Here is a 121,001-nt window from a genome sequence, read left to right as displayed (position 1 = left end):
CTACTCCTTAAGGGAGTGCTGCCAAGCTGTGCCAGAGATTGCAACAGCCTCTTCTCACAATGGAAACGTGGAAGGTATCTGAATTAGACAAGTCTAATCAGCCACAATTTTTTAGACTTCTCTGTGGATAGTCAAGGTTCTTTAAAGGGAAACCTATGTGGTTTGTTACTGACAAAAACCACAGAAAAAGAAGGATATGAAGTGATTTGATCCTTGAGAGTAGATGTCTGGAGGTATATCTACCTGTGATCAAAGAGGAGAGAAACAAACAAGAGAGGAGAGAAAGCAGTCAAAGAGACAGAGAGGAACTCCTCTCAGATAATCAAGGTTCAATGAAAAGGGTACTAACTGTCAATATTCCTGTTGGTGATACTGGGAGTGTAGTGGCTTTGTTCTGGTGATCCTGGGTTGTCTGGAGGTGTGGTTCTGGTCTGCTGAAGTCTGTAGATCCTCCTCAGGCAAGGGGGATCCTGACTTCGAAAATTTTCACAGTTTTGGTAGCGCTGACACGTCACAACTGCGCATGCGCGCCACAACTCAAGAACTTAGGGAAGGAGTAGAGTTACAGAGAATTGGTAAGTTGTAACTAGGGTTAAAATTGCATGAGGAAACAGAGTATGAAGTCAAAACAAGGATATATCTTAAGATGAAAAAGATATGAAGTAATTCATATGTAAAAAGTAGAAAAAGGCAGACTTTAGGTCAGCTGTGTTGACTCTAAGGCTGACGCAGCAGGTACCCACCAACAGGTGGCCCCTGGGCAGGTACCCAATTGCCATCTTTAGAGAATCTCCACTGCAGGCCCTAAATGGGGGCCTTAGTTGGAATTTTTAGGAATTTACCACCTCAACCCAGCCCACCAGGGGCGCTATTTGGGTCCAAAATTTACGGATGTCCCTATATTTTGTGCTTGACTCCCTAAATGTAGGGATTCCTAGAGACTCACTAGCAACTCCTCCATGAACATCCCCTCCTCAACTCTCTTTCACACAAAAATTGTCTTGTGAAACTCCAACTCATCCCATTGGTCACACCCCCAATGTCAGGGCGGGTCTCTGAATTGACGCCACCGTGAAAACCTTAGTGATAACCAAGGTTGCAGCTGATCTCAGATGTCACAGCTACTGCGCTGGTTACAACTCTGATTGCAGCTCAACTAGAACAGTTGAGTATGAGATAAATAGTAGAAAGATGGAGACAGCTTGGGTCATCCCAGAAATGAAAATTAGAACAAAAAAGGTGCCAAGCAGAAGATTAGTTTTAAAAAAGTCCCCACCAAAAGGCCTAATTCTCTACATAGAGCGTAAGTCCTAACTAATTAGCTAATTCCCTACGGTGTCCCGCTCTAAATCCAATAGGGGGGTTCACAATTGAAATTTGTAAAACTTTAAGAGCCATTTTAACCTGTTTATCAACAATTCAATTGTGAACCCCCCTAAGGGGGGTTCACAATTGAATTTTATAAAACTTTGGAGGTTGTTTTCAGGCCTTTATGAAGATAATTTTAAAATTTTGGCAAGATGTCCTGAAAAAGGTGTGACTGATCAATCAGTGCAATTGATCAACTTTTTAAAAATATGTTGATAAACAGTTTAAAATGGGTCCTAAAGTTTTACAAATTTCAATTGTGAACCCCTAATAGAGGGACTTACAAGTTAGCCATAAGTCCCTCCTTTGAGGCCGCTTTGCTCCCCCGAGGAGGGAATTAGCTGAGTTAGGGCCAGTCTGCATCAAGTGATCCAAGAAAAACTCATGCCTCATTGGTATTATGACAAAGCTGATCGAGTGTGATCAGGCCAATTGATGCGAAATAGTCTGTAGTCTTGACTCACATCTGATGAAAATGCGGAAAGAAAAGCTATCTGTGATCGAGAGCGGCAACAGTCCAAATGTTGCACTTGGTTATTATCATCATGAAGATACTTTTTTCTCACCTTTGGATGGTAGGAAAAGTTATATGCACCCTGTCTAAGCATCCTCAATCACCAAGATCTGCCCACAGTTTGACCGGCCCATATGCAATGTTGTGCGTATGTAAAAAGGGAGAAAGGAACTAGCAAAGCGGGGGTTTTCAAATGTTTTCTCGTTACTTTTATGCAAATTTTTTTGTTGCTTGGTTGCTACTGATACACTGAATCTTCGGAAATCAAAATTTTTTAAACTGGCAAGTGATGACTGAGATCATAGGATATAGGTTTACAGGGCAGTGTTAGGTGAGGTGAAACAAGGTATTCTCTTAAACTTTAGTCGTTTTTGTACTGATATTCAACTCCTGCTCTCGATTCAGTTTGTGCGGATATAGTTAGGGCATAGTGAAATAGGAGAAAGGGAGGAAAGTGTTGAGAAGGATCTCTCTCTCAGAAATATTCAATAATGGGTCGAAGCGTCAGACTCTGAGTTCAGAGCACAGAATTTGCAAACAGACGAGACCAAAGCTATGGATGCCGAAGAGGGATTGATCCGCTTCGATAGCGACGAACCAGCCGGCGAGAGCCCTAGCGACTAAGGTTTTGTTCGGGACGTGAGACAGACTGAGTTCGTCGAGGCTGAACCTGTCGATCGTCCTATCATCGTCATCGTCGTCGTCGTCGTTATAGATGTCCTCGACTTGTCCGATGATCTCATGCTTGAGAGTATCAAAGAGCTCACTGGTTTGCTCCTGCAATCGGACGACCGTTTCTCTCTTCAGTCTTCGATCAGAGGACGAGCTAAGAATGACCCCGACGATGGCTTCCATCTCGCTCAGTCCTGATTGACCATAGTGGGGCTTCGATTTATTCAAACTATTCTGTTGACAGATTTTGGAGAATTCTTGGCCAAAGGCTACCAGTAAGGGTTCAAACTCGTCCCTCCAGAGCGGATCAGGAAAGTCGGTCATTCCTCTGGATTGTAGGGCGCTCTTGAGCCTTCGCGTTATCCGTCGGTCCCGATCTAATCCTTCGACCTCAGTAGTTCGCTGGCGACGAGTTCTCCCGGGTATACTTTGGGGTAAAAGACCATTTGAAGGACCAGATTCGAAAAATTCTACTCGCTCAGACGGAATCGCTCGAAATAACTTTCCCAGAACTTTGTTAGACTCGTAGTATTTCTCACTGTTCTTCTTGTGCACGTTAAGCATATATTCTGGACACATGAAATCGGGCTTCGCGGAATCCCCTTTTGGTAAGTCTTGCATTGATACGGGCATTCTGTTCACAAAAAGAAGAGTCAGCTGAATATCTGATCCCGGGAATAACTGGGAAATTAAGACACGAACCCAGTCTTGGGATAATCGACGGCCCTCGAATGCAGCTCGGCCAACTTTAAGCAATCCGGGTGCAAGGTGCCAAGTGGTTCCAAATCCGCAATCTGGAGGTGTCTGGTAGCGATTATGCCGACGAGGTCACTGGAAATAAAGTCCAAAAAGAAATCGATTCCATCAAGAATGCTGTAAAATCAAACAAACAATTCGAAGCGCATGAATAATTTGAAGTTAAGCCTCGGGCAGGTGTCACAGAGTCAGTGAGATATAGCCGCTTATTCTGGCTTACGTGCAGGGTTGTGAGAGTTCTTTCATTTTTACTGGGGCGTAGCTTCCTGGGCTGTGAAGATTTCTGGCGGCCGGGATCATTTGTTTGTCGGTGATTAATGTATAGAGATCACCGTCTAGATCACCTCCCCCGAGACAGGATGGCAATGACCGACTTCCTGGATGATGGTGATGAGCAACCTACGTGAGATTTTTATGTTTATTGGGAGTCATCGATCGATTGCTTGGCTGACTCACCCATGACTGAAAAGACCACACAGTTGACCAAAGCGACCAATTTCTGGGATCCTGGGGGAGGCCTGCCAATTGCTTGGACAACCTGAACGTCTCCTGGGTGAACCGAGGGTGATCTGCTGATAGCTATTGGCCCCGACAAGTATTTTCTCGGCTTGCCTTTTTCTTGAATGCAAGCGTAAATCTGGCCTTCTCTCAAGCAAAATTCTTCATCTGCGACACCGACGAGGGTATAGCTGCCTTCGAGTGGTATCCTTGCACGGTATTTCAAGTCTCGCAAACATTCGATGACGACCAAGTCTAGACAATCATCGATGAAGGTAGACCGGGCCTCGTCCGGGTTATCCGTGCGCATCAAGCTTGAGAAACGCTTCAAGATTTTGGGCAAGTTGCTCGAGAAGCCTAATCCGGCTTTCTCCATGAGCTTCACAGATTGTCGAAATGATCCACGGGATTGCTCGATCAACTTGACGGTTCTTTGTTGGGCGCTCAAGAACACATGACTGGGGATCTTGAGGTCTTCGAGAATCTTAATTAGGGGCCTGTTCAGGAATGATGGGAATGGCCGCCTGAAGGATGAGGCGATGTCGAGAGTGTAAGAATCCGCGTCGAATTTACTCATCGAAGGCCTCAATCCAACGATTTCCCCCGGAAGAGTTGGATCGATCGAAAGCATGCCTTTCAACAACAACAAAAAATCTGAGGCGTCAAATGATGATTCGAAGGGTGATCGGAGCAACAGCTTCCGAATAAAAAGGGTATCAAGTTCACCTTTGTAACCACCCAGGCGGATTTGGTAGCAAGAAGAATTAATTGCATTCTTGCGCTTCAAGATCATCATCGTACCCAAGAGAGCCTGTTCGACCTGTCTGGCCAAAGACGGGGAGATAGTCCCAACTCCATCGGTGAAAACTGAATTATTGCGTTCGACCTCTTCTATCATTCTCAGTTGGGAGGGGGCCAAGGTGACTGCCTTCTGTGTAGAAGTGAAGGCTTGAGCGATTCGAGCCATGTAACGCGCTGGTATTTTGTTACTACCATACAGATAACGGTGTCAAATATGTGAGCGGGAAAAGATGGGCGGGTGAACAGCTTAAGTAAGACATACACTTTGGAGAAAGTCCCCATGCGACTCCGAATCTCATCAGCCGTCATCACTCCACCCTTGTGGAAGAAGGGACAGACAAACCAAGCCTGATGGCATTTCAAAGCTGATGAGGAATACCCTAGAAACTTGAATCGACGCCCAGCAACATACAGGGCGTTAACTAAGAAAGGCCGATAGCGTTGTTTCAAGAATGTACGGCCATCAACCTCGCGATCGTGGTGGTAGTTGGAGCCATCCTCGTCGCGAATTGCTACTCGAATAAAGGCGCTATTGTAGTCGTATAGTCTGAGAATACTGTTGCTCTCGTCGGGTAACGGACCCTCGAGGATCAGGGTGGTGGGTGTGATGGTAACAGAGCGACATTTGAAAACGTTATCGAGACGCTCTTGTCGATCAAACAAGTTCCTTGATTTCGAATTGCACATTTGCAGTGCGGCATTGAATTTCTGAACAAGCTGGTCTTCGGAGAATGGGGCCGGTTGATTTTGTCGACTAGGATGCGGCGGTCCAGTTTGGTCTTGGCTCAAATCAGAGGCCAATCGGATCAAGACGCGTTCGGCTTTACTTGGCTCCATCTCCTTGATCAATCCACTGAGCTGGATGATTTGAAGAGGGTTCAAGAGCAGGTTGTACAACAAACTATCGAGTTGAAAGGCGACAGCTAAGTCGAGACGCGCATTGATCTCATTGACCTTGAGCAAATTGGTGGGAGTGTAGACAGCAGTATGTTCTATACCGCGTTCGAGGTGGATGACTCTTGGGAGTACGAAGCGATGACGTTGGCTTAAGAACTTGTCGCATTCTCTCTGGTTAGGGAAATTAAATTTGATTACATGTGATGCAAAGGCAATCACTCTCATCTGATCAGCGTCAAACCCGACGTGACGAGACTTGACCGCTTGAGTGCTAAGCGTAGCTGCAAGCGAGTTCTAATAAAAAAACGCTTTGGATACCGTCAACAACGTAAACTCGGGTGGGGCCAGAAGACGGTATTATTTGGCAGGAAGGTTAGATACTGGTTCTGGACTTACAACATCGTTTAAGTTGAAATGAGGACCAGAGTAAAATGTGGGAGGATATTCGGTGAAAAGTAAGACTGAAGATGAATGGGTTTCGATTCGTTTGACGGTCTTGGAATGGATCATTGTGAACTGATCGGAAATACCATGATGAACCCGAAGGACGGTTATCTGGGCAGATGAGTGATCGATGAAGACAGTACCTGGGTCTTTGTCGACATTTCGCACATGGTCGATCATCAAGTTGGAGTCAGCAAAAGGATTGTAAAAGGAGACTCGATATTCTGATCTGAATGCGGCATCCTTAGAGAGGTAGTCCTGTCCATTCAACCCGCCGAACTCGATCGAAGCTAGATGGATGCGGTCTTGGGCTGATTTTTTAAGTTCTATGTCAAGCTGGCGCTCTTCTAATGGAGAGACAAAGCTAGATGTCTTGAGCTTTTGGACCAAGGTCGGTGGAGGAACCTTGATCTTGGTAAATCCTTTCTCGCTGATGGTCGCTTGGGCAAACTCGACCTTGTAAGAGAATCCGAATTGTTGCGGTGAGGACTTGTGGACTAAATCTAGGAAACGTTCGCCAAACTCGATACTGGGAAAGGTCAATCTCCATGATCGTTGGATTTGGCTGTTTAAGAGATCAGAGTTTCTGGGCTGGCGGGATGCGAAAGGTTTCTTGCGGCGTCTGCGATTGGGGTCGAATACGAAGAAGCTCACATCGAAGTTAATGGGCGCCTCGCCAGTTTGGTGAAGAGGTGGCTGATGAGCTATGTTGGAGATCAGCTCAATCAATCGATATCGAGTCGAATCTTCGTCGATCATGTTTGGGTAGTTTGTGATTGAGATCTCCATCTTGAATACGAATTATTTGTTCTCGCACGTAAATCGCAGTCATTCGTCTCTTTCTGCGACGTGGGGGATGCTGAGACTCTCCGAGCGAGCTTTATGGCCAGGATGGTTCCGATTCACGTAGCCAGGGTGTCGTGTATGTGTTGACTTGGGAAGGGCAGTTATGGCCAGGGGCCTAGCGATGAATGTTGTAAACGTACAGGGTCTTCAAGAACGTCTCATATTCGCTATGTATCGCAGATAGGATGAGCAACCAGATGTCAGTTTTGTCGACGGGGAATTCAAGAATGGCGAGGTACATATTTTGGACAATGGAAGCTGGTGCATAAATTCTAGAGACGTACCAGTTGTGGAGTGTTTGTGCTTGGAGGCAACATGTCCCCTTGTTAGTTGTGGAGAAAGTGGGTGGGAGGGCATCCCCCTGGCCCCAATCTCCGACCCGGCGGCCAAATACCGCGGCACTTGGACGGCGCGACAGGACGCGATCTTCCTTCCCTTTCCACAAGGGAAATCTCTCATGGATGTGAGCAGCCATCACGCCCGCCGGACACAGCTGGGCGCTTGTGTCTTCCCCTTTTGTTGTTGAGAAGTGCATGCAAGTCATCCGAGGGACAGTGGCGGTACACAACGGGTGCAGTGACGTTGGCCTTGCGCGGTGGCAGACACCAAGCACAAAGCGTATGGGGGCTGCAGTTGGGTCAACCATTTCAGGCATCCCAACGCAACACTATCTTGTACATTCAACTCAACCAAGTCTGCCTGTAGCAGGGGAGGCGAGGCCTTCGTGTGTTGCATAGCAGAAGACTCAGAGGCAATCTTAGAAGTCTTCTTTTATAACGGGTCATCGAGCTAATTCATCTCGCCATCCTCAGCCGAGCTTAACTAAGCCTCTCCGAGGAGGCGCGAAGCGTCTCCGAAGGAGAGGCTTAGGACTAAAGTCCTGCTTGGCCTGAGGCTGACGGGGTTTTACAGAGAAAATCATGTTTTTTGAAATTACATCTCTTTTTACTCCCCTCTTTCGGCTTCAATTTCCATGCCTCATGTGCCAGTTTGTAGGCCTTGATCTTAGCTATCTTGTACAAGTTTTTTCAAGTAAATCCATTCATCACTGACTGCTCAGCGGCCATTCTTGCGAGGGCTCTTCTTGAGCAATGTGAACAAGCCATCGGATCATCCGAAGGTCGCCGTTGGACATGCTCTCACGGGTTCGTTTGGTATTAACTTAAAAATGACTGGTCTCTCAAAGAGTGCCATCCCATGCAGGCAGCTTGCGGTAGAGATGTCCAACCTTATTTTCATGTGTTTAGGCCGGACGCGCTATCCGGTCTACACCAGGCCGGATAGGCTCTAAAGTGGGGTTTTTTACATCAATTTCTCTTTGAGGGGATGGGGGTAGGTATTGTGCTGAATACATGATATTATGTAGAAATGAAAGCTGATTCTAATGGTACTCGAGGCTGTGAAGAAATCAGAAGGGTATACGGTGATAGGTGGGTTTGAAGGGAATTTTGGACAAATGGCTGGGCAGCCTCAAGCCAAATTTGGGACATTAGGCACAAGTCCCTCCCGCAAGCGGGAGGGTGCTCGCGCCCCGCGAGCACAGGGAGGGACTTGTGTTAAGTTCGATCCTCAGCAGAGTTACAGCCTCAATGACCGAGTTTTTTTTGTTTTTTTATGTAAATATTCAATATCCTAATTATGATGTTAGGCCCCGTTTGGAGCCGATAGTTAATCCAGGCGATATATGATTTTTTTTGCATGACATCCTATGTGACATCTGATCAGGTCCACCAAAACTTGATCAGATGTCACATGTTTCCAGATTATATCACGCAATTATATCGGCTCCAAACGGGGTCTTAGACTCATTCCAGAAAAATTTAATGTGGGTAAAAATAAGTGAGCTATGGTTGTGCTTTTTATATACAAGGAGCTATAGATTCACCATGAAGACTTCTCAAACCTAGCACAACTTCAAGGTCGAGTTTAAGCATCCTCTCTGGAGGTGCGGGGGTACACTCTTGTCGAGAGGATTGTTTGCAAAGTTGGGTTGTGCCGTGGGGCTGACAGCATTGCCTCACTTTGTTAGGAGCTGTGGTGCAATGTCCCAATGATTGTCCAAAATTTCCTTCTAACCCACTATCACCTTATAACCATCTGATTTCTTCACAGCCTCTGGCACCATGTATTTATACCATCAAGATTATATCCCCATCCCTTGGAAGTAATTGTGATGTAAAAGGAAAGCAATGGAGCTTGGAGCCGCTTCTGTAGCACTCTTGGGAGAAGCAGGAAAGCAAAATTCAGTCAGTATTACATTAATTTGAATGGTGTATGAGAAGGAGATCAGTGGCTGTCATTAACCTAACACTTTCTTAATCTTTATATCAGCAATGGGCTCCACACTACACTACACTAATACTTAGTGTTAGCATTGCAGCACTAACTGTGGCCCTTTTTTTCTGCAGTGTTAGTGCACCACTGCCTCCTCTAAGCTACAGCATTTTTGGTGTTGTGGTGTTCAGACCAGTACATACAGAATGTAAGTTTCAGCACAGAGCTAGTGCACCAACCCTCATGGCATTTCAGGATCAGGATCTCAAGCTCTGCCTCTGCCTCCGCCGGTATATTCAAGGTTTAGACTCTGCCTCCAGTGTCCACCTATACCAACTTGATTTTGGTTTCAGTACACTTTCCTATGTTTTCCTTTTGTCTCTTGCTCCACTTGTTTCTTATGTATTTTCATTAGTGTCTGTGTATTGTCTCCACATCAGGAGGTCCATTCTCTTTCTGTTGTCTGGGTGCAGAGTGCTGCATCATTGTTGGGTTGTTTGTTTTGGTTGTGGCTGTGCTTCTTTTTGTCTTAGCAGTGGATGTGCCTTGGACATGAGGGTCAGATGCACACCACTCATCAAACTCTAGTTCAGGTTCTGCCAGAACTTGGATGAGGCCTGCCATGCAATTCCATCCTGATCCAAGGAGGATACCATCATTTTCCAAGCATTATTGATCCTGATCCTGATTTCCTGAGCTCTGCCAAATTTTTGAGTCTATTACCTGATCCCTTTCCAATTCTGCCATCTTCATAGTTCAAACCTTGTTCTTCCCTTCTCTGCCTCTCACAACTTTGTAATTGCTGCGCTGCGCTAAAAAAGTGGTCATTTAGCACAGCGCAGCCACCACTTTGTACCAGAGGCACATAGCAGAAGCTGTTGAAAAAACCGCTGTACTACTTGCTACGTGCAGCAATTCACCACTGCCCACCCAGGGCAATTAGCAATAGCGCAGCGGAAGCAGAAATCCGCTATGCTCTCCGCTAATTTAGTGGATAGTGAAAGTTTACTTTGTGTTAAACCTCTTCTGACATTGATTTAAAACATTTTTTTTCTTCTTTTTCAAACCGCTGCACTACCGCTGAAGCGCTAGGTGCCCGCTTTTCTGGCACGCTAAAAATCATCCTTTTCTTCCGGGGAAAACAAAAAGTGGTTAGCGCAGCGGCACAAAGAACTGATGCACTAAATGCAGCGCAGCTGTTACACATTGCCTCTCAGACACTGTTTGTCAGATATCATTTCCCTGATTCTCATTTGTCCACCTCCACCAAGGGTATCCATTTCCTCTGTCATCTCAAAAGATAACACCCCCAACCTACACTATCATTTTCTTGGATCCTTTTCTGCTCAATATTTCACAGACCCCAACAAGGGCAGCTACACAGCACTTTCCCCTCCCACAACCTATGGTCTGGGAGATTCACAGCTTCAAAAAAGGTCAAAATGCCACTAAAAATGCTTCAGTGCAGCATAGCCGGCACTTTTCAGCGCCATGATACATAGTGTTAGCACAGAGACGGAGAAATTCCCCTAAACTACATGAATTTGCAGTGGAATTGCACTATACCACGCTAATTCTATGGTTAGCGTAGCTGGCCCACTATACGCACATGTACTAAGCCAAAGCTCCATTCTCAATGTGATTTTTCAAAAACATGTCACACTTCTGTTTTGCTTCAAGTATTGAATTATATTGTATCAAAGAAGCATGCCAATCCACTTAGCTGTGTTTTCTATTTTTATACACAAAAAACAAAACTGGAAAATTCATGATGCTGCAAGCCTTTTCACATCATAATTTAAAATGAATTGATATTCAATTCCATTTCACCATTTTCCACATACTTTTTATTCATATTTTTTGCCTTTAGACCATTATAAAAAGAATGACTGCATATGAAAACAGATGTACTTTGCGCACTGCAAAAAACTTGCTGCGCACTGCAGGGGGTGCGGTAGCTCCAAATGCTTCACGCACTGCAAATCAAAAACCTTGAAATTCCCAGTTTTTTTTCTGCCAGCCGGCAGAGGGGGCTTTTCTTGCCCATCCTCCATTTAAATTGGACCCAATGCGGTTGCCGAGGAGGATTAGTTACACTAATCCTCCCTTCATCCGCAACCAATGTGGATGCTCTTGGGAGGAGTTTAGTACAATCAAATTGGACCCAATGTGGTTGCCAAGGAGGATTAGTTATGCTAATCCTCCCTTAATCCGCAACCAATGCGGATGCTCTCACTCCAAATTGTACTCTCAGGAGGAGTTTGGTCCGATTAAATCGGACCCGATGCGGTTGCCGAGGAAGATTAGTTACGCTAATCCTCCCTTAATCTGCAACCGATGCGGATGCTCTTATGGGAGGCTGTTTTTATCCCTTGATAAACTGAATATTGAAAAAAGAAAGATGTTTTCCTTGCACAGGAAAAATGGATTTTGTATGGTACAGGCCCTAAAACACTTGAGCGGTTGGGCTGCCAGTTCACATGCTGGGCAGCTGACCAACAGCCTGGGGGGTCCGTTGAGCTGCCAACAATCAGCAAGTCAGCTGACCGGCGTGTGAGCATCAAAGGTTTGGCGGCTAATGGAACTCAGACTTGGAAGACACAGAGGAACAAGAACACAAAGTGATATTTCATGTATGTAGAATAGGAACTAGTTTATATACATGAATGGAAAGTAGGCCAGGCAAGAACCTAGCGTAACCCAGTTCTGGGTTGCAACACTCCCCCCCTCACCTAGGACCCAGCCATGATCCTTGACCTGAACTGCTTGAAAAGGTCTCTGCTTAGGACTTTGGTAAAAACATCAGCTGGTTGGTCTTTAGTGGGCACCCAGACTAGCTCTGTATTTTTCTCATGCAACACCTGATTGGTAAGATAAAATTCTCTGTCAACATACTGATTGTCACAATGCATGAGTCCTGTAAAGCTTTGTTTCAGCACACCCGTAAGTAGATGCCAAACCCAGAGAACTTGTCTTGTTCCTATACCTAGGGCCATATACTTGGCTTGACAAGTTGATGCCGCAACAGTGGAAAAATGGCAAGAAGTCCATAGTATAGGACAGCCAAAAAACTTAACCAGGATTCCGTAGGTTGACTTGGCAAATTCCCCGCCCCATAAAGCATTGCAGAAACACTTCAGTGGTTTTGGTAAAGAATCTGGAAAAAGGTTAAGGTAGATGTCTTGTGAGTCAGCAACATAGGCGACCAGGTGCTGGACGCCTTTCCAGTGGTTCACTCCTGGGCTTGCCAAGAAGCGTGCAAGCAGGTTGACTGCATGTGCCAGGTCGGGTCGGCTTCCTACTGCCAGGTAGTTGATACCACCTATGATCAAGAGAAAATCAGTAGATTTGGAAGGATCTCTGTTGGGGTCAGTAACTAGTTCCAGGGAAGGGGGTAGGGGAGTTTTCAACACAAACAATCCGTCCCAATGGGACTTTAGAATTGACTGGATAGGTTTTGGCTGTTGCAATTGGAGACCTTGCTCACAGCACCTGATTTCAAGTCCTACAATTGATTCTAGTCCGTTAGTCCATTTGATTTTTAGAAGACCTTTCAAACCATTTTCAAGCTTTTTCAGTAGGGCATCAGATGAACCAGTGACAATGCCGTCATCCACGTGTATCCATATTATCCCATATTGTTTGCTATGCTTGATGGTATATAGACTATTATCATACTGACTAGCTTCAAAACCTAGCTCTTTCAGTACTCCTTGTAGGTGGAGCCACCAGCAGCGTGCTGCTTGCTTTGTGCAACAGAAGGGCTTCTCCAGGCTTCACTTCCATGCCCTCTGGTGCTTCCACATAGAATTCCTCATCAATCAGGGAATTAAGGTAAGCTGAAACAAAGTCAAAAGAGTAGACTTTCCAATTGAACTTGGCTGCAAGTGAGTATCAATTGCATGGAGACAAATGTGGCGGTGGGAGCGAATGTAGCCAGATAGTCAAAGCCAATTACTTGCGTGAAACCTTTTGCCACATACCACGCCTTGTACCTGATGGTCATGCAATTTTCATCCGTTTTCTCAGCAAATACCCATTGGCCCTTTATTAGCTTCTGCCAAGCTGGCACAACTTTGACGGACCACACTTTCATGACATTCAGGTTGTGGAGTTCTTCGTCAATGGCGGCTTTCCAGCGGATCCATTCTGGTGAGTGTTGCGCCTGCTTGAAAGTTTTTGGCACATTTGTTGTGAAGAATGTGCACTCCAGTAACAGTTGGTCCACCATTGGTTCCTATTTTTCAAAAACTAAATCATCAGTAAAGTTCCCTAGCTCCATCAGATTCACAATGAATGAGACATCAGATTTCTTTTGTATACGGGGAATCACGGGAGGTGAAGATAAGACAAGTTTCAACGGGGCTTCTCCACTTGCGGTTGTCTGCTTAGGCGGACTGGTGGTTGGTTTCTGTATTGACCTGAAAGTGGGCTTTGGGCCATGCAGAATCTTTGGGGCTCTGTTCCCCCATTCCACTAAACTAGATGCAATCAGTTGGTTTGTCCCTTTTATCAAAAATACCCAGCCTTTGGAATCATCGCCGTGTGCAACAACTTGTCCTTCCAGTGCGCGTTCATCGAGTTTCTTCCTTGTTTCTGACGGAACATGCAGAAAGCCCTTTTCACCAAAGACTTTTGACCTGTCGCACAATGGTTTAAAACCGTAGAAAGCCTCAAAAGGTGTTAGTGCACCACTTCTTTTTTTAGGAATTAAGTTTAGTGTGTCACAGGCCCAGATGAAAGTGAAACCCCAGAAAGCTTTTCCCATACCGCTATCTATGAAGATAGTCCTTCCCATGTCTGCAACCATCCAATTGAAACGTTCAATTGCGCCGTTCTGATAGTGATGATAAGGGAGGGCCCTTTTGGCCTTGATGCCCCCCAGTTTGAGAAAATCTGCAAAGACCATGCTGGAAAACTCGCTGCCATTTTCTGTTTGCACAATCTTGAATTTTTCCAAAGTTTTTTGTTCCCACCGGGTAATCGTCTCCATCAAAAATGTACCTGCTTGTTCTTTTTCAATCAGGACATTGGCTTTGCTGAAACCTGTAGCTAAATCTTGAATTTTCAGCAGATATTTTCCTTTTTTGAACGTCTTGACTTCAAGGGGTACAATTATATCAGTGGTGACTACACTCAGTTTTCCTATATCTCGATAACTAATAATTAGTCTATCCTTGTTGATACTCTTGCTCCTGGCGCAGATGTTGCACTTGATGTCACCTTTAGGAATCCACACTGGCAGTCCAGAGCAAAGCTTTTCTTGAATGATTTTTCTGACCCGTTGACTTGGAAACCAACGTGCCCCAAAAGCCTGTGATAATAGAGAAGAATTTTCTCGTCTGAATTGAGACTGTCAGTAGATATGGGTCTATCTTTTTCTGGCTCAAAATTGAGTGGGATCACAAAAGCTTCTCGTCTCATTTTACACCAGACAGAAGGATGGTTTGCATAATGGCATATCATTCCTTTTGGGCATAGAGGACAGGGACATATTGGACAAGGTTGGGGGAGGGGAGTAGAAAATTGGTTTAGGAAATACCCAGCAATTCTGAGTGGGTAAAAAAGGACATCTGAAAACAAGAATGTGATTCTTCGAGTATATATTTTAGCAGTCCTGAGTGATATTGTACACAAAACATGCGTCAGCTTTCCTCAAAGCAGCCAGTGAGATCAGAGTGGTGCGTGCAATCTCAAAATATAACACTTTGTGCATTGTCACGTTTTAGTTGTCTAGTCCTCTGAACGTGAGGTCACCTTCACCCGTAATAAACGCGGGTTTGCCTGAAGTAGCAAATTTAAGGGGAATAGGGTTGTGAAACAAAAATTTTTTAGAAAAGAGCTGAAAATCACCGCATAAGTGGTGGGACACACCTGAATCAACAATGGGGACATCATCAGATTTGCCTGCCATTACATCCCCAAATTGGAAATTGGTGTAGCTGTCCGCCGCATTGCCTAGTTCAACCCTCCTTGCAGAGGAGTCGCCCTCTTGAGGTTCCACCAACGCCTCATTTGCAGAAGGGAGAGGTTGTTGAGAGCCGTTGTAGGTTGATGGTGGTTTGGCTTGTTGGGCAGGGCAAGAGCCCGGTGCTGATGGAGCTGGAGGTTGAGACCCGTTTGATTGGAACCGTTGATACCTGTTGTTGAGGCGGACTGCATTTTTGTGTTGTGGATAGACACCGTTGAAACCGGGTGGAGTGATGATTGGATAGAAGGATTGGAAGGCGGGAGGGTAGTTGTTCACAGGGGCAGGCCTTGGTTCACAGAAGGTGGTTGCTTGTCTGGAGGCGCAATTGTTGGGTCTCAGTTTAGATGGGCAGTCCCAAAGAATATGGTCTGGAGATCAACAGTTTCAGCAAAGTCCGGCCTGAATTGCCGTGAAGTCGTGAACATCTGGTACGTTGTCTGGGTGGAAATTGGTGAAATGATTGAAAACGGTCCACATCTTGTTCATGCGGGGAGGTGGGGTTGGGAAGTTGATGGGTTGTTGAGCAGGTGGGGTGGGTGTCATGGCGGCGGCATTCATTGAGAGGGTTGAAGTGTTCTGAGATCTCCCTCTCCTGGCGTCCTGAGTTTGTTGTTGTCGCCGTATCTGGTCAATGAGTTGTACCATTTTGGTGAAAGTCATCAACGGGTACTCCGGTGTTGAGTCTTGAAGTTCAATCTCGAGGTGTCGGTTGAATTCTGCTTGAAGTTTGGGTTCGGCAGACAGTACATTTTGCAGTGCCAGGCCCGCCCAGTGATTGCGGGTGGAAGGCATCTGCATGGCGGTCATCTTGTTGAAAATGCCGCTAATGTGGGCAGTGATGGCAGTGGTGGAGAAATGTTCAGAGGCTTCAAAATTGACCAGACGCCGGTAAAGATTGACATGAGCCGCACCACTGACGGAATTGAAACACATTGACAGGTCAGTGTACATCATATGCGCTGTGGCTAATTGGGTGAGGTTGTGGCGAAGGGACTGGTTGCTAGAATTTAGCAGGAGAGTCCTTCCAACATGTTTGTAATAAATGTTGCCTGTTGGACTCCAATAGAAGTCAGTCACGTTGACAGCGTCACGCATGCGCTCGTTGATGAAGTCTTGCCATGCCCCATAGTTTGATCCATCGGCCAGGAGTCTGTCGGCATCGCAAAATCTGTGGGTGATAGACCCAATAACACCTGAAGCTACTCTGTCCAGATCGGCATCAACTAGGTCCTGTCGGGATGGGCGTTGGGTAGGTTGCCTTATGGGCGGATCAGTCGGTTCTCCATCACCTCCACCCGCAGGAGTTACACCCTGATGTGGTGGGTTATCTCTGTCTTGGCAATAGTTAGCCAGAGTGTTGGTGGAGGTGGAGCCGGCACCTTGCGCGGGAGAGGATTGAACGGGGTTTGACATGATAAGAAAAAGAAAGGTGAGGGAAGGGAAAGGATTTTCAAGGCAAGGGAAAAGTGAGGGAAGGATTTTTTATTTTATTTCAGGGAAGATGGAAGGATTTGCAAAAAAGGAGCAGAGGGAGAAGGGAAAAGATTTGTTGGAATAAGTTTTGATGAGAGGTGGAGTAGATAGTGAGGAAGAAAAAGGTGATAACAATGAGGATGGGAAGATATGGGAGAGAGAAATCTAGGTTTGTCAAGGACAAGAGGGAGGGAAGAAAAAAGTTGAGGTGGAAAGTCGATTCTGGAGTAGAATGTTGAGTTTGTGGTTGGTCTCTCCGCCTACACGCTTGTTCAGCCCCAAAACCCAGTGTCCCAGGTATGGATATACTGTTGGGATTTTGACTCTTCGCCGGAGAGGAGAAAGAGAAGAGCTCTTGAGGGTCCTTGAGAAACGGGGCGGTGATGATGGATGAATCACCGGATGCGGCTCAGACGCGGAGCGGAAAAAGAAGGAGAGAACCAATGAGTTGATTACTCTGGACTAGGCTATGGTTATGAAGACTATGTACATGGCATTAACTTGCAGGTGAGAGTAAAATGAATAAGAAACTTCTCGACTCATTGTAACATGTCAAAAGGTACATCAATATCCCCAGCAGAGAGTGCGCACACAAGAGGATAAGAAGGATTTGGGAAAGTTTTAAAAACCAATCTAGGCAAGGAGGAAAGTCAACAAGGCTAGTATGGTGATCAAATATGACCACTAAATACAAGCAGACCATAATATGTGGACTCATAAGTGTAGAATATCTTTGATCTAAAAACAAGCCCGTATAGGAGGATAAAGTGAGTGGAGATGGTGAAGAAGGGTTTTTAGGGATGAGAGGAGACAGAATTCCAACATATACTTCAGATTGAAACTTTTCAGTAGCTTAATCAGCAGAGTTAGGTTTGAGAGGAAGTGATGCAAGTCTTGAGGATCCAATGTTCAGAGGTGATACGAGATATGGATATATAAGAAGGAAAATTCTGGTCAATTACGCCTTACTCTAGGCCACCGTTGATGAATATGATGATAGATGCCCTACACTGGGCTATGGAGAGAGAAAAGCTGAGAGAAAAGCAATAAATTTTTGTGAGAATGCACACCTAGGTGAACAACATCTTTCTCATAAATTGAGAAAGATGTCAGGATCTAATTCAGCTGCGGACAAAGGTAAGCAAAGCAAACCCAAGTCCGCAGTCCAAAACCAGTTCAGCGGAGTTGGAAAACTGATAACATTCTATGAATGTATACAGGTACAACGCATGCGAGCAAGAAGAATAAGCTCAAGGAAAATCCAAGCCACAAGAGACTCGCAGAAAGGATCACAGCAAGCGCCAAAGGTAAGCGGCTGGATTTGTAACTCAAGAAAGAAATAGATGAGAGCTCACGCCTCATTCTCCCAAATAGACAACATTGGAAAAGACCAGACCTTGACCAATTCCGCTTGACAAGCAGGAGAATCAATTGGTAAGCAACTTGAGTCCCTAACTAGGTTCATAAAGGTTATGGCAGGCTGAACAGATGTTTGCTTGCTACAGATGTAGAAAACACAGAAAGACTCCTTCGCCGTTTAGCTAAACCAAACTAGCTGGATAAAAGCAAGATACTCTCTTGTATCCGGTAAGGAATTCTAAGCTTAATGAAGTTGAGACAACTCAGGAAGGCACTGATGTGAATCCAATAAAACAGATCAAGACATATCAAACAAGAAACTCTTTCTTTCTTTCTTTATCTCAATCATTGGAGTGGTCAATTGCCTGCTCTTAGGTAATTTCTCTTCTGAATTACCAGTATGACAAAACTTGTAACTAGAGGAAAAACAATAGTCTGATAAATGAAATCACTCTTAGTCCTTCCAAAATTTTCAATTTTAGGCGCTCATAACCTAATGGAACTGAGACTTGGAAGATGCAGAGGAACAAGAACACAAAGTGATATTTCATGTATTGTCTTTTCGGAAAAGCTTGGACCTTTTCCGCCTCAACTTGGTATTTGTTTAATCCATACCTTCTTTTTTCACTGGGTTTTATCCTGACATCTGTCAGACAAGGCCAAAGCCAAAAATAACCCCCAGGGCCAAAAAAGGGTAGTTACGTTACGCGTAACGCGTAGATAATGGTAATGTAACGGAGTTTTTGTTGTTATCTACGTGTTACGCGTAATGGTGGTGCGATTACGTTATTGCACCACATTAAGCCATTTTTTTATGCTTGTTGCGTTATCTGGGCGCGCAGAGTCCCTGAACACGGGCAAAAACTGAGGCTAAAAAGGCCTTAAATGGTCCATTATTGTGTTATCCGGGGGATAACACAATAACGGGCCTCAAAAATGAGGCCCGTTAAGTTAAACGCAGGGTCTGAAATGATCACGTTACTAGTAAAGTAACAGGGGCCCTGGATAACGGGGGTAGTTATGTTACCAAAATCGCGCGGATAACACAATGTAACGTAACTACCCTTTGTTGCTGGGGCCACCATTCTCCAGTACATGATCTTGGAGTACAGCTAGTGAGAATCTGAGTTCATGTTTGGAGCCAGGACAGCTTGTAGACCCTGGAGCCCACCCCTCATCTTAACCACCAGCTCCCCTCTGCCCCAACAAAGGGGCCAACCAACAACCTGGCCACTTTCCAACCTGAGAGGGAGCATGGCAGCTGTGGGATATCCAAGGCAGAAACTGATTTCAAATAGCTAGAGGACTAGTGATATATCCATACAAAAAGCGGACAGAGGTCCAAGCTTTTTGGTAAAGACAATATGTAGACTAGGAACTAGTTTATATACATGAATGGAAAGGGGGCTAGGCAAGACCCTAGCGTAAACCAGTTCTGAGTTACAACAGCCACAGCCTGCTGCATGGGGACAAGGTATCCATTGGGCGGCTCACAGTCAGCCTGATGTTGGTCAAGCCACCAAGTGGCCGCTTGACAACAGACCGGCAGACCTGCGGCGGCTTGACCCAGGTCAGTCCACTACACCTCCTGTTGTCAAGAGGTACAGCGGACTGACCTTTGCAAGACCCCAACAACGCGCTGACCTGCATTTGCATGGCAGCCCAACAAGGTCACTGCTTTTGTTGGGCTGTTGGTCCAAGCAAAGCTGAAACAAATATAATACATGGAGTGTATCTGTTTTTCATTGAAGATGCAGACCTACATGTGCTTTTTTTGTTTTTAGCCATTATTATGTATATAATGGCTGAAAACAAAAAATAGGACATGTAGGTCTCCATCTTCAATGAAAAACGTTTACCAGATACACTCCATGTATTGTATTTGTTTCAGCGTTGGTCCGAGGGAGCCCAAATTGCTTCCGTGGTGTACACCAAACTCCCAAGGTCCTCACACGCGAGACACGGCCGCTTGGGCGTTAGAGTCCCTCCTCCCTGCGGTAGAGGGTTGTGCTTCACACCTCGACAAGGTTCCCTTGCTCGCCACAAAGGGACAAGGGACTTTGATAAGTTAGACTGCTTGCCAGCTTTGAAATGTCTTCAGGCATGGTTTTTCTGCCCCTTCCTCCATAAGTCAAGGCAAGGAGGGCTGAGGAGATTTGAAATTGGGCTGTAAGGGTCACCGGTATCATCATTTCCATTGCGGACAGGTTGATTTTTGCATGCAGTAAACACAATTTCCTCCCATGCTGACAAGGCACAAGCTCCCTGCAGCCTTGCGCCTCCTCAGAGAGACTTAGGCCCCGTTTGGCTGCCGCGTTATACGTGATAAATGTGCAAATTTATCACACGCAACCCAAAGTTTGCCCCCCGTCTCCACCAAAAACTTTGACCCCCCGGGGGTCGCGCGTGATAAATAAGCCCATTTATCACGTATAACGCGGCAGCCAAATGGGGCCTTAGGCAAGCTCGGTGATGTACCTGGATCAAGCTGTGCTCCTCCTGTTTAATGTCTAACTTAACACAAGTCCCCCTGGTGGGAGGCTTGCTGTGGCTGGCGGCAAAGCGGCCCCTCCCACAGGGAGGGACTTGCATATTATCCCCAATTTCATAGGGGAGCAGAAAGTACCAAATGGTTGTAAGGTTTTTAACTTTTTAATAGCTCTGCCCCCAGAACCTCCAAAGGTCTGAGCCACAGCTTTCTGACCTTTTGACGTCTCCTCAGAATTTTTGTATCACCATCAATGTATTTTTAGTAAATTTTTAAAAAGTGACTTCTCAAGAAATGGATCTGCAAAAGGCTGTATTGCTTGTAGATCCTGTGGACCAACAAATCTGCATGCTTTCTGGGTTGTATGTAAATTGACACATTGTATGTACACAAGCTAACATCACCACTTTCCTTCCCTCTGGCCATATGTGGATCCACACATGGATCTTCCAAACTTAAAACATGGTTTGGAATTTTGTTTTGCTGCCTTTACCTAGATTCCTGGATACTTTTGCCACTAGGGATTGCAGTCTTGGGATTGAGAGGCTGAAACAGGTGTCAAAATTTGCGCATTCATCAACGCTACAAGACTGTCTATTCAGTTTTCTTTTATTGTTTTTATTACAATTCATAGGGCTGTATTTTTATTTTTTACACTGAATATCCCTTCTGCTCCTGCCAAAATTGAGGGATAGCAAGTAAACCTCTCCTACGGAGAGCGCTCCGCGCGGGTCCCCCGGACCTCTGTTTGAGTGGCTTTGTTAAGCTAGGTTTAACAGGATAATGGAGGAGTCATGGCCTGCGTGTGTAAGAGTCCCGTTTGGACTCTTCCCTAAAGGTCGTAAGGATGGCGCTGAGAGCTTGTCTTGAGATTTCTAGTGCCCAAGTAAGTGTATTGCAGGACGAAGGCTGGCTCAGAGAGTAAAGGAATCAGTTCTCTCCTAAGTACAACTAGAAGAAGGAGAGAGGAAAAAGAATGAAAGGCTTACCCGGCTCAGAGAGAGAAGGAATCAGTTCTCTGCTGAGCCAGGGAAGGAAGAGGAACGGCTTAAGTATCTAAGTGTCAAATGTCTTGTGTCACCTTGTGAACTGGCCCAAGAGAGGGAGGGGGTTTACAGCGTGCCGGAGTGCTTGAGCACCCCGGGACGGCTCGGGAGGTGCGGTATCCTCTGCGGACTGCGCCTTTACCACCACGAACCAACCTGACCTAACCTGGTGATATAGCTGCCAGACAGTCCCGCCTCTTATTAGTGCCGTTCCCCCAGCCCACCCGGCACTCACGATCACGAAGGTAACGCCGCCGTCCGCCGCCTCCAGCAGGTTCAACTAGGTATATACATGTCCACAGCCTTCAATGTGTTCCCCTCGGCCCCGGATGACAGTAGCTTATGCTTTCCAGAGGGTGATCTAAACTGCTTTAGATTCACTGCCTCCTGTCCCACAACTCGTCTTCGCATCGCCTAAAATGTCAGCTCAGACGAAAATCTTGCGAACGGCTAACGTGAGTCAAATGCCCGGACCCACGTCTCCTTGCCACTGTCCACCAGTTTGCCGTTACTGATATTGGTCGCTGCTCTCTTGCCCCTTTTCCTTCCATCTTAGGCCCCCCGCACAACCCCCGATGAGACCGAGCTTATGGTAGCCCAAGCCATCCTCGATCTCGAGACTAACGTCCCCGATCTCACCGCCGAGCTTCGCCCTCTACAAATCAGCGCTGCCCGTGAGGTTGAGGTCAAGGGCGGACGCAAGGCCATTGTGATCTTTGTACCTGTCCCTCAAGTCAAAGCCTTCCACAAAGTCCAAGGCCGGTAAGTTAATCTTCACCCCCAGCGATCTAAATATATGACTCGAGGCTTACTCGTCGCCTCTGCTTGCAGACTGACCCGGGAACTGGAAAAGAAATTCTCTGATCGCCATGTCGTCTTCATTGGTCAGCGCCGAATGATGCGTAAGCCTACCCGCGGCACCCGACAAAAGCAACAGCGCCCACGGTCCCGTACTTTGAAAGAAGTTCATGAAAAGATTTTGGAGGACTTGGTCTACCCTACCGAAATCACTGGCAAACGAATCCGTTTCCACACTGACGGTTCCAAGGTCATGAAAGTGTCAGTCTTTGATTTTCCTCAACCCCACTCTCTTCCAGTCTATTGAATGTAATTTTATCTGGCACAGTTTCCTTGACTCGAAGGATGCCACTTCCTTGGAATACAAGTTGGATTCTTTCTCGTCCGTCTACCACCGACTTACTGGAAAGACTGTTCACTTTGAATTCCCCACCGTCCAAGAAATTTAAAGTACAAGAAACGTTGGTTAGGTACCACTATTTACTTGGCTTTGCGTGTCTGGATGTATCTCCTATGAGAGTATCCGTAACCATTAGCTTTTGGTATGCATGAGTTATCAAGCATCAAAGATTATGCCATGATATTAGATACTAATACGTAACGCATCAGGAAATTCTGCAAGAGATCAAGTGATCATTTACGTTTGACCGAGTACAAAATCTCCGGTGAAGCCGGGCAGTCTCATTGACTGGGTCGGTACGAACTCCCCCATGGGCGTCAAAATCACCGGGCCGATGAGATTTGTACAATCTTGTACAATCTTGTTGACCGTGAGACATTGGAGGACTTCCAGTGCAATCCGGGACCCCTGCAGATGGCCGTTTAGACCCAAAAAGTCTAGCTTTTTGGGCTCCAGATCACTGGATGACTTCCTGTTGTCATTTAGAGCGCTCTAGATGCCCCTCTAAGTCCTGAATTAAGATACCTATCAAAAACTCAACCAGTGCATATGAAATTAATGAACTGTAGGGCTAGGAAAACATTCCCCTTTTTGTCAAAAATTAAGAATTTGGGTGTATAAATTGAGATCTGGGAGGCTCCCAGACTCAACAGGAAGTCCTCCACTTCTGGGAGACTTGCACATCTGCCATTTAAAAATAAAGGTTCAAAGAAACACATATGGGACAAGTGTCAGTCAAATTCTGAGACCCTTCCAGGTCTACACCACGGGTGCACTAGAAGTTTTTGGATGCTATGAGTTTTCTTCTTTCTAATCATGTAACCACATCAGCCATTCTCCTTTCGGACGCTTGACCGCTGATGTCTCAATCTATCTTCTTTCCTTCCCAGCTTTCTCCTTGCAATTGCAGTGAAAGCTTGGAGGATAGATTTGCTGTTTTGGAGGTGAGGAGCGTCTGTCAGAGGACTCACTGCTTCTGGGCTCATATACTTACCCCCACGCCTAACTTGACACAAGTCCCCCCTGGTGAGAGGCTTGCTGTGGCTGGCTGCAAAGCGCCCCCTCCTGTGGACCTGCCCCAGAGCCAAGTTACACTCCTCAATCTCAGTTTTCAAATGGTGCTGGGCTCATCCCCTCAATCCTTATCATTTTTGATGTACTAATGTTTTAAAAATGAAAAAACACAAAGAAATGTAAACCAAGGAATGACAACCATTATGCCTTGTGGATATTGGATTCAAAAGCCTGTGGATATCTGCAGATCCTACACCTGTAGCCACTCAATTGTTGCAGATAGGATATTCAATTGTGCATATTATCAGAAAATCCAAAATTGGATCTTCAGTGCAATGGAATATCCTCTGACCTCCAAAACGGATTCCTTCAATCAGTTTTGGAGTTTATGCCTAAAAAAGTTGGGGGAGGGTGCCCATCAGTACTGCCAAGAAAACTGTCTATTCAGTTTTTCTTGCACATACTTTGGTGAATTTTAAATTGTGTTTTTGTGTTTTTAGGATTGAAAATCCTTCCTTTGTCTGCCAGCCTGCAGACATTATTCATAAGCCTCTCCTACAGAGAGCTCTCCGGGCGAGGTCCCCCTGACCCTCTGCTTGAGAGGATTAGTTAAGCTAGCACCCACGTGATTGTCAAGATCTACAAGTTACTCTATAAGTTCCAGTGGAAGCGGACCAAGCAGCAGGAGGCCCAGATGGCTGCCTGCATCACCAAGTGGTACTACCCAAACACCGTCTTTGAGAACCCATTCACCACCAGCGCTAGTTTTCCAATGCTCATTTCTTCTCTTTTATTTTAGTCTCATGCTTGTTTTTCTGTTGTTTTTATGATTTATGTGCTTGCAATAAAAATAATCAGGCATCCATTTGGACAATGCCCAGAAATGTTTTTGGAAATATTTATGTGGTTATCAGAATATTTTGCACAATAATGTGAGACTTCCCATTGGTATTTAGAGAGCTCTAGATGCCCCTCTAACTCCTAAATTAAGACCTCTACCAAATCAACAATCAGTGCACATGAAATTCATGAGCTGTAGGGTTAGGAAAACATTTTCCCTTCTACCAAAAATTAAGAGTCTGGGTTTGCAAATTGAGATCTGGGAGGCTCCCAGGCTCAATGGGAAGTCCTCCAATAATGGTTTATCAGAATATTTTGTGTGATAAAATTTGATTCACAAAATATTTGGCTGGATATATGGTGGGATTGGAGATATTTTCCCAAATATTTTGGATTTCTCATCAAGAATGTCTTTAAAAAAATTGTAAAAACCACTTCAAGTGGTTTCTGAGATATTTTCAAGATATTTGGGAGGAAAGATCCTGAAAAATATTTCCTAAATTTATGGAAAAGATTTCAAAGCCCGATTCAATCTGGCTTTGGAATATCTTTTTGCACCTGTGGTGTAGATTTTGCTCTGCCACTGCCAAAGGACCTCCAATCTGCTAAAGAGTTTTTTTTGGGTCATCCAAGCTCTTTCTCAAATTTTCACAGCTTCTCAACCCTTCCCATCTGGGTTTCAAAGTCTGCTGGTCTTTATATTTACAACTTCCTAGAGGAAAAGGCAGCTGCACCGCTGCCGGGACCAGGTGCCCAGCTCAACTGTTTACTCTGTGGCATTAGTTCATGTGTCCATGTTTTTGAATTCTGAATTTACAAAGGGCTTTGAGATCTTTTTCATCCAGGTTGATTTGTATTTGGTGCCACAAACTATTCCTTAACCATGAATACAGTCAAGCACTTGAAACCATAAACCCCTTTGTGCACAGAATTTGCTATGTGGTTGGGCAGTTCATGTGGTTTCAAGAGTTAGCTACACACCAAAATTAAATTTTGGTGGACCCAAATGAGTGTGGGGTTTGGAAAGTGAGAGCCCCAAATATAATTTGCTTTATAATTCCATTGGGGTTTAATAACCTTATTACATTAGCCAAGACCTTGTCAACCTGCGGAATAACCAAGCCTGTAAGGGACAGTTTGCGGATCTCCTTGTGCTCGCAGAATTCTTTGCCAATCTCAGGTGTTGCCGACTGAGTAGTGATGATGCTGAAAACTCCAGCAGGAAAGCCAGCTTATTTAGCAAGTTTGGTGAAGGTCAATGCAGTCACTTGGGTTTCTGCAATTGCTTTAACATACACACACATACAAAAAAATAAGCAACCTAAAGTAAGAAAAAAAATAAGCAACCTGAACACACACACCCATATATATGTACAAGTAAGAGAAGAATAGATAAAAGCCCAGCCACAACAAGTGTTGTGCAGGCAAAAGAAAAAACCTACAATTACTGAACAGCCTGCATCCAGAGCAGGCGCGACCTTACAGGTGATCAGAGCCCCTGGGAGGTTCCAAAGACAGAGCAGCGATGATGACGAGATGTCTAAAGGCAGGGGTAGAGCTGGGGACAATGATCCCGTCTGTGCGGAGGGTCTCCGTGGCGAAGAATTCCACAAAGCTGGCCGCATAGTTCACCTCGCTCAGCGCATCCTTCCAGCTCTTCCCGTTCTCCGCCAGGTCTTTGGCGTTCGCCAGAATCAGCCCGTTGAACTTGCGCAGATAACTCTGTCTGACCGCGGCTGTGCTGTGCCGACACCTCAAAAACACCTCCGTGGCTGCTTTGATTGCTATACCTAGATCTGCCAAGTTCATGTTCGGACATGTCCTTATTTGCTCGCAAGTCGCTGGATCTGTGCGGGGAGAAGGATCCTCAGTATGTACATATTTCACCAGATACTGCAAGACCTTCCACACAACATGGATCCAGCTGGAACTGACCTTTCACTGCAAAGGTTTGGGAAGAACTCAAGCCAACCCATTCTCCGTTGACTTATGAGTTATTTTTCAACTGATGATGATTCTTGAGCTATAAATCAGAGCGCAGTGGTCAGCGCGAGATTCTATTTCAAAATATAATTGCCGGTATCATATCAGTCGGAGAACATATGTGCTTACCATGGGGGATAAGACCAAAGAGCAGGCAAAAGGTTGAGTTTAAAAGGCAGCCAAAGAGAATAGGGCCAGGAGAGATTGGGTGGGGTGGATGAAGAAGCAAGGGAGGGAGGAGTTGGACATGGATACAGTACACAGTCCCGGAGGAGCCAAGATTACTGTTTGAGACATATTTTCCATCCCCAGACTATTGCTTATTTGCTGCTTGAAAATTTGGTGAGGTCAGCAAGGGGAGCAAGCCATTTGAATGGCCCAGGGTAAATGGCTAGGTTACATGTCAGTGCCGCACGGGTTGAAGATGCATCAGTGCTGTGGCGGTGGCGTTGTTGCCAAGGATATGTACATAGCCTGCAGGGCCAAGTCAAGGGGAAGCCAATGTGAGCTTGCTGGGGGAACTGGAACGTGTATAAAAAGAGGTGCCCTTGAGTTTGGATAATCCCCAGGGCATCCTCTGCCGCTGTACTTCCAGCGTGTGGTTTGCCCTCGAACCCCTCCGCTGTTGCACTTGCACAGTTTGAGGGGCTGAAGAGTGGGCCCCACAGGGTTCTGCAGCCTTTGCTGCGGGATGGGGGCCTTCAACGCCCTTCCTTTTTGACCTGTGCGCTTGACGCGGGCTGGAGGTTGGCCCAGACGCAACAGCCACTGCTGTTCACAACACCTTTGGTGTTGTTTGGGGGCATTTGAGATTTCATTTTTTTCAAGTCCTTTTGTATGTAGATTAAACCTTGTGATTTTTTTTTTTGTGTTTTATAAAAGGGGGAAACCCTTGATGTTTTTTTTCTATTATGACAAAATGTAATGGGAAACCCTTGAACTTTTTTTTTCAATTGTTGTAAAAATGTGTCTTTAATAAACTTGGATGATGTTCAAAATTGCACATGCAATTGTTTACGTAAGAGCATACACCATGAAAATAAAATATTCAGTTGATGACAAGTGACATCACACCAGCTCCAGCCAGCTACCTACCATCTATCCAATATCTATCCACTATCTACCCTAATCTCCCAGCAATCTCCTCAACTTCCAAAATTTACCAAGGAGGTCCTGTTCAGTTTTTGTTGAGCCCAACTGATCCTCAGTTCTTTCCAGTTGATACTCAGCTTTGGTAGCTCATACTCAGCTTTTTTGCTCAGCTCATACTCAGCTTTTTCACACAGTTTGCTCTAAGAATTGGAATAAACCTTTTTGACCAGTCCTTGCCCAGTTGATGCTCAGCTTTTTACTAGTCCTGGCGCAGCTGATGCTCAGCTTTGTATCAGTCCTTGCTCAGCCTTTTCCTAGTCCTGTCCCAGCTGATGCTCAGCTTTGACCCAGTCCTGGGCCAGCTGGCCAGCTGATGCTCAGCTGAGCCAGGCCAGGGAGAAAGATGGGAATCAGCTTGGACAGAAACAGAGCTGAAAATCAGCTACACTAGTGCCAAAGCTAAGCATCAGCTGAGCCACGGTCAAGGCTGAGCATCAGCTGTACCAGGGCCAAAGATGATCATCAGGTGGCGGGTGCCAAAGCTGAGCATCATCTGGGCCAGGGCAAAAAATGAGCATCAGCTGAGCCAGAGTAAAAGCTGAGCATCAGCTGGGCCAGGACTGGGGATGAGCATCATCTAGTTTTGTCACATTGAGTGCTTTGATCCTGACACCTGTCATGTGAGATCTAGATGTGCTGGTGGAGAGGAGCAGCATTGGAGCAGTGTTGGAGCTGAAAACAAAGCTGCATCATGTCACTTGCCATCAAGTGACTACTTTTTTTTCCTGGTGATACATAAAGCAAATTTTGGCTTGGAACATGTCAACATGCAAAACCTCAAGGTGACATCTCCCAGGCAAAATCACAGTTCATGCTGTTATGTATTTTTCTGATGAAATTTAGATTCTGAAAACTTTTAGAGCCCATTTATGAACAAATTTTTAAAAATTTGTTAAGCTGTGCCTAACATTTGGGTGTTCCTTGGCAATCAGAACAACTATGGTATTCAAAATTGCATAAGATTTTTTTACATAAAATCATAAACTGCAATTTTGGCTGGGAGATGTCACTTTGAGTTTTATGCACGCTGACATCTCCCAGCCAAAATTGGCTTTATGATTTTATGTAAACAGTGACATATGCAACTTTGAATACCATAAACTTCAAGTTGTTCCTAAAGGCCTTAAAATGGGCTCTAGAGTTGTTTTTAAATTCCATTGTGAACCCCTCTATTGGCATATGTCACAAAAGCATAAAGTCTTATTTGCAGGGACTGGAGGACTTCCTGTCAAGTCTGGGAGCCTCCCAGATCTCAATTTACACACCCATACTCTTAATTTTTGGTAGAAGGGAAAATGTTTTCCTAACCCTACAGCTCATGACTTTCATGTGCACTGATTGTTGATTTAGTAGATGTCTTAATTTAGGAGCTATAGGGGCATCTAGAGCTCTCTAAATGCTGACGGAAAGTCTTCCACTGTCAAACGCTGCAAAAAAGGTGCTTATGGCAGCATGTTGTGAAATGATTGGATTTGATGTTTTCAACTAGGGTTCCCAAAGCTTCCCAAAGATTGCAACATGATCTTATGTAAAAATCCCTTCTGGTAGCTTCTGGTCTAGATTCAATCAGAGTTGGTCTTGGGTACATATTGTGTTTTCAAGAATGCTTGGACTGATTGGCAGGAAGATTTGCCAAAATCTTTGCATTTCAATTTTAAGTTACACATTTTTTATCCTCCTTCAAAAGCCATGATCCTGCAACAATCATTGCGGCCACAGCAGTACCACTCCTGTGAGGCTGTGGCTCAATTGTCCAAATGGTCAACAGCTTGGATGGTCAACCGGCAAATCAACCCCCCCCCCGCCATTTCCTGGTTTACTACCCTCAACGGATACCGATTTCCACCTTGCCAATCAATGTCTTGATTTGGGATGGATCCATCACTAACTGTTACATACTGTGACCATCAATTGCGGTGCCACTCCGACTACCCCAACCGTCTATCTAGCCGCCTCTAGCACACCCTGGTTTGGCGGCCACGGATCTGCGGACGGCTTGCCCACCAATAGATCCGGTTCCCTTCACCCGGTGTACGACTCAAAAGTGTTCCTGAGAACCTTTTGCTGAATGGAGAAGGGGATGATGGAGGTGCAAACTCTGCCCTTCTATACTACCAGAAAACAAGACCCACCAAGGTAAGCTTGGCAAGTTTTAATGAAGTGATAGGGTTGGTTGGTTCAAGATGAGCTTGTTGATGACACTGAATAATTTGTTGATATTGTTATTGTAAGGGTTGTTATGTATGTAGGTTGTTAAATGTATGTAAGGTTGTTTATGTAAATGTTGGGTTGACTGTAATTGGTGAGTAATGAACTAAGGAAAAGACCACTGAGGGGGGGAAGAGAGCTCCTTATATAGACAAATGTGCGGGAATTTAGCTACAAGGAGGCCATGTATGAGGGATTTTAGCTGCAGGGAAACTGAATGAGTGACTATGATTGGTCAGAACATGAGGGATTTAATGTGGTACTTCTATGATGTCACCTGCAGCTGTCAGTTGTGAAGATCCACTAATTTAGAATGCATGTACATACTATGCAGTGTAGATGAGTATGTGTAGCTGTCCAGCAGCTAGGTTGTGTATGTAAACGTGAGGTTGTAATAGGAGGTGAGGTGTATATGTAGCTTGGAATGTAACTTCTAGTCCTGTCAAGTCCTGTCCTTGCGCCATAGTCCATGATTCCTGATGAATACTATGTAAATAAAAGAAAACAGAGAATTTTTTTATTTTTGATGTAGTGGAACCTTTCCATCTACCACACCGGAAAAACTGTTTGAGTTCCCCAAGCAGATGAAATCACAGCAAGAGGCTGAAGTAAATCTTGTGATGCTCCTTCCTCCTTCAATATTCAATTCCAAAAGCCACTCAAAAGCAAAACAGGCTGAACAGGACTGCAATGAAACCAACTTGTTTGATTTCCAGGCTCTGTGGAGCGCTGAGGTTGATTGCATGCAGGCTGGTGCCGATCAACGGCTTTGAACTTGATTGAGCTGCAAGTGCGCCAGGCTCAGTTGTTATGTGGCTTTTAGCTGGGCCAAGCAGGCGCGAAGCCTCTGGTTTGCTAACTTCCTCCCTTTTGACGCAATCCACGCCGTTCGGAGGTGATGGTGTGTGCGGACAAGGAACAAAGGGATGATTGAAAGGCAAGAGAGCATCACACATTGCAGTCAAAATTACTTTGGTGGGTTCCCCTGGAGGGGAGGTCATTCGTCTTCATGTCTGCTAGAGTATGAATATGGGCTGTCAGAGGTTTCATGTGGAGGCATGGCGACTGGGTTCATCGGAAACTGGCAGAAATGGGAAAAGCGAGTGCTTGAAGGAAAACCGCACTTGAAAAGTTTATCATCTAGTTTTTTGATGGGTTTGTTAATCTCAATATATTTAAGAAGCTCAAATGACAATTAAATCAACTCCTTATTTCTCTCTTTTTCGTCTTCTGCACCAGGAAAAGAAAATAGTCACTTGATGGCAAGTGACATGATGCAGCTTTGGTTTCTGCTCCAGAGCTACTCCAGCGCTGCTCCAAGTCTGCTCCACCAGCACTTGTAGAGCTTGCAGGACTGCAACAGAGCACTCAATGTGGCACAGTCAGCTGATCCTAATTTTTTCCCAGGAACAGCTGATGCTCATCATAAGCTGAGCAGTAGGCATTGACTGAGCCTGGGCCAAAGCTGAGCATTGGCTGAGCCTGGGCCACAGCTGAGCATTGGATATTCCAAGCCTGAAACAAATCCAAGTGTCAGCTGGACCAAGAATATTCCAAATCTGAGCATCAGCTTAGCCAACAATGGTCCAAAGCTGAGCATCATCTTGGAAAAGGCTTGTGCAGAGCTTAGGATCAGCTGGGACAATACTGTTCCAAAGATTAACACCAGCTGGGCCAAAATATTTCAAAAGCTGAGCATTGGCTGAGCCAATGCTGGTACAAAGCTGAGCATTGGCTGAGCCAAGGCTGTTCCAAAGCTGAGTATCAGATTTTTTGAGACTATTCAAAAGATTAATATCACCTGAGCCAAGGCTGTTCCCCAGCTGAGCATCTGCTGAGCCAAGGCTGGTCCACAGCTGAGAATCAGCTGAGCCAAGGCTGGTCCACAGCTGAGCATCAGCTGAGCCAAGGCTGGTCCACAGCTGAGCATCAGCTGAGCCAAGGCTGGTCCACAGCTGAGCATTGTCTTAGCCAAGGTTGGTCCACAGCTGAGCATCAGCTGAGCCAAGGCTGGTCCACAGATGAGCATAAGCTGTTACAGGAGTGGTCAGACTCAGAATCTGAGCATTGGCTGGGCTGAGATTTATCCAAAGCTGAAAATCAGCTGAGCCAATACTGGTCCAAAGCTGAGCATTGGCTGGGCCAATGATAGTCCTAATCTGAGTCTAAGCTGAGCCATGACTGGAATAAAGCTGAAAATAAGCTGGGCCAGGACTGGTTCTGATCTGGGAAATAAAGCTGAGCATGAGCTGGGCACCAAAGCTGAGCATAAGCTGGGAGCTAAAGCTGAGTATCAGCTGACCAGAAATAGGGATCAGTGGTGCCCAGCAAAAACTGAGTATCTCCTGTGGAAATTCTTAAACTGGTTAGATGGTGGGTAGATGGTGGGTGGATGATGGGTAGATGGTGGGTAGATGGTGGGTGGATGATGGGTAGATGGTGGGTAGATGGTGGGTAGCCCGCTGGAGCTGGCATGATGTCACTTGTCATCAAGTGACTATTTTTTTTTCCTGGTGCTGAATCCAGGGTTCTTGTTCATTGATATTGTGATGCGGATCCTAACATCTGCATACATTGTATCCAAGCCCTCGGGCAGTCCTGAGTAAATCTCTCCAATCTTGATTCTAAAATCCTGAAAAACTTGATATTTTGGTAGGGATTTAAGGTTCACAGGCTTTTGTTAGATGGCATGGTGCTACTAGTACAGTAGTTAAAATAAAGACAACTATGCAATGCTGATGTTGCACCGACTTGTATTGAGATAAAAACAGAGGGCTAATTTTTTGTGAGATGACTGCACGCGTCATGATTTGAAATACAAGTGGATATGGTTAAGATGAAAATGCTTTTGATGAGATCAGAAGTTAGGGAGATTAAGGGTCAGTTGTTTGGAAAACAAAGGCCACTGTGCTTGAGTACTTACCAAGTTATTGACAAACATTCCACAAGGTTTTAGTGAACGGCCTCGGTGCTGAGCAAGAGTCCAGACGGGTCATAGAGACACTCTTATATTTCGTGCAGAAAGAGACCCGGTTCCAAGCGGACAAGTTCAATCATGAAGTGTTGGCGGCGGCGCTCATAAAACGTCGGATCCTTCACAACGCATCGGGTTTCTTGGAAAGTTTGAAGCCATCTACGGAACAACTGTGGAGATACCTCAACCTCCAGTAAGCATCAGATTTTGGCCAATCACAGTTCTTGTTGTGCCATGCGGACCACGGCAACCTTGATTTTTGGGGCGTACATGCGATAAGACATAGAATTGGAGGTACTGGTTGGTGGAGGTTGTTGTTATTGATTGGCGGAATACGTGTCAATGGATATTGGTGGGATTGATGATGGGCGCTGGCTCCTGATTGCACAGCTGCCTTCAGCCGGTCATCCAATCACAGCAATCCCCCCGGGGCTGTGTATGGCAGAAACCCAAAGATTAAACGGGTGCTGTGCCCCGAAGTCCATAACCTTACCATCCAAAAATTCTTGGAAAGCCCAAGCATTATTAGAAACACAACACATAATTATGTTGGCTGTTGTGCCTATTTGGTCCTATTTTTCAGGGGTTGTCAAAGGGTTTTACATCCACAGCATACGTTCTCTCACATCAGACACATACATATTGTGTTTTTACTAATGCTTGGACTTTCCAAGCATTTTTGGATAGTAAGGTTATGGACTTCAGGCCCAGAATTGGCACACAGCTGGCCACAGCACCCGGTTTAATCCCCAGGTTTCTGCCATACACAGCTCCGGGGGGATCAGTCTGATGACCGGCTGAAGGCAGCTGTGCGGTCAGGAGCCGGCACTGTAAGAGCTGGGAGCTCTTCACTGGGCTAGGGCACTGGCACACAGAGATACAACAGTCTCAAGGTTTCTGATGCCAATGTAGGGGTCTTTATTTCATCTAGCTCAGGAGAGATGGTCAGTTGGTCGGGGATCTCTGCTGAGCTAGGAGGGCAGAGGCGACAGTACTATATGGGGTCGAAGTTGGTTCTTGTGACAGTCTTGTGAAATGTGCGGCGCCCAAGGTGCAGGGGTTTTACAGGCACCCATCATCCATCCCACCAAGATCAATCAACACCGCCTCCGCTAATCAATTCCAACAAACTCCACCAACCAGCACCCCTGACTCTATGGTTTATCATAAATACGCCCCGGAAATCAAGGCCGTTGTGGTCCGCATGGCACATCAAGGACTCTCATTGGCCAAAATCCGGCGCTTACTGGAGGTCAAGGTTTCTCTGCAATTGTTCCGTAGGTGGCTTCAGCTTTTCCAAGAAACCCAATGCGTTGTGAAGGATCCGACGTTGTATGAGCGCCGCGGCCGACCAGCAATCCTGACTCCTGTCGAGTGCGACTTCATGATTGAACTTGTCCGGTTGGAACCCGGTCTCTTTCTGCACGAACTACAAGAACGTCTGTATGACTCGTCCGGACTCTTGCTCAGTATTGAGGCCGTTCACCGTAACCTCGTGGAGCGCTTGATGATAAGTTTGAAGAAACCCAAGACCAAGAACGTTCACAAATCACTCACCTCTAAATACTCCTACATCAAAAGGATGGAATTTTTCCCAGCTGACTTTCTTGTGTTTACCGGTAAGTTAGCCCTATTGCTTTTCTCTTATTCACCAAAACTGACTGTCTTCTTCTGGGAAACTCCTCTAGATGAGAGCTCCTTTTGTGACAGTGATCTCCTTTGATCCTTTGCTAGGTCCTCCATTGGGACCCCCTCGGAGCAACACATTATCAATCAGAACCCCAAGCGGGTCAGTCTGCTACCAGCAATATCAATTGATGGGCTTTTGGCCATCACAATGACCTCACAGACGTACACTGGTTTCAAATTTGAACATTTCCTCGAGTTTGACTTGGTAAGCTACAAAAATCAACCCTTAAGACTTTAATACCGCTGATACTAATAGGCTTCCTAACAGCTTCCCAGAATGAACAGATATCCCAATTTCAACTCCGTGCTTGTCTTCAATAACGCCGCAATCCATCGAGGTGATTGTGTTGAAGAGCTGTGCAATGCGGCAGGTGTACGAATTCTCTACCTTCTGCCCTACTGTCCCAAGCTGAACCCGATTGAACTCGGCTTTGCAGCAATCAAACAAAAAATGCGTTCATCTCAAGAACTGAATTTTTCCCCGGACCCTGAAGGCACAATTCGTCGCATTGCTGCCAAGGTTTTGACAGCAGAGATGGCTTTCAATGCTTTCAAGCATTGTGGCTATTGCGTTCCAAACACTGACCCTTAATCCCCTAAACTTCTGATCTCATTGAAATCATTTTTTATCTTAACCAAAGCATTTTATTATCTTCACCATATCCACTTTGTGCATTCATCTCACAAAACAATTAGCCCTCTGGTTTTACGGCACAACATTGGCATTATTGTCCATAGCATAACTGTCCTTATTTTTAGTTCTGTAGCACCATGTCATCTGACAAATGCTTGTGAACCTTTTAGCCATACTTAAATCTCAAGTTTGTCAGGATTTCAGACTCAAGATCAGATTTGGAGAGATGAGAGACAATGAGAGGTTGAGGGGCAAAAGAACCTAACCCGAGTCCTGAGGTGTATGACGAGTGTAACGTTCATGGCAGTACTTGACTGAGCTTGATTGGGTCAACATTCACCCCCCGCCGCGCCCAAGACTGCCAGGAACTCCCAGCAGAAAGGAAGCATCTAAAGACCAAAGATGGCCATAGACTCCGTTGGTACGTTCAACCTTCCCTCAGTCGATTGCGCATTTAATTTCTGCTGACCCCCAGGCAGGCATATGGCCTCCAGGCACCGAGCTAATCACGGATTGACTGCATTGTCTCCTCCAACCGTTTTCGAGCTTAACAAAGCCTGCAAGCACCGCAGGTCGTGTAGGTGCAAGCAGGGCTTATGACCAAAAGGAACATGTTTGCGTGAGGCTATCTTGGAAATAGGCTTGCAGTTTCTCCGCTTCCAATTCACAACTCCCCACAATATGTCATTATTTTCTTACTTAATCCCAGCTGAGCACTGGGATCTTGGCTATCTTTCTGTCCGCTCAGTTTCTCTGAATCTGTTTTTGTATATTTTCTATCTTTTTTTGAAGTTGCCAACTCCTTCAAGCCGGGTCGGCCCTTTACCGTTTTTCCTTTTTGCACCTAGGGTTTTGGTAGGAAGTCGAGGTAACTGACCACTGCCAACCATTGGAAAAACCCAAAATCCAAAAATTGGAAAGCTTATTGGGCATGATGGAGATGGAATATAGGTATTCTGAGCAGACAGGATCAACAAGAATATGCTCAATCTCACATGGTCAGGAGGAATCATGAACTTGGTTGATACTGGGAGCGCTGTGGAGGAATAACATCCTTCACCACCAAAATTGGTGAATGCTCTCACGCCAACATGTGCCAATAGTTCATAAGCCCCCTCCACGCAGGAGAGATCACAGTGCTACACATCTCTCCCCGGCTAAAAGCTGCTTGCGCCGCAGCGTGGACGGGGGCTTAGTTAAGTTCAAACTGTTTTAGATCTCTCAAGATGGTGAAATTTACCGTTGACCAAGTCCGAGGACTCATGAACAAGCAGGCCAAGTAAGCTTTGGCCTCTGCGTTCAACTTGTGACCCAATATAGCCGGCATGCTGACTTGGTATTCTTCCTATATTTTAGTGTCTGGAACATGTCTGGTTTGTCCGCTTAATCGGCAAATCACCCTCACCAAAACGCTTGACACTCACACCTAACCAGCTTTTTTATTTAGTCATTGCTCACGTCAACCACATAAGATCGACATTGACCGACTCGCTTCTGTCCAAGGCCGGAGGAGGAAGTGCATAGGGCAAGCTGGTTGTACTGTAGACACCTTTCCAAGAGGAAGTCCTCCCGGCAGATTATGTCTTCCAGTATTGGGCAGAAAAAAAACATGAAGATGGTTAAGACTGATTGATTTTTCTATTCTGGGTGTGGGGTTGTGGGCTAATAAAATTCAAGGAGAAGCAAACAAGAAATGAAAACTTTCATCTGGTTAATAATGAAGATGCAATGCATCTGAGTAATACAAGCTACAAAACAGACAAACACAAGATGTTGAGGAGACGTTTGGGCTAAAATGAGATTAGAAATTTGTGGAAGGTAGTGTTCATAAGATGTACACGGCAGTTGCAGTGCGCCGCCAAAGCGCCAAAAGTTGGCCGTTGTGGTGGACAGATGGGTACACGTGTGGGGATCAAGATTCTTTGCGCATTGTGTGCGCTGGCAGCCATCATTGGGTCCCACGACTCAATCAAATATGATTAGGTAATCTGATTGGGTCCCGCGACTCAATCAAATATGATTAGGTAATCTGATTGAGTCCCGCGACTCAATCAAAGTTATGGCAAAGCTTTCAGCCCTCAAGGCCTCCTCAAGTTCAACGGCGCAGCATGGCGCATCCTCAAGGCGTTTCAGGTCTCCCTTTATCCTCTTTTCTCTTGTTTCTGTGTTGGTGGTTTTGTTCTCCTGTCAGCTTTCTTTTCTTTTTCATCATGTTTGTTATTTTCTTTTCTTATACGCGCGCTTTGGACAGGTTTGGATGAGGAGGGTTGGTCTTGGTTTTTCTTCTGTTTTGTTTTGTTTCTGTCTCTTGTCTTGTTTTGTTTTAGCGCGCGCGTGCGCGCTAGGTTGTGATGAGCTGTCTGTTAGATGTCACAAAATCCAGGGTTTGAGTTCAGTTCAAACTCCGGCTTTGGAGCGGCATGGACCTACTCTGAACCAGAAATTCAGTCTTCCATCAAAATCAAAGTTCTAAGTCTTGGCAACTGTCTGCCCGAAGTCTCATGTCTTTAATTTCATTACCCCGCAACGCCGATCTCCTCCATCCTCTGGTTTAGATCACAACCCCGCCGGCAGTATCCCCGGCTCCTTCTCGAACTCAAACACTGCTGACGCGCAATTCCAGCCGTTGTAAAATCAACCCCCCTCAACGCTACATGAATCTCATAGCGCTCACTCACGGCCAATCACCCCGGAGGGCATATGCAACTCTCAGTATTTTCTTTTCCATTCCCCTCCCCCAACTGCCGCCGGCCTAGCACCGAGCGGAGTTCCTCACCGTGAATTTGATGGTCCCCCCCCAGCCAGCATTTACCGTTTGCATGCCGGCCTCCCGTCAACCGTCAAGTGGACAGCCAAACTTGACGGCACCCCCGCCAATGCGCAAGCGGACAACCCACTGGCAAAAGTAAGGGCACATCAACCTGTCCGGCAACCCGCCGTCCAACCCGAGCCCCCCTACAAAAGCGGTCAGGGCCGCTTGCCCACCGTTCAACCACCATTCAACCACACACCACCGCACCACCGGCCATTTGCCGGCCGATCACATCACCCGCATCCCAAAGCAATGCTTTTCCAATTGTTTTTGACACTCACTCTCAGGATAGCTCCCGGGCACTTTTGGTTTGGTTTGACGGCCACCAGGGCACTTTTTTTTTGTTTTATTGCATTTTAAAATGTTTTGTTGTTTTTTTATCGTTTTTTTTTTTTTTTTTTTTGGACTTTTATTGATTTCTTTTTTCTTTTCTTCTTCTGAGTACATGCTAGGGAGGGAAAGAGAGAGAAATTGCGCGCAGAATACAATTGAGAGAGAGACTGGTAAAAAGAAAATGGCCGCACTACTGCTCATGGGTAAGGTCAACTTCTGTTTGGAGAAGTGCCGCCATGTCTGCGTCAGATGGATTGTCTCCATACAGCGCATATGATAGATAAAGTGATCAACATCGCGCCGTGGCACTAAGTGTGAACTATGCATGAATCTTGGAAAATCATTATTTTGAGGTGGATGGGAGGCTCTTCAATGAGGAAGACTGCACAATGACTAATCTCCAAAACAACAGTACTTGACCTGAAATCTTGAGTAGTATGCTGAATTCTTGACGACCTTGACAAATGGCATCTAGAATGACAGGGCAAAGTTGGACAATTGTGTTGTGAGTTGAGAGGTTGAGTGAGTGAGTTGAGAGGTTGAGTGAGGATGCAAAGGATGGCTCATGGTATAGGGTTGTGCTTACCTTGAGGGAGAAAAACAATGAATGTGATGGGGGAAGACTGACCTGGCAATGGAGGATTGGTGACGACGCCTGCCCATATCAATCCAACCGGTGGCCACTGCGAGCATCACCACGTTAGGGTTCTCCCGCCCACAAGGTGGGTACCGGGTCTGGCGGTGGGGGCTCCTTTGATCCACCCCCCGCGGAACCCTGGCTGATCTCCGGAGTAAAGTCGTCCCCAACTGATGGAGTCCCATCGGGGGTTGAGGAAGAAGCAGCCAATAGAAAAACTTACGACTACTGGCCAGTAAGGAAATGTGCTCGTTAATGCTTCATTGGGGCAGATTCCCAAGTGGTGGGGAGGAGGAGGGTCTTGAAGCAGAAGCAATCGGAGATTCTCAGCCGGCTCTGATGGCTTGGTTGGCATAATGTGGGAGGGTTGTGTGGAGGATTGTGATTTGAGGTGGTGAGGCAAGATGAGGATGTGTGAGGGTCAGGTGGGTGGATGGTGAGTGGTGAGGCAAGATGAGTTGAGGGGAAGTTGATTTTGGTTGCCCGTCCTTGCTGATGTGCTTACCAATAGTGGTTCTTGACTGCATATTGCCGCTGTGCCCGACGGCGGATATGTAGTCATCTTTATTTGCCGGCTGTTTGACCCAGGTAAGATATGTTAACTTGCCTGAAGTCGTGTGAAGTGAGGTGCTTGCTGGCGCACTGTCAGTTTGCTGGCAATTTGACGGCGCACAGGTCAAATTGCCAATTGTTTGTCTTGCGCGGCAATTTGCCGAGCAAAACCTTAATCCGCGCAACTGCCATGTAGGGGAGAAGAAGGAAAGAAAAGCTGGCTATTCAGACTTCTCAAACTTTGATACATTAGGACGGTTCACGTAGGGCCAAAATCAGCAAGATCAATATAAAGTTTATCCCAAGGTCCCAGCCAATTTGGCTGGGAAGGCTTGCTGATTTATAAAATCAGCAGGGTGAAAAAATCCCTACTTGAACTGTCCTATTATCTTTAAGCTGAGCAATGATTCCATCGCTCAGGCCCCATTGGATCATCCGCTTGTCCGTAATTCTCTTGGAGCTGAGAAACTTCGGATGAGTGATGTTGTTTTTATCGAGTATTGCAATAACTTCTTTGCGTTTTTCCGGACAAATCTTGATGAAGTCAATGTATTTGATAAGCAACTGGAGATTGGGGGTGACCACGGGAGCATCATCAGAGCTTGCGGATGGACTTTGTTCAGGAGGCCGTTCGGAGGTGTGAACAAGTTTCCTTCTTTTTGAAGACAACGTCTCAAACTTCATGTCGGCCGGGGGGGGAGTAGAGCAAGACCCCAGCGACCCCGTTGGCCTTTCAAGCAAGAGCACACAATATTAGTCTTTGAGATAACTGGATTAAAAAACCCAACTTACCAACGAAGTCACCCATTTTTGGGCCACCCCTGCGGTCAAGGGGATGAAGCAATTCAGATTGGTTGGATGGACATACACCGGAAGCTTCTTTTGATATTTTGTGTTTGGTGGGTGCGTGGCATAGATGTTATTCATGTATATATTGATGGGGCTGAATAGATCGGGCGTGATAATGTCGGCCGGATGATCTGGGGCTGGGTGACTTAAAGAGGCCTGTTGGGCAGCCTCAACAGTCAATATGTGATTCTTGACTTCGACGACCGCTTTGGCATTCTTGCGTTTGGTTGCTGGGTTTAGCATTTGAATAAACAAGTTCGCCGAGGTCTGATCCTTCCCAAGCGCATTCACGGCGTTCATCCAACGACTGAAAGATTGTTCGTCGGTAATCGAGTAGTTCTTTGATTTCCTCAACTCGGGTGCTGTCTTACCGTGCATCCAGAGTTTCCAACTGAGGCGCGGAGAGCCCTTCTTAATGGCATTTTGAATCAAAGTACCAGCTCCGTCGTATCAGTCATTGCATGCCGCAGATATCTTCTCTTGAAATTCGCCAAGGGTCATCGGTCCAGCAGTAATCGAAACATCAAAGTTTCCCCCGGAGTCGGCGGAGTTGACCAATGTCCACTGGGCTTTATATTGCTTGCCGTCTTTTGGGCAAAGTAACTTGAACCCCGTGTTGCAAACAACGACCTGCGGCTGCATGTGCACAGAGTAAAGAGAGCAAAAATAAAAGTTAGAAACATGTTGATAGAGAGCCACGAGGAACAAAAATCTCACTGGTAGGTTGCTCAATGGTTCGTTAGGAAGGTGAATCCGCTGGTATTCACTAGCGCTAAAATAGCCCGGAGGGGGGTTCTCCCTTCCGAAAAGATCAAGCCCGAATTGAGACATTAGAAAGGTGGTAATCGGTATGTGTTGAGGGTAGTAAACCAGGAAATGGGGGGGGGATTGAATTCGTGCTGCCTGTTGACCATCCGGAAAATCGAGCCACATCCTCACAGGAGTGGTGCTGTGCCTGTTGACCATCCGGAAAATCGAGCCACAGCCTCACAGGAATGGTGCAGCTGTGGCCGCCAGGATCATGGCTTTTGGAGGAAGGTGACAAACACAGAACTTTAATTTCACATTCACCAAATTTGGTGAACCTTGCTGAAAATCAGTCCAACCATTCATAAAAACACAATACATATTTCCAGTTAAAAACAGTCTGCCACATCTGCCCCTTGTCGCCGCTCATCCTCATTTCCAGCTCTGAAAAACACCGACATGTCTTCTCAATCCAACGCTGGTTCCTCCGGTGCTCCTGGCTCTGGCTCGACTCTCTCCCGTGGAATCAACCGCCAAGGTAATCGCTGGCGCTCGCTTGATCGGGTCCCAACGCCCCGAACCGGAACCCGTACCATTACTCCAACCAGGATGGCTCCTACTACTACAACAACCCGAATGGCTCCACGTTAGTTGTCTTTCTTATATACACGTCTATCAACCTACAGACCCTAATATCAGAACTCCCAGCTATCATAACAATGGAAAAGGCTCCGCCACCTACACGCCACCCCCTGGCAAGTAATCGTGGCGTCTGGTGACCCGTGCCGGCAAATATGTACACCTGACCTTTTGGAGTATCACATAACTTTAGTGCAAGTAGAATATCAATCCGTAGATCCCTTACTCGCATTGGCTTTCCATCCTGTTCCGTGTTGCCATCTCATTAGTACCTGATTTTGTGGCCCACCAACACAACACTTGTGTCCAGTTATGTGGTTCCTGATGTTTCGACTTCTGCGGTTCTGACAGATATTTACCCCAAAACACGGTGATGTTTGCTCATAAATTTAGAACACTCCCTTGGTCCAGCCATCGCGGCCTAGCCGGCAGGTTGTTTATGTACATTGAACCGGCCGTAAAAAAGAGCGTCACAACTTTCTGTTCCCCCACATACCTGGCAGATTCCTGACATTCTACTTCGCTGAGCTCCCTTTGGCTGTCCAGTCTGAGTTAAATCCCTACTGTGCGGAACAGTTTTTAGGACTTCCCGTTAAAACTGTTAACGTGGAAGGAAAGTGACAAGTCTAAAACTTACTCGCCGGTGAAAATTGTTTAAGATGCCTTGAAGTTTGAGGCAACGGGAAGTCCTCCACTTCTTTACCCTTTGCCTCGATAGACCACTGAAATACACTCAAAGGATCTGAGCACTTAACATTTGCTGCAATTTGTGAGCTGCATGCTCGCCGGCGGAGGATGCTGTGGAAAATTAACTCGGTCCCAGTTTTGAGTCTCCCCCCTGGTGTGAGCAGGTTTGCATTCTCAAATGGTCACCCCGCAGGACCGCTCATTTATTTGCGTCCAGCTCTTCTCTACCTTGGCTGGGAGCCCGGATGTGTTGGACTTGAAGACGTTTAAACAAGCTCATATTATTACGCCCTTCGCCGATTTGTAAAGAGTCTCGATGAGAAGATGAGCCGGGGACCAAGTTTGGTAAGAACGACTCCCTGGAGGATCCTTCGACGTGAAGTCGTTTTCTCGAAGTGATATCATAGGTTGTATCAGCTCCTACCAACCGAGTGCCTTCTGTGTTCTACCCACCAGGGGAAAGGCGCATTTGTTTCTTCAGACCCTTGACCTCAAGAAACATGTTTCATCATTTCTGGCTCTCCCGATGTCCCGTTTGACCAATTAGGCCAGTAATATTTATATGTGCCACCGGCGGATCGGAGATTGGTGTGACGCGTTGTTCGTTATTTTTCTCCTCGTTCATGCCACTGCTAGTGGCCTAGTCCTCGACAATCGAACCCCTTCATTCGTTCCTGCCCCAACCGTAATTCACCCCTCCCACTCGTTATTCCGGACCCCAGTCAAAAGCCGACACCTGCTATCTTTTTTTTTCATCTCTTCTCGCACACTGCGACCTGCGGGGAAGGCGATCATTAGGAGCCTGCTCGCTTTTGTCACCAACTATTTTGCACCGCGCTGCTTTATGCCTTGCACCTGCCTCTCCAGGAAAAGGAAGGAGAGGTCTCCATCGGTTCCACCTCTTCAAACAGACCTTACTTTTCAAGCCAACCCACCCTCTGAACCCGTACCGGAACCCACCTCGCCTTTCCTGAAGCTGGGTCGGTTGACGCTATTGGCCCGAATAGAAAGGGCATTCAATCCTTCACAGGCAGAAGAAAAGGTGAAACAATTGATTTCTCATATCCCAGCAAGCCATTCTGTAAGCTTTACTATAAGCTGCACTGGCGCACCAGTGCTCGAAGTTAGTCGAACCTACTACCGAGTGCAACCGGTACCCCAAATTCAGTCATTGACACTTTCTTCTTATTCTTCTTTCTAATGCGAAAAATAGATGGACCTCCCTCCTCCTATCCGGCCAGAATCAATAGTAGGATGCCCTTCAAACCCACATCCGAGCCACGGGTTTCATGCGGTCGCGACTAAACAGAATTATCTCCAAGAACCCCCCGAAATTCATGAAGTGATGCCCAAGCACACTACTTCAGCTGGATTCATTCGTAGAAGTGGCGGCACTATTCCAAAGAAGCTGTTCGTCACATAAAAACTGCTTCATGATTCACCCCACAGACTAATTTTTTTTATCATCCATTCTCATTTGTTACAGGGTACTTGATACGCTGCCAGGAACCCGATCACATTCACTGATAACCCCTTCTAATGCTCGGAAATCGCAATATGCTGTTGTTCTCGAAACATCCCAGCCCCTGGTTCAACCGCCGATTTCCCCAGAACCCACTCCGACATTCGACAAATCAAACTCACAGTTTCATCAAGGATTCCACTCTTCAAACCCCTCTATGAGCTCAACCCATTCTACTGGATTCCCTACCGGGAGCTCTCTACCACAATACGCCACCGTGCTACGGCCGTGTCTTGGGGAGCTTTTGACCCCGCCACTCACCCCACCGCCTAACGTTCCGTTGCCACCCATTCCAACTGCACCGCAATCCACCGCTTGGCCAATGCGGACGCACAGTCTCTCCCTGATATCTCGACCATCAAACGTAAAACCAAATTTGACGGATTTCTCATGCCCTCGAGATGTTCACCCTGACTTATGGGGCACAATCCCACACAAGAACAGACCAAGAAGCAAATCTTCGCCCCTGAGGTCAGAGATGAAGCGAACTTCATCTCATGCCCCTCCTCCACCAGGCCACCCACTAAGGTTCCTCTCATCACCCAAATCATTTATCTCCGACTCTGAAATCACTGACGACACAAATCCAACCAGCGAGGAAGGCGAAGCACCCTGCGTGCCGATCGCTCTGTTTGAGTGCACATACTCGCCACCTCTCCCACCGCCAATCATCCAAAACTTCGCCCAGCAGTACCATCCGTCCACTAGATTTTCCTCTCAAAAAATTTCCTTTCAGGAGCGCTCCAAAGCCTGTCATAATTTCTCTGCATGATCCAACACAATTTTCTCATCCACCTTCATATCAAGCATTCAAAGGACCGCACTTCTTGTGAATTCATTTCCGGATGTAAATTATTATTCTTTTCAATAATATCATCCTCCCGTTTGACCGATCCATCTGGTATGTCTCCCAGAAGCGTGCAATTATCTTCTCGAGGCCATTTTTTTGGTATTGATGTCTGTTAAGAATGCCATTTTTTACAGGAAAGTTTCAAATGAGTGAAAATGATGAACGGGATTTCCAACCTAGCTTCCTCTGACTAGAAGAACAATAAAAAATATTAAGCATGCAGTTCAACTATAATGGATCACAAACTAACCCATGCTCCCCTCTTACACACGATATGATCAGCATCCACACGCAACATTCCTTTTGTTTATCATACATTGCTTGAAACTCCAGGGTGTCTCACATCAGTTATGCCACCAGGCCTTCTTTATGCCCTCAAGAAAAACTAAGATGCCTCAATATCCACCATCACTTAAGAGGCCAATGTCTTGCTCAACCAATTTTTTCGTTGGTTTTTATTATCGACAAATTATGTACATGTAAAGTAGCAAGATCCATTTCAAGCTTTCGTGCTCAACAATCACATCATGAACAGCAGATCATCCAACACACTTTTCGTATTATTGTGCAATCATACCCTTCCAACCAAGATAAGAATGATCTAGAAAGCTTATAAGAAGTCTCAGGGGAACCTTAATTTCACCTGTGGCACTTGGCCAAGTTCAGCTGAACTGGGTGGGCTGAGCTTTGCTCAGCTTGAGCGGATCAAGCCCGCCCTTGTAGGCTTCTAAGAATTAGTAGTCCAGGGGTTACAGTGTAGCTCTCTAAGAATCAGGAGTCTAGTGGTTTGCAGTGTAGCTGCACACCCTGACTGACACAGCTGACAGCCTGCTGTTGTTCAGGCTGCGTGCAACACCTTGTTGCTGCGGGTTCGGGTTTCCTCTGATACCCTGGCTAGGGGCCAATTCATCGACGAGGGAAGTCCAGAGATACGAGGCGAGCGGGAGGGGCGAAGAGAAAGAATAGGGATTCGGCGAGAGTCGGAGCGGCATTAGCCGAGGGCGGCGTAAAATAGTGGAACACGCAAGGTTAAGAGACCGAGAGCGCGGCCAGAAAACAAAAGCTCCAAGCTTCACACGGACTGCAACCGCTGAGAACGCTTGAGTGGGCTGAGGACGCTTGATTACAGCAGCGATTTGTCGGGAAATATTACACAAGGGGAGAAATGTTGTGGATGAAAAGCACGTAGAATGCAACCGAGTCCGCTGGCGAAAGCGTTGGTTCTCAGCTTTTCTTGCTGCTCCTGAGGAAGGGTTATAAACCCGATGCAACCATCATCATGTTTGTTGCCCAGACCGCACGTCAGCTACTCACCACTCCTCTCTTCTAATCCTTCCTTGACGAGACACCCAGCCGGTCTACGAGTAGCACGTACCAAAAGGTAGAAACGAGATGGAAGCCACTTCAAATCCTGGAGACTTGAACGGCAGTGAAGACCTACCCATGTTGAGTCCTGGCGACTTGGAAGCAAATCCAGCGGATGCATCCGCGGCATCCCCTGCATCCCACCTGCCCGCGACCGGCAACACTCAAATGGATCACAACTCCACGTCCTCTGCCGATTTCGCGCATCACCAAGCAAACGAACCCACCCAATACCCCGCGGACTTCCTGCAATTCAGGGGAATAGTTGACCATCAGTTGCAACAGATGCCAACCGAGGCCCTCGTCTCGGCTGCCGACATCCTCGGAGTGGAAGCCGCCTTGCCGCCACTCCGGGTGGATCATGAGGAGATTGAAGGTGAGTTTTGGTTCATCATGGACGCGAGGCGTGCGCGTTCAAATTTATCCCAGGAGGTCACTAGCACCTTGGATCGGCTCCAAAACCTCACATTGGGCCCAGTCCCTTCTGATCCTCCTGAGCATGAAACTTCAGCATGTTCTATATGTTTGGAAGATTATGCCGAAGGCGATCATCTAGTTGTGCTACCCTGCCACGACTCCCACCAATTTCACCGGGATTGCCTAGAGGTGCGTTACTTTCACAAATCCTCAAAGGAAAGCCTATCTGACACTCTCACGTTCCTTTCTTTTTTCTTCTTCTTAGAGTTGGCTCCAAGGTAACTTCAATTGTCCTATGTGCAGGGACAGCCTTGGACGGCCACCTCCCAGCGGCTAACTTGCGAAATAAAACTCTTTGGATTTTGCTACTTTCATTCAAACTGTACTTTAATGCTAACTAACGTGTACTCTGCTTGCGCGGTCATAATCAAAATAAAAACCCTAAAACATAATTTTTCCCTTAACCAATGAGCCTGCACGTTTTTCAGGAACTAGTGAGATATTGGAGGACTTTCTTTCAAATCTGCTGCCCTGCTTTAGGGCCTCAGGGTTGAGGGACTGAGCAGTGAGAGAGGTCCAAAAATGACAAGGGGCGGTGGTTCTAGCCATTACATATCCGAAAGCTCAAGACTTCACATGAACTGCAACAGCTGAGAACGCTCGTTTGCAGCGGCTGAGAACGGTTGATCACAGCAGCTGAGAAATCACTATTGCGGCAGGGTTGTGTTGCGAAGTGTTACATAGCGGGAGAAATGGTGTGGATGAATGGAAAAGCTCGCAAAATACCACTCAGTCGCTGGTGAAAGCGTCTGAAAGCGTCGTTCCTCAGCTTGAGGATATGGATATAGACCGGGTCAGTTTATCTCCGTATCACGGTATATCTTTCCGCAACCTGCACGCCAGCTACAACCACTCTTCCCTTTCAATCCTTTCCTTGACGAGACATCGAACGAGCCTACGAGTACATTGAACGTACCGAAACAAGAACCGCGATGGACCCCACTCCGAATCCTGGAGACTTGAGGGGCAATGAAGACCTGCCCGCGTTAAGACCTGGTGGATCGGAAGCTTTGCCAGCGGATGCATCCGCCGTGATATCTGCATCCCAGCAGACCGCCGCCGACAACATCCGGACGGATCCTAACCACACGCCCATTGCCGATTTCGCGCGTCAACAAGGAGACCGCCCTCCCCAATATCCGGCAGGCGTCCGGCGATTCGTCGGACTAACCGATAATCAACTGCAGCAGATGCCAGACCAGGCCACAGTCATGGCTTCCGGCGTCCTTGAAATGGCCCACACCTTGCCGGCACGGCGTGTCGATCATGATGAAATCGAAGGTGAGTATTGGTTCATCACGAACTGGCGGCGCTCGCGTTCCATTCAGGAGGTCACCAGCACCTTGGATCGCCTCGAAAACCTCATCCTAGGCCCTTTGCATGAAACTTCAACATGTTCGATATGTTTGGAAGATTACGTCGAAGGCGATCGTCTAGTTGTGCTACCGTGCCATGAATCCCACATTTTCCACCGTAAATGCTTGAACGTATGTTCCTATATACCTTCATACATCCTTAAAGGAATACCCATCTGACCGTCTCGTCTTCCTTCCGTTTTTTTTTTTGTCTTCTCAGAAATGGCTGCTAGGTTGCTTCAACTGTCCTTTGTGCAGAGATGACCTTAGACGACCACATCCCAGTAGCTGACTTGGCGAAATGGAAACTCAATGGATTTTCCTTGTTTCATTCAAACTGTATTTTTCCAACCGGTGCATGATTTGCTTGCTTTCCGAGGCCCCGGATCAATGGAATTTTTGGTGTCTTGATTGGGCGGCAGTAGGAAGCCCCATGTGGTATTCTTTCAAAACATGCCCAGCCCCGTTAGATGCTGGCTGGCCGTAACAAAAGCAAGCCAACAACCCGCCCTTTTTCCATCCCCTCGCATGTCTTGGTCCTCCTTCTTCACTCCCCCGCCACTTCCAGGAAACAACCACCTGTGACCGTTTAGTGGCAAAAAGGCAAGTGAAGGGCGTAGAAGAAAGCGCCCAATGGGGGGCTCGAACCCCCGACATTTCGGTGTCACATCACATGTAGCGTGTAAAAGCCGAATGCTCTACCGACTGAGCTAACCGGGCCACTTCTCCTTCCATGTTTGCGTATATATGCTACAGTTGACTTGAAGGCTCTCATTGTGGAGGTGTAACATCTCGATCTTCGAGTTTCCAAGAGAAGATTGGACCCCGGGCGGATGTGGGCGTCTCGTCACAAGTGACGAGATTCGTAAGAGGGATTCAACGGTCTTGGGACGGCAGTGGAGTATAGCTGGGACAAAGTATGGGTCGCTCAGCCGACACCAAAGGCAAGCTCCCCGAGGCACCATTACATCCTGTCGCACAGCGGAAGAAACGCTCGGAATTTTTTTCAGCGACAAATCTGCAAAAGTATAATTGCGAAGTAGGCGAATCGGATACACAAAAGAAAATTGGCTACATTGCAAAAGTCTTTTCACCCGTTGTATATAAAGATGTGTATTAGTTTGGATGTTGCCAGTTGACATGACGAGATCGAGCATGAATGAATGATTGGCTTTGAAGGTGGGGCTGGCAAGCGGAAAACAATAGAGATTGATCCAGGGTAGAACAACAGCATTTCGAAGGATAAATAAGGCTAAGAACTGAACCTGGTCACAACGCTTAGGTCATGCGCTTTTTTATATATTTACTTTCGTTTTTTTTTTGTGGGTGAAAGAATTAGAACCGTCAATGGGCTTTTTAATATTTGATTCAGGGGAGACAGAGAAAAGTTACAAATGTTTTTGTGGTACTGATTTTTAGAGGGACTGTCTTATAAGACAAACGCGCCGACGAAGAGCATAGCGGAGGCCAGGACAAGTCTTCCTGGGGAAGAAGCTGATTGGATGCCAGCGGAGTTCTGTGCGTTTTGAGCAGCCGCGGAGGTCAAGTTAGCCCCGTCAACCTGTGTGATACCTGCCGTCTCGGTCTTGATTGGGGAGGGGGTTTGTCACGATATTAGCGCTATCTTCGATGTTTCTTTGGCCAGACCATCCAAACAGAGACTCACCGAGTTGTTCTGGTTGACTAGGGGGAAAGTCGGCGTGGCGGTCGAAGCTTCAAACAAGCCGTTGACGAGGTGGAGAACTCCGTTCCGGGTAATAATGTCACTCTGAACAATCATCAGAGTCCTGTCTCCTGTTCGGGCGTAAGTGCCGGTGGCATTGGTGATGAAATCAATGTGGCTACCACCGGCAGATGTGGCGTTGGTAACGTTTGCAATCGTGGTTGAGTATAAAACAGTTCCCTGAAAAGCAAACCGCGCGTGTTAGAGTCGTCATAGTCGTGAATCCATAACCCTCAACGAGCAGATCGCGGAGGGAAGGCTTACATTGACAATGTGGCTCAATAGAATCCCTTGGAGGTTAGCGTTCGGAGGGGGGTTGGCCAAAGCAGCATTGACTGGGGGATTTCAAAGCCGCTGTCAGTCATTTCGAGAGAAGATGCTGGAGTAAACGGATCAGTGGAAAGAAATAGAACGTACTGGGCGCAAAAATGGTGAGTCCAGGTGTTTGATCTAGCTGCTGGAACAACTGCGGAGCTGTGCCGTTAACGGCAGCCACAAGGCTGGAAAGCTCTGGGATAAGAGCGGCAGTGGCAGCAATCGTACCGGGGATGGTGAGCGCGTTGGGGATACCCTGGAAGGCCTCGGAAACATCAGCTGACAAGACACATACTTTCCGGAGTGAAACAGATCAAGACGCACGGCTAATTCCAGGTTCTCAACACGAGTGGCGTTGGCGACGGTGATGTTTTTTGTTGGTTCAATAATGGTCAGTACACCATTGGGTTGCGCACCCAAAACAAGCACTTGGCTGTCATTTGCAGCTAAAGGAGAGGCCAGAAAGACGTGTTAATGCTGGGGGAAAGTGTTTATTGAGAAGGGAGCTACAGCGACTTACGAAGGTTGACGTAGGGCGCTCCGCGGAGTGCAGTGCGCACGATGGCATGGCCATTGGGAGGTAATCGTGCGACGTCCAAAGTCCCAGGCACAGTATGGTAGTTCAAGAGTGCGGTGAGGTCTGCCGGGCTGGTTGAATTCAATGGTAGCTGCGCTAGGGCACTGTCGACGGGTGCAAAGACGGTGTGAGGGCCTTGCTGGAGCTGTGAAGCATAGCTTTGGCCGGCTGGCGATGCGATAACTGTGGCCAAGGTACCGGCACCCGCCGCGCGCAGGGCATTAGGAATGGCCCCAGTCGCATTTCCAGCGGGGACCGGTGTCCCGGTAGTATTACCAGCTCCGGCGGGAGGGTTGGCGGCTCCAGGAGTGGTCGGGGCCGCTGCATGGAGCCAAATAGAGGAGATCAGTCGGAAGATAAAGACAGAAGCATGAAAGCAGATACCCACGATTGGCAGCACCACAGATCGAAGGGGTCAAGGGGAGTCCTGCTGCAATATCAGCTGCATTGCAGTTTTGCCTGTTTAAGTGGATCAGATCGCAGCTTGCATGAGCCGCTTGAATTGACCAATGATGATGGAGTGGAAAGGCTCACCTCAAACACTGGTCATAAGCTGTGGCAAAAATCTGAGGGTTTGAGCAATAGCCCTCCGAGATCTTGACGGTTGCACAATTGCGAACACAAGGCGTGACGTTGGCCGGAACTTGAGCCGAGACGTGGTTGAGGCTCAAGGCCAACAAGAGCGCTCCAGAGAGTGAAGTGAAAGCAGACATGCTGTGTGTGTGTTGGTGTCGTCGAAGATATCACGAGTGAAGTGGTTGGGCTGCGACGGACTAAATTAGATTATTAAGGAGGGAGTCGAGCAAGGAGAGGGAAAACAGAGATAAGTTAGTAAGTAAGGAAAGAAGCGCAACACTCAGGTTGGTTTGGGCTGGGTGGAGAAAGCGGCGAGGAGAAGAATTGGGAGACTGGGTAAATATGAGAGAAAGTCGGCTTTACTTTGAGCGGAGCTTGTTGGGCAGGTCAACCAGAGGGGTTGGACAGGCTGGCGATGGAGATGGCCCTGGGATGGATGGATGGACGAGTGGGAGTTGGGCAGAGGCTGGCGAGGATGGTCAACTCAGAGTCAGGGGGGATGTAAGGATGGGCGGCGAGCTGAGGAGAGGGGTAGGCAGGCTGAGGCAGGCAGCTTTATAGATGCCCAGCACCCAGGCAGGTCGGCTGATCGACGTAAATATCTGCATGCTGGGAGTGGGGATTTCAAAGAGAGTGATCGGTTGGATCCGCGGGTGTGCTGCCGGGATGGCTGATTGAGGTATGTAAGTCGAGCCAAGCAGGGAAACGCCGCCGATCAGAATCCAGATGGAGCGCGACAACCACCAGCTTACCGATGGCAGCCGAGCGAGCCAAGGGAGAGAAGGAAGCCCGGGAGACCATCACCCAGCACCGAGTGGTACAATTACCACAGGCGCGTGCCCAACGGCCACAGCTCGGCTGCCCCCAGATCTCTCGAACCGGCGGCAGTTGAACTCCGAAGGTCACGCACCGTCAACTGAAGTCAAGAGAACTCAAGGGTGGGATCCGGCAGGATCGTTCAGACTAAGAACCTTCCACAAACAAGTCGGCTCATGTAAGCAGCCGAGTGAAAGAGAGCCTTCCAAAGCCATCGCGGTGACGACAAGACAAAAAACACGTGTCAAGTGAGCAAAGACGGGAGGCTATATGTAGTCCAAAGCAATAAACCCTCGGATTGGGACACCCTTCGGACCCACTTTGTATTCCTGCATTAACCCAACCATGTGTGTCTCGGCATCGGCAACACTTGCCCTCCGAATGTACCAAACGGCCAGAATGGGGAAAAGACCGGAGTTAGTTCCCAATCTTGATTCGTTCGCTTAAACAGCTCGAAACAACAGCGATATTATATCTAGGGAAGAAGTGTGAATGCGTGACTTGAAAGGGACCGTTGGGACCGGATTTCAGATCAAGCCTGTAAACTCACTTCGGGCAACGTCACATCCGAGAACCGAGCCAAGTAGGAAACTGCAGCAAGACTCATGACCACAAGGCCAAGCTCCACCCAAGTCTCTGCCGTCACCGTCAAGTTACCACAGTGGTTTCGACACTCCGCCAATCAGATCACAGTTGTTGAAATTGCATCGACATCATTTCTGGTCGGCTTTCAAGTTTGCTAGCTGAGAGAGGAAAGATGTCGAGACCCATCCTTACACAGTTAACTGCGGGCCCGGAGGCTTCGTAACATGCTATCGAACAACGGCCAAACAAACGATATACAGCAGGAAGTTGTCCGATATTGCACTGTGGGATAATCAGTCGGTTGGTAATTGGCCGGCCACACACTCAAATCATGCCAAAGAGCAGAGTCAGTGGTCTCTCCAAGCAGCCTGGCCAACAACAAGCATGTCCTGATATATGTAAGGAGAGCTGATGCGTGGTCGCACATGAACCGGATGAGGTCACGGAGTAGTAAAAGGATTTTGCTGTAGAAATAGCTCACTATAACTTGCATTTTCCACATCCAACTATTCACTCGCTATGCATCCCAACAACACAGTGTCATTGGTACCACTTCGATCCAAATAATCGTCGGACTTGTGCTGCCCAGCATTGCTTAAGCGCCCCAAAAACAAGCTCCTTATGTGGCTCTGGGCGCCCTTTTCGCATGTGCTCTATTATTGCACGCCCTGGCGAGGGTCTGGGAGTGTCCCAAAACTTTAGTGCATCACGGGCAAATACACCGTGCATGTACTGCTGAGTGCGATGTTTCAAAAAGTGACTGTAAACTAGATAACATCAAAATACCCCAAAATGCTACGGCTTGAAACCTGCACAAAAATAACATGCCAAAATGTATGCTGCCCTATAAAATAAATCTGAGGAAAAATTAGAAATCATAGCATTTTTTTCTTGTAGAAATTTGAAAAGCAATGAGGTTGGGTCAAAACATCTTTTTTGTGATTTTTTTTGTTATGCACTAATTTTTTTATCTCTTGTTCATTTAGATCATTTTCCAACAGTTTTTTTTACCTGTTTGTTTTGTTTTTTTCCATTCTTGATCCAATTTTTCTGCTTCACTCTTCCTCCTATGTTTCCGGCCTTTCAAACTGCTTTGGATCATTTGATTCTAATCTTCATTTCTCCATTTTTCTCAAACCAGATTTCCTCTCTTGTGATGTGAAGTTCATTCAAACTAATTAATCCCATGCATATCTTGCCATCCACTCCTCTTCGCTGTCTATATGTAGTTTCAAGTTGTTATGTTTGGTGAGACGATAAACCATATCATTGATCTCCTCAACCATCATATAATTCTTCAGTTCAGAACCTTTGGCAGACAAGTTTAATTCTTCCTGCTCTTTGAGGAGTATTTTTATCTTATCAGAAAAATCAATCACTTGTTCCAATGTTGGGGAGGGCAGGGTGACTTTTGCAATGTTTCCAAACCATGGGAGATCTTGTTTGACGCTTTGTAACCTTGCCCGGATCCCACTACTGTAAGACATTGCTTTGAATTTTTCCATGAAATTGCCGCCAATCCTCTCTTCTTCTAACAAATCTTTCCCATAGTTTTCTGTGACAAAATCTAAAATCAAGAATAGAATATTGCGGTATATTTCCTTTCCTTTGATGTTTTTAAGGTCCCCAATTTTCACAAAGAGTTTGGCTATATCTGTGAGATGATTCTTTGCTTTCTGTATCTCCATGTTCAGCTCCTCTGAGCGCTGGTCTGGCAAGTGATCTGTTGCTAACTTGCTTTCTAATGTACCTACTAATTTGTCTTTCTTGAAAAAGTTATCATTGATGTTCAATCGGGAAAACTCTTCTTGAATATCTTCTAGCTCATTGTCAGTGCTCTTCTCTGGAGAATCTTTAATTGCTGCAATAGTATTGAATCTATCATCAGTGATGAAATTGAGCTTGAGTAAACCATATGGTGCTCTTCTCTTTCCTTCAGAATCAAGCACTTTTGATTCACACCAAAGAAATGAAAAGGGAAGAAATTGACACAGAATTGACTTGTCAGTAAAAAAGATTCACATCAATTTTTTTTAGCTAGGATGAATTTTATCTCACCTTCAGTCATATCTTGGTAGGGGAAAGCATTCTTTCCAAGGGAATAATGGACATATTTGCTTGGAAAATTCAAATAGTCATTGTGACTAGAATGTTGATTTTCATAAGCATCAAAGAAAAACCCAATAGTGGAGTTTTCTAGGGTTTTCTTATTCTTGAAGAATTCTGTGTAGTCTTCTTCAGTCATCAAATTTCTTTTGTACATAAAATGGACCGTCTTCAGGATTGAATTTTGGAGGCGGAAGATATTTCTATCATTGTGAATATCTTTGAAATCAGCTGCTTTCTCAATTTCAAATGAGCCAAAATTATGAAGTAGAAGATTTAGCCTCTTGACCAAGTCCGTACGAGCCTTGCTTTCTAAGCTCACAGGCCACTTCAACTGGCACAAATGTTCAAGAAAATTGGAGACTGCCTCCAGAAATTTGATTTTACCAGGCACTTTACCTCGGATCTTCAAATGAAGAAAATCCTGGTAAGAAAGTGTGTGCTTTAGAGGTTGAGTTATTTTTTCTATCGGAGAGGATCCATATTCAAAGTAGATAAGATGAGGAATGTCTTCTTCTTGAACCCAGTGACTTGTGATTGAATTTCTTCCACCTAATCTTTTCACTTCTTTCTCCACGTGGGGCAACAGGAGATCCTGAATGTGTATTAGTTCTTCAAGATCCTCTGAAATCTGGATGGTGCCTTGTTTATCTTGTGATATTTGGCTTTTGAAAACCTCCCCTATTGCTTCTGCCACAAAAACTCGGAGATTCCTGAGTTCATCAATTACATCCAGAGCTGCCACTGTCAAAATAAATTATGATTGTCAATTTTCCTCAAAAACACACCATTTTGTAAATAGGATGAAGCCAATTTTTTTGTAACATTGATGAATTTCAGACTCACATGGTTCACGCAATCCTATTGGCTTTATATACCTTGTGTTTCTCTCAAAGACATATTTTGCATAATCAGAAGCTGAAATGTTTATTAAGCAAAATTAGCTTTAGTTTGCTTCCAAATATTTCTGGGCAGAATAATAAATCAGAAATATACCTTTTATTGCATCCTCCAACTCTTGTGTATTAAAATGCTCTGTTGTGAGAAAAGGGGAGGGGTAAGTGGCTAGAGTTTCTTTGCTACAATGTATGAGCAGGCAGCTGACCTATATCTTGTGATCCTATGTGCTTGACTATGGCGCTTTGTATGTCTAAATCAAGTGGTTTAAAATTGAATTCTCCATCATCCAGAGATTTTACTGTCAAATTTGAATTCTTCTGGTCAATTATCACAAATAGGACTGAGATTCTCATTTATGAATTTTTAACATACCTGGTTGTGATGATGCTTGCTTGAACGTACTCATGAAGTATTGGCGATACACATATTCTTGAAACCTGCTTACATAGCTTAATTGTATTTTTTCACTCCTCCTGGTGAGTTAATTTCATAAATGGTGAGAGAAAAATTAGGTATTCAGCTTTAAGTATCTTGTTTGAGATCCTTTTACAACAGTGGGGGTTGTCAACCCAACACTGCAACCCAAGTATACAATCTGTATATATATGGGGTTCAGTTTTTACAATCTTATTGCCTGAAAGTTAAGAGGATTTTATTCTGGTTCAAAAGGCTGTGTAGCCTTTTCAAATTAATAAATCATACTTCAAAGGGCTGCATAATATCATGGCCAGTTTTGATTCCTCCCAATCAGAAAAGGTATGCAACTTCACCACCAGTCCATAAGTGTATATGATGGGACTGACTGCAAGGGATCATTCTCAGTATATCATAACTTGTTGAATGCAATCACACACCATGAATTACTGCTTACCACAGTACATGGTGGATTTATGAAGGATGTAACATAGTCTCCATTTGAATATATAAGATAGATGAGAAGGAAAAAAAACACCCACCTTGCTACTTTATAAAGATCATCTGTAAAACAAGGAATGAGTAAAGTGGTTACAAAGTCGTTCGGAATGCAGGAAGTACCTTTTGTTGCTTTTGAGATTTTCCCGGTTTTTGAATCAGCTGTAGAAGTTACAATAGTTATGACTTCAGTAAATTTTTGATACCATGGATCAACACTTGGCCAGCTACGCTAACTGTTGAATTAGCTTGGCGTAGCACAGATTAACACATCTATAGTTTTATTGTGCTTGCAGTTTGATGTAGATGTATTGCGCTAACATTATTATTTTTTTACTGGAAGACACCATGCTACTTTACAGTCCCTTTAAGCGTAAAAATCCACTCAAAGTGGGGTATTGCAGTGTAAAGAAGCCTATTGGCACTAAAAGTTCAGGAGAGCAAGGGCTTCCACGCTCGCGCTATGTGGCGGTTTTGCGCCGTGTATTGTAGCAGCTCATGATGGGTGGCTCACCTATTTTCTCTATTTCTAAGGGTTGGTTGGTAGCAATTGCCTTTCTCTTCTTTTGAGATTCACCAAGTTTACCCAGGTTCTGGATCATCTTTGGAAGTTACAATACATTAATAGGTCAATACCCTTTTGCTACCATGGATGTATGGGTCACTCACCTGTTTTCTCTTCTCTTTTTGTTCATTGGAAGCTATACCAAATGATTCATTCTCAATGGCACCGGGTTGATTAAATTCCATCTTTTCAAAGCCATTTGATTGATCTATACCATCATTGATGATGTTGGCTTGGCCTTGAGACTGTATTCCAGAAACAACTAGAGGTTTTTTATTTGAAGAAAGTTAGAAACGTCAGATCAGGGTTATGTTTTCTAGATAAAATTTATCAGATCCAAGGACAAACCTTTTTCAACTGGAGCCGAATCAGACAATGCAGGCAAGCTATGAATTACTGGAAAGTAGTGAAAGCATAAAACTGCAACTAGAATTTTTTTTTGTAATTGCAAGAAGTTTGACATGGCAAAGTTTTGGAATTGAGTATGAATCTGTGTAGAAGGGATTTTTGATGCTGGGGATTGATGGAGGAATTCCACATATCAGCCCTGGTTTTTATAGACACACTCTCAAGCATGATTTCCTGCATGCAGCAAAATCACTCAACTTAATATCCCACTACACATGATGAGGTAAGTATGACTGAATGAATGATTTTCACTCAGTGCGAAACCTTCTCTAGGAGAAGTGAAAAAAACCAATTCTACCTGGTTTTGCGATTGTTTTAATGAGGTGAATCTTGAAATGAGCCCATCCAAAACCAAATCTGTTGAGCTTTTACAATAAACTTGACAATAGTCAAGGCCCTGTAAATCATGGTTGTCATGTAGATGGGGGCAAGAGGCACCAATAAATATACCACTACACATGATGAGGTATGTATGACTGAAGGAATGATTTTTCACTCAGTGTAAAAAATTCTGTAGTCAAAGTGAAACAAACCAATCCTGCCTGGTTTTGCAATAATAATGAGATGAATTTTGAAATACATAAGCAAATCCAAAACCAAATCCGTTGAAACTGTACAATATTCTAAACTTGAAAATAACCAAGGCCCTGTAGATCATGGTTGTTGTGTAGATTGGGGAAGGTAGGAAACATGTCTATGTCAGGGGAAAAGGTATCAATAAATATACCACTACACATGATGAGGTAGGTATGACTGAAGGAATGATTTTGCACTCAGTGTGAAAACTTCTCTAGTAGAATTGAAACAAACCAATCCTGCCTGCCTGTGCCAGGGAAACAGGTATCACTATCAAGGCTTATACAGGTGTTGACGAAGGTGAGTACGGTACAGTGCTGACCAACCTGGCATTGGACAGTGGCAGCATGCTGAAACAACAGTCAACCTCAATCTACATCTACATATACATATACACCCTGGGCAAACGCGGGTCATGTGAGCCAAACATGTTGCATGGTCCTGTAGGCCTTTCAGGTTCTGGAGGACCTGTCACACTTACAGTACAGCTTGCATGGTACTGGCCTGCAACTGTCATACTAAATGACATGCAGGAATTCAATTACTGCAAGCCACGTATTGTAATGGTGATGTCAACACTGCCATATAATTCGGGCACAACCCCATACTTGGAACATCACAGCATATTACATGTCATCCCAAGTCATCACAGGCCATCACCTGACATCACACGCGCCATAAATAATGAGTTATCTAACTGAAGCCTCCATAGGTGGAACATTTGATCTCACCGGGTTCTTTTTGCTCTACCTGCGCCACTGGAGGTTGATTTGACTGAAATTGTTGGATTAATTGGTTGGTTGACAGAACTGACAAAGATTTCTGTTGCTTGAGTAGATGACTAGAGGCCAAGGCGGCTTCGCCGCTGCAAATCTTATTTTTACATTAATGTGTTTGACACCCCGTCTAGCCAGACTTCACAGCTCAGACTGTGAGCCTGGCCTATCCATCCCTCAATTCTCCCAAACTGACTTCCCATTCTCCCTTGAGACAACTCCTCTGGGTTTCCTTCTCACAGGAAGACCACCCCTGCATCCATCCACCACCATCAAGTCCAATAAAAGTTGAGATTTCCTTTGTTGGCCTCTGCATGTTTTTTAATATTTTCAGGTAAGTCTCTGTCAACTTCCTACTATCATGAACTCTCTGATCTAGGAGTACTTGTGACCATTCCATCTATCATATAAGGGCTTATGAGTACCAAATTATGTGTTGCTAGCTTAGTTTCCCTGAGGTGCTGAAATTTGTCTATTGCTACTTCACATACAGTTTGGCTGGTTTGCATAAAATTCATGCTTATCCAAAGTGCCATTATCTTGAGTAAGTTGTGTTAAATTAAACAAAACACATAGTTATTCAACCACCAACAAAGCTGATATTTTTATGATTGACAAGCTGTTGGTTTTTATTCATTTCTATTTCTTATTTTTGGTTATGGCTATGTGCTAGCTATTGATGTGGACAAATTATATAAGACAAGGAAAAGAAACAATGACATAAAACTTGAAAATCTATTCAGTCAGAATTTTTTCTTTGACCTTCTTTCAATGAAAAACCACTCTGACCTTAAGAAATATCTTGTTAGACCAACCAGGCATTCAAATATGGACTCCAAACTTGGTAATCAATATTTGACTCTTAGACACAGGATAAAAGGGTAAGTGACAGGAGACATACCATCTGAAGTTCAGGTGTTGAAGTCACACAGTTGAGAATTCCTTTAACACCAGAAAAACAAATATTCACTTGATGGCAAGTGACATGATGCAGCTTTGGTTTCTGCTCCAGAGCTACTCTAGCGCTGCTCCAAGTCTGCTCCACCAGCACTTGTAGAGCTTGCAGGACTGCACCAGAGCACTCAATGTGGCACAGTCAGCTGATCCTAATTTTTTCCCAGGAACAGCTGATGCTCATCATAAGCTGAGCAGTAGGCATTGACTGAGCCTGGGCCAAAGCTGAGCATTGGCTGAGCCTGGGCCACAGCTGAGCATTGGATATTCCAAGCCTGATACAAATCCAAGTGTCAGCTGGACCAAGAATATTCCAAATCTGAGCATCAGCTTAACCAACAATGGTCCAACGCTGAGCATCATCTTGGAAAAGGCTTGTGCAGATCTTAGGATCAGCTGGGACAATACTGTTCCAAAGATTAACACCAGCTGGCCCAAAAATTTTCAAAAGCTGAGCATCAGCTGAGCCAATGCTGGTACAAAGCTGAGCATTGGCTGAGCCAAGGCTGTTCTAAAGCTGAGTATCAGATGTTTTGAGACTATTAAAAAGATTAATATCACCTGAGCCAAGGCTGTTCCACAGCTGAGCATCAGCTGAGCCAAGGCTGGTCCACAGCTGAGCATCAGCTGAGCCAAGGCTGGTCCACAGCTGAGCATCAGCTGAGCCAAGGCTGGTCCACAGCTGAGCATCAGCTGAGCCAAGGCTGGTCCACAGCTGAGCATCAGCTGAGCCAAGGCTGGTCCACAGCTGAGCATCAGCTGAGCCAAGGCTGGTCCACAGCTGAGCATTGTCTTAGCCAAGGTTGGTCCACAGCTGAGCATCAGCTGAGCCAAGGCTGGTCCACAGATGAGCATAAGCTGTTACAGGAGTGGTCAGACTCAGAATCTGAGCATTGGCTGGGCTGAGATTTATCCAAAGCTGAAAATCAGCTGAGCCAATACTGGTCCAAAGCTGAGCATTGGCTGGGCCAATGATAGTCCTAATCTGAGTCTAAGCTGAGCCATGACTGGAATAAAGCTGAAAATAAGCTGGGCCAGGACTGGTTCTGATCTGGGAAATAAAGCTGAGCATGAGCTGGGCACCAAAGCTGAGCATAAGCTGGGAGCTAAAGCTGAGTATCAGCTGACCAGAAATAGGGATCAGTGGTGCCCAGCAAAAACTGAGTATCTCCTGTGGAAATTCTTAAACTGGTTAGATGGTGGGTAGATGGTGGGTGGATGATGGGTAGATGGTGGGTAGCCCGCTGGAGCTGGCATGATGTCACTTGTCATCAAGTGACTATTTTTTTTTCCTGGTGCTGAATCCAGGGTTCTTGTTCATTGATATTGTGATGCGGATCCTAACATCTGCATACATTGTATCCAAGCCCTCGGGCAGTCCTGAGTAAATCTCTCCAATCTTGATTCTAAAATCCTGAAAAACTTGATATTTTGGTAGGGATTTAAGGTTCACAGGCTTTTGTTAGATGGCATGGTGCTACTAGTACAGTAGTAAAAATAAAGACAACTATGCAATGCTGATGTTGCACCGACTTGTATTGAGATAAAAACAGAGGGCTAATTTTTTGTGAGATGACTGCACGCGTCATGATTTGAAATACAAGTGGATATGGTTAAGATGAAAATGCTTTTGATGAGATCAGAAGTTAGGGAGATTAAGGGTCAGTTGTTTGGAAAACAAAGGCCACTGTGCTTGAGTACTTACCAAGTTATTGACAAACATTCCACAAGGTTTTAGTGAACGGCCTCGGTGCTGAGCAAGAGTCCAGACGGGTCATAGAGACACTCTTATATTTCGTGCAGAAAGAGACCCGGTTCCAAGCGGACAAGTTCAATCATGAAGTGTTGGCGGCGGCGCTCATAAAACGTCGGATCCTTCACAACGCATCGGGTTTCTTGGAAAGTTTGAAGCCATCTACGGAACAACTGTGGAGATACCTCAACCTCCAGTAAGCATCAGATTTTGGCCAATCACAGTTCTTGTTGTGCCATGCGGACCACGGCAACCTTGATTTTTGGGGCGTACATGCGATAAGACATAGAATTGGAGGTACTGGTTGGTGGAGGTTGTTGTTATTGATTGGCGGAATACGTGTCAATGGATATTGGTGGGATTGATGATGGGCGCTGGCTCCTGATTGCACAGCTGCCTTCAGCCGGTCATCCAATCACAGCAATCCCCCCGGGGCTGTGTATGGCAGAAACCCAAAGATTAAACGGGTGCTGTGCCCCGAAGTCCATAACCTTACCATCCAAAAATTCTTGGAAAGCCCAAGCATTATTAGAAACACAACACATAATTATGTTGGCTGTTGTGCCTATTTGGTCCTATTTTTCAGGGGTTGTCAAAGGGTTTTACATCCACAGCATACGTTCTCTCACATCAGACACATACATATTGTGTTTTTACTAATGCTTGGACTTTCCAAGCATTTTTGGATAGTAAGGTTATGGACTTCAGGCCCAGAATTGGCACACAGCTGGCCACAGCACCCGGTTTAATCCCCAGGTTTCTGCCATACACAGCTCCGGGGGGATCAGTCTGATGACCGGCTGAAGGCAGCTGTGCGGTCAGGAGCCGGCACTGTAAGAGCTGGGAGCTCTTCACTGGGCTAGGGCACTGGCACACAGAGATACAACAGTCTCAAGGTTTCTGATGCCAATGTAGGGGTCTTTATTTCATCTAGCTCAGGAGAGATGGTCAGTTGGTCGGGGATCTCTGCTGAGCTAGGAGGGCAGAGGCGACAGTACTATATGGGGTCGAAGTTGGTTCTTGTGACAGTCTTGTGAAATGTGCGGCGCCCAAGGTGCAGGGGTTTTACAGGCACCCATCATCCATCCCACCAAGATCAATCAACACCGCCTCCGCTAATCAATTCCAACAAACTCCACCAACCAGCACCCCTGACTCTATGGTTTATCATAAATACGCCCCGGAAATCAAGGCCGTTGTGGTCCGCATGGCACATCAAGGACTCTCATTGGCCAAAATCCGGCGCTTACTGGAGGTCAAGGTTTCTCTGCAATTGTTCCGTAGGTGGCTTCAGCTTTTCCAAGAAACCCAATGCGTTGTGAAGGATCCGACGTTGTATGAGCGCCGCGGCCGACCAGCAATCCTGACTCCTGTCGAGTGCGACTTCATGATTGAACTTGTCCGGTTGGAACCCGGTCTCTTTCTGCACGAACTACAAGAACGTCTGTATGACTCGTCCGGACTCTTGCTCAGTATTGAGGCCGTTCACCGTAACCTCGTGGAGCGCTTGATGATAAGTTTGAAGAAACCCAAGACCAAGAACGTTCACAAATCACTCACCTCTAAATACTCCTACATCAAAAGGATGGAATTTTTCCCAGCTGACTTTCTTGTGTTTACCGGTAAGTTAGCCCTATTGCTTTTCTCTTATTCACCAAAACTGACTGTCTTCTTCTGGGCAACTCCTCTAGATGAGAGCTCCTTTTGTGACAGTGATCTCCTTTGATCCTTTGCTAGGTCCTCCATTGGGACCCCCTCAGAGCAACACATTATCAATCAGAACCCCAAGCGGGTCAGTCTGCTACCAGAAATATCAATTGATGGGCTTTTGGCCATCACAATGACCTCACAGACATACACTGGTTTCAAATTTGAACATTTCCTCGAGTTTGACTTGGTAAGCTACAAAAATCAACCCTTAAGACTTTAATACCGCTGATACTAATAGGCTTCCTAACAGCTTCCCAGAATGAACAGATATCCCAATTTCAACTCCGTGCTTGTCTTCAATAACGCCGCAATCCATCGAGGTGATTGTGTTGAAGAGCTGTGCAATGCGGCAGGTGTACGAATTCTCTACCTTCCATGCCCTACTGTCCCAAGCTGAACCCGATTGAACTCGGCTTCGCAGCAATCAAACAAAAAATGCGTTCATCTCAAGAACTGAATTTTTCCCCGGACCCTGAAGGCACAATTCGTCGCATTGCTGCCAAGGTTTTGACAGCAGAGATGGCTTTCAATGCTTTCAAGCATTGTGGCTATTGCGTTCCAAACACTGACCCTTAATCCCCTAAACTTCTGATCTCATTGAAATCATTTTTTATCTTAACCAAAGCATTTTATTATCTTCAACATATCCACTTTGTGCATTCATCTCACAAAACAATTAGCCCTCTGGTTTTACGGCACAACATTGGCATTATTGTCCATAGCATAACTGTCCTTATTTTTAGTTCTGTAGCACCATGTCATCTGACAAATGCTTGTGAACCTTTTAGCCATACTTAAATCTCAAGTTTGTCAGGATTTCAGACTCAAGATCAGATTTGGAGAGATGAGAGACAATGAGAGGTTGAGGGGCAAAAGAACCTAACCCGAGTCCTGAGGTGTATGACGAGTGTAACGTTCATGGCAGTACTTGACTGAGCTTGATTGGGTCAACATTCACCCCCCGCCGCGCCCAAGACTGCCAGGAACTCCCAGCAGAAAGGAAGCATCTAAAGACCAAAGATGGCCATAGACTCCGTTGGTACGTTCAACCTTCCCTCAGTCGATTGCGCATTTAATTTCTGCTGACCCCCAGGCAGGCATATGGCCTCCAGGCACCGAGCTAATCACGGATTGACTGCATTGTCTCCTCCAACCGTTTTCGAGCTTAACAAAGCCCGCAAGCACCGCAGGTCGTGTAGGTGCAAGCAGGGCTTATGACCAAAAGGAACATGTTTGCGTGAGGCTATCTTGGAAATAGGCTTGCAGTTTCTCCGCTTCCAATTCACAACTCCCCACAATATGTCATTATTTTCTTACTTAATCCCAGCTGAGCACTGGGATCTTGGCTATCTTTCTGTCCGCTCAGTTTCTCTGAATCTGTTTTTGTATATTTTCTATCTTTTTTTGAAGTTGCCAACTCCTTCAAGCCGGGTCGGCCCTTTACCGTTTTTCCTTTTTGCACCTAGGGTTTTGGTAGGAAGTCGAGGTAACTGACCACTGCCAACCATTGGAAAAACCCAAAATCCAAAAATTGGAAAGCTTATTGGGCATGATGGAGATGGAATATAGGTATTCTGAGCAGACAGGATCAACAAGAATATGCTCAATCTCACATGGTCAGGAGGAATCATGAACTTGGTTGATACTGGGAGCGCTGTGGAGGAATAACATCCTTCACCACCAAAATTGGTGAATGCTCTCACGCCAACATGTGCCAATAGTTCATAAGCCCCCTCCACGCAGGAGAGATCACAGTGCTACACATCTCTCCCCGGCTAAAAGCTGCTTGCGCCGCAGCGTGGACGGGGGCTTAGTTAAGTTCAAACTGTTTTAGATCTCTCAAGATGGTGAAATTTACCGTTGACCAAGTCCGAGGACTCATGAACAAGCAGGCCAAGTAAGCTTTGGCCTCTGCGTTCAACTTGTGACCCAATATAGCCGGCATGCTGACTTGGTATTCTTCCTATATTTTAGTGTCTGGAACATGTCTGGTTTGTCCGCTTAATCGGCAAATCACCCTCACCAAAACGCTTGACACTCACACCTAACCAGCTTTTTTATTTAGTCATTGCTCACGTCAACCACATAAGATCGACATTGACCGACTCGCTTCTGTCCAAGGCCGGAGGAGGAAGTGCATAGGGCAAGCTGGTTGTACTGTAGACACCTTTCCAAGAGGAAGTCCTCCCGGCAGATTATGTCTTCCAGTATTGGGCAGAAAAAAAACATGAAGATGGTTAAGACTGATTGATTTTTCTATTCTGGGTGTGGGGTTGTGGGCTAATAAAATTCAAGGAGAAGCAAACAAGAAATGAAAACTTTCATCTGGTTAATAATGAAGATGCAATGCATCTGAGTAATACAAGCTACAAAACAGACAAACACAAGATGTTGAGGAGACGTTTGGGCTAAAATGAGATTAGAAATTTGTGGAAGGTAGTGTTCATAAGATGTACACGGCAGTTGCAGTGCGCCGCCAAAGCGCCAAAAGTTGGCCGTTGTGGTGGACAGATGGGTACACGTGTGGGGATCAAGATTCTTTGCGCACTGTGTGCGCTGGCAGCCATCATTGGGTCCCACGACTCAATCAAATATGATTAGGTAATCTGATTGGGTCCCGCGACTCAATCAAATATGATTAGGTAATCTGATTGAGTCCCGCGACTCAATCAAAGTTATGGCAAAGCTTTCAGCCCTCAAGGCCTCCTCAAGTTCAACGGCGCAGCATGGCGCATCCTCAAGGCGTTTCAGGTCTCCCTTTCTCCTCTTTTCTCTTGTTTCTGTGTTGGTGGTTTTGTTCTCCTGTCAGCTTTCTTTTCTTTTTCATCATGTTTGTTATTTTCTTTTCTTATACGCGCGCTTTGGACAGGTTTGGATGAGGAGGGTTGGTCTTGGTTTTTCTTCTGTTTTGTTTTGTTTCTGTCTCTTGTCTTGTTTTGTTGTAGCGCGCGCGTGCGCGCTAGGTTGTGATGAGCTGTCTGTTAGATGTCACAAAATCCAGGGTTTGAGTTCAGTTCAAACTCCTTTGTGGGTTGAGGTGGATGAATTGCATCAGAAATAGCATGAGAGAGTTTGAAACATTGTAAATGGCCATAAATAGATATGTACATATGTGTGTGAAGTCACAAAACAGTCCATCACTGCAAAAAAAACTGTGTCAACTGTGAGCAGTTGACATGTGGTAACTCTGAGGAAGCTTGTGGTGTTACACCAGCCTTACTCAAGGTTTGACTCAACCCAAGCTTTAATGCACAGTCACTGTGCACCTTGCACAGTGACTGTGCCAACAAAGACACTTGTGCATTCAGGTGGAGTTACAATGGCAGCTTGGCTTGAGTTCTCTGCATGTCAACTGAAAGCAGTTGACCAAGTTTTTTTTGCAGTGCATGGTCTTCTTGTGCTTTTATATGTTGGAGGGTTGGTTTGGTACAGTTTGAAGAATACATGGATCCTTTGGACCTCTTAATTGGACCAAAAAATATAACAACCATGTTAGGGGGTTGACCGCATTGGCCAAAGCCACAATTGGATGAGGCAGGACCAAGATTACTGGTAGGAGTAATATTTAGCAGTGGCATAACAGTCGGTAGAGGTGGACGTCAGGCTTGATGGTGCCAATCAGTTGATCGGTCACTCTACCCAACGTCCAGGCAGCGGTATCCTTGAAATCAATCGACGGATCCTGTGTGATTTCAATCAGGGTCGGTAGGGCCTGTGAGACGAGTGGGTGCAACATTTTAGGATCTGGCCCGTCAAGGATTGAGCCGAAGGCTATGATGCAGGCTGCATCTCGTCTGCCAGTAAGCAGATTTGATGTTGCTTTCCACAAACAGGATCACCGGCGTCACTAATGCATCAGCAACAGTTTGGGCGAGTGGGGCGAGCGACGTTCCGGTCGCCATGCTGACGTTCCATTTGTCATCGTCTGCATCGTCATTCTGTCGGGTAAGGAGGGTGAGCAAGATTGGCATAATTTCCGAAGGGCGACCTTGGCAAAGTGCTGGCACTCTCTTTCCGTTGGCTCTGAGTACTCGAGACCTTCTTCAGCTTTGATTTAAAGTTTGATTTCTTCATCACACACAGTGGACCAGAATTCGACCGCCTGAAGCACCCCGGTCATCGTTATGCTCGAGACTTGCCGTATAGAGGAAATGAGCTGACCAAATAGAAATAGATCTAGTGGCAACATACACATACCATTATCTCCAGCAGAACAATGGTCCAGAGAGAAGCTCAAGCTCCCGAACCCTTCGACCCAACTGACAGCCAAGTTCTGATAGCCGAACGGATTCAACGCGGGCGTAGACATGTACTGTTTGGTGTAGATACTGTCGTAGAACCACCAGTCAATCACTGGGGTGACGGCCAAGGCCATGGAGAAATCTTTGGAGTGCGATTCAACGGTCTGTAGGGCGATCAATCACTCGAGTCAGCTAGGTTCCGACTTTTTCAGCGAGTGCTTACACCCTCTTTTGGTGTTTAGACAGTCAGGGCTTACCTTGCACATCAAATAACCACCATCTGTTGAGGAAAACCCACAACTTTGGTCAGCTCTCCGCACAAACAAAAACAGATCAACAACCCCAAGTCACTTACAACTCCACCCCCAAATGCTGATACGCTTGGGATCAACTAATTCCAAACCTGCATACGAATGGAGTCATACAATGTGCAGTTGGAAGAACACTCAACTGAGCAGCAGTTGAGACGTTGAGGGTCTTGATCTTTTCAAGCTGGTTTGAGGGGAAAGAGGCAGTGGCGGAGGCTTCAATTAGTGAGGGTTCGAAGGATATTGCATTGGGTAATGTGGTACATAGGTCGCCAAATCCGTGGGTGCGAGGACACTTTGGGGGGAAGCCGGGCCCAATCTAGACACGTGAATCTACAAACTTGTACTCGGTCAGTCATTGGGGTTGTTTGGTTTTCTGGCGACTGTTGCTGGGTTGAAATGAACAAGTCGCAGCTGTCAGAGGGGAGTGGCCGGGTGTAACGACCCCGATCCTTAATTAATGCATGTTAGCTGATTATTATGGGTTGATGGTTAAGATTAATTAGGTTGATCGGCGATCGGGATTTCCTTGTTTCTGGGTCATGACGATCCATGTGGATTATGATGATGACGTATTTTCATTAATGTGACGTCATCGGATTTTGCCGGACGAAGTTGTACTTACTTTCTTCGCTCCTCAAATCCTTTCTTTCTCCTTCCTCTTCTTTTCCTATCGAGATATTATTTGTCACTATATTTACAAGCTTAGTTATCAACATCTATCCGAGCAATCTTGTTCTCGGAAAGCTTATCAAATAAAAACTTTATAAATCACACTGAATCCTATCTACTATTTAAGCATACGGCGAACTATCCTCTCGGATAAGTTTCATAGCCAAATAGCGAACTAAATAGTAGGCTAGCCTTCACATTTATATCTCGATCTTTTTATTTATACACTATTATACTATAAATTCTATTTATGTCCGATAACTCCGAAATTTCGCCAATTTCTCCTATTTGAAACTATCCCAGATTTACTCCATCACCACCAGACTTTCCGAATCCTACACCGCAGTCACCCTTTCCGAATCCTACATCGCAGTCACCATTTTTTGTGGTCAATTCGCCTTCGCCAATCGATCACAATTCTCCTTCGTTCATGGCTTTTTCGCCTCGCCCAATCCCATCAGTTTCACCGCAGTTAAGTCCGAGTCCTCAACCGGCATTTCCTCCTGGTCCCAGTCATCAACATGGATCGCCTCAACTTCAGCATGAATCCGGTCCTCAGATTCCAATTTCTTCTCGAGAAGAGGACGACATGTCGGCTTTGCTCGCCAACCTTCGAGTGGATAATTCCACACAGTCTTCTTTGTTGCAAGCGCAATCGGCATCTATTTCTCTTTTGAAAGCTCAAGCTCGACAGGATAAACGCGCGATCACTTCGCTCCAGGAGGACACCAAGAACATAAAGGACGTCTTCCATGCGGAGTTAATGAAGAATCAATCTGCGAGTCAAGAATCGATCGCTCATTTGCGAGGTCTGCTTGAAGGATCTAATAACGCATTGGGTGGGAGATTGGGGCGTTTGGAGGTGGTTAATACTCAGTCTTTGTCAGAAAGACCAAAATTTTTTATCGAACCTCCCCATCAGGCCCACATTTTCTTTACCGGTGCTCCGCGTGAAACTAATAATTTTTGTTTCACTATGAGAAACACCTTTGAACGCATTGGCGAACAGTTCAATACCGAAAAGCAAAAGATTTTGTGGATCTCCGGTTATTTTCGCTTGGGTCCTGGTCGATCGGACGGTGAGGTCCCAGCTTACACTTGGTGGCGCGGTTTGCTCTCAAGAAATGCGGAGGTTTTGCATCTACCGACCCTCAGAGCATCGGCGAAAATGGACTATGTCATTGCTGAGTTGCAGGATGTCGATTCTTTTATCGGCGCTATCGAGCACACATTTGCTAATCACCATGAGCTGGAAGAAGCTGAAGCGGCATTTTATGCGGCCCGCCAAGGAAGCAAATTGATTGAAGAATTCAACATTTTGTTCAATTCTCTTCTCCATCCGTTGAAGCTCGACGACCGGTCACAATGCAAGGCATACGACAAAGCAATCGATCCTAATCTTATCAAAATGGCGCTCATTCGTGGCCCTTGGAACAATGTGGTGGATTTGGCGGAGAAGCAAGAAATTGCGGTAGCCGTTTCTCGTAACTTGGCGGGGGTTAGCAAGATTCTGGACCCTAAGTTACACCAGCCTCGACCGATAGTCCATCCGCCGCTTCGACAACCTCCTCCTGTTCTCCATCAACCTCAATCTAAGCTCCCGGACGGCGACTCAATGGATCTTGACGAGGTGTCATCCGCTATGAGAAAGGCGGGATTTTCTTACGCCGATTTTCGCCAATGCTGTGTCGATTGTAATATCTGCATACGTTGCGGAGGGACTTTCGATGATGCGCACTATCAAAAGCGGGGATGCACTATGGGAAAGGAGATGAAAATGGACATGACGGATATGTTAGAATTGTGGAAGGAATGGGGCGGCTCGGTCAGGAAGAATAGGTCTGGCGGGAAACGAAGTGATTCGAAATGGGCTCCTGAAAACTTGTCCAAGCGGGCCTCTGGTTCAAGACGGTCGGTTCCGGTGCATGGCGAAGATGATAGCGGTTCTGTTTCACCCATGGAACGCCCGGAAAAGGGGAAGAAGCGACAATCATTGGCGGAAATGGATGGATTGCCATTCAAGAAACAGGCCTCGGAAGCGCCTGGTTTGTCGGCGGATATGATTACGGCTGAAAATTTGGACATGTCGGCGGGTGAAGTTTTCTTTAACACTTGCATGGCTGAGAAGATGAATGCTAGTGATTGTAAGCGAAAACATTTGATTTCTACGTCGCCCCGCGCAGATAACAGGCCTTTCTTCACTGGTAAATTGCTGACGCAAGGTGACAGTATTACTGACGCTTATGTATTGGTTGACTCTGGCGCATCCGCCTCTTTTATTGACATTGCTTTTGTACAGGAACATAACATCGAGACTTTCCCAATGGCCGTCGCTTTGCAATGCAAGTCGTTTGATGGATCTTCGGCATCTTCGGGGCAGATAGTTTCGTATGCAAAAGGGGATATTTCTATTCCTACTAGTTGTGGTTCCTTTCTGCGCTCTAGAATAAATTTACATTTAACAAAATTAGCGTCCGCGGACATTATTTTAGGCACCTCGTGGTTAACAGAGTCTGGAGCTTTTGTGGGGGGTCCTAATTGCGATGTTGTAATGTATGACTGTATCCAGGAAGTTTGTTCTTCATCTGAAAAGGAATCAAAGTCGCTTACCAATGAGTTTTGTGACGTGTTTGTCACAGAGTCCTTAGCTCGTCTTCCCCCGCATCGTGGGAAGTTTGATTGCCAGGTTAATTTGAAGCCGGGGGCGGAACCTCCGTTCGGTAAAATGTATAATTTAAGTAAACCGGAGCGCGACGAGTTGAGAGCTTATGTTGACGATAATCTTGCTAAAGGCTTCATTAGGTTGTCATCCTTGTCAGCCGCGGCTCCTATTTTCTACGTGAAAGTAGCTGGTAAGGCCAATCGACCGTATGTTGATTATCGAATTTTAAATAATATGACCATTCGAGATTCTTACCCGTTACCGGTAATTGCTCATCTGCTGAATAATTTACAGGGTTGCAAGTTTCTTTCGAAGATCGATCTAAAGGTGGCTTTTAATCTTTTGCGGGTGGCCAAAGGACACGAATGGAAGACTGCTTTCCGGACACCTTGGGGTTTGTATGAATACCAGGTAATGCCTTTTGGCTTGGCTAATGCGCCCGCCACATTCCAGCGTTTTATTCAGCATGTTTTGAGGGAATTTTTGGACGTCTGTTGCTTTGTGTACATTGTCGACATTCTGATTTTTTCCAAGACAAGGGATCAACATTTGTCGGATTTAACTTCTATTTTATGGAGGCTGCGAGAATATTCGCTTAAGGCTTCCTTACATAAGTGCCAGTTTTTTTTGTTCTAAGGTTACTTTCCTTGGGTTTGACATTACTGACAAGGGCCTTAAAATGAATGACGAGAAGCTAAAAACAATTAGTGATTGGCCTTTTCCGGTCACGGTGCGAGGTTTGCGAAAATTTTTGGGATTTACAAATTTTTATAGACAATTTATTCCACATTTTTCGGCGGTAGCAGGGCCTCTTACAACGCAAACTCAAGAGAAGTATAGTGATTCTAGCCTTATCAATTCCGGAGCTGCGAGAAGGGCTTTTGGGTTGTTAAAGTCTTTATTCGTTGACAAGCCTTTACTATTACACTTTGATTTCGATAAAGATAGGGTGGTACATGTTGACAGCTCGGGCTATGCAATAGCGGCAGTTTTGAGTCAGCCAAATGATAATGGCGATTATCTTCCGGTCAGTTACTTTTCGCGGAAGTTGTCGGACCGAGAGCGTTCGTGGAAAATCTTCGACTTGGAGTTGTTGGCTATTGTGGCGGCTTGTGAGGAGTGGAGGGCTTGGTTGATGGGAACGGAAAGGCCAGTAAGAATGTATTCTGATCATTCCAATCTCCTTTACTTTAAAACGGCTAAATATCTTTCCCCAAAACAAGCTCGTTGGGCTTTGTTTCTGGATAATTTCAATATGTTGATTTACCACATCGTAGGCTCAAAGAATCCGGCTGATGGTCCTAGCCGCAGGGATGACTACTATGATGGCAAAAGGCTGAACAGAGATTCCGATCTTATCGCCAAGCGGATGGTTGATTGTGAGGCGGTTGTTTGTGATACGGACACATCTCCCTTTTCTACTCACGATCTATTTTTCCAGAGACCTACGGCAAGTTTGTTGACTTTCTTTGATTCTCATTACAGTGAAGATGAAAAGTCGGCAAAGGGTGTTTTGTTGCTGGACAATGTTTATTGGCATCAGCATAGAGTGTTTGTTCCTTCTACCTTGCGGACGAGGCTGATGATATTATATCATGATTCCCCAGCCGCAGGACACCCGGGTATAGCGCGCACGTTGTCTTCTTTGACTCGGAGTTTTTCGTGGCCAGGAGTGAAAGTCGCGGTGATGAATTATGTAAACAGCTGCGACTCATGTCAGCGAGTGAAAGCGAGGCAACGCGCTCCGGATGGGAAGCTGATATCAATCGTGGCAGAGCCGAAGCCTTGGAGCGTTATAGGAATGGATATGGTAGTCAAACTCCCTTCCTCGGGGGGTTTTGACTCAATCCTGGTAATAGTGGATTTGTTAAGTAAGCTGACCCACTTTATCCCTTGCAAGGAGGCATCGTCTTCAGCGGTGTTGGCTGGTTTGTTTCGTAAGCACATCTTCCGGCTGCACGGGTTGCCAGACAAGATTGTGTCGGACAGAGGTAGCACCTTTGTAAGTGATTTTTGGAGGGCACTGATGAAGTCTTTGAGTATAAGGTCGGCGCTTTCAACAGCTTACCATCCGCAGACTGACGTTCAGACGGAAAGGATGAACCAAGTTTTGGAAGACTACCTCCGTCATTTCTGTTCCTATTACCAAGATAACTGGGATAAGTGTCTTGAGATGGCTGAGTTTTCCATTAATAACTCAGATTCATCGAGCTTGAAAGTTTCTCCGTTTTTCTTTACTTACGGTTTTCACCCGCGTTTCAATATTTTGACAGAGAATACAGGACGTAAAGGTCTCGACGAATTCCTGATAGATTTGCAGGTAACGCAGGAGACGGCAACGGAGTGCCTGCGGCAAGCGCGCGTAAAACAGGCGGCTTACTACAACAAGGGGAAAAGGGATGCCCCGACTTACAACAAAGGGGATGAGGTACTTTTGTTGCAAAAATTCATTCAGTCGCGACGAATGAACTCAAAGCTAGATTATAGGTATATAGGCCCCTTTAAGGTTATAAATATGGTAGGTACAAATGCCGTGAAGTTGGATTTGTCTGCTGATTATCCTAAATTGCATCTGGTTTTCAATGTTTCTTTGCTAACCCGTTATGTGAGTCCCTCTAATTTTGGCGACCGTGGGACTAACTTGGGAATAAAAGAGAAGTATTATACTGATAAACAAGTGGTAGACTGGACAAGGATTAGATCGGTTTTGGACGTCAGGAGCGTTAAAAAGGGGAAGTTTGATTACTTGATCTCTTGGACAAATTCTACTCCTGGTGAAGACACATGGGTTGCGGATGCGCATATCCCTATTTCAGTTAACAAGTACATAGAAGACTTCCGGCGGTTGTCGGAAAAACGTGCAAAATTCGCAAAAAAGAAGGCAGGCGTTCAGGCGGTCGACAAGGGTTCGGGGTAGTAGCCAGATCTCATTTTGTAACGACCCCGATCCTTAATTAATGCATGTTAGCTGATTATTATGGGTTGATGGTTAAGATTAATTAGGTTGATCGGCGATCGGGATTTCCTTGTTTCTGGGTCATGACGATCCATGTGGATTATGATGATGACGTATTTTCATTAATGTGACGTCATCGGATTTTGCCGGACAAAGTTGTACTTACTTTCTTTGCTCCTCAAATCCTTTCTTTCTCCTTCCTCTTCTTTTCCTATCAAGATATTATTTGTCACTATATTTACAAGCTTAGTTATCAACATCTATCCGAGCAATCTTGTTCTCGGAAAGCTTATCAAATAAAAACTTTATAAATCACACTGAATCCTATCTACTATTTAAGCATACGGCGAACTATCCTTTCGGATAAGTTTCATAGCCAAATAGCGAACTAAATAGTAGGCTAGCCTTCACACCGGGTCCGTCAACGTTTCCACAAGGGTCCTGTATTGGTTTATGTATGAAACTTGTACTGGTTACTCACTCAATATTGCAGTGGCGCAACCCAGACCAAAGCAAAAGAGACATGACAAGTGGAGGGTGCGTTGGGTATTTAAATGAGTGAGGTTTCCCCCCCAGGGGATCCGGTTTTGTCCTACCCCCTCCCTGGAGCGCGCTAATCATTTGATTAGGCCCCCCTTGAAATTCAATTTGACCCGCCCACTTTTGCTTGTTGCTGTGGCACAAGCTGGAGGGTCAATCCGAGGTGCCCTACGGGGTATTTGGGGATCATTTTCAACTTGTTATGTGCTTTTTGCTAATGAGCACAGGCAAAAACCATGATCTTGTCTTCTGTGTTTCTGTGATTTTAATAAACTTGGATTGGTGATAGTTCGCTGTGTGAAAAGAGGCCCATTCCCATTGAATTTGAGTTTGCAGGCGTTACAGGTACATGTCCGGAGAGACATTGGGTTCCGCGCCGCCGTGGAGTGCCAAGTATGGGGAAAGTGCGGTTGTAGCCAGCAAGATGGAAGGAGAAGATGCAGTTCACCAGGGTTTGTAAGCCGTAGTAGGCTGTACTTGTTGACATTGGTACAATGTACCTGTCATTATGTTTTGTTGCTAACATATGCTTTAGTGCCTTGTACATAATTATGTACATGACTATGTGTATGCGTTGGTCTGTCATGTAGTACATGCTAGCTACATATTTCCTTTTGCTGGAGAAGGGTTGGAAGTTTTGTGAGACTATGTATATGTATGGTATTTGCTGTGTGGGCAATTGTGTTATCTCTGGTTATGAAAGGTTTTGACTGCCTTTTGGACCAGTTTTGGTCACCTCTGACACATGATCTTGAGATACCCAGTGAATTCAGCTGTTGCGCGGTTGCACTGCATGAAAGCCTGTCATGCATCTGTGACATGACCCAGGCCGCTGTTTTTTTTTTTCTGTGGCGTGCAGGTTCATGTAACCCTAACTTGACACAAGTCCCCCCTGGTGGGAGGCTCGCTGAGGCTGGCCGCAAAGCGGCCCCTCCTGCAGGGAGGGACTTGTGCACAAAGTCAAAAATTTGGCTGAGAAAGAAATCATGAATGGCTTGAGGAAAAATACTTAGCATCACCCAGTCTCCCCTTCAGTTCCTGCGGACCTGTCCCAGAGCCAAAGTATACTTCAGAACCTCAGATTTCAAATGGTGCTGGTCTCATCTCCTCAATCCCAACCGTTTTCCTTGTTCTAATCTTTTAAAAATACAAAAACACAAAGAAATTTAAACCAAGGAAGTACAACCATCATGCCTTGTGGATATTGGATTCACAAGCCTTCAGATATGTGCAGACCCTACACCTGTAGCCACTCAATTGTTGCAGTGTGCATATTATCAGAAAATCCAAAATTGGATCTTCAGAGCAATGGAATATCCTTCAGGATTCCTTTGACCTTCAAAACAGGTTTCCTCAATCAGTTTTAGAGTTTATGCCTCAAAAACATGGGTGAGGGTGCGCATCAGTACTGCTGAGAGAACTGTCTACTCAGATTTCTCTGTACATGTGTTGTTGCTTTTTAAATTCTGTTTTTGTGTTTTTAGGGTTGAAAATCCTTCCCTTGTCTGCCAGCTTTCAGCCATTATGCATAAGCCTCTCCTACGGAGAGCCCTCCAAGCGGAGTCCCCTGGACCCTCTGTTTGAGAGGCTTAGTTATGCTAGACGTAACCTGTTTGGCTTTCATGACCCGTGTTTGCCCGGGGTGATAACTATAGGAATAGCCTCTGAGGGCCAAACAAACCTGCACAGTATCTGAAATGCAAGTAACGCCGGCGTCGATATCCTGTACAAATATCTGTCATGCAAGTAACACTGGCATTGGTATGCATGTAATGCCAGCGTCAATATTCTTATTGTATTGATGAGCTAAACTCAGACTGATGTGAGCGGGCACGAGGCGATGGCGAGTGGAGATGGGTGTGAAAGGATAATACTCATTGAGCACAGGAAAAACAAGAAGAAAGAAAAGGAGAAAGAAGGAAAGGAAACACAATACTATACCTGATGCAAGCGGGCACAAGGCAATGGCAAGTGGAGATGGGTGTGAAAGGATGAGGAGAGAATCCTTACACGCCCGCTGCATCAGGAAGACTAACTACAATATGTAACATGTGAGTGACAAGGAAAAAGAATGTGACATGTGTGAAGCAGAAAAACAAAGGGAAAATGGAAATATACATTCATGTATTAAAGAGCCGGCCGTTCAAGCAGCTTTAGGTGAGGCATCACCAACCAGTTTGAAGCAGACTGCTTGAACGGACTCCCCCAGCTTTTTCTATCTTAATCCATCCAAGCCGTCTGCTGGAACAGAATAGGTGACACCCATAACTTCATAGTCCATGCCTGTAACCAAATACGTTCAATGGATCTGCTTGAGTGGACTTGCTTACGGATGTGTCACCCTGTCCGTTCAGGCATGCCTGACCAAGTCCGTTCATGTACAAGCAATCCGGTGCAGACTGGGTGACACCTGTAAATTTTTAAAATATTTTCAACAGTCTTGCCTACGGATGTGTCACTTAGTCTGTTCAAGCAGATTGCTTCAGCGGACATCCATACCTGATTGCCCTCCATAGGACCAGGTAATCAAACTCATTGATGACCAATTGCATAACAAATCTGCTTCATCAGACTTGGCTACACACCAAAAACCAAGTCTGTTGAGGCAATCTGCTTCATCCATCTTGGTTACACATCTATAAACTTGATAAAATGCCTGATTTTGACCGTTGGCACCTTCAACAGAACATATTATAACAAAATGGTAATGTTTCAGATGCAAAACTAATGAATAATAAACCTGAAGAAGGCATGAGTTACACACTGGGAAAAATGAGTTACACAACTGTTATATTTGATGGGAAGGAAGTTAGAGCTCTCTTAGATATTGGAGCATTCTGTTCATGTACTAGTACCAACTTACTAGATTCCTGTTGCCCTGAATGGAAAAGCAACCTCCTCCCCACAACAAAAGCTAAATTTAGCAGTTGGAACTTTAGGGAGCAGCATTGCTAGTGGATGTTATTTCCCACCTACAGGTCAAAAGAACTGTGATTATCATAACTCAGATCATCTCTTTCTTTCTCTATCTTTCTATCTTACTGTTTGTTATTTCTTTATCACAAGAAATTCAAGCAGTGCCCAACCATATTTCTTGTGTCCTTCTGTCACATAAGAGGCACAGGCTCACACCCCGGGTGCGCCGGCAGATTCTCTAGTGCTCTCAATGGCTGGTCTATCCTGGTAATCAAGGGTGATGGTAGTGTGTACACTGTACACTGCAGTGGGATCACAGAAATTTTTGTCACGGGGTGAAAATTAGTGAAACCCCAGGTTCACATGGGAGGCATTTCACCTGTACCGCTGGTAGCGCTGGAAGAGGTCACCAAGCCTCAAAAGTTCAACCACCCCTTGATAACTACCTTTGAAGATCACAACACCTCCTGCAGACAATTGTGATTGCCAGATTTGTGAAATTGAGCATTGACATTGATCTGTTTCTTCCTTTTTCTTTTTTTAGATGGCTCAAACCCAAAAACCACATGTGTCAACCGAGCAAAAGGCCAAAATTGTTGGTATGTCGGACGCTGGCATGACACCAACTACAATAGTATCAAAGCTTCAGATTGGAAGAACAACAGTCTCTGCAATCATATATCAACTAGAGGCCAAGGCGGTTGCACCGCTGCAGATCCTAGCAGCCCAATGTTAGTAGTTCATGTGTTCACTTTTTGAATAAAATCAGGGACGCAAATGCAACAACAATTTGTGTTATTATAACAACCTTTGAGGTTGTTTGAGCAAAATATCCTGTTGATATTTGGCTAATTTCTAATTTCAAAATATTGACAAAGAAATTGAAGGCAAAACAACTACCAAACAAGTAGTGCACTTCAACAGAAAACATTCCAATGCCATGAGCACTTTTCATTTTCCAGCTTGTGCTGAGGAGCAGGAGAGAGGACAAGATAGCTGTGCACTGTTGGAGGGTTGCCCAAGTGTACTTCAACAGTGGCCCGGAGGGTGCAAGCAACAGGCTTTTCACTCACCGCACCTGAAGTAGAGGCTCCTCGGCAGAACAAAAGGGTATGGGCAAGAAGGGTGGCGGGGTGGAGGGAATGGATTTTCACAGTAATTTTAGTTCAGTCTAGGGCAACTTGATTGTCAGTGTTGGGGCTGGCTGACTCTTTGTAGTCCCCAAACATGCCTGTGAAGCCTCTGAAGGGCTAAGGATTGATACACATGCCTGATCAAGAGCTGAGAGCAAAAACAGGAGCATCGTGTGCAATTGTTGAATTCAGAGCAAAAGGATGGTCAGGGCCAAGGGCTTGCACATATTGGCAGCTGGCTTGCCCTCGCAGGGCACCAGCAAGTGGGAGGGAGGGGATCTGTCCACTGTCCCATCTGCGGATCACATGTTGGTGGGTCCGGAGCCAATACCCCCTCGGCCTTGGGAACTTGGGGAGACCACAAGCCCCAGTAGAGAGAAAATATCAGACTTGCATGATATCACACTTGATGTGTAATATGAGGATTTGTAGTTAATGTGGTATTAACCTTTGGTGAACCAAGCCATGATTAGGCACAGTTATCCGCAAACTGAAAGGTGATATGACTTACATTGTGAATCCATTTCATCCCTCAAAGTTTCTCAGACTCCATGAGTGCACATCTAACTTTTCCAACATTCAGAATCTTCCTTGACAAAAGGGTGCTGTCTGATTGGCTATTGATGTGATGGAATTCAAGATCATTCACACCCAAGGGCTTGCATTTCTTCTTACTTTGGTTGAGCGTAGCTCCAGTCTTGGTGGGTTCAAAATCAACTCTTCATTATTTGAGAATTATGGTATCCAACCTCAGCAACTTCAGCCAAGCCTGTGTAGATTCTGAGGAGTGAGGCAAGCTCTCAATGTCAAGTTTGACTGGTCCACCGTCTTCACTCAAGTGCACGGGCAGGATGATACCCATGTTCAAAAAAGTCAAGTGTAAAGTTGTTGGTTTGTTAGTTGGAGAGTCTTCCGGATAGATAGGATTTTTGCAAGGAGACCAGCCGGATCTTTGAGAAGAGCCAAGTGTGGGTGCTACACTGCAAAAGAAATCACTGATTCCCTTCCCCCTGGCTTGAGACAATCCTGCCCAGCGTTTTTGGGCAGGGTGATTTGCACCAAAGGAGGTTGGTTGCTCTGGAGGATATCAGACAATGTCTTCAAGTTTTGAGAGCTCAAGTGGCTTGTTCCACCAGATGACAAAGATGCTTGAACAGAGTGTGTTTGGCTCAAGACAGAAATGCTACAAGAATAGCACGGCAGCTGGCGAGAGTATTCAGAGGCATCATTGACAGGCTGGAGGTGAGGTGCATGAGGATGTAGGCAATGAACAAGAGGAAAATTTATGCAGAGTAGCCCTTTGAGACAAGATGGCAGAAGCAGATAATGAAGGCGCGTGTGGTATATGTGATCCATCTGATCAATCTGATTTTGCCAAGTTGTTCGTGTGCCTCCCTGGTGGCGACAGTGAGTCCGGGGGAGAGGATGCGGAGGGATGAGGTTGGGAAGCGAGGGGTGGAGGCGGGGCTGGTTGATCAAGAACTTGTGGAGGTTGTTGCCGCGTGGGATGAGGAGGAAACCAAGATGCTAGAAAGCATCCAATTATTGGGCATTGTTTTCCTTCATATTTGTTGCAGAGGGCTGCGGAGATGTTTTCAAGATGACATCAGTGAGCTCTGTAGAATCTTGGAAAACTCTTGACAAACCTCCATAAGAATCAGTCTGCACTCCAAACGGCCTCCCAACAAATTTTACAAAGAGAGGATGGGCAAGAAGCGGTTAAACTGACTTGTAATATTGTTCATGGCTTCTAATTTGCTCTTCAATGAGGTAGGCGCCCCTATTGACGAGCCAGGGCAGCGCAATGGTGTTGGAGTAGGCAAGTGAGGGCAAGGGTGTAACTGCTACGCTACAAAAAGCTTAGCATAGCGGTTAGCGTAGCTTTTTTTGGCTTGCTACGCTACGCTGCACTGTAGCTTTCAAAAAGGACAGCTACAGCTTTTTGATTTCCCTGAAAAAAAAAAAGCTGTATTTAGCGCGCTAGATTCAGCGGCCACGTAGCGGCAAACCACTTTTATTAGCGGTAGCGTAGCGCAAAACCACTAAAAAAGCAGCTACGCAGTGGTAAGTAAACCGCTTTTCTACATACACTGGGAGAAAAAAAGCTACCAACGCAACCCACCTGCAGACAAATATAGAAGAAAAAAAGAAGGAACATCTATCATAAATGAAGAGAAACATTTGAAACCAACATAATAAAATGTAACAGAAAATAATAGATAAGCTACTTCTTATTTTTAAGCACACATTTTTCTTGATAGCGGGCAAACTTTTTATTTTTTGGGGCCGTGTCAATAACGGCTTGACAATCAGCAAAAACACCACCCAACTTGACACCGTTGCGTAGCCACATGTGGCTGGGGATACAACGCTCTATCGTTCGTATTGCAAGCCCAGACCTGCCTGATCCACAAATGTTGCCGGCCACCGAGAAAGCTCGCTCCACACTGGCGGAGCTGGCTGGGCAGGCTAAATAGTCTTTGGCCAAAGATGCCAAGACAGGAAATTTCTTTGAATGGCGCTGGAAATACATAAAAAACTCAACAATCAAAAATTTGTTGCGAAAAAACAAGCGAACAAAGAAGAGATGAGCTAACCTTCCACCAAGACAAGACACATCCCTTCTTGTCCAAGGGGAAATCACCATTGGTGTAACGGTTGATTTCAGTGTTGATTTTGGGTGCTTCAGGGTTTTGAGGGTAGAAGTTGAATGCATCACCGTCAGAGTCAGAATCAAATGGGCTAGGATTTGTCTCTGACTTGTTGCTTTTCGAGGCGAGTCGGGCCTGAGTGACTTGAGGAGCATTTCTCGGTTGTTGAACTTTTCTTGGATCAATCCAGTGATCCGTCTGACATGTGGTTCAAAACGACTTTGGAACAGCATCATCCTCCAAGCTGGATGAAGGAATGTTGCCACAACAACGGCGTCGCACTTGAGGGCCAGACGCTCGTACTTCTTGGTAATTTTGATCATTGGATCAAACATTGGCTCCAGCTCAGATTCAGTCAATATCACATCTGATTTCTTCTTTTCAAGGCTATCAAGGACTCTTTCATATTTGTATAAGACCATTGACAGCTTGGGTCCATCACCCTCCATGCGTTTTGTCATTTCCAAGAATTCCTGCCAGATAATGATGATTAGTATTCCAGTTTCATCCCAGCCAACCAAAAGAAATCATGGAAGTCTTACCTTGAAGACACCATTCAATTCATTCACATCGTTCCACTCTTGCGCATTCAAATCGTAAGACTTGAAGAAGTGCTTTCCTGCAGACCGTCCAGTGTGCTTGTCGGACTCATTGTCAAGAAGCTGCTTAATTACCCGCCGACCCTGGTAAGCACGTTGTTGACTATCATACGCAATGTTTCATCTGATCCCGTATCCACCAATAACGCTGGGGCCCTTATAGCCAAGCTTTGTTGCCCAAAGCTTCTACTCTGCTTGCTTTTGGGGTGATGAGGCAATCCTTTGGCATATTTAATCAAGCTGTTATGATTATATTTAGATTTTTTCAGCGCTTTCAGCTGGATATTGATTGTTAAATAAAAATTCATACCTTTTTCAAGGTGAAACCAATACCTGAATCAGAATCGCCAACATCACCATAATCTGAGCCGTCCTCCCAGCCAGGCTCTAACCGTTTTGGTTCAGCATTGTCAGGATCAACTTGTTCATCCTCATCTTCTGATATCTCAGTTATCTCAACAATATCTTCATTGACTGATTGCTCCTCTTCCTTGATAATAGTTTCCAGCCGAGGAAAGCCAGTATCATTCTTCTCCGGTCGAACCATGGCTTTTGAAAGTTTCAAGGCACTTAAACCCGCGCCCAAGATCAGCGCGATAACATGACAGACACATTGATGGTGGTTATTCTCAACATCCCAATTGGTCGAATCAACTGAACAAAAGATCAAAGCTACACCAGTGGCCATGGTGAAGTTATTACTTCCGGAATCTGTGGTCTGGGCAAGAATGTAGACATTTTGAAGAATAAAATTAGCAATTGCAGCTGTGAAACACAATTTTCAAATATGGGAATGTGTTTGACTCATCTTGTGGTGAAGATTGTGCTTTACTAGCACATTTGCGAAGGAGGCGGCAAGGTACTTGCCATTGTGATGCCATGAGACATATTTGATCGCAAGGTGTCGACACATGTAAGTCCAGTTATCGTCAATGTAGAAGCATGTGATACTGATGAATGCCTTGTGGCTTCCCTTGGTGGTCCAGACATCAGAAGCAAGAGATATCTGTGAACCAGAGTTCTAGAAAAAGCGTAATAACATACGATGAGTATAAAAAAGACGTTGGATATTGTAAAAAGTATAAAAACATACCTTGATTGCGTTTATAACCTGTGTACGTTGTTCAAGGTATAGATGATGGGCATACGCGGCTGCCCAAATGCGAGAATTGAGTTCGGAGTTGCATACCGCATAGTCAAACGCCACCCGAATCAGAAAGTCCTCAATCCGTAGCCAGGGCAAAGACTGCCGGACAATCTGTATCACCAAGAGCTTGTTTAGAGTTTTGTTATTGAATTTACCTTTGGTTGCGTAGGCAATCAAAGTACCATTTCCAGAGGAAGAATTTTTGGAGGCGAGGTCGGCGGTGGTGGGGGGAAGGTTGCATCCGGATTTGATTGCTTTGAGACGGCCACGGCACGCTGATCGGAGTGCACCCTTGTTTTTGGCCCCGTCGCAATATGATTTCAGGTTATAAAAAGAGCCCCCAGAAGTCTTGAATTCATTGGGGCACCATTGACACGCCCAAGCAAGGCTGTCAGATTCCTGGGAGGTTATAGAAGGTTTTTTGCGTTAGTTATAATAATTTTAATCCTATTTTTTCAAAATAATGAGGCATAATACCTGTTTTGGGCCACTACCCGGCGCATAAAAGTAAAGCCAAACATGATCGTGGCCATCTTTGTCTTTATCCACGTCAGATTTCTTCTTGGATTGCGCTGACTTCTTGCTGTTCTCCTGGTCGGAATCTTGGGCTGTGTCAACAGTAACCTCTTGTGTATTGCGCCTGGAGACTTGCTTGATGCCAGCAAATGGATCCTTTTGACTCTTATCGGCATCTTCAGTATCGTTATTGTCATCCGACTCGCAGGGGGCCACTTTCCTCTTCTTGGAATTTCGGTTTGATCGCACAGGCTGGGTTTGAGACGTAGGTGCAGGACTCACAAGAGAGCGGCGAGAATCATTCTGAGTGGTTACATATCCGGCATTGGTACTTGGGGTCCGAAGACGTGTGGACTCCCGACGGGTGGCTTCTGAGGGATTGTTAGATCTGATCTGTTGTTAGACTTACGAGGGGTTGAGGGCGTGTTGGCCATGATATTGGTGACAGAAAGATGATAATCAAGCAGAACAGATCAGATAGTCGTGACTCGTAGGCGCAAGAGAGCTATTAGTACTAGTACCGTAGTGAAGGTGCAATACTGGAGACTCAATTGGGGAGGGGGCCAAGGCTGACGACTATGGCAGCTGAAGCCACAGGGGAAAGGAGGTAAAGCTGTGGTTTGCAAGCTGCGCTGGTCCGCTGCAGCAGCTGTGGTTGCATTATCATATCACCCAATTCAGCGCTAAGCACTTGCTACCCGCTACTGCAGCGGTTAGCGTCATTTAGCTCAAAATAGCGGCTTTGCGCAGGACCCAGGAAACCCCCTGTAAATGACCGTAACGAAAATGTATGAATTTTTTGGCAAAAACCCAAAATGGTAGGCACAAAAATGGTATGAATGGGCTTTTTTGGCCTCAATGGTAAGCACTTCAAGAGTATGAAATTTTTCCTGGGTACAAGAGGGTAGTAACTAAGATGTATGAAATTCCTGAGAGTGCACCAGAAAAACCCGTAGCCCTCCCCCCCTCAGCAGCACAGCTTGGCTTATTTTTGGTACCCCAGTGCCCCACCTTGGCAGCGCACCCCAGGTTTTTTTTTTTGCACCCCCCCCCCCCCCCCCCTCGGCAGGAATGGTAGGCATGGAAAATGTATGAAAATTTGGGAAATCCTCAAAGCATACGCACAAAACGTGTATGAATGAGGTCAAAAAATGTATGAATTTTGTCGAAATTCTGGATTTTAGGTTACGGTCATTTATAAGGGGTTTCCTGGGTCCTCTTTGCGCTAAAGCTACGCTATTTGGTAGCAAAAGCGGTGCATTTCCGCTGCGCTAATGCTGAACGCCTGGGGAAAAAAGCGGTGCCCAGCTACATTTAGTGGTAGCTATAGCGGTTTTGGGCACCGCTATAGCTACGTGGTCTCGCAACGTAGCGGTAGGACCGCTACGCTACGCGAAAGCGGCGCTTTTTTTAGCGTAGCGTAGCAGTTACACCCTTGGTGAGGGGCAGAGGCGGGTCTGGTCAATGTAGAACTTCCAGAGTGTGTTGGCGAGCGGGGTGAGGAGGCGACCAAGCCGAGAAAGCATCCCGTTGTTGGTCATCAATTTACCCTTGTCTTTGTCATCTCTGTCATCATTAGCAGAGTCATAGCCGTACGCAACCTTGGAGACCGTGCTTGTGCTGTCGTTGAGGGCTGCGGGGCTGTTTTCTCAGGAAATAGGGTCTTGAGGATCACCTGGACCAGTCTGGATCTTGTCCCCATCACCTGGCTTAGGAAAACATTCATCACTGCCGTCGTAATGCTTAAGTGCGAGACCCTTTCACTACTCATACGTTTCCACATCTAAACTCGGACCACTCACATATCCCTTTGTGTGAAAAAACAGCTTTTACCGCTGGTACCCTAGCTCGCGGGAAAGTCATATTTCTTGCTCCCACCAGTCTCCAGACCATTGGTAAAACAGCAGGTGAGCTTGATATTTTGCATGGAGATATCGCAATGATTGAACAGTTGGATGTTAAAATAACCAGATCGAAGCATGCCACTCTATCGCAGGGATCCCATCGGTTGACTGTGTGTCCCTAACGGGGACGACGTCGGCGGCCAAGAGGGAGATAGCCTGGCGCGAGAAGCGGGTGAACTTTGCAACGCCCCAGACGGTCGCCAACGATCTGAGGCAGGGCAGCTTGCGCCCGGAGGATATCATCTGCCTGGTCCCCGACGAGGCCCACCCGTACCACCTCCACCATCGCCACGCTACATTAGCGTGCCCAGCGCAAGCATGGCGGGTGTGGCCCTGGATGGTTGCCAGCATGTTGGGAGGGTAGTCAAAATTGGCGGCAAGGCAGCATCTTCTGAGGGGACCAAAGGGGGTGCCAGTGGCATGGGTTGGGCGGGCAACGGGGTGGGGGTGGAGACCAGGTCAGTTGAATACAAATTTCAGGCGTGGGAGTTGATGGGTATATAAATGGAGGGTGAGATGAGCAAGTTTCCCCCCCAGGGGTTCCGGTTTTGTCCGCCCCCTCCCTGGAAGCCCCCTAGTTGCTTGATTAGGCCCCTCCTTGACAGCTCTTTCACAGAGTTTTTCACAACCGGCCTTTTTTGCTTGTTGCTTTGGCACAGCTGGAGGGTCATCCATAGGGCCTTTGGGTCTTTGGGGATATTTTCAATGTCTGAATTGAGTGATCTTCTGTTGTCTCATTTTTTAATTAAAAATACGCCAAAACTTAGATCTAGGTTTCCACGTTTGTGTGGATTTAATAAACTTGGATCAGCTGCTGGTGGTACTGTTGTGACAGCCCCTAGGAGTGGAAGACCAAGAAAATACAATGAGCGTAATCTCTGTGAGCTGGCAAAGGTCCTCAAAGAAAATCCTTGGATGAAATTGGCTGAAGGCAAGGACCAGATTGCCACCCCTGTCTTGACAAGTATCGCGCGTTGCCAAGCTCATGAACTTGGCTTCAACAACCGAGTTGCTGCTAAGGAACCCTTCTTGAGTGAACTCCACCGTTGACGCCGACTCGAATTCACCAAACACCACAAAGATTGGACCCCCGCCAACTGGAGGAAGATCTTTTGGACCAATGAGTCATCCTTCTAGGTTTGAAATAACTCCAAACAAGTTGTGGTTTGGAGGAAGAAGGATACCAAATACAAGCCAGAGAACCTCACTCCAACCTTCAAGAGCGGCCAAACTTCAACCATGGTCTGGGGAGGCTTTTTCAGCACAACCAGGGCTCCGCTCACAGTTTTCCCTCCTGGAAGATGCAATGCGGAATTCTTCATTGAGAATATCTACAAAAACACTCTCCTACCTTTCCTTGAGGATTCCAATCCAAACCACCAACTCAGCTTGATGGAGGACAACACCGGTTCACAAGGCCCTTGCCAGCCAAGAATTTCTCAGCAACTACTCCATAAGTAAGATTAACTGGCCAGCCCAATCTCCAGACCCGAATCCCATCAAGAATGTCTGGCTTTTCCTCAAGCAAAACATCCAGGACCTATACCCAATCAGCATGGGAGGACTTTCTGGCTGATACCCTTGACCAACTCATCAATTCAATGCCCGAAAGGACAGCCGATGTTATAAAGGTTGATGGTGGCTTGGTCCAATGGTGATCAATCTCCAAAACTCCCAAAAACAAAAGTAATAGCTTGGTCTGCTGTAAAAAAGTAAGATAAAAATGCGGACTTACTTTGCGCACTGAAAAAGACACTTTGCGCACTGCACAGTGCGCAGATTCTCAAACACTTTGCGCACTGCGGGTAAAATACGCAACTGTTTGAAGATTTTTCTTGACCAATCATTAGAAAGGCTTTCCATTGGCCTCTCTGAATTTTTTGGGAGTTTTTGAAGCATTCTTCTATGTTTAAAAAAATCATTAAAAACCAAAAGAAATGTAGGATTTGGGCGCCTAAAAAACAAGGTTCCCATAGCCCAAAAATTTCAAATAATGTATTGAGTAATGAAAAATGTAAGAACAGCTACTTCAAAAATTTTCAGCCACTTTGTGCAAGCATATGGGTCTGAAAAATAAGAAACTTCACCACATATTAGCACATTGCATCTAAATTATCCTCATTTTTCAGACCTGTATCCTTACAAAAAGTGGCTAAAAACTTCTGAAGTAGGTGTTTTTACATGTTCCATCACTCAATAAATCATTTGGAATTTTGGGGCTCTGAGAACCTTTGTTTTTAGGTGCCCAAATCCTACATTTCTTCTTGGTTTTAATGATTTTTTTAACATAGAAGAATGCTTCAAAAAACTCCCAAAAATTTCAGAGAGGCCAATGATTGGTCAAGAAAAATCTTCAAAAAGTTGTGTATTTTACCCGCAGTGCGCGAAGTGTTTGGGAATCCACGCACTGTGCAGTGCGCGCGGTGTTTTTTGCAGTGCACAAAGTAAGTCCGTAAAAATAAAAAATATTTTCAACTTTTTCATTTATATTCACTCTTCCCATCTCCTTCTCCATCCCCCCTGACTGATCCTGTATTTTTAAAATAAATATCAAAGCAGTTGAAAATTTACCAAAAAATGTATTTTTGTTTATCTTTTCTTATGTTGATGCTATAATTATAGTCTGTGTTTAATCTTTATTATCAACCCTTTGAGACCCTCTGAGCCAAAAACAGGAGCCCAAAAAGTTAATCATGGCCCTCAAAATCAGCAAAATGTGACGCCAAAAATTTCTGGGAGCCCACCGCACTCCATTAATTTTTGGAGTGCACAGGGTTCAAGCTTAACAAAGCCTCTCTGGAGGAGGGCCCCGCAGGGTCTCTGTCTCACAGAGAGGCTTGACCCCAAGCGGCGAGGTTTGGCGTGAATCCTGACGGGCCCAAGGCTTGGCCAACCCCCAAATTTCATTAAATCCTTTGTTGCACATCAACCACTGCCGGGATAGGCTCATGAGTGGCACGGCCTTGAAGCCTAGCTTCTTGAGCAGGCAGCCAGCCATCCACCATCCATCAAGCCCCTTGTAGAGCTTCTGGACATGCTTTCAAAAACCATGCCGAGCTTGTCCCAGCGAGCAGAGCGTGTTTTTTTCAACTCCTGTGCACATTTTATGTGTGGCCTGCATACCAAATGTAGTTCATTGTTCAATTCAAACAATAAACATACTTCATGTAGTTATTAAAAGTAATTGAAACTTTCATGTACTTATCCAATAGTATGGTGTAAGATCAATCCTGGAATCATGATTCCATGACTTCACATCCTTGTAGCTTTAAGGCCATTCAAGGCATCAAAATGTGGCCTATGTAGTCTTGAAGGCCAGATGCAGACCTTCAATTTGGCACCTGGGCGGCCCATTTGGCCACCAGGATGCTATAGAAAAGTGGTGCCAAACTTTCACACCAGCCAAATGGGTGAAAGCTGTACTCAGGACTCACGCCAAATTTCGCCGCTTAGTCCCAAGTCCCTCCTTCGGAGGCTCGCGCTTCGCGCAAGGGGCCCCTGCCCGCCCCTCAGAAGAGGGACTGACTAAGTTTGACAGGGTTCCACTCCAATTTCTTTGGAGTGGAGCACCGTGCACTCCAAGATTTATTGGAGTGCATTACTTTTTGGTAGTGCACATGATAATTTTTGGTAGTGCGTAAAGCATGACCCTTTTTTGTGCAACATGCATGCAGCCTGTATGGCTGTCATGACCCCAATTTGCCCGGGGTGAATATCTACTCAACTTCATGGTGTTGCTTATAAAAAAAAGGGGGAAATATGAACTGAGATAAAAGGTGATCTTGATACTGCGGTTGTAATCATCATCATCATCAACAACAGAAAATTGAAGAACAAGAGAATGTATTATGTGGACAAAGCATCAGGAACAGATGAGGGGGATGTTTTTAGGTATGCTGGGTTCTGTACACATATACATCTTCTAGGAGGTATGTATTTATGTAATTCTAGAAAACTGAGTGCACAATGAAAGAGAGAGACAGAAAACAAGCTTGTTTTGCTCTATCGCCGAGGCAAATCCTCTATCTCTCTATATGCTTCTTGAATGAACCTCAACAGATAGCAAACGAGAAGAAATCCCGCAAGGAGCAGAAGGAATGAACAGAAGAGAAAAGGCCGTATTTAGGTCGCAGAAAACGAGAGTTGAGAAGATTGAACACAAGTTTTGAACAGCAAAAAACAAATGTGTGCAATATGTGGATGTGATCTCCGAAAATTCAGGAGATGACAGAGAGAGAGAGAGGCAGAGAAAAAAGTGATAATGGACTCTATATGATCGGGGGGCTTTGCTCTTGGATGCGCTTCGAGGTCACGAGGTTTTCACGGCCGAAGATTGACGGTTGCTCCTAGCGGCCGAAGTCGACGGGTTGTTCAAGCCGTTGTTAGCTTTGGAAGACTTGCCAGTTGAAGAGGTGCCCTGGATAAATTTGACCAGGTCGTCGATACTGACTGGGGTACCATTTTGAGCTACTGAAAAGAAAAAAACCCAAGGTTAATAAATCATTTACAGTTGGTCAATAGAAAAAAAGAAAACGAGGGATTGCTAACTTGGAGGACGGATTTTCCGGGGCAAAGTTTCTTGGGGGCCGATTAATCGTTGATCCGAGCTAGAGAGAGAAGACTCGGCGGAAACTGGCGAAGGGCCGGAAGAAGAGGCAGAAGAAGCCAGCAATCGAGCGCGCAAGCTAGCCGCCCGTTTGGGATCCAAGCCGAGCCGTTTAGCCAGTCGGGCGCTTTTTTCTTCGTCGCCTTTGATCTGGGCCTCGATCGAACGGCAGATCGAGTCGTGCAGCTGGTTGGCTTGTTTGGTTTGCTCGTGGTCTTCTCCGAATCGGTTGGCATACAACTTCTTCGCTTCGAGGCTGTATTTGATGGCTTGCTCCTTTTGCCCGCTTTGTGCAAACATCTGCGAGAGTATCAATGTCGCCTCAGCAAACTTGGCTGAATCAACCCCAAAAAAACTTCCAATCAACGATTGGGATAGCCCGAAGATCGTATCGGCCCGGGGTGATCTGTTGGGATCCAGTGTAGATTGAGCTAGAACGCCTGCATGGGTCTTTGTTTGTTGATAGAAAAGAAGAATAGGGATTAGTTCTTGGACGGAAAGATGTCACAAATTGATATAAATACTAAGCTTACTACGGAGGCGGATGCATCAGGATGGCAACCAGGTCCGTAGACCAAATGCCAGAGCTCTAGCGCATGCTTTGTGTATCTCATAGCCGTCTCTGTGTTTCCCAGATGGTACTCCATCACCGAGAGATCAGAATACTGCTGGATCGTTTCTGGGTGATCCAATCCAAGGGTCCGTTCGGCCACGATGACACTCTGGCGGAGATTATTGGCGGCGAGTTGGATATAGGTATCGATCTCGTTTTTCAATGCTTCTGGTTCCCGATCCCTTTGGTAAGACTCAATCCGTTGCTTGACTTTCTCGCGATCCTCCTCATTGCTGGCCGAGTGGTAGATTGCAGAAAGCTCGAGCAACCTGTCGTTGTATTCGGAAAGCTCCACCAAGGTACGCTGGGAGAGCTGATGGTAAAGAATCGCCAACGAGTGCCAATGTCGGCACATTTCCGGATGTATCGATCCAAAGACTTGTTCGTACGTTGTCAAAGCGTCTGTGCAGAGCTCCTGTCCAAGCGCAATGTCGCCATTCGAGAATGCATTTCTGCCCTCTGCATATAACTCATCCGCCACAGAGCTTCGACAGGTCGAATCTCGAACGATGGGAAGTAAATTCAAGATATCGTTTGGTGAAAATGTCTGTCCGTCAGCACTCCCGGAAGAGGAAGCCGCCCCTTTCTTGGACTTTGATTTCTTCTTCTTCTTAAGCTGCTTGGGTGCAGATGGCGCTGCTGACTCATTCGGCGTTGCTGCGTCAGTCGAATTTTCGTCGTCTGTACTGTTGGTGTGCCCATTGGTAGCTGGCACCGGCTCTTCGGTGGCTGGTACCGTCTCGGCATTTTTCTGGACTTGCTCGTTGACAATCTGGGTGTGTCCATTGGTAATCGGTTCGGGTGATGGAGGACTCAAGTTGTAATCACGCAAGCGCAACTGAATCCCCATGCGCGTACAGATTTCTCTCAACATCTGAACTTTGGTGCGAGGGAGCCTTTGAGTAAAGAAAGAGTTTGGTAGAGCATATCGGTAACGGCGACGGATTGAACTGGTTATCTGATTTCTCAGTGATTGTCGAGTGCAAGCTCTCCAAGGGGAAGAGGGGTCGAGAGGTTGCTCGGAAGAGGGAATGGCGGCTGATTGACCTAGAAGGCAATTGAGAAAGTGGGATATGCAGGGACAAGCCTCATGCTCCGATGTGCTGAGTAACATCTCGTTCAAGATGTGCTTGCACGCTCGGAAGACCATTTCACTTTGCAGTAAGCCGATCGAAGCCTGCAAAATCACGTGTTGATCGTTGTTCTTCTCCGGCGATGCAGAGATGGCACTGGCGAGTAATTGCAAACGATGGGTGATGTGACCGAGATATCGAATGTTGACTCCATGGGAATGTAGCAAGTCACTCAACCGTCTTCCATCTGCAGGCAATCCTTTGACTTCGGATAAATCTTTGACAACGGCGACTAACAGCTGTTCTCGGACATACTTCGAAAGTTCTTTGACCAAGGCCATGTTCGTATCTTCTTTGTCCTCGGGGACCGACCAAGGTTGATCCTTCCGATCGACAAAAGCGTCAGGGTTGAAGGCAAACTCGAAATTCTCTTTGCCCAAAGGTTCCGATTCGTCGTCCGTCAACATGTCTGGGTCCACAACAACATCTTCTTCAAGTGCTTCTGTAGATGCCTCGATTGCTTTTCCGTCGGTTTGGGAGTCAGCAGTCGCTTGGGAGGCTTTCTCCTGCCTCTGCTTGTGCCTCTGGATGTGCTTGAGGGCAAGTTGCCGAAACTTGTCTTGCTTGAAGGAATTGACTGCTTCCATTCGGATCACGGTAAATCGATGAGGAAATGTGTCCTGCGAAGACTGGACTGGAGGTTTGGATAGAGTCGGCTCCGAGATCGGTGTTTTACCGTCGAAAATGGGTCCATTGATATCATTTTGAATGAAATAAACGTCAAGGGGCGCCATTCGATCTGGAAATGTTTTTAAAAAAGGTCGGCCATTTAAGTTAGTATGATGAGGAGGTTGCTGAAGTGTGGACTCGTGAGGGGAATAGATGGCTTACACAGATCTATCAGATAGCATCTACCATCGGTGGCTCTAATGCCGTGAACATCTGCACTGAGCCATAGACGGTGTGATCGACCATTGACATCTGTCACATCGTGTTCAGAAAGGCTGAATCCCGAAGCAACTTGCGCAGCCAATCGATGGAACTTAGGATCCGACCTCAATCCCATCTCCGGTTTCTCAATGTCGGCACTTCCATAGAGAATATCATAGGTAGTCGGAGGGGAAACTTCTTCTGGGACTTTGACTGTGCCGATTTGGGGTGTGACTGGAAGGGAACCGTTGACCTTCTCCCAATCGCCTTCGTCTTTGTCGTCGTGTGCCGCACCTCCGTTGATGCGTGACTGTTGAGCGGCGAGGTCTTCCTTTGCCTTCTCAGCCTCGAGGTCTGGGGGGCGGAAGATTCCAGGGATCATACCCTGCGCTATCCAACGTTTGCCGTGATAATCGATGACAGCGCTGCCCATGGTGTAGATTCCGGGAATATCGAGTTGGTTGAGATGTTTGATGCTGTGAAGATCTTTGCTCGCGATGGCGCGAGCTGCAGCAGTGCCTCCAAGATGCTCGTAAGCACCTATAGGATCTTCTGCTCGACTGAAGAGGATGTTGTTGAGTACATAAGTCCAAGCCGACTCTGGTTCTTGAGGGTTCAAAGCTGACACCTCGCCCCGGCTACAGCTAATGACTCCCCGGGTGGCAGCCATGCTGAAATCAGATTGGAGCCGGCTCCAGATCCTTTCCCTCAGGATACGTTCGGCGAGCGATTTGCGGGGGAGTTCTCGAGCTTGTGCAAACTCATCGGCCCAGTCACGAGCAGGCGGCAAGGTCTCGGCCGTAGTGCTGCCCGTTATTAAGTACGCTAGTTGGGGTCGAATGGCATCCGGAGAGGGCTTCTCTGGGTTGACGAGCCATGGGAACGCTGGCAAGCAGTTGGTGATTGAGAGTGAGGTGAAAAAGTCGGGAAAAGCCGGGTTCAAAGCTCGATTCCACGTCTCGGTAACTTGCTTGACAAAGCCCGGCGAAAGACTACAGATCAGTTGGGTGAGGGTGTGGAAATAAGCCGAATCAGGAGATGAGTCGTTGGACGGAGAGGGATCGAATTGAGTTTTCGAAGATTTATTGACATAGAACCCTTTTGTGTGGCATGTAATTTCGTAAGAGACGTTTTCAAGGGTAGTGATAGCTAGATAGAGAAACTGGCCACGTAAGCGATAATGATGTGGAGGTGAATTCCAGGTCGAAAGAGCAAAGGACTTGAGATAGCGAGCAGAAGGAATTTGTTCGCGGTTTTCTGGGTGGTCGCCTTTTAATCCGTTGAATACTCCAAGCGAATTGGCGGGATTGAAGCGATAGGTGGCCAAACTCTCAATGATTGACTCTTGGGCAATAGGTTCTGTGGTAGCTTGAGGTGTAGCGACAATTGATGAAGATGGTTGTGCCGGTTTCTTCTTCTTTTTGTTTTTGCTCGAACCTGGACTCGGCTGATCGGTCGAATTTTGCTCGGGAGGCGGTAAATCAGCAGAGGTAGTGCCTTGGTCTCCTCTAACCGAGGAGAAAAGGCTAACAGCGCCCGCGATACCGATTTGAGATGGATCGTAGGGGGGGAAAGGAGTTGGGTTCCCCACTAACAGGCCTGGGGCTTGAGAGTACAACACATCTCGCAGTCTGATGACGTGCAAACGGGCCGAGTATTCAGTATAGTCGACTGGTTATTGAACAATAACGATAACAAAATCAGTAAAAATGGACTCTGAAGGGACACAAAAAAATGAGGAACTAAATAGGACTGAACTGTTGACAGCTAGTAACGCCCGCTTCACAGTGGGATCCTTGAATTTTTCGGAGGTAAAGGCGGACGATAACTCCGCAAATTCTCCAAAAACGTTTCGAGTAGACGGCTGCTGGGGGTCAGGTTTGCCGTTTTGATCAAGTTCGACGCTGGTCAAGCCGATAGCGCCAAGCCACCAGCCTTCAGCTGATTCGATTACGGATTGCTGGAGTTCTCGGATGGTCTCTGGCCCGTTGACAGGTAAGATGAGCTCGATATACGCAGATTCGGGTTCTTGGTCTCCATTGACCGATTGACCGGGTGTCAGGTTGACCTCTGAGCAAAAGTTCGGGCGAGGGATGAAAATCGAAAGTTGGAATCCGGCTGCAAGGAAAACAGAGACAAAAGTCAAGATTAGCGACAATCGACAGAAGTTGACGGAATTTTTCGGTGTCGAGAAAACCTGCAATTTGATATTTTGCTGAAGGGAAAAGGTAGGAATCTGGAGGAAGGCGGATGATGATGGTAGAACAGAAGATAGGAAGGGTGCCTGGAATAATGAATTTTGAGGACTAACCGGGTTCCGGGTCAGCTGAAGCGAGATTATCCTGGGATGGCTCCGCCGTATCTTGGGCATGTTCTGGACTGGTGGGAAGCTCGGTCACTTCCAGGGTTGTTTCGACAGCCATTCCCGACGATATGGACATCAAATTCGACAACTTCTCGCCAACGATGCTACGTGTATTCTGCAAAGGACAAGGCAACATGCCAACGGTTAGAAGTCTTTTCTGGCTGGGAGTAAAAATGTTGAGAAACAATGGCTTTTAAAGCTTACATATTATGTACCGGTGAGTGACGGTCTGAAGATGAGGAAGGATTGGGAGAGTGGAGTAGAACGACAAAGAATTCAGCAAGAAGCCGAAGATTCCGGGAGAGGAATGATGAGGGACCGAGTGAGCTTACCCTGGCGATAAGAACTGTTTCACGTTGATATGTACTGCTTGTGTCACCTATCCAATGGGCCCCGACACGTGAGTGATATTTTTTTTTTTGCTGGGTTGATGTTTTGTGGTGAGAAGATGGATGGGGATGTGGGTTAGGGCAGAGATGTGGGCTGATTAATATAGTCAATTGTGTATGCAAAGTATCGGACAATAGCTTTCTGCCAGGCTTTTTGTCTGTTTGCTGTTGGCTTTTTCAGCTCGACCTGGGGATAGCAGCCTCGGCAAGGGAGGGCGGAAAGGGGCGGAATCGGGAGACAAGGGACAAGGCAAGGTTCTGTATCCAGCAGATCGAAAGCGGAAAGGGACTGTGTAGTTCTGGTTGCCGTTGCACCAACCGAGAAAGAAAAAATACCAAAGGCTAAAACAATATGGCCACGGCTCAGGATAATCTGTGTAGAGGCAGCCGGAGAAAGGCGAATGGCTCCGTTTCTTGCAAGCGGAGGAAGCCCACCAAAGTTTACGTGGCCATCGGATCTTTCCGGGCGAGCCTTATGTACAGAAGGTGCAGATAAAATTTGACATGAAAAAAACCCGTTTCAAAACACCCAAGAAGCCGATACGCGCGCTGAACAGCTCGGGGCCGAAGATCGGATGAAACCCAGCCGCAAGAAGCATCTCCTTGCCCCTGCAAGATAGATACATGTGTTTTGTAGAACCCTCCCCCTACGATCTATGCAGCACTGCCAGCTGGCCATGGCCATCGCAGCATCACAACCTCACAAGGGATCGATAGGGTCGCTTGCAATGGTCAGCAGGCGGTCCGATCCCCCCGAACTTAACCCCTGGTGGCTCGCGAGTCGCGAGGCGGCAGCACCCTCCCGCAGGGGGGGCTTGGCACTTGCACATGCAATTTCAAAGAAAGTGAGTTTTGGATTGACCCCCATGGAAGCTTATGAGTGCTTGCCGCTCTCCAAGATGCAAAGTGAGCACAGAGCTGAGGTGAAGGTGAGCTTAATGGGCAGTAGATCCCTGCATTTGCTGAAAACCCAAGAGATTGGTGCCGCAAATCATGTTTTTTTGGGAAATTATCAGTGGCTCATTGAAGGAAAGCAAAGAAATACATCTGAACAATTGGTCCGCTGTGCTTGCTACTTTTCACTCCCTCAACCTGGCAAGCAAGCTCAAGCATATATAAACAACCAAATTATTGATGCTATTACCTCCGGCATAACCGTATCAGCAAGTAGCACCGCTCCATACTTTCTCCCATTCATTCAAGAGCCTGTGTGTTCGACCCTGCAGCTTCACGCTTAAAATCATCAGAACCCAGTATCATTATGAAGCATTTTAGCCTTATCGCTGCCTTCCTGGCAGCTGCGCTGGTTCCCATCTCGTCCGCCATGCATGTCACAACCGATGATGGATTCACTGCGGCGGCAAGTTTCATTGGCGAGTCGGGCGGAGGCGGCAGTGACGCAGTGAAGACCTACGGATACGACACAAAGAATGGTGCGAGACTCAGGGCCTAGGCCCTCGGCCATTACTTGCTTGTGGATTTGAAAGTGCAAAAATCATACAAAAAGTTACAAACCATTGAAATGTTGATACAACTTGATCCTCCTGGATCTCATCCAAGCAAAGCCACTCCATCAGCAACCTTGCCTTCCCCTTGCCTCCCAAAAAATAAAGAATAAAATAAAAACACTTAAAAAGAAGAAATAAGAAAAAACGCACAAAAAAAGCAACACAAACTGGGCACTGCCACTCATGGGCTTTCGGGCAACCATTTTCTTGGCGGAAAGTGCATCAAAGGACTCATAATTTGTTCACCTTGGATGAGTTAAAATAACAAAGGAATCTTTTCCTGAGGCCCGTGGTGACCCTTCTTCTCATTGCACAAAAAAGAGAGTTGTAAAGTATTGATTCAAACCGCAGAGGGACTGATGTGCAAATGGGATTCGGGCCATGCACGGAAGGAGCACGGCGTCAGTGATGCGCGCGGTGGAATTGCATCCGATTTGCCAAGACGAGTCGCGGTTGAAAAACCCTTTTGCCATCCCCAGTGACCAGTCAAACACGTGAGCAACAACACTTGAAAGCAGGAAGGCCGCCTTCGGAATTGAATCAATTCTTGATTGGCCTTTTTAGAACTCCCCGCTTAGTCTTAAGCCCTAAAAGGCCCAATCCCCCCGGTGAAGAAATAGATAGCAACGCCAAAAAGAGAGAGGCTTGAATGCAAAAAAAAGCATCCAATCAGTCTGGTAGAGAAAAAGTCAACGGTTTCCCCATGACGATTGCGCCGGTAGCTGTACCTCTTTCGGCATGGCACTGGAGGCCTCCCTAATGCTATCTTGCATTCACTTCTAGACTAATCCGCGTCGAGTCACCCTCACGTTAGCCCGAGACTGCAGTATGGATCCTTCAAGCAAGTCCAGAATCTCGCGCTGGGAGCTGGCTACCTTTTTCCTCCCAGTGCGCCTGTGCCAACGAAACTTTCTCTCTCCCGGCGAGACAGCTGCACGCTTAACATCAAGTTTCTAGGAGGGCCTAATGTCAATGGGTAAGAGGAAAAGAGAGATAAATTGCGTTAATGCACTCCGGAAAGGGATAATCGATTGCTTGATTGCTTGCATTTTTTAATTCTCCAGACGTTTTCTTTACCACTTTCTATCCTACTCGGTAAGCCATGATGGAAAGACAGAGGGAAGAAAGATACACCGACTCCATTGTAGCTTTTTTGCAATCAATCCATTAAAAAATTCTCAAGATATTTGCGATTTCGATTCCGAATTTGCTCTGAGTTTGTAGCCGCTTTGCTGGCAGCCCAGTCAGTGGCATCCATACTTTGCCTATTTGCTATACCGGATGGTAATACTTACATGGCCAACTCGGCACATCCACATATGACCAAATAAACTACTGCTTCCTGTCAGGCCTCTTTACCCTGCTCAACCCATTACAAGTAGGTTGGAGGGGGGAGAGATTTGCCGTTTGGACGGGCTCTGCCACCCTGGAAGGCTTAGTCCGCCTCGACCTGGCAAGCAACCTCGACACTCCACGATATATAACCATCACAAGTACTGATAGCCTTACCGCCGTCCTAACCGTATCAGTAAGAACCATCGCTTCAGGCTGCCTCTGAATCCATCGAGCTAATCAACCCCCAAAACCTGTGTTCGACCCTCGGCTAATTGCACTTTCCCTGGCAGACTCAGCCTCCTAGACCAAAATGAAGTGTTCCGTGTTCGTTATGGCCCCCCTGTTGGCTGCGCTCGTTGCGCTGGCATCCGCAGACGAACCCTGCAAGATTTGCGAAGCGAGCGTGACTTGCGGTGGACAATGTCAAAAATTGTCCAAAGTGTACAACATCCTAGACTAGTACTTGAACCCCACCTCAATGATGCGCAGACCTGCAAACAAACACCTTCAATAAACACAAAAAAAAAAATTGACCAAGGCATAATAAATACTACTGTTGGAGCCTTGGAAATACTGAAAACTTAAATACGGAACTCAGATAAAATAAAGAATAAAACTAAAAATGGAGAAAACTTAAAATGCAAAAAAAATGCAGAAAAATCTAAAACCAATAAAAAAACGGACTTACTTCGCGCACTGCGAAAAGCTCTTCGCGCACTGTGCAGTGCGCGAAGTTTGCAAACACTTCGCGCACTGCGCGTGAAGGGCGCAACTTTTTCAAATTATTTTTTGACCAATCAATAGAAAAGCTTATTATTGTCCTCTGTGAATTTATTTGGAGTTTTTTGAAGCTTCCTTGTATGCTTAAAAATCCCACCAATAAAAAAAACAAGTACAGCCATTTGGGGACCTGGAATTCATATTCCCACCAGTCAAAAAATCCAAATAATTTAGTGAATAATGATACATATGAATTCAAACTTTTTAGAATTTTTTGGCCACTTTGTGCAAGAATAAGGCTTTCAAAAATTAGGAAAGTTCACCACTTACTGGCGCATTTTGGCATATCTTGAGAAACAGTTACTGGTTTTTGAAAGCCTTGTCCTTGTACAAAGTGGCCAAAAAGTTCTAAAACTTTTAAATACATGTTTAATATGATTCAATAAATTAATTGGATTTTTTGGCCTGTGGGAATATGAATTCCAGGTCCCCAAATGGCTGTACTTGTTTTTTTTATTGGTGGGATTTTTAAGCATACAAGGAAGCTTCAAAAAACTCCAAATAAATTCACAGAGGACAATAATAAGCTTGTCTATTGATTGGTCAAAAAATAATTTGAAAAAGTTGCGCCCTTCACGCGCAGTGCGCGAAGTGTTTGCAAACTTCGCGCACTGCACAGTGCGCGAAGAGCTTTTCGCAGTGCGCGAAGTAAGTCCGTAAAAAAAACAAAGAAAATCTCATAGCCCCAACTAAACAAAATGGGGATCAAAAAAACCAATCCAGCAACCTGCTAGTACAGTGGGTGTCAATAGGCCTACGGGCCTCTTTCTTTTTTATTTCCCTGATCTGGAGCATGTTCAGCTGCAAAAGAATATACCTATTTTTCTGCTGTTGCATAAAAGGCCTACAGGCATGTTTCTTTTTGTTTCACTGATCTGGAGAATGTTTATCTGCAAAAGAATGTATGTTTTTTTCTGCTGATGCATTAATTTGACACTGTTCCTAGAAAATAGAAGGCAGAAGGCAGAACAAGTACTCTGCCAGTTGATCTAAGTTTCTTCAATTATTTTTGTTTTCTTTCTAAGGAAGTCAAAGATGGAAGGAAGATAAGAAAAAGGTCAAGGCCAATATGAACACTGAACTCAAGGTAAGAAGAGGGAGGATCAGGGCCTGGAGCAGTCAAGTTGTACAATTCATGAAAAAATAAAGATAAAATAGATGGATCAAAAAGCAACCTTTATTGCGTGTGATTTGAGGGGGGGCTTCCAAATGTAACGAGGATAATAAGCCAGCAAGAGAAACAAGGTGTGTAGACTGGCAGAAAAGCTGAGAGGTCTTAGACAAGTAGAGCCATTGTTGATTTTATGTTATTCTTGGGGGGGGGGGGGAGTTCTTTGTTCCTCTTGTAAAAAGAAATAGCTTAAGAGAGAGAGGGAAGGACGAGTCTTAAAATGTTTCCTCTTCATCAACTAGTCCGGCATCCACTTCAGGTACTTCAAATCCCTCCTAAAAACACATTTAGGCCAAAAGAGAATTCAAAGTTTGTATCGGTAATCAGCTTCGACAGAACTTTCTCTCAGAATCAAATGAAAGCAAAAAACCACTTACCTCCGTTGAATACAAAATTGCCTGCATCTGTTTCAAGTTCTCCAACTCGGTGTCTGATACTTTTGCATCTTTAGAATCCACCCTAGCACCAATCAAAATTTCAATGTCCCGCAACTAAAGGAAAAGCAGCAAATCGAAATTAGCAAGCCGTGTCAAGGTTTCATATCTTTTCATCGCAGATGTAGGTAATATGTTTGGAGGAGAAGGATGATTGACTGACTTTGTTGAAGTAAAAGTCGCGTTCTTTTTCTAATCCTTCCATGCTGAGTTTAAATTCCTCCAACTGAGTCGTCAAGTTTTCGATTTCTTTCTGAGTTCCAAGTGTGGTACCCGTTCTACTAGTAGCCCTGGCGCCCATTCCTGATCGGAGAACGAAAATGTTTAGAATGAACCGAGCCGGTGTGGGTAGCAAAGGGCCAATTGATTCAGCTGACCAGTTGACATTCCCAAAGCTTTGCCAGTTCGACCAGCGCCATTGGAAGCAGTCTTGGGTGGAGCTCCGGCCGCGATCAATGGATTTGGGTCCGCACTGTGCCCGCGGTTTACAAACGAACTGCATGGTAAGCCAACCAGATCCAGGACAGCTTCCGTTCAAATTTCATCACTCACGGCGCGCCTTTTCGTCTGGCCACTGCATCATAATTTCCACCAGGATAATGCATATCCCAATACTTCTTGAGCCACTGTAGAAATTCAAGGTTATCTCTGAATGATAGAAGCAAACAGAAAACGGGGAAGCCGGTGATGGGAGATGTCCGCAGAATTATTGAACATGCTGAAAATGATCGGGTTGAAGTCGAAATCAATAGACCGAGCATAATCACTCACTGCATCTTGCACTTGATCAAAGCTGTTACGGGGACGGGCTGGAGAGCACCAGGGAACATGTGAGTTCATACAACTGTTTTGCATAGTTCGAGGCTAGTCAAATACCGACTTTGTCAATCTGATGTTTTTTGAAAGCTGCTTGTATAACTTTGAAATTATTCAAGTATTCGTATTCCTGATTGGCGTTCATCTTTACTCGAGTCAACGGCACATCCTCTGGATCGGCGAATTATGAGGAGCAGGTTGGAACAAAAGAATGGGTCAACGATCTCATTCTGCAAGCGCCGTGGATGATAATCAGGATGCTGAATAGGCTATTCGTCTTAAGACGGTCGATTGGGTGACCCACGGTAAATTGAATCGATGATTTGAGCATAAGCGGCACCTGTTGGGAAAAAGAAAGAATACGAGGGTGGAAGCGGTTTCAATCATCCTTGATTATAATTAGGTTTGGATAACAGACCGAATTCCTACTTACCACTACCGCATTGCTCGATCTGAATTAACACCGGCAGGCAAGAGGAAATGTGGTCAGCACAACGCCATTGACGCAGCCAGGTAGAAATAGAATTCTATGGGAAAGACTGCATTTGGAAGATAAAGAGCCGGGCAATACACAGTTGACAAACTTTGGTGTAGCTGAATTGAAGTAGGTCATTGACCCAAGCGAGCAGTTCCGCGCGGCTTGTCATGACGTCAACAGAGATTGGCTGAGGTTGGTTAGATAGGAAACAGGAACGATGAATTGGTCGGTTAGCTGATGATTCTTGCTAATAATACAACACGAGACGATTACCTGTCGGTGGGGCTCCTTTACGATAGTAATTAACCAGTCAAATCTGTTTTAGTAAGCCGAACTTTGTCGTCCTTGATCAGGTCAGCTGGGGCGTGAATGACAAGATGTTGGGTGAGATTATGATGTGCGTTGGCAGTCGATTTGGCTCCTTGGTACGATTGAGGCTGAGATCGTTAACGATTGGGTTCTGTCAGAGTATGATGATGATGATGATGGTGACTTGAGCCCCTTCGAAAGCCCTGTTTTCTCCAGCGATCAGAGCCTGGTGCGCTGTGAAATCTCTCAAACTGGACAGATCGAGAAGAACCCTGTGACATCTCCGCCCAGCCCAGAAAGAGAAGCCACCGAGCCGGCACCGGAAAAGATCGGTCCGGGATGATAAGAAAGGCAAGGGCACTTTTACCTTGAGCATCCACAGTTGGGGTAAGCTGAAGAGTCTTGCTGCTGGACATTCGAAGCAACGCCAGACTTAGACTATGCTAGTGGCATTCAGCGTTTCTATCATGAGGCGAGGAAGTGAAAAGCCCCCCGTACTTCTTTCGCTCTCTTAATCTCAGTCTGACAGTCACCGTAGACCAAGACCGACTCGCCCCCTCCTACTCCACACTGCTCCGGCCGTGCCGAACGAGGAATTCAGCACCAGGTGCTCGCAGATCCTGGAGAATCTGGATTGACCCGCGACTATGTATCAAACAACCCTTCGTGCAGGATTTCTGCGAGCGTGGTTACCGGAAGCGCTCTATCAAAGGTTCCCTCTTGGTTGCTCAAACAAGGAAACATCCATTTAAAGAGCACGGGGGCCAGACGTTTCACTCCTGAGAGTCTTTCAAGGCTCTCTCCGTTCAACCTGATGAGCTCTGGAAGACCGGCAGAAAAAAATTCCAAATGCCAGTCCAGCCGGTCGTTGAAACAAGTCCGGCCCATACCCGTTCACCAACGGGCGATCCCAAAAAACGGAGTGACCGTCGGTTGCTAATGCAGCCGTTTGCCCCCTCCAGATCCGGTTGAGCGTCACAGCCAGCATTTACCCCGGCCGGATGAATTCTGGTTGCGACCGTCTACTTAATTCATGTTGCTTGTTGACGAAGAGTCTTGTCCCACTTTCCTTTCAATTTCGATTCGACACTGGACACTTTATTTTCACTCTTTTCAACAGTTTGCCCTTGTCCACTTGGTTAACAACTAGGTAAGTGGCTCACTAGACTCTAAATCTAGCTGTAGCAATCTGGCCTGGAGACAAGTTTCCATGTCGGGAAGCTCTAGTTTGCATCTCACTTCACTTTCTGAAGATGATTCAGACCAGTTGATTTTTTGCATGTCTTTGATTCACCATCGCGTCCGACAGCAAAGGATCAATAGACACTCTTCCTTCTTTTAGTCCTTTGCAGTCGGTTTCTATGTGCCATAGCCTATCATCAGCCATCACCTATCGAAAGATCTGAACTTGACCACTCCGCCAAAACGACCCCCAACAAAGATATAGGGCCTTCAAGGCCCACTGGCGTATTCGGCTAAGTATACGTCCACCTTGACGTGAGTCCAAGGTTCTGAACCATCTTTGCAGTGATTGAACTGACATTCATTGCGGAGTGCAGAAATGTCCCGCTTCTCGGCATTCAACTCGTTTGGTGATCCACAGGATCATGCAACGAATTCTGCAACTTTTAACAGCACCAAGCAAATGCAACAGGAAAGGTTAGTCTGAATTGGGGTGCCATATGCCAAATCTAAATTAGACACATGGCTGATGGCCGGAAATTGTCAGTTCTGCAAATCAGCTCAGGAACAGCAGCCCTCTCACCACTGACGATGCAAACAATCCGTCTAAACATGGGCCTTCCACTTTGCATTCTGGCTTTTCGGCAACATCAATCTCTCCTACTGGGCAGGTGAGTGTCTTTTGTTTTTGGGATTGCTCCAGCGGCGTGGCGAAACCTCAATTGATCACTCCTGCCTTTATATGGGTCCTGATTCTCTGGGTAGCACGACAACGCTGGTGCACATTCACTCAATGGATCACCTGATCTGCCGTTTGACACCGATTCTCCTCTTACAGAGCTGGCAAACACAGTGAGTAATTTTTTCAAAGAAAGGAAAGAAAAACTCTTCTACATAGGCATACTTATCCAAGAAGCTAAAATTGAAACTGGACAACATTTTACTCTACAGGTTGGATCCGACGCCAATAGCCCGAATCCCCAAGTTATCAATCCCATCAGTCAAGGTATGCTCCGATGACCATCCCCTCTCGAGCAATTGAACCCTCTTTGGAGCTTGCTTTGACCGTTTATCAACTCTTGCAGCTATCTCAAATATTGGACCCCTGCCTGCCACTTCAAATTCTGCTGGCAACTTACCGACAACGCCCACGAGCTTTGACTCTCTACACCAAGCGTCAAGCGCCACCTCAACAGGTCCAACAGGACATGCTGATCACTCGGCGCCGGCCCCAATCAACAATGACATCAGCTCCCTCTTCTCATCACTCCCAACAACCCCGACCAGCTCACAGCCAGGAAAACCCTCGCGAAAAGGGAAGCCGGCCTCAGATCTCACATCAGGCTTGCAAGCTTTACCAATAGATCCACTGGCAAGGCTAGAATCTTCGGACACAGGAAGCTATCAAAAAGGACAAAGTCGAACAAAAACCAATAACTCTCAATTGCAACCCAATCACAATAGCCTAACTGGCGCAGATGGTGATCAGATAAACCAAAGTGTGTTCTAAACTTTGTCCATCTTCTAAAGCAACTCAACTCGAAATCCAGTCTAGCCCCACAAGCCCAGTGCCCCGAAGTTTTACTCTGGGTATGCTAATCTCCACCTTTTGTTTACCGCTTTCTCAATACTTTGTAGATACTTCAGCTTTTGGACCCTTACTAGACACTTCAAATGCGGATGACAAAACGCACACGGTACTCGATGACTTTGCGCCTTCCCCGAAGTCTTCGAAGGCTGCCTCGGGAAACCCAACAAGACATGCCGATCAGTCAACGCATGTCCCAAGCACTCAGTCGGCCCGGATCACACAAGGAGCTGAAATATCCTCAAACATCAACGGCACAAGTTCCGTGTCATCTTCGTTCCCAGCCAGCCTTGCCAGCTCACAGCAGCAAAAGGCCTCAGCGAAAGGGAAATCCGCCGCAGATGACATGTCAGAGCTCCACGATTTGCCGGCTGATTTCCCGGGAAGCTTTGACTCGTCTGTCACAAGTAGCTATGGAAATGATCGGACTCCCCAACCAATCGACAACTCTCGATCGCAAGTGACCCCCCAGACTGAAATAACACGGGAAGAGTCCACCCAACTGAATGCCACTGCACATGGACAATCCACAGTCAATGAAAAGGCAGAGTGGCAAGGCTTGCCGGGTGATCTACCTGGAAGCGCTTCTGTCATAGATAACAACGGAGACGATCGAAGGCCCAAAAACGTTGATAACTCTCGATGGAAAACTACCCCCCAGACTACAACCACGCGGGAAGAGTACAGCAGCCAACAACAAGAAACGGCAAACCAACAGACAAACGAGACCTCTACCTCATATCCTGTGGTGACATCTGCAAGCAGCACAGCTAGCAGGAAGTCTGGCGTGAAAACGCCGAAAGATCAAGCTTCTCAAGTATCTTCTTCAGACGGGCGGTCCGGAGACGGCCTCGGTTCCCTCTTCCCGGGGATAATTCCAACTCTCAATAGCACTTTGTCCGACCTGACCGCTCCAGTCGACCACGTTTCTCCCTCCGAGCCATTTTCCAGCAGCGCAGCTAGCAGGAAGCCCCCCGCGGGGACGCCAAAAGATCGGACTTCCCAAGTATCGTCTTCAGACGGACAGTCCGGAGACAGCCTCGGTTCCCTCTTCCCGGGAATAATTCCAACTCTCAATAGTTCTTTGTCCGACCTGACCGCTCCAGTCGACCACGTTTCTCCCTCCGAGCCATTTTCCAGCAGCGCAGCTAGCAGGAAGCCTCCCGCGAAAGACCAAACCTCCCAAGTATCTACTCCAGACGGCCTCAATTCGCCCCTCCGGGAAATAATCCCAACTCTGAATAGTACTCTATCCAACTTGACCTCTCTAGTCGACCTCCCTCCTCCCTGCCGAGTTGCGCATAACTCGAAAGGACCAAATACTCAAACGTTCCCTCAGATTGGCTGCCGCAATTCAACGGAGCTGTACGCGCTCAACCAGACAGGGCTTGGCAACCTTAAAAGCCCGGCTGCTCTGCAGCAGAGCGCCCAGCACTCATCGGGGTATTCCACCAAAGCCGACCTCAATAATGTTGCACCTCTCCCAATCAATGGCAACACTGGGAAGAATTATTACAACACTGCGGCGAATTCTAAGCCACCGGTGAATAATCAAGCCTTGTCTTCAGATACCGCAATGGGGTTGAATTCGTCAAATCTTGCGCTGGGAGGGCTAGCCAGCCCAAAGACTAAGTCCTTGGACAAAGAACCGCCCGCTAGACTATCGGCTCTTCCCTCGGGTGGTCCATCGATGCCAAATAACTCGAGCTCCTCGGATGCGTTGCTTCAAGCGAGCATGAGTTCCAGCTCTTCGACGGACACTCGAACAAAGGAAACCCAAGACTCGACCCGCACGGTTTCGGACTCACGGGAGCCGTTCTTGAACTCGGAGACGAAAACAACGGCAACCAACGAGCAGGAGTCGAGTGCCAAGCACCAGACATCTAATGAATGGCGGATCGCCGTCCAGAACTCTTCCTCGGGCTTCTCGGGCCAACAACTGAGCAAGACGCCCGCCCGCACCGTGGGCCAGCCGTTGCAGGATTCCAAGAGGATCGCGACCTATAACAGCACCCAGTCCTTCAACCTTACCCGATCGCACGCGACTTCTGAACAGGTGGACAGCTCCCAGCCCGGCAAGAGCGTGCGCACCTCAACAGCCAGCCAATCCAACATTCGCAGCTCGGCGCACAGCCAAAGCTCGAGCACGGAGAGCAGCTCGGGCAGCCCTGTGAGGAAGGAGGATGAGCGGAAATCAGCTGCTGCGGAAAAGAGCCCGGCGAGCTCGTCGTGGATCGGCCAGACGCTCTTACCAAGCAGCTCGCCGAGCAAGGAGCAAGGATACCAAGTGAGCACGGGCGGGAAGATCACGGTGATTTCGGTCGGCTTGGGCTTCTCGATCGGCGTGCTGATCCTAGCCCTCGTGGGCGGCGTGATGAAGCGGAGGATGCTGCGGAAGCACCGCCAGACAGCCCTGCAGATCTCGCGGCCGAAGAGCCAGCTCGGGGGCGAGGATCAGCCCGGCTCGTCGGGCTTCTCCTCCCCTCGGACAAGCAACATCGACGAGGGTCTCCACCCTTCTTATCCGTCCCTCGACCCCGAGTACCAGATCCCGCTCGACGAGGAGGCGCGCATCGAGCCGCAGAGATCGGGCAGCTATCAGATCCACTCGGCTGGCCTTCGCGACAGATACGACAGCTATGCCAGCAGCTTCGGAAACTTTGCGCCCCCGAGACCAGATCGGAGCCATCTGCCCCATTACTCCGGCCAATTTGCAAGGTATGTATGTCTCCCGACAGGAACAGGACACAGAACCGGCAAACGCTGACGAGTTTGCTTTTTTTTCTTTCTGGCAGCTACCCGCAAGAATATCTCGCACCGGGGCCTCCTGGGCGGAGGTCGGATGGGACGAGCGTGATCCCGATCACCTTCAACCAGCCGCACTTCGGCGGCGCGTATGAGCCGAGACTGGGCCCGTTGGATTTCGAGGAGGAGGGGGGCTATGGCCCGGCCGAGGATCTCCCGCACTCCGGGACCCAATGGATCCCCCGGCCGCACGACGAGCCCGAGGATGACTGTGGGACCGAAGTGGCGACTCGATTCACTAGTGATGGCGAAACTATGATCGAGGACGGCGCGGATGTGCCTCCTGTTCCTCCCCTCACTTGGGATCGGCTGGCTCCCGTCAACAACACTCAATAGGACCACCAAATCAGTCAGTCTTGTAGAGCTACCATTGTTTTCTATCTCTTTCTTTCTTCGAACTTCTTGACGATCATGTTGTTGTCTTTTTTTTTTTTGTATTCTACCCTTTCTTGTGCGGGTTTTTGTCTTTCTGACATTCACCGTCCTCACCAAATGTTGTTGCTTTTTTCTGGGGTACGTATATACAAGTCAAGAATAATGATCCACATTCTTTTGTGTTTGTGTTTGTGATTATGTAGGATTTTCTTTATCATCAGTCCAGCTTATTAGATATACCCAGATATAAATGTTGTTACCAAGGTCTACAAGAATCTCCTGTTTTTTTTTCTAGATACATACATACAACTGTGTGTTGAACAATTTTCCATCCTTTTTTCAAAATGGACAAGATATTCTTGAGAGTCACTGAATACAATAATAGGGGGTTTCAAAGTTGTCCAGATGCAACTTGCATGCACTTTTGCAAGTTGGTGTTCAAGTTCATTCTTGAACACTGAGTTGCAAAAGTGCATGCAAGTCACATTTTACTACACCCCCCAACCCTGCTTGAATGTTTTTTTAAATGTTGGTGTTTGAGAAAAGCCTTGAACACCAACTTGCAAAAGTACATACAAGTCATGCATGGCTAACTTTGAATCCCCCTAATAATACTCTGCCAAGCGTGCTTGACGCGGGGATTTGAAAGCTAAGGATCCTGGAGAAGGGTGATTATGAAAAACCCAGAATTTTGCCATGCATCTCTGAGGCTCAGTCCTGTCAGCCCAGTTTTCAGTTGTCTCTGGGGGTTTTCGAGGGTGCTGGGTTCTAGCTTAACTAAGCCTCTCGAACGGAGGGTCTGGGGGACCCCGCCCGGAGGGCTCTCCGTAGGAGAGGCTTATGAATAATGTCTGCAGGCTGGCAGACAAAGGAAGGATTTTCAATCCTAAAAACACAAAAACAAAATTTAAAATTCACCAAAATATGTACAAGAAAAACTGAATAGACAGTTTTCTTGGCAGTGCTGATGGGCACCCTCCCCCAAGTTTTTGAGGCATAAACTCCAAAAACTGATTGAAGGAATCCGTTTTGGAGGTCAAAGGAATCCTGGAGGATATTCCATTGCACTGAAGATCCAATTTTGGATTTTCTGATAATATGCACAATTGAATATCCTATCTGCAACAATTGGGTGGCTACAGGTGTAGGATCTGCAGATATCTGCAGGCTTGTGAATCCAATATCCACAAGGCATGATGGTTGTAATTCCTTGGTTTACATTTCTTTGTTTTTTTTTTTTTATTTTTAAAACATTAGTACAGAAAAAATGATAAGGATTGAGGAGATGAGACCAGCGCCATTTGAAAGCTGAGATTGAGAAGTGTAATTTGGCCCTGGGGCAGGTCCACAGGAGCTGAGGGGGAGGCTGGGTGATGCTAAGTTTTTTTCCTCCAGCCATTCATGATTTCTTTCTCAGCCAAAATTTTGACTTTGTGCACATGAAGTCCCTCCCTGCGGGAGGGGCCGCTTCGCGGCCAGCCACAGCGAGCCTCCCACCAGGGGGGACTTGTGTCAAGTTAGGCTGGGTTGCAACCCCTGTGTGTTTCGAGGGTCAGGGGGGCGATGCAGAGGCTAAAGCTTGAAGTCTGGCGCCGGCTGCCCGCTCGTCCTCCGCCAGCCTCGACATGCCACTCAGCCCACCCCACTCCCCCCCACTCTACGCTCCCCAGCCGACCGCCCCCCCGCAGGGAACCGCGGAACACGAAGCGGCGGAGGGGGCCGGCGCCCAGGAGGGATTCCTGCTCAACCTGAGCCCGCTGCCAGCCAGGGCGGGCTTCCTCAGCAGCACCGCCCTCGAGGGCGAGCTGCAGGTCAAGCTGCTCGTCGACCACCGCCACCGCTTCCAGGACCTCAGTCTGGCCTTCGCCGGCCACGAACGCAATGGCCACGAACACCTCCAGCTCACCAGCCACTCCGCCACCCTCTGGACCGCCGCCCCCGCCCAGCCCAGCCCCCCCAGCCAGACGCCCTTCCGCATCGCCCTCCCCCGCCATCTCCCCGAGTGCATCCACCTCCCCAACAGCCACGGAATCAACTACAGCCTCACGGCCACCCTCACCTACCACCGCCTCAACCACCACCACCCCCACCCCCCCGTCCCACGGAAAGCCAGCCTGACCATCCCCATCCACATCCCCGCCTGCCCCGACCATCCCCCGCAAGCACACCAGGCCTTCTCCCTCTCCCCCGTCGAAATCAGCACCCTCCAGCCCACACCCATCTTCCTCACCATCTCCCACACCCTCCTCAGACACGCCGAGCCCCTCGCTCTCCAGATCAGAATCCCCCCGCCCACCGAACAGCTCGTCACCGACAAAGGCCTCCAGCTGCGCAGCGTCAGGGCAGAGCTCAGGAGACACATCCGCGTCCGTCTTCCATCTCATCTCTCCCATCAGCAGCCATCTTTTGCGTGCTGATACACACATCGCACTTTTTTTTGGAAAATAGCCACGATCAGCACCCGAGCAGCAGGTGACCACCGTCCTAGCGATCTCAGGGAAGTCCTGCCGCTTCTCGTCCTCACGCGCGGTGTTTCTCCGGCTGCGCTTGCATTCATGTCTCGCGAGCACACGGGGGCGAGCGGGGACGGTTGGGGCGCGGCATGGAGAGGAAGAAGGGCTGGCGACCGAGCGGGAGGGGGTCCCACGGTGCCCGACGGTGAGCCAGACGACGGGGCTGTTCGAGGTCTCGTTCAGCGTCGCCGTCCGGGTCCAGCTCTCGGCGGGGGACGGCGCGCGGCAAGACGTGGAGCTGGCGCAGGCCGTCGGCGTCGAGCCCGACCGGCCGGCGTCGCCCAGCCAGCCGGTGTCCGGCAAGGCGCGCGAGGCGCTGCTCGAAGAGGCGGCCCCCGAAAGTGACTCGCCGGAGGGCCCGGGCCCGGCGCCGACGTATCTGGAGACCGAGCTGCAGGCCTCCACCTCCCAGCTCACACACATCGACCTGCTCGGCCCCCTGCTCGACTGGCATCCCGAAGAAGAACAAGGAGAGGAAGAGGAGGAAGAGTACGACGGCTACGAGTCCTTTTCGGCAAGGGCCGCCCACGACGGGCCCGCGCCGCCGACGATCGACGAGGACGAATCCCCCCCGCCCGCGCCCGACACCCCGCCCGAAGGCCTCCAGCTCCAGCCCCCCATCCGAGTCCTCCCCGACTCCGACCTCATCACGCTCCCCGACCTCGCCCGCCACCTCCATCACCTCGCCGGAGACTGCGGCCCCTTCGCCCCGCCTGATGATCCCCGCTCGGCCGGGGCCCCACCGCCCATCGAGGCCGACCCCGGATGCAGACCGCCCGCGTACGCCCCCGGCTGGTCCGCCCACCCTCCCATCCTCCCCAACAACAACAACAACTCCCCATCCCCTCCCCCTCTTCCTCCCCCTCCCCCCCCTTCTTCTTCTCAGCTGGCCGCCGCAGAAACGTCGTCGCTCGAACCGCCCCCTTACGCCGCCAACTGAACTACCCTCGCATACCTCTTTATATCCTTCTCTTTCTCTTTGATAAACAAAAAACACTGTCTCTATATGTGTATGTAAAAGCTTTGATGAGCAGCGGTCATATACAAGCCCCTTATAACCCGATAATAAACGCATTTTTTTTTCACATTGGATCTTCCAGCGGAGGAAGATCTAGAAATCTAGCCGTCACTCGTTAAATTAACCCCCCAAAGACTGCTGGCTTGGCTTCATCATCTCGTGGTACATCGTGTACCCGAGAGCACTGCTGTTCATGTTGGTGTTCTTCCCTTAACCAATCGAGGGGCTTGATACCCAGAGTGGCCGATTTGCTCATGCACAAAGATCTATCAGACAATCTGAGAGAAATAACCCACCGGCGCAGGTTCTGACGCTCTGCCCGACGCCAGCACCTGCCTCGGCTGATCCCGCCTACGAAATGACCCGGCGCTCAAGGCTTCAAGCGCGCGGAGTGGGGTGTTGGGAGGCTCGCCGTTGGGCATGTCAGATCGGATCTGGGAAGACGACTAGGAGGAGGAGTCGAACCGACCCGGCGGGTCCAGACCCCGGGCGGCAAGGGAGATCGGCTCTGGCAGGTCGGACATGCTGGCCCCACAACGGCAACATTGCTGAGTGCAATCCTCTGCTTTCTGGCAGAGTCGAACCAGCCTGACTTTCTGCTTAAAATGCATATTTTTCTGTCTGTGTACCAGACACTCTTCTTTTTTCTCGGTGTAGAGAGGTCAAGGCCCACGCTGGGTAGTTCTTTCATGAGCGTTGGCGACGGAGACAAGGTCGAGGGCACGGGGACCAGTTGAGGGCCGCCCGGCTTGTCTCCTGATCGCCAATGGTCGGTGGCGGCCGTTTGGCCAGCCGCCGCGGTTGCCCATGGCGCGGACAGGATCGTGGGCGCGATCCATGCGCCGAGTCGCCCTTGCTGCCCGGCATGTCGGCTTGCCCGGACTGTGGTGCCCTTCCTAGCTCGGGAGAAAGGCAGTCCGGTCTCAATCGTGATGCCCAGTCTGCCCGACGTCATGCAGGGTGGGCGCGAGCACCACTCCGGAGGCAGAAAAGGCCGGCGGCCCTTCTCGACAAGAGGAGCGGTAGTGTATACTCCGTGTTTTGGTGATGTCTTCGACGGGGTTTTTTCGGCCGTACGGCGCATTGTAGATGACGCATCAAAAGAAGGAGAGCGAGGCTGGTCTGATTGCATCCTTGCACGTGACGAGGTCGGCATTCTTGACCAGACCTCACTCGTCTAACTGTTGCCCCAATTTCCTCATCCACATGCCCGGCCATCGAGATGGCCCTGCACACTTTAAACATGCATGGATAATACTCGGTATTCGAAATGTTTCTCGCATATTTAACTAATTCATCTGATTGATCAAGACTAATAAGAAATAAAGGCGTGCTCTAAAGAAGGTGGCTGAGCTTATATAAAGATAACGTAGAAACCACCGGTGTTGATGTTATCTGTGCTAAGGGGGTGGGGGGGAGTAGTAATATAAAGGTTAAAACTGTCCAGATAGTCCGAAGTGAAGGGGAGAAAAGGGGGATTCATTGATGGGGAAACGAAAAGAGAGGTTTCCTTCGCAGAAGCAGAACAGAAGGCCGCGCAAGAGATTTGAGAAGACACGACACAGACGCCAGGTATCAAATACTATTCCGCTCGCACAACACAAGCAATATTACGGTGTGCTTCTTTTTCTTGTTATTTGTTTGTTTTTCGATAGACAGCGAAATTGAAAGACCCTATTGGTAGTCGGTGTCATAGTATGCATTCAGACCAACCCCAGAATAGGATGTCATTGTGGCGACGGCGGCTACCCGACTTGCGTGTTTTTTAGCTTGCGGAGACAGCTTTTGCGGCGCCCGTGTACGAGGTTTGTAATACTTGTTAGGCCGGCGAACCGTTGAATGGTTTGTAGGACGGCGATTGTTTGGATGATTTCTAGGATGGTAAATGGGCATTCCTTCTGTTCCTTCAACTAATAAAAAATAGAAACAGACGCGATAGACAGGTTCAAATGATAAGGGGCGGAGGAAGCAACGCGTTAATGACAAAAGAAAAGGTCTGGGAGAAGGACCTTGGATCGTGGATGTAAAAAGATTGCTTACGGTGGATGCCGAGAAGCGCAATCACAGTAGCAACAATCAATACCAGTTTCATCTCGTTCAGCCTTTTGTGGGTCTTCAACGGACAGCTGGTGGCCATAGAAAAATGGCAACACACAGCAATCAGAACCGTTAACTCTGCCTCGCGATGGCCATAGTGGGATTAAAAAGCACGCACTAGTTATTCAGGGTGGAGCGTGCAAGACTGGCTTTTTCCAACCAAAGACCCCGGAGATAAATTTAATAGGATATATATGAGCTAAATAGTGGGCACCGAGGCGAGAGAAGAATGAAGTGCTGGGGGAAGGGGATGGAGCAGGGACGAGGGCACTAGAGTGGGGGGGGTTTAAGCGCGCCGGAAAGCCTTGGCGGCGCCAGCTCGCCAAGCAGTCTCCGCCCGGCAACTCCGAGCATTGCACAAAACACCACGTGGAGTGAGCCGGGACTCCCCTCCAACGCGCCTCACGACCCTTGCCCTGCGATTTTACAGCAGCGGTGTTAACAGCCTTTCCGAGAGGGAAGGTGTGATGTGATCAATGTATAGTGTAGATGTATCAACTACTTATGTACATACACCAACGGAGGGATTGATTGGTTGATTTATGTATGTATCGAAGGAGTTTTGGTTACTATGAGGGACTTCCTTCCTTGAAGTTGCCAGACACTTGCACGCCCCAGATTGTATTCGACGGCGAACTTGTGGTCCCAGGACCCCGGCAAGCCCCTACTAGACACCCTTACGTAAATTGTTTCAAAATGATTTTTTTGGCAAAAATGATACTTACGTAAACCTGTGAAAGTTATTGCAAATGGACACTGCTGGGATTTTTTTCTTCTGGGACATACTGACATACCTAGCCTAACTAAGCCTCTCGAACGGAGGAGGGGGGACCCCCACGTCCTGCAGGGACTCTCCGTAGGAGAGGCTTATGACTTATGTCATACCTTTTGCCTGAGAGTTTGGGGCTTTTGTGGCTTTTTATGCCCTTTTTTCCTTTCGACCTCCACACAGCAAAAACTGACAAGCCTCTGCTGAAGCCCTGAAGGGTCAATATAGCTGACCATCTTGGCTTCATATCCATGTCCTCATAATGAGGATTGGATGCATGAGCTGGATTGGCCGAGGCATATTGACCAGAGCTCGGAGAGCTTGGATCCTGTGGAATTGAATTGAATGAGCATACTGTTTTCCAAGGCCAGTTCAATCAACACATGTCATACAGCCCAGAATACCCCAAAAACCAAAAGTTTGACGGAACATGGAAAGAGAAGGGTTGGGCCTTCAGGGATGGGGGTAGCAGCAAAAGATGGGGAGGATCCAGACAAATCTTTTGGTCCAAAAGGCATGTGTAGGGCTGTTTGGGAAGACAGTCAAAATTTGGATGGCACAAAACACCCACCAAAAGGCCTCAAACCCTCAGGCCAAAAAGTGGACATTAGTCCCAAGTCCCTCCTTCGGAGGTCGCGCTTCGCGCGAGGGCGCTTCGCGCCAGCCCAGGCTGTACCAGGGCCCTCCAAAGTGGGGGACTTGTGTTAAGTTAGCTGACGTACCCTGTTTCAATCTGGTCTTCCCTTCAAAGGGAAAAAATGACATACTTACATGTTTTGTTTCAATTTGTTTTTGTGCTTAGAAGTGCAAACATAGTGTGCATACATATTAGTTCCTCCCTGTTCTCTCCTGCTCCCATGTTACATTAGGAAGGTCTGAAAGGCTTCTAAAAGTGATTTTTTGTTGATTTTAATCCATTTTTTGTAATACATCAGCAATGATAACCAGAACATCAATTTTGCACTTTTCTTATCCAAAACCCCCACAAAAGGCTGCAGATGTTACTTACGTAACTTGTTTCAATCCACTATGCCAAAATTTGCAAAATTGAACATACTGATGTAGTTGGTTTCAAACAGTTGGCTCTCTCCAAAAAATCAAAACCACAGCCGTTTCAAAATGGCAAATTTCCAGGGTATCACGTAAGGGTGTCTAGTAGGGGCTTGCCGGGGTCCTGTGGTCCCTCTTCTGCGGGGGGCGGGCAGCCCTGGTTGCGGAGCAACCGCTCCGAAGGAGGGACTTGAGTCTAAAACCAACTTACAACCGCGTCGCCGTTGGCCAGTTTTGGTGGAGCCGACTTTTGGACGGCTGCATCTCCTGTACATCCATCTCCCCGGAGGTAAAAAGTTGGGTCAGAGATAGAGGAGGATGGTGCGGACCTCCTCATCCACTTTTCAAAAGAAAATATTGAAAATTGGACCAGCAGGAATTTTTGCAAGGTCACAAAAATCCAAAAATCTGACTCTTCAGGATTGAACTGAAGTTGATTCTTGGCTTCTCAACCAGGATCCCTCCTTCACAAAATTCCTCCAAAAAAATTTTATTTACTGGAGGACTTCCCGTCGATCTGGAAATCCAGATCTGAGCCGACAGATTTCAGATTTTGCAGTGAAATCTTGGTCCCCAAAGGGATCCAGAGTTCCAGATTCCAGATTTATTCAAAGTTGACGGGAAGTCCTCCACTATCCTGGGATGGCCGTCTTGTCCTCTATTGATTACATAAGGAATGGTTTGGTTTGAAGAAAAAAAAAACAAAGTCATGTTGGACTAAAATTGGCTTGTAAAAAATCCTACACATACAATTTTTGAAAAATTCAAGATCCTTCTTGATGGGGATGAAGACCTCCATCTTGGGCACACCCTGACCAACAATGTTATCCACTGGGTGGTTGTGTATATTTTAGGCCCCGTTTGGACGCCCCAATTTTGGTTATAAATCGTGCAACTTATAATCGGGGGTGCTCAGGGGTTTAACACCTCATTTATATGTGTTTGGGCCGGCCAGTTATATCAAAAAATTCATTACTCAGTATAACGGGAAATTTATTCCCCCAGCCATTCCGGAAATAGAGGTCCTGACCTCTATTTCCGGGTGATAAATGGCTGGCCCATGGCTACATACATATGTACTGGCCAGTCATCTAGGGAGTACTACACAACCTCCCGATGACCGGTCAACTGGTCATCAAAGAGCACGCATCAACTTCTGGATGGCCGGTTTGACAGGCCATCCAGAGGACACCCTCTCAATGACCGTTCAACCAGTCATCAAAGAGGACTTCACCTCTCAATGACCCAACCAGCAACATAGGGTAGTTACGTTACTATACGTTATCCGCCCTATTTGAGTAACGTAAATATCCGGCCCGTTATCCACTGCGGCCCGTTACGCTATTAGTAACGGGCCTTTTTCTTATCACCTGGGTAGCGTAACGGGTTCTGTTTTGGTTTTTCCCCTAAGATGTGATAAAGTAACTGGAAAAATGGCCTGTAACGCGGATAACACATCGGAAGGTGTGTTTCATCCCTTGCCTTTGCAAGGATAGACCGAAAAAAAAAATTCTCCCTGTGTGGCGCCTTGGTGGCTTGCCTGAACCGTCAGGCACCCCTGTCCAAAACATTTTCCCTTCTTCCCACCTGAAATCGACCTTATCCATCAATCACCATGGATCCGAGTCCAACCAGTCAACTGCAAGCGGACGAAGCTGACGACAATGGTGAGCAACCTGACAAATCCCTGCTGCGTCGCTCTAGACGTGCCTCCTCGGCATCCATCAGGCCAGATATGATCCCCACGCCGTCAGACTCTCGAGCACGAGCCACCAAGCCACAATCTCAAAAAAGGCCTCCAGCTCCTTCGTCGGAATCTGGAGAATCAATTGTGACTGGTAAAACCCCTCGGAAAACCAAAGCAAAAGCGGCAAAGAAGCCTCGACAAGTTGTATCTTCTGGCGCTGCTGGCGCCACCGAGAAGGGGGATCTGGCTGCTAAGAAGACCCCAAAGAGAAAGACAAACAATACTGTTCCCGATAAAACCGTGAGCCCCTTGAATGTTAATTTTATGTGCAACATTGCTGGTTCTAGAATTGACACATGTGTTTTTAATTTTGGTTTGTACGTTTAGAAGGAAGCTACAGCGAAGGGTCCTGATACTGTCAATGACGCCGATGAAGCTTATGACTACGACCAAGTTTCGGACGACGGCTCAGTCGAAATTCAATCGGGAAAAACAAAAGAGAAGAAGGAAATAAAGGAAAAGTTTGCCAATGTGGCTGATTATTTCCATGAGCCTTATTTTAAGGACGGCGAGCGCGAAAAGGGGGACGTCCCTGTGAATTACAAATGTAAATGGTGCCATAAGACCTACCGTGGTCATGGCTCGACAGACAGAAATCTAACGATGCATCGCGATGGATCGAATCAAGCTGGAAGGAACGCGAAGGGCTGTCCCAACCGCAACGAAGCCAAGGCCGCTGGCGTGAAGCTACCGCCTTCTATTGCCGAGAAGAGACTAATCGACGCAAAACAAGCTCCAATGAGCTCATTCCTTCAGCCCAAGCCTGTTTTCGTCAATCGTGTGCTAAACCAGATCATCATGATCTGGCAAATAAGACACGCATTACCGTGGTACCGGATTGAAGACTGTTATCTGCGTGCTGCGTTTCTATATGCGAACCCAAAGGCGCTCCTCTACGGCAAACGATGGTCGGCCGACGAGTCCAAGAAGCTCTATTTAGGGCTCAAGGCAACTGTCTTTGATGATTTGAAGGTGAACTTGATTAGTTTCATTGTTGGGCTGCGGTAAATGTGCTTATGTCGAATTCTTCCTTGTCATTGAATAGAAACTCAACACAAAATTTACCCTCATCCACGATGTTTGGACGACAAAGGGTAATAGGTTCGCCTTTATTGGTGCGGCAGTGGCGTACATTGACTCAGACTGGAACTATGTTGTCCGTCATCTGGCCCTCAAAATGATACCTTGGAAGCACCAAGGCAATCTACTAGCCCGTCCGATTGCTGCTCTCCTCAAGAAGCACAATCTCTACAAGAAGATGTTGGCTCAGACCACAGATTCTGGCTCGAATAACAACACCATGGCCAGTACCATGTATCAACTCCTCAAGAATAGTGACGCCGCTAACCAATCCGAACACGCATGGGACCCAGCGAGCATGCACATTCGGTGCTTCTGCCATAAGCTAGCGTTGATCGTAAATTCCGGTTTGAATGCGCTTTCTCTGAAGACTTTGCCTCCTGGGAAGGCAAAGGAATCCGTTCTTGGGTTCTTCCCTGTGCTTGGAAAGGTCCTTGAAGAAGACGAGGCAGAATTGTTTGAGGTCGCCCCGGTGTGGTGGTCAAAACGGTAGTCAGCTTCAAATTTCAAGATCAGCCCTCAAGATCCTCCAGATCAAGACTCAAGCTTCAAGGTCCAACCCTCAAGATTCCCTCAGATTCTCTGTTTCCCCTTTTCCCCCCACTCTCCTCATTCTCACTTCCAATTCCTTTTCATTTTTTATCTTTCTCTTTCTTGGTCCTAACACAGATTATCTGTGGGTTTATTTTTGTTTGATTTGCTTGTTTTGTTTCTTCTGGCTCTGCTTCCTCCTCTTTCCTCTCTGTCAGGGTTCTTATTTCTGGATTATGTTCTTCTCTCTCTCTTCCATTTATCATGTCTCACATATTTGTCTGTTTTCTGTTTCATTTTTGTGTTGTGTTTTCCTTTCCTCTTTTCTGTTGTCTGTGGTGTGTGCGCGCGCACGGCGCGCGAGGAGATGATGACATGCTTGTGACAGGTCTCCAGGAATCCAAGTTCCCGGCAAACTTGGAGGACAGGAGGCCATAGCATTCTGTTCTGATCAAAGGCAGAGGCTATCAGCAATTGATTCTTTTCGATCCGATACTTCCCGATTCTGCGCACGAGCGCCCGATCCTTTTTCCCAAGACATTCCAACAAAACCGCCGGCGAAGATCAACTCCCCGCCGTACCTCAAAAACCACTTCCCCAGCTATCAGCTCGATCAAACTCGACTCTTTTCCAGACCACTCAAGAGGGCAGCCTCTTAGGCATCTTTTCCCCTCCCAGCGCTGCCGCCGGCCTAGCACCGGACGGAGCTCCATATTTGGTCCCCCGAGCCGGGATCGAACCAGCGACCTCAAGATTTACAGTCTCGCACTGTGGTTTTGAGGCCGTTTGGCGGTTATATTTTTCTTTTTTTTTGAGGCTTCTTCTTTTGATTCCCATCCGTTCGAATCTTAGACTCCTAGCTGAACGGGGCTTTGATTCTCTTCCAAATCGATTCTCAAGCATTTGCGGCAGGAGGCGCGGATCCCTTTGAGGCGCCAACGGTGCCTCAAAGCACATCCCATCCATCCATCGCCGTCGATCTCGTCTCAGGATTCGGTCTAGTCCGCGTTTTAGGATCAAGACGTTTCTGGTCCTCGATCCTTCTTGCTTTTCTTTTTTTTTAGGGGTTCAGCGGCGGGGCATTAAGGGTGTAAAAGTAAGTCCCCACCAAATCAGTAGCACCTCCGAAGCTTCTACATATTGTCAAAAGCATCACCGCCACGCTGTGAGCCGCCTCTGTCCGTCAAATACTTCCGTAGTTCCGTGTGGATTGATCATATGATGGCAGACGTGATCCCTCAACATCGGATGGTCAGGATTGTACCTCAAGATCGGGATCTTGGTTTTGACGGTACAGACGTGGAGAAATTTCTTGATTTGTATGAGAGGGCGGCCCGGATCAATGGCGCCTCTGAATATGACATGGCCCGGCAGCTTCGACTTTTCATCTGTTCTGACAAAGTTTTCGACATGATGGAAACGTTTGAGGGATTCAAGAACCATAGATGGCCCGATTTGAAAGCGTCGATGCTCGCGTACTGGGGACAAGCTGATCCCCCTTTCAGGTTAAACTTCAGTTGCGGAAGCTGGCAACCATTCAAACCTCCCACCGACCCCGCGCGTATGGTTTCCAACTCAGTTGAAGATGAACAGCCGAGTCACGCCGAAGGAGCTCTGGCTAAGCAGATCTCCCTTCCTAGTCCGCTTGCGTTCCCGTCTCTTGCAGAAGATTTTCGATCCGATGCCGCTCAGAGGCAACCTGACAAACTCGAGTCATCCGGCCTTCCCTCCGTATTCTTCCCACCAGGCCTGAGCCCTTTTGAGCTCGCGTGTACGACCCCCCATTCAGAAGAAGAAGATACGTCCGCTGATCCCGAGCCTGTCGAGAGATCAACTGAAGAGCCGAGTCGCGCCTTTTCCCAGCCCCCACAACCATCGAATGGGAGTTGCGGAAGCCGCCAACAATTTAATCCTCCTGCTGTTGTCGCATCCGAGCCTCTTGCTAGAGCTGAACATGAAGAGAGATGCATGGGCTACAATTCGGAGCCTTTCGATCCATCGAACAAAGGGTTGAGTCA

At 46.7% G+C, this 121,001-nt stretch overlaps 19 protein-coding genes across 19 annotated transcripts; 8 read left to right on the top strand and 11 right to left on the bottom strand.

Moving 5' to 3' along the window:
* Window positions 1–2,367: 2,367 nt before the first annotated feature.
* PtA15_3A249 (uncharacterized protein) lies at window positions 2,368–6,739 on the bottom strand (the record flags this gene model as incomplete). Its single annotated transcript, XM_053167198.1, has 8 exons — window positions 2,368–2,502; window positions 2,609–3,188; window positions 3,257–3,427; window positions 3,531–3,687; window positions 3,767–4,441; window positions 4,535–4,797; window positions 4,872–5,800; window positions 5,903–6,739. 8 exons carry the CDS (start codon window positions 6,737–6,739, stop codon window positions 2,368–2,370), a joined length of 3,747 nt encoding a protein of 1,248 aa, XP_053018439.1.
* A 15,087-nt stretch (window positions 6,740–21,826) lies between these two features.
* On the top strand, window positions 21,827–22,654 carry PtA15_3A248 (uncharacterized protein; the record flags this gene model as incomplete). Its single annotated transcript, XM_053167197.1, has 4 exons — window positions 21,827–21,862; window positions 21,964–22,169; window positions 22,239–22,466; window positions 22,534–22,654. The coding sequence occupies 4 exons, from the start codon at window positions 21,827–21,829 to the stop codon at window positions 22,652–22,654; spliced, it is 591 nt and encodes a 196-aa protein (XP_053018438.1).
* Window positions 22,655–25,938: 3,284 nt separating this feature from the next.
* On the bottom strand, window positions 25,939–26,268 carry PtA15_3A247 (uncharacterized protein; the record flags this gene model as incomplete). Its single annotated transcript, XM_053167196.1, has 1 exon — window positions 25,939–26,268. One exon carries the CDS (start codon window positions 26,266–26,268, stop codon window positions 25,939–25,941), a length of 330 nt encoding a protein of 109 aa, XP_053018437.1.
* Window positions 26,269–41,488: 15,220 nt separating this feature from the next.
* Window positions 41,489–41,808, top strand: PtA15_3A246 (uncharacterized protein; the record flags this gene model as incomplete). The annotated part of the gene is made up of 2 exons (XM_053167195.1): window positions 41,489–41,675; window positions 41,738–41,808. The coding sequence occupies 2 exons, from the start codon at window positions 41,489–41,491 to the stop codon at window positions 41,806–41,808; spliced, it is 258 nt and encodes an 85-aa protein (XP_053018436.1).
* Window positions 41,809–43,199: 1,391 nt separating this feature from the next.
* Window positions 43,200–44,649, top strand: PtA15_3A245 (uncharacterized protein; the record flags this gene model as incomplete). Its single annotated transcript, XM_053167194.1, has 3 exons — window positions 43,200–43,436; window positions 43,569–43,765; window positions 43,842–44,649. 3 exons carry the CDS (start codon window positions 43,200–43,202, stop codon window positions 44,647–44,649), a joined length of 1,242 nt encoding a protein of 413 aa, XP_053018435.1.
* Window positions 44,650–46,119: 1,470 nt separating this feature from the next.
* Window positions 46,120–46,846, top strand: PtA15_3A244 (uncharacterized protein; the record flags this gene model as incomplete). The annotated part of the gene is made up of 2 exons (XM_053167193.1): window positions 46,120–46,698; window positions 46,775–46,846. The coding sequence occupies 2 exons, from the start codon at window positions 46,120–46,122 to the stop codon at window positions 46,844–46,846; spliced, it is 651 nt and encodes a 216-aa protein (XP_053018434.1).
* Window positions 46,847–47,501: 655 nt separating this feature from the next.
* PtA15_3A243 (uncharacterized protein) lies at window positions 47,502–48,104 on the top strand (the record flags this gene model as incomplete). The annotated part of the gene is made up of 1 exon (XM_053167192.1): window positions 47,502–48,104. The coding sequence occupies one exon, from the start codon at window positions 47,502–47,504 to the stop codon at window positions 48,102–48,104; it is 603 nt and encodes a 200-aa protein (XP_053018433.1).
* Window positions 48,105–49,353: 1,249 nt separating this feature from the next.
* On the bottom strand, window positions 49,354–51,252 carry PtA15_3A242 (uncharacterized protein; the record flags this gene model as incomplete). Its single annotated transcript, XM_053167191.1, has 8 exons — window positions 49,354–49,509; window positions 49,591–49,827; window positions 49,912–49,982; window positions 50,065–50,218; window positions 50,287–50,408; window positions 50,483–50,860; window positions 50,928–50,998; window positions 51,074–51,252. 8 exons carry the CDS (start codon window positions 51,250–51,252, stop codon window positions 49,354–49,356), a joined length of 1,368 nt encoding a protein of 455 aa, XP_053018432.1.
* A 2,442-nt stretch (window positions 51,253–53,694) lies between these two features.
* Window positions 53,695–57,184, bottom strand: PtA15_3A241 (uncharacterized protein; the record flags this gene model as incomplete). The annotated part of the gene is made up of 7 exons (XM_053167190.1): window positions 53,695–54,464; window positions 54,575–55,366; window positions 55,728–55,820; window positions 55,895–55,995; window positions 56,479–56,596; window positions 56,949–57,036; window positions 57,104–57,184. The coding sequence occupies 7 exons, from the start codon at window positions 57,182–57,184 to the stop codon at window positions 53,695–53,697; spliced, it is 2,043 nt and encodes a 680-aa protein (XP_053018431.1).
* Window positions 57,185–66,741: 9,557 nt separating this feature from the next.
* Window positions 66,742–67,551, bottom strand: PtA15_3A240 (uncharacterized protein; the record flags this gene model as incomplete). Its single annotated transcript, XM_053167189.1, has 4 exons — window positions 66,742–66,970; window positions 67,008–67,206; window positions 67,258–67,332; window positions 67,374–67,551. The coding sequence occupies 4 exons, from the start codon at window positions 67,549–67,551 to the stop codon at window positions 66,742–66,744; spliced, it is 681 nt and encodes a 226-aa protein (XP_053018430.1).
* A 14,558-nt stretch (window positions 67,552–82,109) lies between these two features.
* On the bottom strand, window positions 82,110–82,401 carry PtA15_3A239 (uncharacterized protein; the record flags this gene model as incomplete). The annotated part of the gene is made up of 2 exons (XM_053167187.1): window positions 82,110–82,132; window positions 82,188–82,401. 2 exons carry the CDS (start codon window positions 82,399–82,401, stop codon window positions 82,110–82,112), a joined length of 237 nt encoding a protein of 78 aa, XP_053018429.1.
* Window positions 82,402–85,475: 3,074 nt separating this feature from the next.
* PtA15_3A238 (uncharacterized protein) lies at window positions 85,476–85,772 on the bottom strand (the record flags this gene model as incomplete). The annotated part of the gene is made up of 1 exon (XM_053167186.1): window positions 85,476–85,772. One exon carries the CDS (start codon window positions 85,770–85,772, stop codon window positions 85,476–85,478), a length of 297 nt encoding a protein of 98 aa, XP_053018428.1.
* Window positions 85,773–89,730: 3,958 nt separating this feature from the next.
* Window positions 89,731–95,066, bottom strand: PtA15_3A237 (uncharacterized protein; the record flags this gene model as incomplete). Its single annotated transcript, XM_053167185.1, has 6 exons — window positions 89,731–89,891; window positions 89,970–90,477; window positions 90,561–92,512; window positions 92,605–94,314; window positions 94,402–94,761; window positions 94,955–95,066. The coding sequence occupies 6 exons, from the start codon at window positions 95,064–95,066 to the stop codon at window positions 89,731–89,733; spliced, it is 4,803 nt and encodes a 1,600-aa protein (XP_053018427.1).
* A 987-nt stretch (window positions 95,067–96,053) lies between these two features.
* PtA15_3A236 (uncharacterized protein) lies at window positions 96,054–96,850 on the top strand (the record flags this gene model as incomplete). Its single annotated transcript, XM_053167184.1, has 2 exons — window positions 96,054–96,303; window positions 96,645–96,850. The coding sequence occupies 2 exons, from the start codon at window positions 96,054–96,056 to the stop codon at window positions 96,848–96,850; spliced, it is 456 nt and encodes a 151-aa protein (XP_053018426.1).
* Window positions 96,851–100,406: 3,556 nt separating this feature from the next.
* PtA15_3A235 (uncharacterized protein) lies at window positions 100,407–102,088 on the bottom strand (the record flags this gene model as incomplete). Its single annotated transcript, XM_053167183.1, has 10 exons — window positions 100,407–100,466; window positions 100,569–100,682; window positions 100,789–100,928; window positions 101,003–101,097; window positions 101,178–101,273; window positions 101,397–101,434; window positions 101,506–101,612; window positions 101,746–101,781; window positions 101,875–101,893; window positions 102,026–102,088. 10 exons carry the CDS (start codon window positions 102,086–102,088, stop codon window positions 100,407–100,409), a joined length of 768 nt encoding a protein of 255 aa, XP_053018425.1.
* A 1,701-nt stretch (window positions 102,089–103,789) lies between these two features.
* Window positions 103,790–108,139, top strand: PtA15_3A234 (uncharacterized protein; the record flags this gene model as incomplete). Its single annotated transcript, XM_053167182.1, has 7 exons — window positions 103,790–103,887; window positions 103,958–104,081; window positions 104,176–104,262; window positions 104,362–104,416; window positions 104,496–104,909; window positions 105,049–107,716; window positions 107,794–108,139. The coding sequence occupies 7 exons, from the start codon at window positions 103,790–103,792 to the stop codon at window positions 108,137–108,139; spliced, it is 3,792 nt and encodes a 1,263-aa protein (XP_053018424.1).
* Window positions 108,140–109,803: 1,664 nt separating this feature from the next.
* Window positions 109,804–111,631, top strand: PtA15_3A233 (uncharacterized protein; the record flags this gene model as incomplete). The annotated part of the gene is made up of 2 exons (XM_053167181.1): window positions 109,804–110,544; window positions 110,627–111,631. 2 exons carry the CDS (start codon window positions 109,804–109,806, stop codon window positions 111,629–111,631), a joined length of 1,746 nt encoding a protein of 581 aa, XP_053018423.1.
* Window positions 111,632–112,155: 524 nt separating this feature from the next.
* PtA15_3A232 (uncharacterized protein) lies at window positions 112,156–112,518 on the bottom strand (the record flags this gene model as incomplete). The annotated part of the gene is made up of 2 exons (XM_053167180.1): window positions 112,156–112,217; window positions 112,383–112,518. The coding sequence occupies 2 exons, from the start codon at window positions 112,516–112,518 to the stop codon at window positions 112,156–112,158; spliced, it is 198 nt and encodes a 65-aa protein (XP_053018422.1).
* An 865-nt stretch (window positions 112,519–113,383) lies between these two features.
* PtA15_3A231 (uncharacterized protein) lies at window positions 113,384–113,801 on the bottom strand (the record flags this gene model as incomplete). The annotated part of the gene is made up of 2 exons (XM_053167179.1): window positions 113,384–113,619; window positions 113,750–113,801. 2 exons carry the CDS (start codon window positions 113,799–113,801, stop codon window positions 113,384–113,386), a joined length of 288 nt encoding a protein of 95 aa, XP_053018421.1.
* Between the last annotated feature and the right edge of the window lie 7,200 nt (window positions 113,802–121,001).

This window comes from Puccinia triticina, chromosome 3A, assembly GCF_026914185.1.
Source record: "Puccinia triticina chromosome 3A, complete sequence".
Taxonomy (NCBI): domain Eukaryota; kingdom Fungi; phylum Basidiomycota; class Pucciniomycetes; order Pucciniales; family Pucciniaceae; genus Puccinia; species Puccinia triticina.
The sequence above is the reverse complement of the archived record's forward strand: the minus strand, read 5'-3'. Positions and strand labels throughout refer to the sequence as shown.